At 51.1% G+C, this 118,582-nt stretch overlaps 3 protein-coding genes across 3 annotated transcripts; 2 read left to right on the top strand and 1 right to left on the bottom strand.

The window, feature by feature from the left end:
- Positions 1-6,250: 6,250 nt before the first annotated feature.
- XPNPEP2 (X-prolyl aminopeptidase 2) lies at positions 6,251-26,343 on the top strand. The gene is made up of 21 exons (XM_006262223.4): positions 6,251-6,515; positions 10,734-10,807; positions 11,391-11,501; positions 11,896-11,959; positions 15,060-15,164; positions 15,579-15,665; positions 15,956-16,102; positions 16,586-16,687; positions 17,085-17,166; positions 17,463-17,658; positions 18,397-18,486; positions 18,943-19,052; positions 19,516-19,593; positions 20,088-20,159; positions 20,653-20,713; positions 21,279-21,348; positions 22,219-22,323; positions 22,905-22,964; positions 23,300-23,376; positions 25,777-25,875; positions 25,957-26,343. Exons 1-21 carry the CDS (start codon positions 6,467-6,469, stop codon positions 26,155-26,157), a joined length of 2,040 nt encoding a protein of 679 aa, XP_006262285.1. The 5' UTR covers positions 6,251-6,466; the 3' UTR covers positions 26,158-26,343.
- Positions 26,344-30,813: 4,470 nt separating this feature from the next.
- Positions 30,814-50,190, top strand: SASH3 (SAM and SH3 domain containing 3). The gene is made up of 8 exons (XM_006262221.4): positions 30,814-31,118; positions 38,239-38,334; positions 38,975-39,124; positions 41,938-42,079; positions 43,450-43,607; positions 44,663-44,869; positions 47,351-47,501; positions 48,088-50,190. The coding sequence occupies exons 1-8, from the start codon at positions 31,062-31,064 to the stop codon at positions 48,273-48,275; spliced, it is 1,149 nt and encodes a 382-aa protein (XP_006262283.1). The 5' UTR covers positions 30,814-31,061; the 3' UTR covers positions 48,276-50,190.
- A 1,296-nt stretch (positions 50,191-51,486) lies between these two features.
- On the bottom strand, positions 51,487-93,337 carry ZDHHC9 (zinc finger DHHC-type palmitoyltransferase 9). The gene is made up of 10 exons (XM_006262220.4): positions 93,248-93,337; positions 92,099-92,373; positions 67,988-68,148; positions 66,259-66,417; positions 62,574-62,711; positions 59,122-59,170; positions 58,723-58,825; positions 57,714-57,817; positions 56,289-56,472; positions 51,487-54,393 (listed from the first exon to the last, which is right to left on the bottom strand). Exons 2-10 carry the CDS (start codon positions 92,263-92,265, stop codon positions 54,289-54,291), a joined length of 1,170 nt encoding a protein of 389 aa, XP_006262282.1. The 5' UTR covers positions 92,266-92,373; positions 93,248-93,337; the 3' UTR covers positions 51,487-54,288.
- Between the last annotated feature and the right edge of the window lie 25,245 nt (positions 93,338-118,582).

Here is a 118,582-nt window from a genome sequence, read left to right on the forward strand (position 1 = left end):
CAGCTCCCATAGGGGGAGGGAGCGTCCAATTTTGTGCTTGCCTAGGGCCCTAGTACACCTTAATCCGCCTTGGGTTATAAGGAAGTAAATAGAGTGGTCAGGCTCCAGCCATGCCAGACCTGTGTGGGCAGAGCCATGTCAATCTCCCCATGCAAGCCCAGTTCTCCTCCTAGCAGGCCAACTGAAGGTTTGGGACAGCAGTGCCCTGAAACCCTGCCTTACCACGCTGCCATTCACAATAGACAAGTACTTCACATAACAATGGATATTCTTTACATGAGAAAGCCAAGGAGAGATATTTTACAGCTCTGTGTGTATGTGCCTCACTATGAGTGTACAGTTGTGTGCATGCTGTTTGTATAGCTATATGCCTCTATAAGAACCAGCTCGTGGAGCTTTACTAAGTGTCATACAGAGTCAGACCAATGGTCCATCCAGCCCAGTATTCTGTATGAAAGTGGCACAAATGTATGATATAGAGCAGGGATCAGCAACCCCTGGCACACGTGCCGAGCGTGGCACGCAAGGGCATTTTGCTCAGCGCACCACCGCAGGCTCTAAGCAGCTGCTGCCAGCCACTGAGCCCAGGCTGCTCCCAGCAGGTGGCTGGGAGGCTGCAAGCCCTGCTACAAGCAGACCAACAGCCGCTCTGGGCTCCGGCATGTTGACACTCCGGCACCCTCCAAGGTAGACATTGTGGTTTTTTCAGCACTCCATCCAAAAAACATTGCCTACCCTTGATATAGAGGGAGAACATTGAACCAGATAGCTCTAGAGTGATCTATTTCATATATAAATACTCTCCCTCTCCATCATTATTGGTTTGGAGATGTCAGAGGAAACATCTCCAACTATTCTGTCCAATACCCATTAATAGAGCTATCATTCATGAATGTATCCACTCCCTTTTTGAACCTGGCTCAGTTATCTGCCTCACCACCTTCTGTGGCAATGAATTCCACAAGTTAACTATACATTGCATCAAAAAATTCTTTCTCTTGTTAGTTTTAAACCTGTCATCTAATTTCAGTGGGTGCCCCCCAGTTCTAGTATGCTGGGACTTGGTGAACAACCTCATTTGTGTAGTTTTGTGTGTGCTAAAAGTAAAATCTTGTTGCACGTTAATGGCTCAGATATCAGTTTTCCAGCCATATAAGTGGCAGTCTGAGCATTCATGCACAGTCATTCCTTTGTCCAAGCAACGTGAATGTGAAAGCAGCCACTCAGATACTGAGCATGAGCACTGGGCACTGGCCAGGCAGGGAGAACAGAGTTTCCATGTATGTGTTCAGTGTGTGAGCTAGAGTGAAAACTACACTGAGAATGTGAGACTGGAAGGGTCCTCCTGGCCCTTCAAGCCCAGTGTCCTGCATTTCCAGGCAGCCATTTATCCAAAAAGTCCTAAACAACTGTCTCCTCCAATCACTCACACACTGCAACCACACAGCACATTTCTGTGGAGCAGAGATCAAAATTGCCTTGCATGCCCCACAAAGCAAGCATGGAGGGGCCTGTAACAACACGCTACTGTCCCATCAGGCTGTCCCCATCGCCAAATTTACACATTGCCGGTGGGCATGACCTTCTGTAGCAGGTCCTGAGATGGGGCAGGACAGCTACTGGGAGCAGGGCAGCAAATCTGGTTTGCAGTGCCCCCTTCTGATGCCTTGCTGCTGCTCCAGAAGAGAAGGGCATGAGTGATTGACCTGAGCTGCCAATGGGGCCCGGTGCCCTGCACAGGCTGCTACAGTGGGAGGTTCTGAACATTTATTGCTCTTACATAACAGGCAGAGGCCCGGGGAGCTCTCAGCCAGCTGCACAGCTGTACGCTGCCTGCATCACTGTGGCGCCTGTCTGTGCTGAGCACAACTAGGCTGAGGGGAGAGAGGCTGGACACAGTTATTTGTCAGGAGCTTTCTCTCTGCACTGGACCTATGCAATGGGATTCAGGCTCTTGGTCAGGTTCCTTAGCACTAATAGTGACACAGGCCAGAGCTGTGTGGGCTGGAGGGTGTGCAATACTGGGCACAAGCAGTCTGCTCCCTTTCAGAGTAGGGTGCATTGGTAGCAGTCACGTGGGGGTGGGGGTGGGGGAGGCAATGACTCAGTGATGTGTAATGTGTTGGCTACTGGGAACCAATGGCGCTGCTGGGCCTGGCATGTGCTTGCTATGTGGTTCCCATGGCAACGTACAAGCTGTCATGGTCCAAGGATTTCTTGAGCCTGGCTGTCCATCTCCATGCACATAGGGCTTCTCCCATGCCCCATTCAATCCCTCAGCCCCTGCTTATACTTAGCCACCTTCCTGCTGCAGCCCTCCCCACCCCAGTGCCCTGCAGGCCCTCTTTCCTCCCCTGGGCCTGGGAAGTCTCCCCTCCCTTTTGTTTCCCACTGTGGAAGAAGGCTTCAGCCACAGACACTGCTTCAGCTCTGGGGACTAATGCTTGCCCTCTGGCTGCTCCTTGGAAAGACGGGGGGTGGGGGCCGGAGCAGAGCCATGAAGACAGCCAGTCCTCAGTGTCTCTGTTGTTTTATCCACCGCCCTAGAGGCAGCAGGGCCTGGGCAAAGCAAGATGAGAGGATACAGTGCTAGAGAGATATGCAGTGTTGCAGGTGTGGAGTGATCAGAGTCCTGGTCCTCCAGACTTACTGAAGAGGACCAGAGGTCTGTATTAGGGGATCAATAATAAAGAGCAGACAGCCTGAAGGAAGGGGAGATTACAACACACAAGATGGATGCATGTGTGCCTCTCTCACTCATACCACAGCAGGTTCAAAACGCAGCTGACAGAGCCATGTAGAAAACAGTTGCAGCTCTCCCCAACCTGCAGCTGGGGAGCCAGCAGTTATCACTGCTCAGCCTTCCTGCCCTCCCCTTATTGTTCACAAGGAGGGGCTATGGCTGGAGAGGTCCCAGGGAACTCCAGTGCAGTAATTGTAGTTCAGAACAGAGGCAATCTTAGCAAAGCAATCATGTGTCCTTAGGGCACAACATGGTTCCTGCCTGGGAAGAGGCCTGCTCCTCCACCATTATGGCTATTGCCTCCGCATGTGACTGGAACCCCCAACCTGGACACATATGCCCAGAACCTGTGCACAATTCAGTCCTTGATAAAATGCCAGTCAGACATCAGCCCTCAAATCAAACACACTACTTTTGCCAGGTGGTAAGTATTATAGCCAATGTTGGAATGGAGGGCAATTAGGATAAACACTTTTTATTGGGTCCAAAGTATAATAGCTTTCTAATTTTACTTCTGAGTTCTTTATAAGTTATCAACTTTTACCTGTAAAATGATTTCTCAAGCTAGGACACCTGCTTTTATCAACCAATTGGTAAGTTTATCATTTCACCAAATCTGCACAGGTATAATCATTAGTTCATTGCTCAAGTATAGATACAACAAGTATAGATACAACAAGATACCCAAGGAGAGAAGCTGTACACTTATACTACTGCTGTCCACACTGGTTCAGCAGGCTCCTGTACAGTATTCCTGGATGATGACCCCTATTTATACCCAGTTTCCAAGGTCATCAGAGGGTAGATGCTTGCTTATCTTGATCAGACACTTATGAACTTGCTCTGCACTTAGTCTCTGTTGCCTCTGTCAATCCCCAGTAGATGGCATCTGTGTATAACTAGTTTCTTCAGTCATTTCTTAGTTGGAGAGTTGTTATGCTGTGTTCTTTTTTTAGAAACCACGGGTCTTTCAATTTTCTCCATATATTGTAATCCCCTTTTAAACTATTTCTTTTCCCATTTCAGAGTTTGTACTGTTCAAATCCTTATAGCTTTATATCACCGTACCATACAATTAAGGTAATATCCAGAGAGCAGCAATCATTAAGAAAACAAATAAAATCCTGTATAGTTCCTGTAAGTTTTGTGGATGCAGCCCATACATTCCTTAATTTTATCTAATACTTTGCATCTTTCAGGGCTTACAGGGAAAGCAGAGGCATTGTTCATAGAGAGAGAGGTTTATATGATTTACAAAATAGACAAATGTACAACTTCTAATTTGGGGTAAAAAGTTTGTTGAAGGAACAAAGCTGATGATAAACAGAATGTTTGATCTTTAAGACAGATAAGTGTATGCTTATACACTCTCAACATCCATCTCATTATCATGTTTAATTTGGGGTTAAAAACAAGGGAATTAGTTGGAGAATCAAACCAAACCAATCGAAATAACACATCAAACTGTTCATAACCAGTCTAAACTCTCAACATCCATCACATTGATTCAGGATCATTATCTCTTTATTTCGATTCACATAGGGTATACATGAGACCACTTTGCTGACGTCCCTTTTAGCTGGACTGGGAAAAGGGATCCCATTTCATCTGCATGTAAATTACGCTTAAGTATAAAAATCTTATTTAGACATTTCGATTTGAATTCTTGGGGAGCAGAACCTTTAGCCCAAGCTGGGCTATGGATCAGCAACACATTATAAAGTGTAAGTTGCTCATAGAGGACTCCAGAAGAGTCAATAGGTGCTAACCTACAGTTCACTACAGTTCATCTCCAAAGCTCTTCTGATGACTCAGTTAACAGTAACCATCCCTAACTCTTAGAGGGCAGGTTCACCGGTAAAGTTCAAAGTACTTTTCAGAGTGGGAAAATGTGGCACAGAAAGGGTGCAGTCAGAGAGGCAGGGGAAGCAGAAAATTAACCTGTTTCAGCTTCTCATATTCTATTCCCAGCTGATTCAGAGCAGCTATTCCCTAGTTGCCCCCTCCCATGACATGCCTTGACTACGTGCCATCTAATCAGTTCTCAGGAAAACAACAAAAAACTTTATAGAAACAAGCCCAGTCAGATTCCACAGATCCACACTTATCATAGTGACACACCTTATGGCTCTTTGTCAAGCTCATTAGCTCAAAGTCTCATGGACAGCAGGACCAAAGCCCTTAGTGCCAACATGTATTAGATCTCCTTGTGCTAGGCACAGGTACAGATGTACGCTCCAGGAAGCTACAAAAGACAGTCAACTGTAGAAGTGTTGGCTACCAGTTACCTCCTGCAAATGGGGAAGGACATTCAGCAGTCAGTGGCTGGTAACCTGTCCAGGTAATTGCTAAGCACCTGCACTGAGGTCATAAGCAGCTCCATGAGTCTGCCCTGAAGCAAACACACATCTGCATAAAACCAAGATAGATCCTAGCTTTCTGTCCCTGGGAGATAACAGTTGTGCAGTGAGATCAGTAAGTATTAGCCTATGCAGGCGCTGATAAGGATAAACACTTTTGTCAGGGGGAAGATCCACCTAGCAGCCAGCCTGCCATTGCAGAAAGAAACACACAAAGACAGGAGGTCGCCACATGAGAAGGCAGCCACTGAGCCTCAGAGTTGGTTCTACTTGAAAGATGTCCATTTCCCTGGCTTCCAGTGAGCTCCCTTCCTGTTGGTGACATTTATTAATTGGCTGCAGTAGCTGTTTGGGCTGATTTTTTAAAATTTGTGGGTGGCCAAAGAAATCATACAGAACCTGTAAGAGGAAGCTGTGGAGCAGGGTAGTAAGCTCTGCTTGTCCCTACCCTACCTGGCCAGGAGACCAGATCCAACTGTTCCCAATGCTCCTTAATTTCAGAGCCCAATTCTGTGACCTCCTTCTGATTAAAGCCAAGTGACCTTTGTAACCTTGGTTATTGCTTAATGATTCAGGAAGAGAGCATCCAAAGCAGCTGCTTGTCCAATGCTTGGCTTTTACACGATCAATTTGGGTCTCATCTCGTCTTTTCTGGAAGCTTGCAACTGGCTGGGGAGCTTGCAGGGTTAGGTGCCTGAGCCTTGGTTCTTGGGTATCTGAGTGGGGAGAAGGTTTTAGACTGTTCAGCACACTGTAGTTTTGTCAACCCATCTTGGCCCAGCTCTGAGGATCATAAAGGATTGCAACACACACCCTCCCCAGCGGGGGCAGAGGATAGCCCTGCACCAGCTTGCTAGGGCTTCAGAGAGACACCTTGGCCCTGATCCATCTAACACATGCTGGCAAAAACTCCCCTTAGGAAATGTTTCCTTCAGGTCCCAGCTAATGACTGCAGAAGCAAACCAGGGCACAAGCACAGTGTCTTCTTTTAGCATAATTTTTAATCCTCTGCCCCAGCCAAGATGTGCCAAAGGGAGGGCCCAGGCTGAGAGGCCAGGGACAGCTGCTTCTCTGCTGATTGGTCCTTGCTCTGCCTTGGGGAGGATCTTTGGACTTTGGGTCTCACATCCTGTGGTGTGTTAACTATTTGCTTTATCTAGTGACAGGCTCTGAATTTCAGGATACAGGAAGTACACAGGATCTGAAGCAGAGCCCTTACCTGCTGCCAACAGAGCAGCTGCTACCTAGCAGGTACACCTACAGGAGGAGGGCAGCGAGAGATAAAAGCCCCACGCTGGACTGAAACTTTCCTCTCGCTCCCTCTGCTCCCATCTGAAAGGAGTCTCCAGGCTTCTGAAGAAACATGTCTTTTTCCCTCTGCACCTCATGGGTCTGGATGCTTCTCTTTCTTGGTATGTTGGTGAGGCTTTTCGTTCAGATGGTACTGGCTTAGATAGTCTTGGCTTGGTGGAAAGGTAGGTGAAAGCTAGACTTTGGGCTGCTAGCCTCTGGCCAACTCGTCACCCACCTCCTTGGTTTCTGAGTGCTTGTGTACTTGGAGGCCCAACCCATGGCTTTCTCTTCACTTTCTGGTGGCTGGTTCCTCACAAAAGCAGTTCTATGGTTTCCATTAGGACTCAGGGCAGAGTTGGAAGTTTCAGGTTAAATTAAGGCAAGCTCTTTTGTTCTGCATGCCAGAGAAAATGAGCATGGTTCTCTTCTTTGAGAGCAAGAGTGCTGCCCCCTTTAACTCCATCCCCTGTGTCTGGGGGTGCTCTTCTGCCTGATTTGGGGACTCAGCCCACCTCTGGGTACTGACTTGCAACCCCCCAGCCAGCAGCAAGACAGACTCTGGCAGTATTATATGAGTTTAAAGCTCCCAAGCACTAGACAGGGCATCCCAGATTTTTGCTGGGAAGATCAGAGCCCCTCTGGGCAGCTGTGCAAGTGGACTGAGAGCCAAGGGCTGCAGATCATGCCACAGTTAAATTGGAGAAGGCAACACCAGGAAAAAGCAAAATCATTCATATTCTGGAAGGAGAGATTCATCCAAGAACTACACAGGAAAGCACCTTGGTACTTGGTAATGTAGGAGCCAGATCTGGTAGAGGGCCCCATTCTGCAAAACATCAAACAGCGTCTCAGCAGCAGGCTATGCTCTTGATGAATAAGGGGACAGCTGCCATCATTGGGCAGTGATGGGGCTGATCTGTAGTCTGCAGATCACAACTGGGGTGTGCTCAGTTTCTGGTCACAGATACGAAGCACCCGTGTACTGGGAATGTTTAAAATGATCTCAGCTTCTGAGTACATAGGGATAGCTCTACAAAGGCAGAATTAAGGGGGCCTGTGTTTCTAAGCTGAGTTCCATACTGTCATATGCTTGGATCTCTGTAGGCGACACCTTTGCTCTGAATGGCCTGGCTTATTGTTGGTTGTGTTAGAATTTCTATATCACTTTTGCTGGGTTTTGATCTAAACTCACTATATTTGAGCCGTGAACCTTATCCACATACCCCTCCAGCTTCTAGTCAGTAATTCCCTTGGTTTAAGGGTTGTAGGAGTCAGCAGATGGGAGCCGTGCTCCACCAGCCTGTTAGAGAGCATGGGATGGGGGAGTGGCATGCTCCTAGGTTTGTAGGGCATGGAGTGGGAGTAAACTTGGGGTCAGGAGAACTACCCCAGCTACCTCCTGCTGCTCCGCAGCCCCCCTAGAAAGAGGCTGCAACAAACCATCCTCAGCCACCCCACCCCTCCCCGAGCCTTAGGCTCAGGCTCATGAGAGCAACAAGGCAGCAGTCAAGCCTGACTTTTCTCCTGACAAGCCCAAGGAAACATAATGAGGAGCAGGGTCAGTCTCAGAGTGGGGCCTGGTGCTGCTGACATCTATGGTACTCGGATACTTGCTACAGAGGGAAATCATGAGACTGCCACAGAGGGTGGTCCCAGGCATTGTTACAGTCCATGAGTGTGCCCTGGGCCTCTGCTGCCCTTCTCTCTTGTTGTCCCCTTGTGGCAGAGGGTTCCTTTACTCTGATCCTGTTGTCCTGAGCCCACGGGTGCATTGTTTGTGTTCCTTGGATGAGAGATGACAAACTTAGAAACATGGAGCATTGGCCTAACTCCTGTTTCCAATTTATTGCCTTCCAAAGGCTGCAAATAGCTCTGCTGTCTCCCTGGGACTGCAGGAATGCTCTCTCTTGCCCAGCCATGGCACTTCCACCCCTGCTGATTGACATGCCTTGGAGATGAGACTGAAAGTTTTACTGAAAGTGCTGCTCTGTGCTGAGTTTACAGCAGATTCCTGGTCACTCGGAGTGGTTTCTGCATCCCAGCAATAATGGGAATCCCCATGGCTTTAGGAACTAGGGCTCTTTCTTTGCCACTTACAGAGTAACATGGAGGAAGAGACAAGGACAAGCAGTGCTGGAAGGGTAGCTGCTAGACTCTCTTAGTGATGGGGCTGCCCAGCGTGGGGATTCTCGGAGCCATTCTCACTATGCCATCCTGCCCCTCTGCGTTCCCACTTCACCCAGGGTGGCAACTCAGTTGCAGTAAGCTCTTGCCTTCACTGGGGGGAGCCTACATTGCTTGGGTCCTGTCCTCTGGGTCCCAACTTCCCTCAGTTAAGTACAGAGTAACTGAAGGGCTTTGGTTAGTGGGTCACCGCTTTGACTGTCACAAGCTAATTCCTTATCAGGTCTTCTCTACCTCAGAGGAGTTCCCACAGGCAGCCATCGTATAAGCAACTCCTGCCACTAGCTCATCCTCCCCTCACAGGAAAAGCGTTGGTCATCTGCTTTCTTTCCTCAGCCACCTGCTGACCTGGCTCTGCCTTCTTCCTTCCCTCTCTGCAGGCCTGACACATTGCAAGGAAGGAGGATTGAATGAGCCCATAGCCTGTCATTAACCTTTCCTGTCCTGTGGGAGCCTGATCACACTCACCCCATTTTCTGTGCAAGGGAGAAATATTAATACAGTACACAACCATGCACACCATACACATGCACACACAAACATATGTGTGAGTGTGCAGACACTCATTTGTGACATCCTCCATAATTTGTGTGCTACCTGCATGCTGGTTCACTTGCCTGATGCAGGCAAAGCTTACCCACATCCCGAGTGGCATCACATTTAAATAGCTATAGCCTGTACCAGATAGATGCCAAGCTACTGAAAGGTGAATCTGGGCAGAACCCAGGCTATTGCCTGGCTCACAACATGCTCCATCCCTGGGGCAACCTCCATGGGCCTGAACCCTGCACCCTGTTTTCTCACTGCCATTTGCTGCAGTCCAAATTTGGGCCTATTTGAAGGCAGGGTAGATATGCACCTTTATAGACTAATACTAAGCTATATAGAGAGAGCACAAGCTTTTGGGAACCCAAAATTCACTTCATCAGATGCTGTGGAAGATGTGCAGAAAGGAGAGTATAAAGTGGAGTGAGTGATTAGAATACAACAGGTAGGAAAGCAGGAGGGTGAGGGTGGGGAATGCTAGGAGAAGCATACAAGCAAAGAACCCATACAAACAAAGGGTCACAAAAACTAATCCAGAGAATGGGATAAGAATACATATTCCCTGTTTAGACCATACTTTGGACAGTCCAGTCTGTGGATAATTTTATGTTCTGCAACTTTCTGTTCAAACTGGCTTTTAATTTTTTTCTGCCTGAGAACATCAATCCTGAAGTCAGCAGTGGAGTGTCCAGGGAGGCTGAAGTGCTCTCCCACAGGCCTGCGTGTCTTTCTGCAGCTGATGTCATATGTTCTTTATCTCTGCACAGCATCAGGACAGGGAAGCCAATGAAGCCTGAGGCTGTTGCTGGTCTGTGTGGAGTGGGGATTAGACTGATCAAACTTCAGACAAGGTCTTAGCTTGCATCATGGCCAGGCCAAAGCACCCAAAATCATAAGATTGTTGCAACAATCATTACATTAGGAGAAAAATAAACATGGGTTTGGGGTTTTTTTGCCATCTTACTACTGAGCCTTCAAGCAGCTGCTTTCAGGCAGTGCTGTCAGGCAGTTGTGTCAGGGCTGTGATGTCAGCTGGCTATGTGAGGACGGCACTGTCAGGAAGTCATGCTGTCAGGCAGCCATGCAGGGGCTACGCTGTCAGGCAGCTATGTAGGGATTGTGATGTCTGGCAGCCATGCTGTCAGGCAGCAGTGCAGGGGCTGTGCTATCAGGTGGCTATGTGGGGGGTCGGGCTGTCATAGTTTTCTGCACAGCCCAGGTTTATTGGCCTCCAAGGGGTTGGAGCTTTGTGAACACCTCCACCTCACAGGAGAGTTAGCTATTTTGGCCTAGTACCAAGGGCAGGTTGGGGTCACACACTCACAATCTGAGTACCAGATGATCTGGAAACAAGTCCTGATTCATGACTCTGGACCCTGCCAGTGCTTTGTTAAAATTCTGGCATCCCTGTGTCTCTACATGGCCTTTGGAGCCCTCTGTACCCTGGTCAGGAGGCTGAATGGGGCCACTGGCTCATGCTTGTTATGCTGCTGGGAGCCAGGCCATGACGGCACCTCAGGGGAAGCAGGGTGTCTGGTACAGCAGTGCTTATAACCTGACAATGTGGTAGGCATCTGTGTAATTATTGCTCTCCCCCTTGCTTCCAGGCTGCACCCTTGGACAGTCAAAGCAAACCCGCTCTGCAGGAAGTGATGTCAGAAACTGCACCACAGTCCCTCCGGTGAGAACCTTCCTGGCATCCCAAAGAACGTCTGGAAATGTGCATGTCCCATCTGCAGCTCTAGGCAGACCTGAATCCCCCCCGCCCCGCGCCATTCTTTTCAGTACAAACTTTGGGTTCTCTTGCTTCCTCCCTGCTCTCCACTGACCTTTGTGTTCCTTGGGTCTCTTCTCCAAACACAGCTGCCATCTCCATGCCTTGGTCAGTATAGCCAAGGAACCCATCAGGCTCCTAGCTAAAGGGCTGGGGAGGAGGCAAACCAAATGCTCAGCCTAGACAGGTATGTGGCACAACACTAAGTCTTTTTCCATAGTGCTCCAAGAAGAGTCTATGTCCTGGCTCAGGCAGGGCCCAAAAGAGTCCCTAAGGGCACTGTGCAGACCAGCCCTTTAATTTCAGGACAGCCCTGTTGGGAGGTGTGTGTGTGTGGCCATGTCACACAGCTATGAAGCAGAACAGAGCAATGCCGTGGGACAGCTGGCTGCCCACATTAACTGAGCAGGTGCTCTCTGGAGGTTGGGGGGTAGAGATCTGCCCCCGAGCCCTGGACCCTTCATTAACCTGTGTTTCCCTGTCACCTCAGTACCTGCCCTCCACAGTGACAAACACAACTGAGCGGCTCCAGGCCCTGCGTCAACACATGCAAGTCTACAACGTCAGTGCCTACATTGTTCCAGCCACTGATGCCCACATGGTAAGGCCAGAGCTGTGTCTGTTCCACCCAAGACCTCTCTCACCTTCATTCCCTGGATGCCAGTGCACCCCACACCTTGCACAGTGACCAGGCTGTGGCTCAGATCTGTGGTGCCACACCTGCAGAGAAATCAGTAGCTCACTGCCAAATGCCTGCAAACCAAACACCGCCCCCTGCCCAAACCTGTCTCTACTTCCCATTGCCTAATCCTTGCTTTCTACCTCTTTGGAGGACACTGTGAGCCAGGCTGCCTGGAGAAGGCTCCCTTGGGCAATGACTGCCTGCCAGAGTTACAGCTCTTTATCTCTCGCCCTGTTCATGTACAGGCAATGGCAGGGGTAACCGTGTGTGGGGAGAGGGATGCCAGTAGTCATGGGCTTTCTCTGTCTCTCAGAGCGAGTACATAGCTGAGCAGGATGCCCGGTTGGCATGGATGACAGGCTTTACAGGATCTGCAGGTGAGAACATATCCCCACTGCCTGCTTGCTCTGCTGTTTCAGCCCAGTCTCCCAGACACCCTATCACACTCTGGGAGCTCTTCCCATTGGGATGGTCCCTTCTGGCATGCCTGGAAAAGACGATCCCACAGCACCTGCTCTAAACATGGCCTTCTCCCTGGGGAACATAGACTTTTCTTTTGATTTGCAGGTGGATGCCAGCCACAGGTCCAAGGCAGAAAGGAGTTAGGGCCCACACTGTCTGCCTGACAGTATAGCAGGGGTGGGCAATTTTTTGGGTTTGTGGGCCACATAGGGAGTTTTACTGATCTGTTGTGGACTGGGTCAGCATGTTCCCCACACACTCTGCACAGCCACTCACCAAAATTCCCTAAATGCACCATCCCATCCACCTGGCCATGAGTCCCGGCTGGTCTCCATGGAGACACCAGGATTGCAGGGTGGTGACAGCATGGGCCCAGGGTGCCACAATCCCAACCCCAGTCCTGCCCACCCACCTGTGCCACTTCTGGATGCCGCTCCCCTGGATCCCAGCCCCGGGCCCATCCTGGCTGGGTGCAGAGCAAAGCCATGATCTGCTGCCCCCTCACTGTCACTGCTTCTTGTTCCCAGGGTCTCCATGGGGACTGACCAGGACCCACATGGGCAGGGTGCATGGCCAGGAGGACGTGATGGTACCGCAGGCAGTGTGGGGTTGCACTTGGGGCTGGGTCCAGGATTTTGGGGTGGTGATAGTGTGGGGCCAGACCTGGGGCCAGGACAGAGCCGCGATCTGCTCCCTGCATGCCCCTGCCCATAGAACCTGCACGCGTGGCAGGGGTGTGCAGGGAGTGGCTCGTGGCTCTGCTCTGGCCCCGTGCTGCCACCACTACAAGATCCCAGCCTGTGATCCTGCCTGGCCTTGCCTGCCCATCCCACTCCCGAACACCACTCCCCACCTGCCCGCAGCCCCATCCCATTCAGCTGGCTGCATGTTCTGCTTGTGTAGGTCCTGCCCGGTGGTAAGTGCGGGGTAGACCAGCAGGGGTGCTCAAGGAGTGGGACCAGGTCTGGCAGCAGCAGCTAAAAGGAGCCACCACCACTGGGGCTGCTGGGAAGCAAGTCTGGCTGCTGTGCCACCATAGCCCCACTGCGCATCTCGGGGAGGCAGGACTGCCCGCGTGTGCCATGGCTCAGGCTGCCTCCCTTGCCTGGGCTGAGGTGGGACCAAGGGACCCGCCACGGGCCAGATAAAATCTCTTGGCAGGCCAAATCTGGCCCATCTTTTGCCCACCTCTGCTGTACAGCATGAGAAGAGCAGGCAGGGCTGGAGTTGGAGGAGCATACCACTGTAACAACTTGCAGACCTGTGTGCCTCTTTCCCAGTCAGCAGGGCAGAGACAGAGGCTACCTTTCTGCATGGGGTCCCTCTGTGAGGGAGCTCCCTGGGGCTGCACTGTAAGCCTCTTTCTTGGGGGCAGGAAGTGGCCAGGAGAGGATCAGAGTTGCAAGCAGAGTTACTCTAAAGTGGTGGCCAGAAAATGCTGCTTTAGTGAAGCTGAGCCATGTCATGATGTGGTCCATGTAACATCACCCAGGGATGGCATTATACGGAATATGCCAGAATATTTTTATTTTGTGGAAAACTCTGAGATTTCTCCTTTTTCGCTCTAAGCTGGGGTGAAAGGACAGGGGGGAATGCCTGTGGACCAGGACATCTGGGCATTTTTGGCCACCTTGCTTTACAAGGCACAGAGAAGTCCAGGGTGCTGAAAGGAGAAGCCAGTCCACATGTTTCTGGACATAAGGGGGCCTCTTGCCATCAGCTGTACCTCTGCGGGCCTGGCCAAGTGTAGAACTGAGTTCTCTGTGGGCAAAGGCAGATTAAGGTGCACTGGGGCCCTGGACAAGCACAGAATTGGAGGCCCCCTCCCCCCCATGGGAGCTGAGCTGCAGGGGGAGGGCAGGGAGAGGGGCCCCTTCCCCTCCTAGTGCTGGGTGAGACTGGGTGGACCCCATTGGACTGGGGGGCGCATGGTCGCCTCTTCTTCCTGCTTCCAGGCCCCACTATGGCTGATACACACACACAGACGCGTGCGCACATGCATACACAGACACAGGTGTGTGCACTCTACTCTCGCTCTTTGCACATGGGCACAGACCCACACACACACAGACCTACAGACACCCACACACAGACCCACAAAAACAGACCCACACACACTTTCCCCACACAAGACCTCCCCCTCCCCCACTCTTGGTCACATTAAGGTAGCCTCCTCTCCCCACGCCTAACCCCGCCTGTGGCTTGCACCCTGTTACACTGACCTGAAGGGAGCTGCTATGGGCCACGGCGGCACGGGGAGGGGTGGCTGCGGGAGTGCTAAGTTGAATTTTGGGGGGCTATAGGCCCCAAGACCCACAAAGCACCGCTGCCTGCAAAGACACAGTGCTCCTGGCCTGGTCAGCCCGGCCCTACTCATCCCCCACCAGGTAGGGCACGGCTCTCCCAGCCCGGCCTGGCTTGGCCCCCTCCCCTCCAGACACGGGGCCACCTGCCTGCTCCCCTCCCCTCCCCCAGGCTCAGCGTGGCTCTCCTGGCCAGACCCCAGCCCTACCCCCCATCCCCTCAGCCCCATTGGTGGACAACCTCCCACCCCTGCTTCCAGCTCCCTGGGAAGCAAATGTGAAAGTCGCAGTTTTAAACTGGGCGCTAAAGATGGACTCTGAGTTTAAAACTGCTGCTTCCACTTCCCTGCTGATGAGGATCCCGGGGCCAGGGCCCCAGATCGGTAGGGGCTGCTGGGCTCGTGCCCAGCTGGCCGGTACATTCATCTGCCTATGTCTGTGGGTCTGCCTGGAGGATGTAGGATTCTGCAAGCTGCCTGTCCTGGTTCTCTGCTGCTCTGATGTGGTGGCACCACTTTGACCGTGGGGGGTCCAAAGCCAGGAGCCCTACAGGCCAGTGTGTTCTGTGAGGACCTGAATCACTCATTGCGTCTCATGGCAATGGGAAGAGACAGGACAATCAGATATGTCTGCACACATGCACAGAAGGACCCAGGGCAGGCCCACAGAGAGGGGAAACCCAGTGCTTAGCTTCTCTTCTTCTGTGTCTGAGGAACTGGGGTGGTGACTCTGGACAAAGCAACTCTGTGGACTGACAGTCGCTATTGGATCCAGGCTGAACGCCAGATGGATTGTAGTTGGGAGCTTCAGAAAACAGGTCAGTAGGCAGAGTGCACTTGGAGACCTTCTTGGGCCTGGCCTCTCCTGCCCATTCCAATCCCACAACCTCACTAAGTGAACACTGATTCCAGGTCCTAAAGACTTTCCTGTGCCCAGCTGCTGCCCCAGATTTGAAGTCTGGTCCTATCCCAGGGGAACCCTGAGTGCCACTGCTCTCAGCAGCCCCATGTTCTGCCATAAGCCCCGACCCCCGATAGCATATGACTGCAGGTGTGGCACTGAGTCTGGAAGCCTGGCTCTGAGCCTGCCTTTTCTTAGCTGTTCTCCTGGCCCCTGCTGTTACCCAAGCTGTTGCTACAAGCACCAGCTCCTCCTTCCCTTGCAGCTAACCCTGACCTTGGACTGCCCACAGGGCAAGGGTACCACTGTGATGCTCTGTTTTGTCTTACAGTTTGGATCCATTCTATTGGGGAGTGGATTCTCCAGGAAGTTCCAGCTGGGAAGAACATTGGCTTGGACCCCTTCCTCTTTTCCATTGGTATTTCCCCACCTCTACATGGCTTTTCCAGTCCTCCTGCTCTGCCCTCCCACCCTGTTAATGGATCATTGCTGGCAGGTGGAGAAGTCAGAGAGACTCCCATTCCTCTGACAGTGACCTTATGGGCCCTTTCTCGGTGGAGGGGTGGGAAAGACTACACAGCAGACCAGTTGCCATTGCTCTGACCTTTGGCTGGGTGATCCTGATGGTGGGAAAGTGTGGAAATGTTAGGAGGGTGGGTCAGAGAGCTGTCGCTCTGTACCTAACTGCTGACTGCACTGCTTCCTCAGATAACTGGGAGAGTTACTGCCAGGCTCTGCAGAATTCGGGCAGGAACCTGATTCCCATTGAAACCAACCTAGTGGACCTTGTCTGGGATGCCCAGAAGCCCCCTCCACCCACCCACAGTATCTATGCCCTCTCGGATGAGTTCACTGGTAAGCCCTCACCCCTTCTTGACCACAGGAGTCTTAGTGCATTCACAGAGCCATGTGCCAGCTCTACCATGGGGTCTACACTAGCATCCAGGCTTTGACAACTCTTGATCAGAAGCAGATGTTGCTGAGCATCACACACACAGCTCGACTGCCTGCATTGCCAGGAGCCTTGGTCTCCAGATGTTTAAGACATAGGTTAACAAGACGTAAGTGCAGATGGGCTGGATCACAGGGTAGATGGTTTCCCACAAGCACAGGGGAGGCCATCTACAAGGACCAGCTCGTCCAACCGCTCCTTCAGTGCCAGAGCTGCTACCAGTCATCTCACCTCCATGGAAGTGCTGAGCAGCTGCAGCAAGAACTACAGCTGGATCAGATTCCTCCCCAGTCTCAGTGCTAGGCTTTCCATCCTGGACTGAGTCCTGCCAGCCCAAGACTCTGGGCATTCATCTGAACTGTGCCTGTCTCTTGCTTTTCTTTCAGGGAACACCTGGCAGAACAAAGTTTCTGACATCCGAACCCAAATGGAGAAGCATTCCAAGAGCCCCACAGCAGTGCTGCTCTCTGGCCTGGAGGAGACAGCCTGTGAGTACAGGGGATCCACATATTCCTTCCACTGCATCCTCAGCCGGTGTCTACAATATCCCTCACCATCTCCCAGCAGTGGCCTCTCAACTATCCACAACCCAAATGCTGTTGAGCCATGCAGGCTAGCCAGCCTTCTTATCGCTCCCCCAACCCCAGGGAGCCAACATGAGATAGTTGATCATTGCTATAGTGGCACCTAAAGCCCAGCATGGGGTGTCAGAGACCATGGCTCTGGGCATTGAACAAACATGAAAGGAAAGCTAATGTCCAGCTAACCTCATGTCTGGCACAACCTCTGCCAATCTACCATGCAATCTATGAGAAGCAGGACAGGGCAAGAGGGTCAGACACACGCAGCTTAGCTCACCCATCTCTAATGCCTTCTTTCTTGCAGGGCTCTTTAACCTACGAGGAGATGACATTCCCTACAACCCCGTGTTCTACTCCTATGCCCTGCTGACCAAATCGAATATCAGGTAAGAAGGATTTCCAGTCTCGAAGGACTGGACCAGCTCCCCAATCCTCTCCAGACCCCGGTATGACCCCCTAGCTCCCACCTCTGGACCCCGGCATGACCCCTCAGTTCCCCATCCCTTCTGGACCCAAGGATGCCTCTGGGGCTCCCTGTCTCCTCTGACCTCTCTTCCCAGCATGGCAGTCCCTTCCCTGCTCCATCTGCTATGTACTGGCTCCTTGCTTGCACCTCCTGCCAGCTTCTTGCCAAACTGTGCAGGTGACTGCAACTCAATCCCATCCCCTTTCTTGCTCCTAGCCTGTTTCTGAACCAGAGCCGCTTGACCCAAGATGCCCTTCAGTCCCTGACAGCAGGATGCCCAGGGCCACTGTGTGTACACCTTGAGGACTACAACCAGGTGAAGGCCCATCTGGAGAACTATGTCCAGGGAGACATCCGGATCTGGATTGGCACTGAGTACACCACCTATGGGCTCTTTAGAGTGATCCCTGAGGTAAGAGGCACCACTGGCAGATTGCAGAACCCCACTGCGGTAAAAGGGATGAGGCTACCATCACATCTTCTTTGTGATGTCTCCAGGACATTCGCACCCTGCCCAAGGCTGTGAAGGGCTTGAGCTAGTCCTGTCTGTGTGAGGGTCTGGAGGAGCCTACGGTGGGCATTGTCCACACAGGTTCAGACAAAGGGGCAAAGGACCTCAGAGGCCTTGGTCCACAGGAGGAGTCTCTGCCTGTGGCAGGGGGTAGTATCAATAGCCACCCTGAGCCTTTTTGCAGGGAGGGCAGCATATAAGTCAAATAAACATGAGCAGGGGATGGTGAAAATGGGACTTGCATGATCAGGGAGTGTAGCAATGGGAGGCAGTGGAGATGACCCCTGCCCATTGGCCTTTCTGGGTGCCCTGCAGCTATTCTCCCCACTGCTGAGGTACGCCTACATGCCTTGGTAGGCCATAGGCCCTGATCTGCCCCATGTTGAGCAGAGGGAGGTAAAACACTCCTGCATCTGGATTATGCAGCTGCTGATACCACAAGCTAATGGGTCTGACTTCTGGGAGGAACATCTCATGCATAGAACTGTGCTCTTGGCCACTCCCTGCTAGGTGCATAGACAGCACCTGGCCCATCTAGTAGCTGCATGGAGCTCCCTTGCACAGAGAATCCAGTCCTAGTAAGGGTGCTGGCATAGTTCTGCTCCCCAGATGGCATGACACAACTATCCCCACTCACAGGAGAAGCGCTTGCAGGAAAGCTATTCCCCAGTAATGACCACCAAGGCAGTGAAGAACACCAAGGAGCAAGGACTTCTTAAAGCAGCTCATGTGAGTGTCTGGCCTGAGCCTTCATTCTTCAGTAGGTTGGGCCAAGGACACTGTCAACAAATGGAGGGGGCTTCTGTTCATGGAAGGGGCAGGCCTGTGGCTGTGGGAAATGCGTGGTGTGGGTGCTATGGGTGCCTCTAGTGTGGCACCTGGGTGCTTTGGAAATGGCATTAATTTCAGAAAGCAATGTGGGGCTCCATTCCCTCTGCCCTAAGCAGGGCAAATTGCAGGGTTATTCTCAGGTGCAGCACTCCTCTGTCAGCTCTTAGCACCAGCTGCCAGAGCGCAGGTTGTCTGGGCGCTGGTATACCACCAAGGTGCAATAGCCCATCCACAATCACCACTTGCACTTGACCATGCAGGGGAAGCTGGGAAACTGCACCCTGTATGAGCCCCAATTCCCAATGCCCAGCTTGGCCTTGCTCTGTCCTGTGACTGCCAGCAAGCTCTCCCCAGGTGCGGGACGCCGTGGCAGTGATCCAGTACCTGCTTTGGCTGGAGAAGAATGTGCCACTGGGATCAGTGAATGAATTCTCCGGAGCACGCTATGTGAACCAGCTACGACAGTCAGTATAAGGGCAGACCCTACCAGGCTCCATCCTGTCCTCATCTGCCCTATTCCCTTGCATATGGCACCATGTGAGGGGCTGGGCCCTGGTTCAGCTTTCTCTCTAGCACAGCCCTCAATGACCAGGGACTCCTGTGCACTGTGCCACTCTCCATAAGTAGGCGTGGCCACAGGGGGAGGGAGTCTGGCATAGCCCGGGTCCCCCTGGTGCTGAGTAAGGGTGGGGCAGGCTGGTATCTAAAATCAAGTACAGATGTGATCATGTACCCTGGAATGCTGCTATCAACCTCCCTGTGGCTGTGGTCCCTCCAGCCCACGTTGTGGAGACCAGCAGTGCCGCCTGGTGGGGGTGGAGTGAGCTGCAGGCCTGCAGCCCAGGGCTATCCTAGCTCACCATCCCCACTCCTCCCTACCTACCAGCTGGGGGCTGCCTCACACAGCACCTCTCTCTTCCCTTCTAGAAAGATGGACCACTGGCGGGGGCCCAGCTTTGAAACCATCTCTGCCAGTGGGCTCAATGCTGCACTTGCCCACTACAGGTATTCATAGGGCAGGCTCACAATTTGGGTGCTCTGCACAGGGCATGGCCACACATTGGGATTCCAGGAGTGAGGGCTCCAGAGATCCTGGCCCTGTTCTTTGGGCATCCAGGGCTCTTTCCTGAGCCATGGCCCAGTGAGCCCAGAGCTGTCCTCTGTGCTGGACCCTGTCTACACGTTTCCCTAGTCTTCTACAGCACAGGGAGTGTGGAGGGCAGTCCTGCTGCTTTACAGCTGATGTGGGCAGGTAGGGAGGGAGGGAAGACATGGGCTGGGGATGCGCAGGAAGGAGGCATGTATACCTGCAGGAGGGGGTCTCTTGGGACAGGGGAAGATGGGGGTGCTTGGCCCACAGGGCTCTATTGTTCACTTGCACCTCAGGTTCTACTGCTGGCCTGCATGTGAGTAAGTGTGAGCGGGAGCCTGCTGCATGTCCCAGGTAGGGGGGAAGGGGTTAGCTCCATCCCTAATCCTCTGGACTTTCTTCCTTCTAGTCCCTCCAATGTCAGCAGCCGGAAGCTGTCGGTGGATGAAATGTACCTGACGGACTCTGGAGGGCAATATCTGTAAGTATGCCTCCCACTTGCCCTGCAGCTGGCTCCTGTATGTCATCTCAGCTTCCTCCCCCCACCTCCCCCCAATCCCGTCCCAAACATCCCCAAAGGTGCCCAGAAATGGGCACACTGTGGTGCTGTCCTGACCACATTCCCGCAGGCATGAGTGACTGGTGCCTCCTGAATCTGTGGGGAGCACCTGCAGAAGCTGCCAATGGCTGTCAGGGGGGGACACCAGCCTTACCGACATCATCAGTGTCGGCCGTCGGGGGGCACCAAGCCCATCGGGGGGGGGCATGTGCACCCCCGTGCACCCCCTACCAGTCACATATGCCCCTGGGCACATCCAGCCCAGACCTGCTCCAGCCTCACAGAGAGCAGGTGACCTCTGTGCTTCCCCAGGTGAGTGGGCCCAGCATGCTGTGGGTGACCGGTTCCCACAGCTTGCAGCAAAGGTCCCCAAGTGTTTCCTGGGCTGCCGCTCACCCAGCTCATTTTGCTGCAGGGATGGAACAACGGATATAACCCGGACTGTCCACTGGGGGGCTCCCACCCCTTTCCAGAAGGTACGGCTCAGTCCTAGTATGACCCCTTGCCCTTCAGCATGCTCTGCCTGCAGCTGCCCTGGGATGGTGTCCAATTTGGGCGGAGGCAGGGGGGCACCGTGCTTCTGGCTGATATTAGGAAGCAAGTGCTCTTTATCTTCTTCTCAGTACAAGGTGGCCTCCAGCTCCTGGACACTACCCCAACAGGAGCCAGAGGCAGCAGGTCACTCAGACAGGGGAGTGACTAGGGAGCTCAGACCTCGGTCAGCTGAAGTGTTAAGGTCATGGAGATGCTGTCAACTACAGGCTTGGGGCCTTCATGGGCACAGCTCAGACAGAGCCTCTAGCCTATGCCCCAGGGCACAGGCCCCTCTGCTGTCACTGGAAGGGAATCACCATTAGCTGCTAGTCCTGAGGCCCCATGACACACAGCTGAGCCATGCTTGCTCCAGACAAGAGGCTAGAGGCTAGTGACTGCTGTGGTCACACTCAGCACATGTATGTGGGCAGGCTTCCTGGGAGGGACGTGCTTTCTGCACAGCCCTGCTGGGAGCACAGCCTGAGCCTCACTTTCTGTGCCCCACAGGAAGCGTATACGCGAGTGTTGATGGGAAATATTGAGCTGTCCAGACTTGTCTTCCCTTCTGGTACATCAGGTAGGTGCTGCACAAACCCAGCTTTGCTGTGAGGGCATGCTGCTGCCTGGCCCATGTGTGGAGAACAAAGGCTGTGAGAGTCTGCAGGACAGAGGAAGCACTTCCCAGGCAGGAAGATGCCTGAAAGTCCTGCCCCTGGCCTGGGCTAGGGACTTCTCAGTTCCTGTCCCTGCTTTGCTTGCCCCAGTATCCTCTGTAGGGGCTCAGTGCCATGGGAGGGGGAAGGGGAGGGGGAGGGGGGGATGCAGCCAGCCTCCCTTCTCCCAGGGGGCACTCCCAGTCAGACCTGCTCTGTCCCAGCAGTCCGTTTTCAGGAGAGGCACAGGAAGAGGGGAAAGCTGGGTCCCCTTAGCTCAAATGTCACCATGCTCAGCCAGTCACTGTCCAGATCAGCAAAAATGTGTGACTGTCAATTCAAGGCTATAATCGAGGGAGTATCCTGAGTTGGATGAGTCTCTGCACCTCGTATGTGATTCCTGCCTCTGGCCAGAGGTGAGAGCATCCTCAGTCAGCTCATACCCAGCCCAGATCCAGCAACTTAGCTGCCATCTTAGTGTTTCAAAGCATTTACAAAGACAGGTGCCCTTATCACAAGTTGCAGAGGGGTGCACTGAGGTACACAGAAGGCCAATGCATTGGCCAGGGGCATGCAGACATAACCAGAGCCAGGAATAGAACCCAGGGGTCCTGGCAGCTGTGACTGCTCCAGCCCAGCCATCAGCCTGCCCCTCCTTTCACTCCTGAGGCCAGCACTCAGTGTGTGAGCCCATGGAAGGAACGGAGGTAGATGAAGCTCCCACAGACCAGGCCCAGGTAGGGAACACATTAATTCCTCTGCTTTTCTTTATAGCTCTTGGCATTGTGTTGCAGGGCGAATGATTGAGGCCTTTGCTCGCCAAACATTATGGAAGGTTGGGCTCAACTATGGCCACGGGACTGGCCACGGCATCGGCAATTTCCTGTCTGTTCATGAGTGTGAGTGCTCTCCCATTAGCTTGGTCCTAGGAGAAGTCCCACAGGACTCTGTTTTACTCTTGGTTCTTTCCTTCCTGCCCACCTACCTGGTATTCAGACTAGGCTGGCTCAGGGGTGCTAAACCATGTGCTCCATGCCCCCATCTCTACCCCACTCCCTTGCTGTGCCACCACCTATAACTTACAGCAACATCACTTATCCAGCAAAAATTCTTGCTCCCCATTAGCATATAGACCCCCTTTCCCCACATCGACCCTCATCACACCCCCAACACTAATTCATCAGGTCCCCAGGGACCCTGGTAACCTTTCCTCATGTGTCTGGTCACCAACAGGGCCCAGCAAGGTGTGAGCTGCTGCTGCCAGGGGGCACTGCTAAGGGAATTGTTAGGGGCTCCATAGGGCAAAGGCCTGCAGGGCCCCTCTGAGATTTGTACACAAGCAGTAACAGTGCAGGCTAAGTGCAGGGGCCCTGGTGCAAGGCACCTAGAAGGTGCAACCCCTTGTGTCCAAGGTCCCACCTGCAGGGATTTTCCTGATCTAAACTCATGAAAAACTGAATTTGGCATCTCCCTCCTACAGGGCCAGTGGGATTTCAGTCCAACAACGTGCCCTTGACCACAGGGATGTTCACTTCCATAGGTACGTGTGCCCCCCCACAACTTCATCCCATGCTCTGGTGGAGCAGGATTCTAGGCTTTCAAAAAACATCACTCTTCAGGGACTCCCCTGGCCCAGGGCCAAGAGCATGGGGCTGTGGTACCATCACAAGTCCTGCCAGGCTGGGTTGGAACATACTGTAGGACACTGACCTGGAGTACAGAGCTCGGTCTAGAAGAGTGTTTGTGGGGCAGAGGGGCTCATAGGAAATAACTGCTCTGGGACTGGGGCTGTAGAAGTCTCCTTGAGGGAGACCACAGCTACAGTGACAGGGCTGTTCTGGTTCTGGATTCACTGCCCACTTTTCTGCTTCATAGAACCTGGGTATTACCAAGACGGCGAGTTTGGGATCCGCATTGAAGATGTGGCGCTGGTGGTGGAAACCCAGACTGAGGTAGCTTTTCTCCTTCTCTGAGTAGTCAGGCTGCCAGAGCAGGTGACTTTCAGCCAGGAAAGGCACTTTAGGCCCAGCCTGGTTCATGCTTCTCCCCCAGCTGGCAGGGTGCATGAGAAGTGCTCAGCTGGCAGGAAGCATAAGGTACTTAGCAGGCTGAGTAGGTATTGGGCATTTGGCTCCAGAAAACTCTGTTCCAGATTTGTGTTTAAGTGGCACAGGTTCAATCCTTTGATCTTTGCTGGCTCTGTCCATCCCAGGAGCTTGAAGCACATACAATCAAGCAGTGAGCAGACATGGTCATCAAAGCTTGTGTACAGGAATGTGGTCTGCCTCTTGGTGCCTTTAGGTGCTGCCCTACCCTGCTGCGCACTGATAGGCATAAGCTCTTTGCACAGGGGAGCAAATCATTATCTTGCTAAACCTTGAAGCGGGGAATGGGGGTTGTATCATTCCAGTGACCCCTCCTCTGAGCTAGCTCTGTAGTTCCCCTGCTCTCGGAGGTTGGGCCTACTGGTAATGTATAGGTGGAGAGGGAATTTTGAAGCAGTTTAACCTGCCATTGCTCTTCAGTAACTGTTCTAAGGAGCACACACTGTGAGATGCCAACTCCAGACTCTGTAGGACCACCTCTACCCCCAGAGCACTGAAAATGGAAATGCCAAGGATTTATATCAATTTAGGGATTGTCCTCATAGCCCCTTGAATGAGGTTAACTCCAGAGATTGTGTTAGTCCGTGCCTTGAATGTCCCTACCCCTTACATAGGGAGTTCATCTGCCATCTCCTCCTTTCCCTACACACCCCACATAGATGAGCAGAACTCTGGGGTGTGCATGGGACTTTGGTGCTGGCCCCATCAAAGCCCCTTGTGAGTTGGGTGGGGACAACTTGCCCAATCCAGCTGCAGGGAGTTGGGAACAACCCAGAGTAGAGTGGTGCAGGCAGACAACAAGGACTGGAAAGGGTGTCGCCAGTGGCCAGTGCAAATGTGTATGGGAGATGCCATGGATGGGATGTGAATGGGAATGAGCCGTGGAACCCTAGGTGCCTCCAGAAGGGAGGCAAAACCAGAGGTGCTGAGGGAAGGGAAAGGATCCTGCACTACTGGGGTGCAACCCCACAGGAGAGGCTCACTGGGGACAGCAATGCTGGGGCCAAATTGGATGAGAGGCCAGAAGGAGCCAGAGCTCTGAAAGAAGGCAGCCAGGGAAGATGATAGTTCCTAGGCCATACTCCAAGCAAAACCCAGACTAGAGCTACCAAAGGAGCCTTGGACAGCTCTTTTGCCAGCATGTGCTGAGGGGAGGATGGTGACATGCCTGAGGGCTAAGGGCAAATCTTCCAGGGCTTGTCTACAGCCCAGCAGAGGTGCATCCTGGCCCAGGCTTCCACCTGTCTTCATCCTCATGCATGCTCCACATCCCAAAGTCTGCCTATGAAGGCACTCACAAGTGTTCTTCTGTGGCCACAGTTGAGCCCTCAGTGTCCAGCATGCTTGAGCATGGCTACTGGAGACAATCCTGGAACAGCCTCACCACCACAGTTCCTGGTTTGGGGCATGCCTCATGTGGGTGTAGCATGTTTGGTCTGTCCAAGTTGGGACATGCCTGGACACCAAAATAGTCCCTTCTCTAGCACAATCATTCCCTACTACCCATGCCCCCTGGGAAGCAAGGCAGGGCAAGCACCCGCAGTGCATCCACAGGACGAAGGCACAGGGAGGCTAGAGGATGTGCTTAAGGCCATGCAGGGAGTCTGTGGCAGAGCAGGGACCTGAATGTGTCCCCTGGGCCCTGCTTGCTGGGGCCTCCTTCCTTTGGAGGGGTCCAAGACAGGACATCCAAGTGTGGCTGCCCTTTTAGAGTGATCTGCAAGGATGGAGTCTCTAAGTCTGAGCCTGTGTCACCAATGCAGAATGGCAGGACACAGAAACATGGAGGCTGCCATAGCCTGGTGACCCTCTCTTTATGCTCTGGCCCTGTGGGCACAGTGCCACACTGCCCCAGATGGGGTCACCCCAGGAGAGCAGCCTGAGCACTGAGGGGCAGAGCACCAAGAGCTGGGTCTGTTGTGCTAGAGCACTGGCCTCTGCCACTGCTGTGTCCTGCAGTGAAGGGATGGGGGGTGATTCTCCTAAGACTGTGTGAAGTGATGGGGGTTGCTGGTGATTCTCCTAAGACTATGTAAAGGAAGAGGCTATATAATGCACTAACCAGTTAAGAACATGTAGAACCCCTAGGCTGCCTGTTCATGTCAGGTGATATCCTTTCTGGCAGCTTGTGGGGGAAGCGGGGCAGGGATGTGATGGGGCCTTCCCAGCTCAGGAGGGCCCTTGAGTTCAGATAAACAGGTGGGTGGGTGTGTGAGGCTGCCCATCACTGCCACTCCCTCTCTACAGCACAAGGTGGGGGACAAACCCTTTCTGACCTTCGAGGTGGTGTCACTGGTGCCGTATGACCGGAACCTCATTGACGTCAGGCTCCTGTCTGCGGAGCAGGTGTGTGGGGCTCTGGGTGGGCGGGAGCTGAGATCTGCCCATTGCACTGGACACTCATGGCTTCACCCTGCCTGGTTCCAGATCCAATACCTCAACTCGTACTATGAGACCATCCGTCACCGTGTAGGGCCGGAGTTGCAGAGACGCCAGCTGCAGGAGGAGTATGAGTGGATGAGAAGTAACACTGAGCCCTTCTCCCAGGGTGTCCTGGTGGCTGCTTCCCTGGGCCTCCTGGCTGTCACCACCCTGATGTCTGAATTCCTGTCTAACTTGCAGGCCTGAGGGGTGCTGTGCCTGATCCACTCAGCTCTTCTACTGCCCCATACTCAGAGGTCCAAACTCATTGAGTGCCCCCAGCCATGTTTCCCTGCTCCCAGCAGCCTGAGGTTCATGTATTTCCTCACACTCACCCTTGTTACCTCACTTCCTTTTTTTGTTTGTAATTAAAAATAAGTAACATCCAGGAAAGATGATGTGATATTCTCATGCTGTGGCTGAGGTGGCCTTGGCATCTGGCTTCGTGAACATGCAGAACTAGCATGTGTGTGTGCAGGAATGAGGAGTGTGAATATGTGAGGCTAGCATGTAAGTGCAGGGCTGAGGGCTGTGGGGTTGCAAGGTATGAGTTCATGAGGCTGGTGTGTTTGCAGCTTGTGTGCACTATGTTCAAATCGGGGGCTTAATGTCCTGAAAAAAGGCACAGATCACTGAAGTACTTAGTTCTTCTTTGGGGGCATATGCCTGCCAGCCAGTAGATGCTTTGGCCCCAGGATGCTTCCTGGTTGTTAGTTTGGGGTTCTCTAATGTCCCTCTGCCAGACTGATGGCATTGCCCTTAAGCCCAGCCTTTCCTGGTTCTGCCTACCCTTTCCCACCTCCCTGCTGGGTCCCTAGATGATACCCCCTTCTCCCAGCCTACTTCCATGCTCTTCTAATCCCACTGGTTCTGGATGGCCCAGTTGGCAGGAAAGGCCCCATATCTGACCCCCCCTGGGAGATGCAAGCCCAGGATCTTTGCAAAGTCCTGGATCCCCAATTTCTAATGCCGTGTGTGTCACATACACTAGTGCCAGGTGGGTATGTACATGCCCATCCCAATGAGGAGGCTTTATACCAATTTGCACTGGTGCAACGGAGGACACATTGGGAGAGCACCGATCCCACTGTGGACACACTTTGTACAGGCAGTGTCCTAGAGGGCTGTTTCACTCCACAGTTAGGCTCCTTTATGCTTCCAGAGCCCCATCATGCACCTGAGCTTCCATCATGGACTCAGATTTCAGCGCTGAGCCAGGCTGGGCAGGCTGAGGGTGTTGTTTCTTCAGGGAGAGATAGCTGGGTTTTTTTGCAAAAATATTTATTTCTATATATATATAGATATATATTTATATATAACTATACCTCTAACAACCTGCCTTGTGACCACTATGGTTCACTTGATGGTCCAAAACACAATTTTACAGTTACACTTAGTCCTGTTACAAAGACCACACTAAGCACCCACAAGCCCATACACTCACCCACCCACCCATCACTGTCACCTTTAAAACATTGCAATTATGCAAAGAACTACCTCGGCCCCCTCCCCTCTCCCTTCCTCCACTTCCCAACTCCCCTTCCTGTTTTTCCAGTCCTTTCATTTGTCATTATATTCATCCTCTTCTCTGTTGTCTTCATTATCCTCATCATCATCCTTGTCATCCTCAGTGTAGTTGTATGCACAGGCACCCAAGGGAAGGCAATAAATGCTGTCAGTGATGAGAAAGCTCCAGCTGATCCCAGACAGGCTAGCTATCCTTGGACAGCCAGTATGAGCACAGGGACCTTGTATTTTCATGGGCATTGGGGAGAATTCCTAGCTTCTTAGGAACAGTCTTGGCCCTAGCAAAGAGATGGGGACAATTGCATTTAGCATGGTCCTTGTACCCCTGGAGCTGGTGCAACTGCAGCACATCTGACCACAAGCAGTACAACTACCTGCCTGTGAGGTGTGGCCCTGATGACATGGGAGCTGTTGGCTCTGGCTCAGTAGACCAGTGTACTATTTTGGGTTCAGCCACAGAGGTGAGGCTGTTGGATGAAAAGTGTGACCTCAGCATAACATGGCCTGGGTTCCATGATGGAGGGGTTGGGCAAGGCCAACTTCATGAGAAACCTTCTTTTGGGAAAGGGGGTGTTTGGAGCCTAACTCCTGCTCCTCCTACACTGCATGGTCCAGTCCAAGGGGCTCCTGGTCTCTGTGAGTAGGGAAGGGCAGCTTTGAACTGGAAGACAGACCTGCCATGTCTCCTCCATGGCACCTTCCTCACTCTCTGAGGTTCCCTGTGATGTGGCCCTGGTGTGGAAGCCCAAAGATCTTGGTGAGGAGCAGCCATCTTAGGCCCTGGATGCTGCACCTGGGAGGTCTGAGAAGCAGAGCAATGTGCAGCCCTGAGAAGAGGACATCATCACGCCTGGGCTGCCTGCCCTGGGGTCCAGCCTTCCACTCTGGCTTGCACTAAATAAGACAGGCCTGAAGAAAACCTGCCCTGTTTTCTGCTGGACCCTTGGGCAGCCTGCAGTTAGGCTGTCCTGGAGCTCTGCTTCCTGCCTTTTCCACCATGGGAATTTATGATGCTCTCAGCAGCCCATCTGAGGATGCTCCTGGGTCTCTATTACAGGCCTAATCTCAGAACCAACAAATAATAGGATGTGAAAAACTGGCAGGCCCAGACCTCGGGCAGTCCTTTCTACTGAACTTGAGGGGATATTAGACACTGGAGTCCTCAGTTAAAGACCCTGAGGACAGTAATGCCCAGTGCAAGAAGCCTGACTTTTCTTGTCACTTTGTAAAGGGAAGACAGAGAGAGGGAGAAGGTACAGAATTCCCTGGATGAGTACAGCTGGGCCCTTGTGAACTAGCCCTGGTGGGTCAAGAATCAACAAGTAGGGCTTCCATCAGGACATCTGACAAGTGTGGCTGGCCCAGTGGTTGGGGCCCAAGCCCAGAGCTCAGAAGATCCTGGCTTTTTCCCTGCTCTAGCACAGATTTCCCATACAGCTGTGGGCAGGCTCAATGGGTATCAGCACCTGGCAGCACAGTTGAGGTAACAGCATGGGCCATGGGAGACCGGTAGTTGGACGTTTGGTAAGGGGGCTGAGCATGACATTTAAGGCCATTTTGCTCGGCACACCACGGCCAGCCATGGAGCCCAGGCTGCTCACACCAGGCAGCTGGGAGGCTCTCTGCCAAAAAACATTGCCTACCCCTGGCCTAGGCATTAAAACACCCTGGCAGCCTTGCTTTGCTGAATGGCTTGCCCCCCTGGGGAATAGCCACAGCACAGCTCAGGGCATCCAGAACATTTCTAGATTCCAGTGAGAGACTGAGAGGAGTTGGTTCCTATTTTCAGTCATTGCCTTCACAGAAGGAGTCTGTGGAGAGAGCCAAACTCCACTGAACCTGTCAGAGGTGAAACAGGCAGGTGATTAGTGTGGTCCTGTATCCTGGCTGGTCCAGTCTAGCAATGGGGTGAATTAAAGAGCCCACAGAGGAGCAGAGCAACCCAAGGTACAGGTCACTGTCATGAACCACCTCCAACAGCAGAACTGATTTGGAGGTTTAGAGGGTCTCCCACAGAGATACCTGCCCCAGGGTTGATTTGAGTAACCTCAGGTGCCTATACACGTACATTGAAGCTGCTCTGACATGCTGTAATTACAGTGCATTGGAGCAGACTCAGTTAATTGAGCCTGCCAGAGCATGGTAATTACCGTGCTTCAGCAGCCTCCAGTATAATGTGTACCGGTGTCCCTGCTCTGACAAAATGTCAGCAGGGGCACTTTAACTAAAGCTTGTTCAACGAGCACAGGGAGGTTGATACACATGATGTTCTGGGCTCCTTAATTAGAGCATTTCTCAGAGCCACTCTAATTAAAGCGTCTCCCACCCTGCCTCCTGAAATGCATGTATAAACGGCTTTTGTTTTTGGTTTTGCCCAAAGGCCAGTGTTCATGTCATTTTTTTCATCATGTTAATTATGTTATACTGGCTGTGTATATCTTCACAATTTTGGGACATAGTTTGGTCAAAAGTTTATGGCCAGATCTCTAATGAAGAACAGTTTTGTCAAAGAAACTGAGGACCACCTACCTAAGGAACTGCTAAGTATTGCTTGCCAATTGTGTTAGTAGGGCAAGAACTAGGGTGACCACCTTTTCCAAATGGAAAGGTGGGACATATGCCCACCTTCCCCCACTCCCACACCAGTGTCATGGCTGTAGCAGAGCTGAGCAGAGTGGAGGGGAGTGGGGCCAGAGGTGAGCTGCTCGCTGCAGGCTCAGAGCTCCCCACCCTGCTGCCTTTCCCCTGGGGAGCTCCTTGCCAGCTGCACGCCCCCTACCTTCTTGGCAACAGTGGAGGGGAAACATCACACTACTGCCATCCCTGCTGCTGCTGGGCAGGCAGGGGGCACCTTGTCATGGTGGCGCAGCCAGTGCGGGGCTCCCAGGGCAAAAGCAGCACGGCAGGGAGCCCCAAAACTAGTGGGAAGCCTGCATCTGCCCCCACTCCAAGCACAAATCTGGTGGGGCATGTGCTCCCCTGGTATCCACCCCTGGGAAGTGCACACAGCAGAGGGGAGCAACCCCCACAAGACAAGCCACCCATGGCTCTGTCCTGCTTCACACCCCAGGCCCCATGCACCACCCTGGCTGGCCAGCGCCTCCAGTCCCTGTCCCACTCCCTTCATCACTGTGGGGTCCTTAATCTGGGGTGGTGCCAGGAGCCCCTTTCTGGGGGTGAATGGAAGCCCATCTGGAGGGATCTGCATTGGCTGTGCAGATGTACCACTATGAGAGGTGTGTTAGCAGTGCCTGCTCAGAAGGAGCCCCTTGCCCACATAGAGTGGGCCCTCCCTTTGCCAAGGCATGAAGGCAAGGCCCTGTCTGGCAGGCTGGCTCTAGGGACTCTAGGCACGAAGAGATCCTCAAGCTGCTACTTCCTTCCTCCTTCACAAGTGCTATGGTAGGGCCAGCTGCTCTAGAGCAGCGATTGCTGTAAGAGTGGCTCATGTGACACAGCGGCTTCCTGCATGCTTCCTGGTGTCTGTGCCGGCAGCATTTCAGTAAGTGACACACTGGGATCTGTACTTGGTGGCTCAGCCCTCATCCCTCATCCTGCAGCCTGGCTCTTCTGGAAGGAGCACTATGCTGCGCCGCAAGCCATCCAATGCCAGTGAGAAGGAGCCTATGCAGAAGAAGAAGGTGAGTGTAAGAGACTGCCTGTTGTTTGACTCATTGACAGTACTGTTATGGGCCTAAAACTAGTTCCATGATCTCTCTGTCCCCTGGGCACCCACTCTGATTGGTTCCCAGTTGCCAGCAGGGCTCACAATGTAGGCAGGAGATTTAGCCATGATAGAGGCTGGCTAGGCATTGGTCTAGGATGCTTTAAGAACCACACATCCTGCCTTTGTGCAGGGGTAGCACTAGCTGGCCCCTGTGCACCCTACTAGCCTTCTGAGCATATAATTCTGTTATTTCTACTCCAACTGTGGCAGAGCTGACCAACCAGGCCAGTCCCACAGAGGGATGTTTCCTAAATGACTGTGGTGAGGGAGGGAGGTTGATGTGTCTGCAAGTAGATGCCAGGCCCTTTCAGTGAATTACAGGGCCACAGGAATGAGACAGCCAAGTCCTCTGCCCTTTCTACAAATTCCAATGTCTGAGTACTGTGCATGCACCTCCGGGGCTTGGACTGGGCTAGAACTGAAAATCCCATGCTTTGGTGCCTCCATTATCTCTCTTGGGATGCAGATCTATTTCACTGCCAGCATGGCTGTCCTGATGGCCACCTATATTTCAGGTCCTCATGTCACCCCACATTTCCTGCAGCTCCCTGACTTTCCCCCTCCAAGAGTTATAACCTTGCCTTTCACGCAGTCAGTGGGCTGTCCTGTCTCTTCTTGCCTTATCTCCCTATTTCTCAGCTGCACCTAATCCCTGGTGTTGCTCTTCTTTGAGCTTGCTCTCACTTGCTGAGATCTGTATAGGGACAAATTGCTCAAGATTGACAACAGTGAACTGTGCCAAGCTGATGTTTACCTTCTTGCTCCAGGGGCAATGGCTCTGAACCTAGGATCCCACCAGGATGGGAATGCAAAGTGTATCTCCTGCTATTAGCAAGCTGGGCCATAGGGCTTGTCTTTGCCTGTTGGCTGAAGGAGACTGAATTATGTATCCCTCTGTCCTGGGAATGGAACTGTAGCACCGTAGATCCCAGAACAAGCCTACTGGTGTAGATCCGGACTAAAGCCCACTGAAGTGCATGGAAGTTCTTTATGTTGGTGTCAAGGAGGGCAGAGCCTGCTTCTAGGAGGGTGACTGGTAGCACAGAGAACTTGCCAGGCGATCCCTGCCTTGTTAGGGGTCTGGGACACTGGCTGCCATGCAGTGGAGCATAGGGGTGTGACTCCCCTGCTCATTCTTATGCGTGTGAAGGGTGGCTGCCTGTCATTTCCTGCCTGGGGATTTGCTGCAGGGCTGCTATGTGCCTGCTGAGAGTCATCTGGCCCTAAGCCCTGAAGCCATTCTGCTCACAGACTGCAGAAATTTGCTGAAGTTTGCAGCTACTGGATCAAAGCCCTTCAAGGTGTTTGTGGTTCAGGCAGTTCTCGGTTGCTGTCAGTCACGTGCTGCTAACCACTTCCTCTTGCAGCTTAGTCCTTGCTTGACACCAACAACGCCAAGTACCTCAGGCAGGAGGAGCCTACAACAGACAGGAGACCTGGATCTGCCCAACGTTGGGTCACCCCAGACTTCAACCCTTGAAGATCAAGTAGCCTGGCCCCACTGCTTATTGGTCACAACAACATTCTGGAGGGCAGTGTCCATGACAAGCCCCACCTGCAAGGCTGGTGCAGCTCCAGGGAGCTGCTTTGCAAAGTCAGACCTTTCATGTTGGCTCTGCGGGCCTCTGCAGTAGCTAAGTGTCAGCAAACACACACTGTCAATGCCTGGCTCCATGAGGGAATGCCACAGCCAACAGTACATAGCACTAGAGCGATGCAAGAGGTGGGGTTACTCAGGACTGACCTCCACAGGCCCTCTTCCTGCCTTCACTCACCTCTTCAGGAGCACAGACAGGCTAGTGCTGCCCTGAAGCAAAGTTTAGCAGCTGTCTGATCCTTAGCATAGCAAGCCTGCTCTGTGCTGCTGCCTCTCCTGCCAGGGATCTGTCCCTAAAGACACCCTTGCTCCCACAAAGCCATTTTCGATCTCAGACAATAGTTCTATGTGTCCTTATCCCTGCCACACTTTGCTATGCTTACACTTGCATGCCCAAAGAACTCCCTTGTTCCTGGCAAGTAACTAGAAAGCAGAGAATAAAACCACGGGCATGGAGAACAGAAGATTTGGCACTGAGACCCTGGCATCAGGGTGAGATTCTGGGGTGTGGTAGCAGCATAGAGTGATGGGGCATTAGACAGTGGGTCTGGGGCCTACTCATAGCACTCTGGGATTTCAGTCCCTAGCTGAGTCACTGCTTTCCACTAGCAACAGTATTTCTCCCTGTGATTCCATAGGTCAAATTCACCCCAGAGATGAAAAGCCAGGCTCCAGGCGGCTGGGCCTCTGGGGCGTCAGCACACTGCTCTGAATGCTAGGATCTGCCTGTCTGGCATGGCCTTTCCCTAGGCCTTACCCCAAGCTGCAGCCTCTCCAAGCCATCTCATGTCTAGCAGTTTGGCCACTGATGTGCCTCAAACTTAGACTTCAGATTCTCTTTACCCTGCTTCCTTTTCCCCAGGTCCCTGGCTCCAGTTTCTTAACACACTCCCCGTTTACTGCTTGAAAAATGGCCCTTTCTTGGCCCTGCATTTTCTCCCTGAGAGCAATCCCATGACTGGCCCCTATTTGGTAGCTAAGGGACTGTCATCTACTGTAAGGGGAGCATGGCTTCAACCCTACTGGAAATAATGGTGTGTATATTTCCTGGGGGAAGCCAAGGGCTTGCTTAAAGTCAGTACATAGTTGTACCACATAAAACTACCTGCCCCAAACTACCTCCCTGTTCTTCAGAATCTCAGCTTTTGTCTTTGAGAAGATCTTTAGCTACTACAGCTGTAATGCAAAACTTGACCTTGAGTGCAATGGATGACTAAATCTACAGAGTCTGCTATGGAGATCTATACAGTCCTCTGAGAGAGAGAGACCATTATGGTGCAGAGGCTAGAAAAAAACACTGCTTGCTGTTGACTTGGATCAAGGAGAAGACCACACTAGGGTGGCCATCAGAGAGGACATTCTGGTTTTCTGCTACTCTGTCCTCTGTTGATACAAAACCAGACGCCTTTATGGCCTCGATTTTTCTCTTCAAGCTCTTCAAGAGAAAAATAGAGGCCATAAAGGTGTTGGGTTTCATATCAATAGAGGACAAAGAACAACTGGACTGTCCTCTATGATGGCCACCCTAGGCCCACCCAAGGGTCCTAGAGGGGTATGAAGAGCTTGCATGTTATGCTTGGGTACCTGTCAAGAGCACTTCTCACTTTGATATCTCAACTGGATATAGCTGATTGTATGAACTCCTGCCAGCACTCCCCTCCCTCCAGATTGACCCCAAGGGGAGCCTCACATGCCTTACCAAAGACCATAAGGAATGGCAGCAATCTTGCCTGAGAGAAGCTTTGACTTCAGTCCTCCTGGTAGTAAGAAGAGAAGACAGCCAGGTTGGATAAGGGTAAAATGCCACAAGTTTGAAGATGAAACCAGGTTAAAATGAAAAAACAAACCGCTCCTCTCCCTGACTGTCATGACATTTGGAATAGAATCATCAGAGCTGATGACTTAGAGGAAGAAGAAGAAAGCCAGTAGCCAGTGACTAGCAAAATGGGGGCATCCTAGTTCTTTGGAGGGGAAGTGTTGAGCAGGACGGTGGCAGGCTTAGGGCATTATGGTTGCTTGGTAGCTAGCTATTCTAAGAGGTCACAAGCTTAATGAATCAGCCAACTTTGGGGGTGCAGCTATTTGCCGATCTGATGGGATTGTCAGGGAGTTCCATGTCTCATCAATCTCAGAGGGGAAATCAGAGTAAACCACTCCCTGACACATGGAAACAGTCCCGCTTACAGAGGGCAGCCATGGGTGGTCAAATCAGCGAGCAACATTGCAGCTGTCCTCTCAGGGGATGCACTCCCCTCTCACTGCCACACCCTCCTTTCTCACTTCCCTTCCTTGTATGCCTTCTTTGCTGCTGAGTGTGCCTTGCTTTCTAGTTTCTCACTGTAACTATTCAGTGACTTTCTATTTCCCCCAGCCATTCCTCTGGCAACCCTCTCCTCCCCCATCCTGTTCATATGCAGTGAAGGCCCCTTTGTCCCTGTAAAGACTTTTTTCTGGTCTGCCTTCCTAAAAGATGTAATTTCCATTAAAAAAAATCGCTCTCTGCAAGGAAGAATCACTCTCACATGCTCACCCACAGACATATCAACAAGCCCCAGCCTACCCATGGCTTCTCCCGCTTACCAATAGGTATGTCATCTTGTGCTGGCCTTGTGTATGCACTGCCCAGGAGGCAGAACTCTGTGGCATTCACATTCATTATGGGATTCACCTCAGGAGAGCCCTGGATTCTGGATCCTGCTACCACTTTGCATTACACAGTCATTAGATAAAATGGATAACTAGCATGGGGAGCAGGGACCTGAATGCAGGGCACCCTGCAAAAGCAGAGATGAGTTTACTGGGCCATTCCCTGTTTGTTCACTTTCTGTCCTTTTGGCCTCTGACTATTATTCTGTGGTGGCCAATGACCCAGCTTGGAAGCAGGAAAGTGGGGTTAAGGACCTCTTAGAGTAAGAGAAGCAAGAAAGCCAGCTTGGAGCTTGGTACATGTATGGGCTGAATTATATGATGTGGCTGCTTGGGATACCAGGGACTAAACTCAGTGAACCATGAGATACCTTCTAGTCCTGCAGACTGTGACATACTCTCTCCCCCCTGGAAAGTTATATTCTGTAGACATGAAGGGGCTTCTAATAGGCTGCAGAGTGAGCCCCAAATCCAGGCACCAGAATGTCCCACCCCTCCTAGCTAGCCCTGGACAGCAGCATTGTCAGGCACCAAAGTTTGTGTAGAACTCAATTCATGCTCACTGCTTGCTACCCCACCAGCAGATTGGGGCAGGGGGCTGGGACCTGGCCCTCCCCTGGAGCTCTTTTCAAATCCCCTGTCCCAATCAGGAAGCTGGGAGCTCCCTGCGGGCTTCCCACACCCCTCAGGCAGACAGCAATGTTGCAGCTCTGGCACCAGCATGGATCTATAAGTCGGTGGAGCAAGGCCCGGCATATTAAGCAAACTTAGCTGTTTGCATCATCCAAGGCCCCTGTGATTCTTTTGTATTATTTTTGCTGTGCAAAGAATAAAAAAACATTGGAAACACTCTTTAACTATAATCTGAGCTGCTCTGAGAATCTCCCAGCTCCTGGACCCAGGGTTTCCAGTAAGCATCAAATCTTGCAAGACACACCTCCAAACTGAAGAAGGTGGTAGCTCTGACACTAGGCTTCTGACAAGGTGAAAGCAAAGCACTGCAGTTTTGCTCCCTTTTGTTTTATATGAGAGAGAGAGACCTGGGTCCTGGGTATGAGTCAGGGTATCAGAGAAGAAAGAACATTAGTGCAGGTATACAGACCTTTGACACAACTGTTGAGGGGCTGTATGTGGGGTTCTGCTTCCCTCCCCTCCGGGATGGTCACTGCGCTGGGGAGGGGGCAGCTTAAAGGCCAGGGCTTGCCAAGCACTGTGACTGCAGATGAAATGGCCATGGCTGAGCTGGAGGGACAGGCCTCAGAAGCTGGGCTGTTTTTGCTAGATTCTGGGGTGTGCCTTGGTTTCTCCCTGCTTTGTCTGGTATCACCAGACACCAGTGAACTTGCCCCAGTTTTACCCCAGTGCACGTGCACTGGGCTATATGAACCAGCAAGGATTGTGCATGCATGGCCAAGAAGACTTGTAGTAGCAACAGGAGACATTGTGGCAGCCTGCGCAAGGCTGTAGGTGTGGACGGGGCTGGTCACAGGGAAAGGCTATGGAGATGGCGTTTAGGAAGCAGGGTTCTGCAGCCTATTCTGGAATTGACTCACAGTAGGTGCGTCTATACATGCACTTTACTGTGCAGTAGACTAATTGACTGCACAGTAAAGCATCACTGTCTACACGTGCATGGTAATTAGGCTGAGGTCAACTAATTTACTGCAATCGGATATTCCCATCAGACACAAGTAATATCCGATGCCACAATAAATTACTGCATTTAAATGCACATATGTGACAGGGCTGGCTGGGGCACAAGGGTGCTTCAGTGTGGGGCTAGCCAGCAGGCATGCCCTGACGCTGAAGCACCTTTGTTACTCCAGCCAGCCTCTCCACAGCACATGGAGCCCTGGGAGCAGCCCTGGGCTGGCAGGTAACCAGGGCTGCTCCAATGAGGCTCCATGTGCTGTGGCGGAAGTGTTTGGGGGGGGCGTTGATGCATGAGGGTGCTTCAGCACGGGGTCTGCTTGTGCCTCAGCCAGACACTCCTCAGCACATAGAGCCCTGCCAAAGCAGACAGCCCAGGGCTGACCCGCTGGGTCCCCTGCCAGTCTGGGTTACTCCCACCAGGCTCCCTGTGCTGTGCACAAATAAACTCCAGTGCTAATGTCTCTGGAGTCTTTTGCTCCTGGGTGCATGTTCAAACAGCGCACCCAGGAGCAAAAAACTCAGGAGCAATAAGCTCTGGAGTTTATTCGTGTGCATTAATTACACATGTAGACATGCACCCAGGAGCATTAATTACATGTGTGATCCTGGCCAGTGGCTGTGGCTCAGTTTCTTTTTCTGTAAAGCCTGGGAGATGGCCCTCCCCCCACCCTGCCATGGCCCACAGCTGTTTGTAAGGCACCTGCAGTGGCTCATGGGAAAGGCAGAGGGCTGCTGTTGGCATCGCGATGTGTCTTGCCCAGTGAATTGGATCAGGAGCCAAGAGAAACAACTATATTGCCAAAGCAGGGCTAAGTGGGAGTGGGGTCTGTGCCAAAGAAAGAGAAAACTGAGCCAGGCATGGACAGGAAAGGTCTCACTCAGGGGGAGTGGGCCAGTGAAAGCCATGGGACATGCAGGTGGGAAAGGTCCAGGTGTGGTGTAGCTTCAGGCCTTGTTCTTGATCCATGCCCTGGTCTCTGCTTGCAGATCCCCACTCCTTGTGGGGAGGTGCCCCCAACAGCCCCAGAAGGTTAGGGGCAAGAGCCAGGCCCTTCCAAAAAGGGCAGCCCTGCCTGGCCTGTGGCTGTGCTGTACCACCAGGGCTCACATTTTTATGGTGTCCCCACTTCCCCTGCAGCTCTCCCTCCAACGTTCCAGCAGCTTCAAGGATTTTGCCAAGTCCAAGCCCAGTTCCCCTGGGGTGAGCGAGAAGGAATTTAGCTTGGAGGAGAACGTGAGTATCTGTCCTGATATCAGCACCCTGCTGCAGCCAGGATTGTCACTCCCTGGGGCATGCCCATTGCCATTTCCGTTATCCACCCACAGGGGTACCCACCTGGCATTGCTTCTCCCTGGGGACCTGCCTCCACCCTCCATTCTGGACCATGCAGTCTCCATTTTACCCAATCCCCAGTTTGCTCCTCTTTGGGGCACAGACATCCCCAGCTCCCTTCTGGTGCCAAGATGGGCCCTGCTCTGCCTCTCTCATCCTGCCCCCACTTAGGCTGCTCAGAAGAGCTGGAGAGGCCCACAGCCTGCCCATGGCAGGACTTCTCTCCAGGCTGGTGGAAGGTCACTGTGGGGAGAATTCCACTCCCATCTCTCAGCTCTCGCAGAGGTGCCAGCTATGGTGCTAGCAAATATGGTACCCACAGATGTGCCTTTCTGGAAGGCCAAGTGTATAGGCTTTCCAGTTTCTTTCTCTGGGGTTTACCTGGGGAGGTTTCTGCTTGGCAGAAAGTCAGGCCTCACCCCACTGGTTCTTCACATGGCAGTGCAAGGGGGCTCACCATCCCTGCTTTGTCAAGGGAAAATTGGGTAATTTCTCTGTTGTCCATCACCCACCACCCATATGGCCATGTCGCTCCCTGAAGATCCCTGAGGATGACCTTGGAAGTGCTGCTTCAGAGGACACCTCCAAAAGCAGTGGAATGAAGCTGGGCAAGAAGTGGAGGGCTGTAATCTCCCGCACCATGAACAGGAAGATGGGCAGGATGGCGGTGAAAGCGCTGTCTGAAGGCAAGGTAAGGAGCTGGTACTTAAACAGCATAGTGTCAGCACCAGGTGGAAGCCTAGTATTCCAGCCACATAGGCTTATTAAGGCCTGGAGCAGGATTGCGAGTGGGCTTGGACGGAGCTAATACCAGCCAGCCCAGCTTGTCTTTGATAACCCCTGGTCCAGGAGAGCCTGTAGTCCTTGTCACTGGAGAGAGGACCATGCAGACAGGTGATGGAGACAGGGGTTGACTGCCCCAGGCCTCTTTGAGGACTGTTAATTCTGGAGATAAGTGGTCACCCTGTGAATGTTACCAGTTATCTATTTCATTGCTGCTCATTGGAGGGATTGGGGGCAGCTGAGCAGGGCTTGAATCTGATCGTTTCCTCAGTCGGACCTCTGATATGCCAGAAGTACACCCCAGTGCAAGTCACAAGCAGGTGGGTGGAGGGCAGGAGGGAGGAGAGAGGGGCACTTGCACAGGGCACTGATTGTTTCCCATGATGTGTGGGACAGATACTAGCCGTCCCTGCATGGGAGTGGAAGAGGAACCCCAGCTGCCTGCCTGTGGGTAGAAGGGGACTCTCCACCTGGCCTGAGGTGTGAGTTTATTGTGTGTGGAGCCAGGCTGCACTGATTCACTGGTCTTGTATCAATGACCCCACTGGCTCCCCAAGGATTCAGTACCTGGGTGCCCCCCAGCTTCACACATGCCAGTGTCTGAGCAGTGAGCTCAGCAACACACGTGCCCCCAGCTGATGGACATCCAGCTCGCTCCCTTCAGAAAAACCTGACTGTTCACTTGCTCCCATAACTGTACTGACATGGTAGACTTACAGTGCCCTGTGCCCTCACCATGCTGCTCTGCTGTAGCAAGCTGCCTCCTCACCTGGAAGCACTGGAGCCATACCATGTGGGCATGGTGCTTCAGGTGCTTCGCGGTGCTAAATGGCACTGATGAGTGACAGTGACCTACCCCATGCTAGTTTTTCCACACCAGCACCAAAAGGCCATGGCTGTACAGTTCAGGAGGAGCTGCACTAGTGGCCTGAAAGTTTCCTGCGTAGATGGACCTTAGATGAGCAGTGTGCTGCTGGCATGACCCTCAAGGAGGTGACTGTCTGCATCACAGGTGCCTACTGACTCCTTCTGGCATGGGAATTCCCATACCTGACATAGGGCTGGCAGGTACCTGCTTGGGTGACTGCCCCTGATGTCACCCTTGGAGCCACATTAGTTCCAAGTCTCCTCTGGGTCTTTCTCTGTCCCTTGCTGGGCTGCCATTTGGGGTCCTAATCAGCGAGCCATGCTCCAGCTATGGAATGACTCATTCCCAATAGCATGAGGCCTCACATTGTGCGGAGCCCTATACCCATTCCCTATGCCCATAGGAGCTGGGCAGCAATGGGGAATCTTTGAGTCCCTGGGGCAGGTAAGACTGATCCCCCTCTGCCCCGCGCCCAGGGCACAGGAGAGTTTTGACTGGGGCACAAAACTTACTAGTTACACCTCTGCCTATATTTTCCAACCAGAACAGCTCTCCTCCTGCTGTCCCTAAGCCCCTTACTGTGCCTTTCTAGAGGCCACCAAGGTTGGTTCAAACCACTGTAGCCAGGTGAGCTTTGAATTACACGGTCCCAGGATTCACCATGTCACCCTGGCATGTAAAGTTACCACTTTAGCCAGCATGAGGCTGCCTGCACAGCACAGGAACAAGTACAGAGAAGTGCAGGAACAGGGAGAAAGGGGGATCATGCTAAACAAGTTCAGGCAGGCATCTCCTGCAAGCTGAACTAGGCACAACCTGGAAAGGAGGAAAGGCTAAGCTGAGCTGGGTAATGACTCCTCCAATGTCTGCTCTTTGCCATTGCAGGTTGCTGAGAGGACTCACCTCATGCCCCTGAGCCTCCTCTATCAGCTCAACATGCCTGGGCTGACAGTTCTCATGGCCCTCGTGCAGTTCTCAGGGTTTGACACCCATTGACCTATCAGGGGAAGGGGCTTCATTAACATTCATCCAAACCAGGGCTGTCCAACTGGCAGCTGCATGCAGCCTGCAAGAGGATAAATTGCAGCCTGGGGGTTCCTGCTCCCCATGGCTCAGCTTAGAGCAGCAGCCAAAGTCCCCAGGCTCCCTCTGCCTCCTTCAGCTGTGGCTTCCTGTGCCTGCCCTGTGGGGGATAGGGTAGGCAGTGTGGTATCTGAGAGCTGAGGGTGCCTCTGAAGTGTGCAGTGCAGCAGGGAGTGGAGGGCATTTGGGGGTGCAAGCTTGTGTTGTTTTGGCAGAGTGCCCATGCAGGCACATGGGGTGTGTTGGGGGGGGGGGGGGGTTTCGGGTATGCAGTGCAGCTGTGGGGGGAGGGTTGTGGATACATGGTGTAATGAGGGGCAGCAGTGGGAGGCATCCATGGGATGTGCAGCCCAGGGAAGGGAAGGGGAGGGGACTGTAGCTAGCTCTAGTGTGGCCCAAGGGGTCTGTGGCCCCTGGCCACTTGGAAGTTGAACAGCCCTGCCCCAAAGCATCCCACAGTGAGGAAACCCAGTCTGAGGGAGGCAGCCTCTGCCAGGTCTCCACAGCTTTCCTGCCTCCTATGGGAAGATCCCACAGGTTCTCCTGCCTCTGAATTCAACCAACCTGGTTGGGATCTGCACCATGGTGGCTGAGTCCCCAGCTTGCTTTGCTTTTGGACGTGGGGAGGGGAGATGTGATCCTGGCTCCAACCCTCCGATACGGATTAGTGCCAGCTCCCAGGCTCTCTGATCTGCTTCAGTGGAGCCTACCAAGGTCACCAAGACAGTCCAGCAGGCCTAGCTGCCATGGTTTCTGTTTATTACCTGCAGGGGGAAGCTGGAGAGGAGGGCTCCATGTCTCTCCTGTCTCTGGACAGCAGCTTGGATGAGCAGAGTTCTGAGAAGATGCCCTTGTCCTACATGGAGGCGGAGGATAGTGTACACTCGCAGCTTAGCCGCCAGCTGTCCAGTGGTGAGTGAATGGGCAGGCCTGTACCCTAAAGTTATGTGCTCACACACCTTGGTGCTCTCTTTATTGTGAGCTCACATCAGCTCCTTCCAGGTCCCCACTAGCTTTTCCTCTGCAGCAGGTGATAGCCCAGCAGGATTGGTAGCTGCCTGGGCATGTGTGGCTGGGTGGGACAGATCCACAGAAAGTGCTGGATTTAGGCTCAAGCTACTTAAGATACAGTTTAGGGCTGCACAATATGAGGGGCCTCTAAATAAGAAAAAAACCCTGGACATTTTCATTCTAATATGACAAAAATATACATATATATGGCTCCACAATTATTATTCATATTGAGTACATAAATTTGTGCAGAAATAACAATAATTCATCTTAAATTTTCATGAAAATCCATTTTCATGGACTATTATTGTCATATGGGCTCTCTTGAGATGGACATAGTTTAGGGGCTCAGCATGTCATAATCCGGCACTGCTCATAGACCAGGCTCCTCCTGCTGTCTGGACTTTGTGCTCAGCCATGCCCCCAGCCCAGGAGGGCAGGGTCCTCCCCCTTCCCTCATTGCACTACTAGCTCTGAGGGGGCCCCAGCCCTCTTTACCAGAGCACAGTAGAGGAACACTATTTAGGGAGGCAGAGTCTCTGCCCACATTGGCTTTTAGGGTGCAGGAGGCAGTGCCCTGCATACTCCTGCCACAATGTGGCACCATCTTAAAGGCGGGGGTTTTCCATACCAGTCTAGTGCAGGAGTTGCCTGGTGGCTCGCACACTCAGCTGGCTGTGTGACTGCCAGGCCAGCTCAAGCACCTATACCTGACACACACAGCTGTGATTTCTTGCACCTTTCTGTGGGGTTTGTGACTAAACTTGCTTTAGTTGTAACACACGGCAGCTGCCTGGATAGCCACCCCTCCTCCAAGCCCATGGACCCTGCTCCCTACTGGTGCTTTACAGGAAACAACTGGCGTCCACTTGTCTGACTTGGCTCTGCAGGGATTCAAAGGTGCCAGGTCCTGGGCCCTGGCATTCCCCTGTGGAGCATGAAAGGGGGAACTTTGCTAAGCACAGCTGAGGCGATAGAGGGGCAGCTTTGATTTCCAGCCCTGCTTTACAGTGTGATTCTTATGTGGATTCCCCAGGGTTGTAGCGATTCTGCCCAGAACGGCCTCATTGGCATGTGGTAGTCTGGCACAGGAGGGTATGGGGAAAAGAAACTTCTGAGACCAGTGCAAGTGACAAAGGCACACCCACATCCATCAAGCACACAGCAAAACCGAGCCCACTTAACCAGCATGCTGCCCCCAGAGAACTGGAGCAAGTCTCCCAAGCTGTGCTGGGTCATGAGAGGCTGACTTGGTTCCCCCCCACCTGCAGGAAGTGAAGTGATCAGCCCCAGCTACATAGGCAACAACCGTGACAGCCTGAGGATGGAGGAGACCAGCCCACCATACACTGGCCCCTTCTGTGGTGAAGCTCGTGTCCACACAGACTTCACCCCCAGCCCATATGACAAGGACTCTCTGAAGCTCAGGGTAAGTCCCTGATGTTTTAGGGGAAGGCCAGTGAGTTTCTGAGGAGGCAGCAGCGGGAGAGGGAACAAGCTGTCTCTGAAAACAAAATGCACTGGCATTCCTTCTACAGAGGGCAGGACTGGGGTTTGCAGAAACAAGGTCAGGAGGAGAAGGCCCCTGCTTGCTTGGTGCTAGAAATCACTGAGCCAGGAGCCCAGGCTTCACTGCAAGGGAGGGGACTTGGGGTGTTTGTTGGCCTCTCTCCCAATAGCTAAGGGAGATTGGAGTGCTGCATCTTCAGCTAAGATTCCCTTTGTCCAAACTGTTAGTCAGTCACTGGAGTTACATGGGCATAATGGAAAGGCAACAAAGGGCCCAGGCCTCCCTTGTGTGCATGGTAGGACCCTAAATGTCAAATGTAGGAATGGGTAACTCCCATTCAGTGCAAGTGGAGGTCACAGCCTGAACTACAAGACAGCAGGAGTCAGGCCTATCCGAAGACACCCCATGACTGGCAGATCTGGAGCACCAACCAAGGCAAGACATACTTTTCATAGGATAGCACTGGGAACACCTGCTCTCTACTCAGGGACCTACACCAAGGGCACCAACCCAAATTTTTCCCCACTGCAAGTCATTCATCTCGGGGTTCCCTGTCCTTATGACCTTCTCTAGGATAGAGAGGAGGGAGGGAGGGCAAGCATTTGGGCCAAAAAAGGTCAGTGACAGTAGCCCCACTGCTAAGTTGCCTGCCCTGGTACCTTCCAAATGCTGATACCCAAATTCTGGATACCTTCTGCTTTTTGGCATCTTAGGCAACCCATGCAGTGCAGAGGAGCAGCCAGGTGTCACAGTACTAGTAGGCCAGCCCTACCCAAGCCTGGTGGCACTATGGGAAGTGTAGAGAAGCAGCACAGCACAGGCTTCCCAGTGTCCCCACTCCTCACCACAGGCCCAGCCCCAGCAACCATAGCTTAGAGTGGGCTGGGACCTTCTGCTTCCCACCCTGGCCTAGGCACAACCCTCCTATGTTGGGTGGGGCAGTTACTTATGGGCCTTCTTGGTGCCTGTCACAGAAGGGGGACATCATCAGGATCATCGAGAAGCCACCTGTGGGCACCTGGACTGGGCTCCTGAACAACAGGGTGGGTTCCTTCAAGTTCATCTATGTGGACATCATCCCTGAGGAAACCGTGCCCGTGCGGAAGAGCCGCAGGCAGAGCAAGAGCAAACGACCCAAGCCCAAGACCCTGCATGAGCTGCTGGAGCGCATAAATCTGCAGGTGAGAGAGCAGGGCAGGTGCTGATGGCTCCAGAGAGGGCACATGGGGAGAGGGCAGGGTAGGCAAGCATCATCTCTGCAGCACTCCCTGAAGGAAAGGTGCTGATTGCCTCTGCCACCAGCTCTGGGCCCTAGCAGAGATTCAGGAGAGCTGGGCTTTTTGCAAGGCCCAGCTTTCATTTAAAAAAAAAAAAAAGCTGGAAGCACAACCCTAGGCAGCTCCCATATCTGCCACAGCCCATTCAGTTCTTGGGAAAACCTCCTGGCTGTGGCTGTTGGATTGGCAATGGTGGACCCTGCAGCACACATAGAGCAGGTAACAACTGCTCTAGAAAGCCGCATGCCAGAGAGCTGCTGTTCCCCCACTGTGAAGCCACAAGTCTGCTTTTCAGTTCTCGAAGTGTTGCTCTTAGCTAGTGGAGTGGGCACTGCTTTCCTGAAGGCTGGGCTTGAAAAGAAAGAGAGGATGGGGGGGAGGGGTGCTGAGAAGGGGAGAGCACAGGGGTATGAGATGGAAGGGAAAGGGATGGAAAACAGCTCTGGGACAGTTCTTGAAAGGGCATGCCAGTGTGAAGACAGGAGGTGAAGCAGGCACCAACATGCTGCTGCTGCTTCTCAGAAAGAGAGAGGAAAGCAGTGCAGGGGGTGGGGGAGGAAAGGGGATGCAAAGCTGTGTAGGGGTGGAGAGCATTAGCTTTATCCCCCAAACTCCACTCTTCCAAGAAACACCCACAACAAGCCCCTGGCAGCTCCTGCCTCCCCAGGCTATGCTGCTGCTCCTAGGAGGGACTTCTCAATCCCCTCCATGCCCCACACAAGAAAAGCTGGGATATACTGGGCAGGCAGACACACCCTAGGTGCATCTAATTAGCTCCACACTAAAGTGTCAGCATCTACACGTGGTGCTATTAGGCTGGAGTAAACTAATTAACTCTGCCATAGGCTAGTACTGCCCAACACAAATCCTATCCTATGACGCAGTTATTTACTCCACTGTAATGCACGTGTAGATGCTGACTGGAGCTGGCTGAGGCATGAGGGTGCTACAGCACAGGGCTGGCTATCCCCACACTGGATAAACCCTCATGCCTCAGCCAGTCCCTCTGCAGCATGTTGAGCCAGGTCGGTGCAGCCCTAGGCTAGCAGGCTGCACCCCCCAGAGCCCCCTGCCATCCAGGGCTACTTTGCTCCAGTTCAACATGCTGCAGTTCCAGGTGCCTGTGTAAACCGTGCCCAGAAGCAATATGCTAGAATTTATTGCATCAAATTAATTTCATGTGTAGATGTGCCCCTGTGCATTAGTCTTGTGATTGCCGCAGGGTTCTCTGCGACTGGGATGTGCATTGCCAAGGAGTCAGACTGAGAAACAGCGTGCATAGAAATTGTGCCCAGGAACTTTGCCAGGCTGCCCACAGGTACCTTAAGCCTGCCCCCGCAGCACATGGCAAGTAGCTTATGCTTTACTCTTGAAGAATGAGAGTGAGGTACACCTCAGGCCTTCAACACAGCCTTCAATACAGTGTCCCAGTAGTGGCAGTGCTCTGCCCAACTCTGGGGCCAGAGCCCAAACACAGCAGGATGGCATTTTGCCTTCTCCCTTGATTAGGATCAGGAAGAGTGAGCAGGAGCTACCTGTACCCACACAGAGTCTAGCATGCACAGACCAGCCCAGACTCCAGAACCGCTGCTGCTGGTCACTCACTGCCTGAGGGCTCTTTCCAAGGCTTTGCCTTCTATTAGCCCACCTTTCCCCCTGGGGACCACTGCCATGTGTGCTATCAGCCTTCTACCACTGCCCACAAACTCCTTGCTGAAATGAGGCAGACTTAAGCCCTGATGGTGCACATGCTCCTCTCTTCACATCAGCAACATTGCTGCCTGCCATTCAGCACAGCTCCATGGAGTGCAGCAAATGCAACTGGAGTGCAGACAGGCAACTGCTGCAATGAAATTTGGGGAGCACAAGGCAACACATGCCAATGCTGTCTGCATCATTCCTCAAGCCAACTTGCAGTGCTCCTCTCTGAGCCACGCTCAGAGCTAGTGCCTGCTCCACAGGGTAGAGTTAGGTTGTCTTGTGTGAGTGGTGACTCCTGCCTTTTAGAGAGCAAAGATTATCCACTCACACTGTATGGAAGGTGCCCAAGGCAGCTCTAGGAAACATTAACTCTGTGCTAGCCTGGTGTACATGACCTGCCTGTAGGCTGTAGATTGCAAAGGCCATTCCCTTACGTTCTGCCATCAGCTCTAGCATTCTGATTGTCAGGAAGTGGCCATGCTGTTAGAAGGTAGCTGGAGCTTTTGGCAGCTGGGGATTTAGGCATGTGCTTGGACTAGGATGTTCTAAAGAAAATCATGGTTCTGTAGCCTGGTGAGGCCCTGGGCAAATCTTGTGGCTGCGGGCTCACGAGGGCCCGTGCTTTCAATTCCAACTGCCATGACTGTGCAGCTGTGCCACATTCTTGGTTTTCCCCCTCTGCAGGAGCACATCTCCACCTTGTTACTGAATGGCTACCAGACCCTGGAGGACTTCAAGGAGCTCCGGGAGACCCACCTGAATGAGCTGAATATCATGGACCCCCAGCACCGCGCCAAGCTGCTCACAGCTGCTGACCTGCTGTTGGACTATGACAGTAAGAGTCTGACTGGAGTGTTGTCTACCTGAATGGACAGTTGCCACAGCCCCCTCCCCCTAAACTCTCTTCCTCCTAGGAATCATAGACCCACAAGCCTGTGAGTTCCAGGCCAGATATGGCCCCTCAGTCTGGCTCCTGCTCTGAGCACACATCCCAGTAGGCAGGCCTATCCAGCTAGGCCAGGCCAATCCCTAGGGCCCCAGTGGGCAACCAGAGGCAGACTGCCCTGCGCTGGACCACAAGGGCTTCAATCTGCAATCCTATGTAGCAACTGCTCTGCCAAGGGAGTGTCCCCAGCCAAGCAAACGGGAGCACCAGACCCCAGCTATAGGCTGCTCAGTGCTTCTGGGGGTAGGTGCAACATGCGATGGAGGATGCCAAGGGCTCACCTATCGCAGGCAGCTAGGCCTAGAGCACGTTGCATGCCTTTACTTAGAATACTTCTACACAACCCCAGGGAGCAGCCTCATAGTAATGGGCAGTAGGACCAATCTCTGGAGCTAGTTCAAGACAGCCTGGGCCTGCTCAGAGCTCTATATAGGAGCAGACCTTGGCCTCTTAACATTTTGACCTCTCCTCACAGCAGCCAGTGAGGCCGAAGAAGGAGAGAGCTCTGAGCTACACCCCTTGCCCTTGGACCTCAAAGGGGATATTCCCCGTGACTCAGGCTGCTTCGAGGGATCAGAGACACTGGAGAACAGCCGAGATGAAACAGAGCTGAACAGCACAGAGGAGCAACTTCAGGCTCTCTCTCTGGAACAATCCTCCTGAACCCACCCTGCCTTGCCCCGAGCCTCCCAGAACTGCCCCATCCAGGCACTGAATCTGCTTTGCCAGGGGCCACCACTGGGACACTCTGCTCAGGCCCCCACCAGTATTGGGAGATGTCTGAAGCGGGACAAATCCTCCTTTGTTGGCACTGTGAGCGTCACAGGAAGGGACACTGGGAATACTTCATGGCTGCCACAATTCCTACACCAGGATAGGCCTCTCCCCTAAGAACTGTGCCAGGCCCTGCCCCAAGCCACTGTTTTGGCAGACACAGGACCTGCTTCTGTAACAGTTTACTTTTATGCCATGCCCCCCCCACTGCATATTCATAGCCACAAAGACTGTTTTAATTTGTTCCTCTGCCCAGTCCCTACTGCTTCCTGCCTCCTCTGCCAGGCCTCTGCTGGTGGTAGGGGCCTCACTAGGTAGCTGCCAAGCTCCTTCCTCAAAGGTCAACTATTAGGCCATGCACACCCAGGCAGATACTGCAAGCCTGGTTGCTGTGTTGCTTATGTACAGTGGGGATGCACTTCCCAGCTGAAGACCCCCAGTACCAAACACAGGCTACTCTGGCAACTTTGTGCCAGTGGGAAGGGGCTTCTCTACTGTGGGAAGGTTCCTTCCCTACTGGGATGGGTGATTACAGGTGGAGGTAGCAGCTGGTGCTGGAAGAGGACTGGGCCCAGGCACTGGGTGAGGAGGTCTGAGACATGGGTTTCTAGGCTGATCCAGGAGTGGTGTAGACAGGTTGCAGGTAACAGTGATGGCTGTTATGACCAAACCTGTCTCCTCATGACATGGTGGATGGACAGCTGTGGGGGAAACTGTAGCCTCCTTTCTGTAGTAACAGGCATTTTTCACTTCCAGCAAAGTGTGGCTAGCTGTGTTGGGAGCAGGTTTAACAGAGATCAGGTCCCATAGCAGGTTGTTCTTGGTCAGAGGGTAGCATGGGGCTTGAAATGCAACCACGCTACAGCAGCTTCCCTGACTCAAGTCTTGAGTTGGCTCAGCACAGCAAAACTGCACTAGGTTATGACTCACCCATCTCAGACATGATTCTGGGGCCAGCACAGCAGTGCTTGTTTGGGAAGCTGGAAAGAGGTGTAGCTGTGTCTCACAACACCGTCTGTAATTGGATCAAACTCTTGCACAAGATCGATCCTCCCTCTGCTGCAGGAATGGGGCTAGTCACAGGGGGGCAGGCTAAGCCTGCCTGGGCATGTGTTGCCTGTCCTGAGTATGGAAAAGAGGAAGGGAGCAGATACAGAGATTATGCTTTTGAATCCTCAGCATTTGCTGCAGGTACCCGCAGGACTGCAGCCAGAAGGGGAAGAGCAAGTCCTGCCAGGTGCAGAGCCACCTCTACAGAGCTCACACTTTACTTTAGGTAGCCCCCGACCAACAGTCCCAGCAGCACTGTGGGACAGGCAAACTGATTACAAGTGCAGCTAATGGTGCAACAGAGGCCAATGGCATGCAGAGCAGCTGGGGCCCACCCAGCTTTAAGAGCTACATACTTAGTCCCAAGCAGGACTAGGCCCATGAGCAACTCTGACAAGATCATCTTCACTGAAGCTGTTTTCTGGCTAGCTTTCCACTGGGATAACAAGCCAAGAAACTAAGCAGGGAGGTTCTCATGTTCTTGGCACATCGTTTTGCACCAGAGCAGGGTTCCTTCGCATCTTACCTACACAGTAACAGGCCAACTCATCCCAGGAGACAAGGTTGCAACACCCACAGCTATTCAAGGGGATTACATATGCTTAAATCAGGTTCCGTTTGGCCCAAGGGTTGAGTCTACAAACCTGTGACTTCTCAGCCTGTGTTCCAGCCACGTAAGTTTAGGCATTTAACTCACTACCTTGTGCTTCATCTCAATAAAGCATGCTCTGCTACCCAGCATTCCACAGCGTAATCTTGTGTCTGCCTGGATCATAGTAAAAGGGCTTTAGATCCCAGGCAGCACCCCCTCACAGGGGGTGAATTGCCACAAGGCCATTTTCCCTTGGGCTGCAGCCAGTTTGAACCCCTCCCTGGAAAGAAGCTGCCATCTCCCCTTCCACTGCAGTATCTCTTCATGGTCCTCTCCTCCACACCAGAGGGTCTCTGAGAGACCCTGCTCCATCACTCTGTCCCCCTTAACTCTCCACACACGTGTGGCTAATAGTCCAAATTGCTGACCCTTCTTTGAGCCAGCTACAGCTGGGATTCTCAAGAGAAGCACAAGGATGGAGCTGTCCCATTATAAACAGTATAACAGAGAGAGTAAGGAGCAAGGAATTTTTTCTCTCTTGAACCTGACTTGTACATGTGCTATATATTCATTTGTCTGCACGGTGAAGATGGTGGAAGGTAGGTTGCATAAAAAGGCCATGGAGGAACCAGTACAGCATGAAGCAGGATGTGGCAGAGAACATCAGGATGTTTATATGGCAGAAGGAAGCTGCTGGAATAGCCCCATAATCACACACTGAGTAGTAAAGACATGGGAGCAGGGAACTGTGGATGAGTTAATCTGCTCTGCTTCTCAGAACAGCAAGGTCAGTGCTGCACATACATGGCTATACTGCTTTTGATTCAGTGCTAGCACTGAGCTAGATCCAGGTGGTGCTGCCTTTAGCCATGCAAGCACACCCTAGGTCAGACCCGCTCTGCTGTGTGTGTTATGCAAGATTGGACTTCGCATCTAGCTAGAAGACTTTGCCCTTGTAATGTCTCCTTGGTTCTTGTGCTGAGCTGTCATTTCCCAAGGCCAATGAGCTGCACTCCTTCTAAGCTGTGTGGTGTGCACAGCCGCACAGGCGCGCCTGGCAGCGCAGCATGAGCACACCTGCACAGCTTAGAGGGAACGCTGGGTAGGCAGAGGAAATGCCGTCTGGGAGTAAGTGAAAGCTCCCCGTCACAGGAGGGAAGTAGGCCCTCCAGCAGCAACCTGGAGGGCCTCACAAGCACAGCTACCTTCAGCCCCTGGGGTCAACAGGGCCACTGCCCCTGGCTGGTATCCAGAGAAAAGGCAGGAGTCAAAATAGGAAAGTAACAATAATGTGCAGCATCCTTGGTGGCTGGCAGAGGGGAGACATGCTTACCATCAGACCCAGCAAGGAGCACAGAACAGGGCTGTACACCAACAGCTGGCTGAGCTGCACAGAAGGGCCTGGTGGGGCACAGTGAGGTGCAGGCAGACGCAGAGAGGCACAGGCCACACCTCAGGGGTTTTCAAACTGATTAAGATTCCTTCATTACTGTTTCCAAAAAAGCTTCCTTCACTGGAACCTGAACAGAGCAGACAAGGAGCGGCAGGTGCCAGCAGCGTCTGTGCCCTGCCCCCGTGGGCAAAGTTTAACACGTAACATTAGAAAATAGATTAGTAAAAACAAAAATACATTTTTTGCAACAAGTAAGAGATTTGGTCAGTAGTGTGGCAGGACAGGCAGGAGAGGACTGGCTGCTGCCTCCACCACAGTTTCAGCAGAGGGCAATAGCATGGGCCAGGGCAGAGCACCAATAGTGGCAGACACCTGAGCCTATGCTGCAGGAATAATGGTTCCAGAGAGTGGGATATGGGGAACCAGAACCTGGCTGAGGGCTCAGCAATACTAGAAGGTCAGTCAGACTCATGGCTCCTTCTCTATGTTCATCCACAATGAGGCAGATCTTGGAGGGAACAGGCACTAGGAAGTACTGCCTGCAGTGTAGTTGAAAGGAAATGGCAGCTTTGAGCCCTGCTCAAGGTGTAGGAAAAAGAGAAGAGCAGACATGCAAAAACTTAGCCCCTGCTTGCAGGATAGATCAGGATCACACAGAGAGGTCCTTTAGGGCTGAATGGACATGGGACCAGGTCATCCAGGCCAGCAAAGCTAAGGGGATCCTAATGGGATAGCAAGCCTGTGCATCCTACTCCTAGTAGCAGGATGGAAGTCCTACCTCCTGCTCCTCTCCAAAATCTACACAGCACTACTCTCAGGTGGGGGGGGAGGAGGTGCTGCTGCCTACCAACCGAGTTTTTGGTAGGCAGCAGCACCCCCTACCCCAGAGAGCTCAGTGCTGCTCTGCACACAGACTGCAGGGGCAGGAGATGGAACATGGTGCAGGTCACCCATCCTAAGCAAAGCAGAGCAAATGAAGCATCAAACCCAACGTCAACTGAGAAACACACAGGGCAGTGGGCATGGGGGCAAAGGAGTGGGAGGAATGTGAGAGAAAAGTGGAGCTCCTTATTAATGATGGAGACCCAAGTGACTTTCAGCACTAGGCCCAACTCCTTTTGCCCTCAGCAGCTTGCAGGGAAAGTCAAAGAACAAGTGATAGGGGAGGAGAAGAAAAGGCTGCCCTTCCTTCCTCCAGTAAGTCACCAGGCACTGGGTCTGGGGACAGATGGAAATTGCCTCAGATAAGCTGGCAGCAAGCAGCACCATCTCCCATGAAGATGCACAAAAGGAATCCATCTCCAGGGGCTGGAAATTGCAGGATTCCCTTGAAAGAGCCATCTCTAAGAGGGAGGGAGGGGGAGAAAAGGGGAGAAGGAGGAAGTGAGATGAATTGCTATAAAGGAGACATAGTAGAATTGTCTTCTAGTACAGAGTTCTCCCATCCCACTGACTGGGACTAGGTCACATAGGGCAGGAGCAGTGAGGTGCCAGACAGCTCCTCCTGCAACAGCAGGCCCTGCCAATGTGAGTTGCTACAGATAGGTAGGATGTGGCCATGAAATACTGTGATGAGGGCTGGGTACCTGGCAGAAAAATCCAGTATGTATGGAGATCAGACAGATGGAGTCAAGCGAGAGCCAGGGAGATTTGCCCAAGCACTCCACAGTGGCCTACCAGAGCCCCTAGGAGGTCCTGGGAGTTTCCCCATTTCACTCCTTGGGTCACAACAAGGCCAAGGACAAAACAAAACCCCTCTTCATCTGTCTGTATACAGAGTAGTTTGCAAGCACTAGTGAGCAGGGGAGAGGGGGCTCAGAGAACACTGAAAAGCCAGTGGGGAAGACTGAGATGGAGGGAGAAAGGGGGAAAAAAAAAAAAAAAAGAGGAGTGAACTTGAGATTAAACTTCCTGAGAGCAAGGGCTACTCAGCCCCTGCACAGCTTCCCTAGGGAAGCACCCTCACTTGGGATAGACACTAGAAAGGAGAAGACACCAAATAACAAATCCTGCCCCAACTTCAGCACTGGAGCCAGACACCCGAGGGCTCCTCCCTTCTGCTTTACTCCTACCGTGACCAATCTGCATGTACTGCAGGGCCAAGACATGCAGCAGGACAGTATGCTGCTGCTAGCCACCCTGGGAAACCCAGCCTGGGCTCCCATGGAAAGAAAAGGAGGCTGCCATGTAAAGACTATCCCCTATGTGCTCTTATACCTGTGGCACCATATGAAGAGAGAGAAGTCTGGGAAGGGAGCTACTTAAAGAGTGTTTCCAAACAGAACACCTCCCCTGTGGATTTTGGCCCTTTTGGCACCAAAATAATATTTCCTGGCCATCCCTGCCACCTTAAGCAATAAAACAATATCACAGTCTGGGGGAAGGAGAAGGAAGAAGAATACCACTATGGATGCATTCTCCTTCCCATCATGATTCTTTAGCAACAGGGAGCAGGTCGATTCTGCCGTAGTCTGGGCAACTCCACTACAAGGTAGCTGATCAGTCATAGGCCACAGCTGGGACCTGGCAGAGAGATGATCAAAACCAAAGGGACTAGTGTTTAACCGGTGAGGACCAACCACAGACCAAGCAGGTCCCAATTCAGCCACGCAGGGAGACCAGCTGCAAGGGTGGAGATGGACCCAGTGAAACGACTGACATGCTCTGCTCACACTCAATCCACTGGCACCTGTGCCAGGCATTCTGCAGTCTGCACTGTACCAGCCGCAAACAGAAGTTGATAAAGACTAAAGCAAAACAGCCATGAGGACTCGCACGCTTGCACACCATCCGGCTCATCATCTCCTTTCCTCAATCGCTTCCAGCTTTGATCAGACAAAACAAGAAAGTTCGCCTGCTCAGACAGGCTAGTGCTCTGCTTGACCATCATCCCCAGGTTGGGCTGGGGGCTCCACAACAGTCGGCTGAGTCTCCTCCGGTGTTTTAACACTGTTCAGTGGTGGCAAGGGGACCTGGTGAGAGAGGAGAGAGAGGGAGTGATGGTTTGGAGGGGTACTCTCCCATCCCATAAGAATGTGTGCTCTTCCAATTACACATGTGCACAGCACTGCTCAGCTATGGTAGGGACCCTAGTTCTACCTGGAAAGCAAAGATAAGTGCAGTAGAGAGAGGCCTTCAGGAAAGACGGGGAAAAATGGATTGTGCAAAGTATGACGGGTTCTCTATGGCTCTGGTAAAGGCATAGGCTGGCATGATAACAAGCCAGTTTAGGAAGGGGCACTTGGAGTCACCAGAACATATGGTGACTGGTTAGCATTAGTGGCATGAGATTGCCAGCCCTTTTTGGATATGGCTAGCAAGGATCACCATGACAGCCAGGGAGCTGCAGAAAGCATGGGTGGGAAAGTGAACACTTCATCACCATGGCTGGTGTTGCTCCTATGCCTTGGCACACCATGACACCCCCCGCTGGCCTAAAAGACATCCTGCCATAAATGGACTCAAAGCTCTCAAATAACTATGTCTGGCTGCTGACCCTGGCAAGGAACATGAGCTTGCAGTCCCTGCCACCAGTGTCTTGAATGTTAACTGAATTTCCATCATGACTCCTATCTAGCGAGAGTTTGGCTTCACTGCCAATACAGCTCCCCTCCTGTGGCACTGACATGAGAGCCTGCTGAAGCAGCACTGTGAACAGCCCAGCGCTGGTAGAAGTTTGCCTGATCTCAGAGTACCTGAGATGTGCTGCCTGCACTGCCCAGCAGCAAGGCTGCCAGAGAGAGGCTACATTCTCTGTCTTTATTGTCTTGTATGGACTTACATGGAACAGGATTACATTTGACTTAGCAGACCCAGGACATTTAAACTGGCTGTTTTCAGAAGCTCAGTTAACACCAAAGAAAATGACTGTCAAGCAGAGGTTTCCCCCTGTATAAGACTCTACAGAGCTTACAAGAATGGAATAAAGGATCATCACATCTTATCCCCACCTGAGGCCCAAAATACTACTTTAAATCAGTACCAGGAACCAGAAGCCACTGCCCAGCCACGGTGCTCAGCAGCACCTGAGAAGTACCTGGGCTGCTCACAGTGTAAACTGAGCTGGTTTTCCAACACAAAGGTCACATGTAGAGGAGCTGCAGTATGGAGAGGAAGAGAGAAATAACTCCTGAAGGAGCCCTGCCTGCCTGCCTCCATATCCACCCTCCCCTCCAACAAGCCCAGCAGTCCCATGACCACTGTTGTTTCTGGTTAGTTTACATTCTCAGCTGAGTCTGCAATGAGCAGCACTGCTGAAAGAGGCAGCAGGTTGAAACTGGGGAGATGGATGTGGAAGGGGAGGGAAAGGAAAGAAACAAGGAACAACAGGTACAGCAACCTGTGTAATAGCACTTCTACAGGAGGTGCTGTAGAGATGCCCTCACACATAGCTGATAACTTAGGGGTGAAAAATTCAGCTTAGAGGAAAGACTCTGGCAACCAAAAGCCAGACCAAGGCCCATGCTTTTGGGGCTCACTATTCAGTATGATGTACATTGTTCCTGCTGTGGAGTGCAGGCAACCAGCCACCATCAAGAAATACAATCCCAGCAGACCATGCTTGGCTTTGTGGCACCGCAAGCAAGAAGGTCAAGGGGGCCAGCCACCTAACAGCTCCATCCCACCCAGATGCCCCTGAAGCAAGACCCTTGCCAGCAGGTCCCTCAACCCAGGACTCAGCTTTACTCCAAGGACAACTGTGTTTCTCCTCCTCACTCCCAACAGCTCAGCCACCACATCTATAGGGCCAGCTCTGGGGCCTTTGGTCAGTGTTGCCAATGAGAGAGGAGTGTAGAGTTCCTGGTTGCATGGGAGGAGGGCAATTATTCTACATGCCCTTCTATGCCTGTGTTAAAGGAGCACTTACGGCAGCATGATGTGTAGGGCTGTTGCGGCCCTTCTGGGAACCACTCTCCTCCTGCGCACCGAGCCCCTGAGTGGTGCCAGGCTCCTGAGCACTGCTCTCTTTCTGCATGCTGGGCCCTCGAGCACTGCTTTCCTCCCGAGCACTGCTTTCCTCCTGATGCAAGATGCCCCGTCTATCCAACACGCTGCAAAGAACAGAGTTAGGAAGGCTGAAGGGATACCTAGGTCTCAAACCCAAGCCCTCTGCTAGAGGAACAGCAAGGTGCAGCCCTATCAGTGTGAAACAAGAATGAACACAACAAATGGGAGGGAACCTCTCGAGAACAGATCTATTCTACTCTTGATCTTGGCTTCTTAATATCTGCACGCTTGGAAAAAACCCACCACCTGCTCGCCTGCCAGCACGAGCCTCATGTGAGACATCATGGCTAGGTCTGAAGCAGAAGACTGAAGTCTCCTGACATCAAAGCCTCGGTTCTGGAAGAAGAAGCTAGCTCCCTAGGGACCAGGTCTCCAGGCTGTGCCATTCAGAGGGGGTGCCACTTTTTGTCAGAGGAGGGACTGATGCTCTAATCATGTCCCAGGAATGTACATCTCTGTAAGTTAGGCAAGTTCACAAAAGGCCCAGGGGCAGATCCAGAGGGGGTGCAGTGGCAGGGCTACACTTCTCTTTTGGATTGCACTGTACCATGGAGCCTCCAGGGGCTTTTTAAATCTCTAAAGCATATGAAAATACTCCTTTTCCCCTTCCTGCTTAAAGGCACACCCCCTCTCTGCCCCTTCTCTCCACTCTCTACCTGACAGAAGGGGTTCCATTTCCCTCTTGTGCTTGCTCCAGGACTGGGCAGGGTGGGGTCAACTACCACACTGTTTCACAGGACTGGGCAGGGTGGGGGTCTCACCACACTGTTACCACCCTTCCCCACCCAGCTGAGCCCAGCCTGCTTTGGAGCTTCTCTGCCCCAGAGTAGTGAAGAAAGCAACAGCAGCAGGCAGGGGAGTTGGTGGAGAGGGGAAAGAGGAGAGGGAGGGGGTGCGTCTTTGAGCAGAAAAAGGAAGGGAGGGAGGGCCTTTTACCTCCTTTATGGATTAAGCAAAGTCTGCCCCAACTGGTAGAGGCAAAATAGGCTAAGGTCAGGGGGTGAAGCCACCCCTCCAGTGAGAGTTGTTGCTCTCACAAGCACCTTTAGGAAATCCTGGTTGTGCTTCCAAACAAACCCCTTGTGTTCTGTAGACACCACACTTTACTCCCCTAGAACAGCTGGTACTGCCCCATGTCTAGCTGGGCAGCCCCACTGCACATGAGGGCTGGCAAGGCCAGGCTGTGCCTTCTGCCTCAAACACACTGACTCCTTAGTGACCAGAGGCCTACCAAAAGCCTAACATTTTCAGAAGAGCAAACCTGGGCTCCTCCCCCAGCACTTACCTAGGTGGTAGAGGCCCACACAGCACCTCACAGCAGTTCTTCACAATGTTTCCATGGCTGTAGGGATTCTGCACACGGTTCTTCCCAGTCCATGACCCCTTAATCTGAAAGACGAGAACACCACCCAAACAGAGCATGAGCTGCCTTTCAGCCTCGGCACCAGTCAGCAGCCTCCACTGACCACCATGAGTATTTTGTCTCTGACTTGCACACACAGCAGAAGGAGGGGAGTCAGAGGACACTGACATGTCACAACAGGGCCCTATTGTTTCAGTTGACCCTACTTGGCAAGCCTCAGGCTACCTGGTAGCTATCCCTGTAAGGGATGAAGCAATGGCATGACAGCCACACACTCACCACTTGCACCCCAGGCATGGGAGAGGATAAGGGTCTTGTCTTTATTTTTGCTCCACTGATGAAGCAGGGACTGTAGGGAGACAATTAGGCTGCTTACATGTATGGAAAAAAAAGGCATTTTACTTTCAGCTCTGCACTTCACTTTTCAGCTTGGTGTAACCCTGCAACAAGTGCAGCGCATGCCCAGAAGAGGCATTGTGTTAATTTGACATGGCTCACCCAAAATCTATATAGATTGGGCGCTTCAGCAGGGCTTTTTGGCACTTATTTAATAGCTGACTGAATCGGCTATTAGATAAAAGTGCCAACAAGGCCCGCTGAAGCACCCAATCTATACAGATACTGGGGAGCTGGGTCAAACTAACTAACTTCCTCCTCTGGTAAAGTACTGTTGTTCTTTTTATTTTTTCCCACATCTGTTAGCAGCAGTAGTGCTTGTCCAATTCAGGGACTACTTGTATTATACTTCAAGCACCTGCGGCAGTACAGAACCAGTGTGGTGCTGGTCTACTCTGGACATACTGCTTACAACAATATGCAACTTCCCTCCACTGTCAACACAGAGGACTCTAACTATGAATGAGAACTGGTGAAAGGGGAGCATCAAAAGGGCAAGGGAAGAGGCAGAATGGCACAAAGGGACATCACTCACATCTTCATTGGTTGTCTGGTTCAGTGCTACCAGGAAGGTGTGGAAGCCAGTTAAACCCACTACTGACCAGAGGGTGAAGAAGCAGATAAGCACTTCCAGGACCGTAAGTAGCTGGTTAAGGACCCAAAACCCAAAGCACTTTGCCCACCCATGTTCCTGGCAGCTGGCTGCATCCCACGTGATACTATGCACTCCCCTCCCGTGATGCTGGGGATGAGTGCTGCACTGTGCTCTACCGTCTTTCCAGCTGCATCCCATACTAAAAAAAACAAACAAAAACAAGATTCCACCTTCCTCAAAGGCAGAAAAGAGGCCCCTTGTGCTTTTGTGCCCCACCCTTCACCCTGTCCCAAGGCAGAAAGGATGAAGCAGGCCTGTCAGCATGGTATAGAAGGATATGTTCCTGGGGTCTCTTTCAAAGTGTTCAGGAAGCCAATCTTCAAGGACTCTGGGAACACAGAGGGGACAAACAGAAGTTAATCTTCAGAAATCAGTATAAGCCTGGACAAGTCCCTCCCAGTCAATCCCTGCCCATGTTTGTCAGGCCCCCTGGTTGTCACTAGACCTCCAAAACTGTCCCTATTCTGTAGAGGTGCACCAATACATCAGTCCAATATTGGACTGGCACCAACATAAAGACAATTGATTGCATCATAAATTGGCCCGATATGGCCAATAATTTGGCTGATAAATGCCCGTGCATGCAAGAAGCACAGCCCGGCAGCATGGAGAGCTGCATGCAGCTGGTAAGTGACTGACTTAAATAAAGAGGGAAGTCTGGGCAACAGCAACCATGAAACCATCTTGTTCACTGTCTGATGTAAGGCAAATTGGGTAGCAGGATTGAAGTCCTGGACTTCAAAAATGCAAATTTCAACAAGCTTATGGCACTAGTAGGGCAAGTGCTGCAGGACCAGGGACTGAAGGTGAAAGGTGTGCATGAAGAGTGGTTGTTCCTTAAGGACATGATCCTTGAAGCACAAAGGAAGTTCATTCCCATGCGGAGAAAAGGTATCAGAAGGGCTGGGGAGCAGGGAAAACACGGTCCTCTTAAGAAAGAAGAAAGAAGCTTATAAACAATGGAAGCTTGGGGTGGGCCCCAAGGAGGACTATTCCACGATGGCTAAAGCAGCGACCATTTGCAGGGAACAGATAAGAAAGGCTAAAGCAGTGAATACACTTAGATTAGCAACAGGAATCAAGGACACCAAGATGTCCTTCCTTAAGTACATAAGGAACAGGAGGAAAACAAATGGGACTGTAGGGCCATTGCTCAACAACTCAGGAAAGCTGGTTACCGGTACCCAGGAAAAAGCTGAACTCCTGAACGACTACTTCGCCTTGGTCTTTCACCGGACCAAGGGGAAAACCACGCCAGGTAGAGTAGAGGATGAGCATGGTAGGAATAATTGCCTTCATACTATCACCATAGAATTGGTGTATGACCAATTAAAAAAATTAGATGTATACAAATCAGCAGGACTGGATGATCTTCATCTGAGAGTGCTGAAGGAGCTAGCCAAAGTCATTGGGGAACCCCTGGTGAAACTCTTTCACAACTCATAGCACTCTGGAGAAGTCCCTGAGGACTGGAAGAGGGCCAATGTTGTGCCCATCCACAAGAAGGGCAGGAGGGAGAACCCAGGTAACTATAGGCTAAATCAGCCTAACTTCCACCCTAGGGAAAATCCTAGAAAAGTTCATCAAGGAGTCTATCTGAGATAAGCCTGCATAAGGTAAGATTTCCAATGACAGCCAGCATGGCTTAGTTGTGGGCAGGTCTTGCCTTACCAAACTCATCTCCTTCTATGACCAAGTAACTTGTCACTTGGACATGAGAGAGCAGGTTGACATTGTATACCTTGACTTCCAAAAGGCCTTTGACCTAGTATCCCACAATGTCCTTGCGAGAAAATTGGAGGATTGTGGGCTTAACTGGAGGACAGTCAGGTGGGTGAGAAACTGGCTGCAGGATAGGACCCAGAGAGTCATAGTGAAACAGATATGTCTCATCGTGATGAAGAGAGGGCAGCGATGTCCCATAAGGGCCAGTGCTCGGTCCAGTACTTTTCAACATCTTTATTAACAATTTGGATGTGGGGGTGAAGAGCTCACTGGCCAAGTTCACAGACACCAAGTTATGGGGAACCATGGTCACACTTGAAGATAGGCTGCAGATACAGGTGGACCTAGACAGGCTAGCAAGTTGGGCGGATTGGAACCTGATGAAATTCAACGGTGAAAAACATAACGTGTTCCACCTTGAGACAAGCAACCCCCAACATCTACAGGCTTAGCAGCACCAAGCTGACTAGCATCACAGATGAAAGGGACCTGGGTGTAATAATAGACCACAGTATGAATATGAGCTGGCAATGCAATACTGTAGCCAGTAGGGCAAACAACACTCTGGCATGCATCAATCGATGCATCTCCAGCAAAACCAAGGAGGTGATTCTTCTGCTCTACTCAACACTGGTGAGACTGCAGTTGAGCTGGAGTACTGCATCCAGTTCTGGGTACCACGCTTTAGCAAGGATGTGGACAAGCTTGAGAGAGTCCAAAGAAGAGCCTCCAGTATAATCAGTCTTAAAAGGCAAGCCATATGAGGAAAGGCTGAGGGATCTGGGACACTTCAGCCTGAGGAAAAGAAGGCTGAGGGGGACCTGGTAGCACCTTACCACTATGCTAGGGGAGTACATCAAGGGCTTGGTTAGCAATTGTTCACTAGGGAACCCAAGGGGAAAACCAGGAGTAATGGCCACAAACTCCTGGAAGACTGATTCAAACTCAACATTAGCAAAAACCTGTTCATTGTCAGGGTGTCCAGACTGTGGAATAAGCTCCCTCCAGAGGTGGTACAATCACCTACCCTGGAAATTATTAAGAGGAGACTAGTCACCTTCCTGGGGTCACCTGACCCCCAGTTATCTTTTCTGCTTGGTGCAGGGGACTGAACCCAATGATCTTCCGAGGTCCCTTCTGGCCTTACAATCTTATGAATCTAAGTCTGTTGTGGTGGAAGGAGAGGGGGGAGATCAAGGCCCCTGAGGTGAGGGAGGGAGTGGGGCAGGAACTGGGGCAGGCACTGCACAGCCGGGGTGGGGCAGAGCTGTGGCTCATCTGGGGGGTGTGGGGCAGCTCCTGCGGCTGTGTGCACCCAGGAAGGGAATGCGGGGGTAGGGATTGTGTCCTGGATCTGTGCGGGAGGAGGGCGCTGTGGGGGCTGCAGCTGCAGGCTGGAACCGGGGCTGCGCCAGGCTCTTACCTGGTGCATGGGGGCTGCACTTGGGGCAGGCGGTGGCGCTGGGAAGGGGCTACAGTGAAATTTGAGGCAACTGCAGCCCCCCTCCCCGCCCCCAGAGGTCCCCTCCCAGTGCCGCTAGCCCTGAGCGTGGCCTCGCAGCCCCAAGCACAGCCCCCACGCACCGGGAAGAGCCTGGTGCAGCCCTAGCCCTGATCCGCAGCCCACCTCATCCTCTCTGCGCAGATCCGGCCCCCAATCCATGGTTCCCTCCTGGGTGTGTGCAGTGGCGGGAGCCACTCCACACACCCCGGACACGGCGCGGTTCCACCCTGCGTCCCGCTCCACCCTGGCTGGCAGCACCTGCCCCAGCCCCTGCCCCACTCCCTCCCTCACTGTAGGGGGGCACTCATCTCGCCCACCCCCCTGTCCACAACAGACTTATCAGCAGCATGCAGCTATATTGGAAATTGGATTGGTATCGGCTGATGTGCCTCCTTAAAAATCGGCTATTGATATTGGCCCCCAAAATCTATCGGTGCTATTCCAATCTCCCCCACTTGGCCTCACAGAACCACACACCCCTCCCACCAGGACCAGGACTTACTGAGTGCCATGTAGACGATGTTGAAAGTGAAGATGTAGATGGTGAGGAGTGAGAGCGAAAGGATGAAGAGGTAGAAGTAGCGATAGTTCCTCTTCCCCACGCAGTTGCCCACCCAGGGGCAGTGATGGTCAAAGCGCTCTGTGGGAGTGGGAAACTGATGTCAGCACTGCTAGAGCATGGAAGGACAGGGACAGCAAAGCCCTGCCAATACAACTCCCAAGAGCAGCACTGCTACCAAATGCTTCTGATGAACACAGTACCAGAAATGTCCTTCTGGTTATCAGGGTCAGTCTCCTGATCGCACACAATTCATTCATACACATATCAAGGTACAAGCTGAGTTGCTTGCCCCCTCTCTTCCTATTGGGAGGCTGTTCCAGTCTCACTCCCCTGATGGTTAGAAATCTTATTCCCAGCTTAAATTTAACCAAGGCCAATTTATACCCAACAGTTCTTGTGCCAACCTTGTCCTTTGGCTTAAATGGCTCATTTCTTTCCCTGATGTTTCTCTCCAAAGTACAGAGAGTACACAATCAAATTCCTTCTCAGCTTTTGTTTTGCCATATTAAACAAGCCACACTGTTCTAGTCTTCCTTCACATAACAGTCCCTCCATTTCTCTGATCATCTTAGTCTCCCTTCTCTGCACCTCTTCCACTTGGAATTCTTTTATGAATAAGGGTCATAAGACTCAAAATCTACACAGCATTCCAGAAGAAACCTCTCCATCTTTCATGGTAATATGAATACTTCCCTTTCTCTACTGGAAATACTTAAGTTAGACAATGGGCAAAGAGCTTCTCTTGGTAAAAAGTACCCTTAGACTGTGATGGGATTAACTCTTCAGGTAGGCAGGATCCTGGGAGATGGAAAACACTTTCTAACTTGCTCCTCCCTGATGGAACACAGGAAATGCTTCCCCCTTGAGCTGCAGCCTTTGAAAAGTGACAATTCCAATCCAGACTGACACTTCCTGCTACAAAGAAAGAGTTTCAAGACCCCCTCCCATCTACTCTAGAGTGGGAGGGTAGCTATCACTGCAAACCTATATATAGCACCCTGGTGAGAACTCATGCTCTAGTGAGACTAGAAAAAAAGAGGGGCTAGAACAGCCCCTCCATGGAGAAGAGAGCTTCAGAGGCACAGGGATGAGTCATTTTCAGACTGATATTTGGCTCCAGAGATGTGCCTTCAGCACCTTTCCAGTTATAGCTTAGATAACAGTTTCCAGTATTAGTTTCCACAATCTTCATTGCACCTACTGGACATATGTGTTCTGATGTAGTCCTTAATGACGTGTTTATATGCTATTTTACCCCAGGAGCTGCACCATTCAGTACAAAGGAAGGTCCTGCTGTGGTGGTGAGGTTAGGGAAGAGCTGTCCAATTTCCTCATGACCAGGGCCACATACAGCAGTGGTGTGGTCCCTGGGCCACACACTGTACCAACCACATGCTTCAGGAGCAGGCCTCTAGTTCTCCCCTCTCCTCACCATGCAGACAGTACTAGCACCACTCTAACACTAACCCCCCAATGTTGCACAAATGGCACACAAATCCACCACATGACTATGGGAGGTAGAGCTGCAGGGGCTTCCAGGCCTTATGCTGGCCTCTCATGGGCTTCACATGGCCTGTGGGCCATCAGTTGGACTGCCCTGAGTTCAGGTATGCAATGAAGTGCGCAAGGAAGCTTGCCATTGTGACAAACTCCCTGTGCCTGTAAAAATATCAGCCTTACATACTGCAACAATGATGTGAAAATTAATTAATGTGTTTGCAAGGCACTAGATGCTGCAGTAATGATACCAAAGAAAAACCCATGCAGAAATTAGTAATCGTCTTCAGAGCAGGATTTCCATAATGTGCAGTAAAGACAGGCGCAAGGCCACTCACTGGCAACCAGGATAAAATAGTGAATAGTTGCTCACATAGTCCACACTGCCCATATTATGCACTGAATGAGGCAGGAATCCTATGGAAAACATATCATCTGTTGATTAATCATTTGCATACACACAAGTGTGGAAATTAGAGTTGAATTAAAGGCAGGCTTAATTGTGACATTTCTTCGCTTTTGATTGCACTTTTGTACTTTATAGCCTTAACTTTGTAGCCTAAATTATATATTTTTCTTTAACTTAGGTTTCCATCTTAAAGTTTTTAAAAAAAGTCATCCAAAAAACCCTAGAAGTTTAGTCATGAAGCAAGTTTTGGAAACCCACCAGGGTCATCAGCAGGGTTGGAAACTTTTGATCCATCACGGAACCCTCTGCCATTTGAGTTAAGGTTGAAACTGATATAGCATAATGGGTTGTCATCCTCTATGTACCAGCACTCTGGGGGTGTTGGTAGAAACTAGACATCAACGCTGTGCCAGTGGGTTTCAGATACTTGTTGACAGCAGAGGATGGCAACACTCAAAACTCCCAGTTTCCATTCCAGGTCTGGACAGACCCAGGTCTGCAGGTAGACCCTTCTGCAGCATCTCTTCCAACCTGTCCCTGTCCCAGCCACATCTCCACCCAAAACCAGACAGTCTCCGTCTGAGGGATCCTGGTTTTCCCTGATAAAAAATACCAAATTCTCTGCTAAAACCCCCCAAATCCGTGATTAAAATTAAAGCCCCCCACCCCTATAGCTCCCCCAGCCCTGCTGGTGCCCCTCACTCCCCACCCACAGCCTTGCTGGTGCCCTTCACCCGGCACCCACAGCCCCTGATCCCCCAGCCCAGCCAGAGGGGGCCCCCAGCTGCCAAGGCTACAGACCTGGGTCCGCAGCCCCCTTCTCCCGCTCCCCCCTGCTGTGGACTCGGGCAGGCTGGCTCCCCACCACCACATGCACTCCTGGTGCGGAGCAGCAACAAGGAGCTCCCTGCATGGCCCTACCATCGCCACTCGCACTGGGTCATGCCCACTGGGCTGCGGAGGCCCAGGGGGGAGGGAAGCAGGGCAGGGGCCCAAGCCCACACCCTGCACCTGCCCTGGGTACAGATCTGGGGGAGTGCAGGTCCCCCCTGCCCCCTGGGAGTGCGTGCAGCAGCGGGAAGCTGGCTGTCACCTTCCCCCTCCCCCACCACCCGCAGCCCCATCCTGCTCCCTGCTGGGGCCCTGCAGCCATGCATTGCAGCCCCGGACCTCAAACCTCACCACTTTGAGTCGCTCGTCATCCCAGTATCCAGTCTCAGTCTCAACTCTGTGCCCAGGTTCCTCATTTAATCTTTCTCCCCTCAGGCCTCCACACTACATCCCACTCTCCCTCCCAGGCTTTTCATCCAGTCTGTTTCTCCCCCTGCACCTTCCCCCTCAATCTTTACTATAATCTCCCTCCTAGGAGCCCAGTCTCAGTCCAGAGGTTCCCACTCTAGTTTCCCTTACCAACTCCCAATCTCATTCTCCTCTACTCTTCCCCCACCTTGGTTCCAGCCTCTCCCCACTACCCTGGCTTCCAGTTCAAGTCTCAGGTCCTTGTCCCCTTTCCTTTCACCAAACTGGCTTTTCTTCCCTCTACATTCAGATCAGACCCCTTCCTCCTCCACAGTAATTGGGTGGCCATAAGCCTGTGGATAGACAGAAATCAGCCCCGCTATACTATGTCAATTCCTATGTCCCTGGTGCTGCAGCTTAAGGTATGGCTGTTACTCTGAAGTCTCCTACTGGACAAGGACACTGGGCTCTTTTCCTCACCCACACAGTTGTCACAGATGCTGCAGTGTGAAGCACGGGGAGGCCGGAAGATCTTGCATGTGTAGCAATACTTCAGCTTCACAATCTGGTTGTTGATTTGGAAGTTTTTAATACGTGGGGGTGGGCGCTGGCCCTGAGGCACACTTCCGTTCGTTGCCTCTGAAAGCAAGAGCAAGCCAGGATCAGGATGGTTATTTTAGGAACAACTGCCATCCCATCCCATCCCATCCCTACCATGAAGGCCAAGAGAGCCTGCTGTGCCTAGAGCCAATAGCTGCAGCTGTGCTCACTGATTCCAAAGCCAACCTCAAGTGCGTGGGACCTGGAGTGAAGGCAAATTACTGCTAAGACAGGCCTGGGCCTGTGTGCAGAATGAATTGCAGTCATTCCCCTCCCCAGCTCCTGCTCCCATTCCCAGTCAGAGGCATTCGCGTGCTGCTGCAGGAGGAGAGGAAAGAAGCCATATGAGTTTGTCCCCTCATTTGGGCCAGGCACACAGCACTGGCACATAAAAGTATTTCTAGTGCACACTCCCTCAGCCACCTCATACTGCTGTTGGGCACTCATCTCTTATCAGGTCAGCAGGAGACATGATGTCAACACACTCCTGACACCAACTCAGTAGGCACCAGGCACTGTGGCAGAAGGCCACCTTTGTTTCTCCCCCAAAACTCTGCTCTGTGACAATTTCAGTAGGGTGGGCCCAGCAGAGGAGACACACCTTTACCCTATCTCTTTAGGTAACCTGAGCTGGATACATTCCTGAGGGAGGGGGGAAACCTGCTCCCTCTGTCTACATGACTAGTATCACATACCTGGGTGAGGGGCTTCCTCCCTGGTGGGCTAGAGACTGCCAGTCTGCCTGGCAATTAGTGATGTATTTCAAATTGGTTGGCTGACAGCCAACAGGTGCTGGCCTCCATTAGACCAGGTAAATGAGGTCACAAGGGCTATATAAGTTAAGGACTGCCCAGGAGGAGGGGGCAGCAGCCATGAGGAAGACTCAGAGAGGGAGAAGAGCTGAACCATCTGAAACTTGCTCTCTCTCTCAAAACTCATGATCAAGGAATTGCCTGCCTCCAGAGGGAATCTCCACCTGCCTCTGGATGATACTTGTGAGTAAGCTACCTGAGATCTAACTAGATATATAGCTTGCAGTAACTCAGATACGTGATCAAAGGCTACCCAGCCATGCCAGTTTGCTCTATGGGATTTCTCTGATATTGCTCTACCCTATTCTAACCTTACCCTTTGTAACCAATACATTTCTCCTTTGTACCTAGTGTGGGAGACTTATTGGGAGTGGGTCTACATTATGCCTGGGGGTCCCCTTGGTTCGGCTGACTAAGGGAGACCGCTACTTATGCTCCTGACTGAGGGAAGCATCCCAAGTTCTGAAAGTGAATCAAATACCCTTGAGGGCTACTAGGCCTGCGTTTCCCAGGGTACACAGAGCCAGAATCAGTCCAGAGCCCTGGGTGGTGGCAGTGGAACCCTAGGCTAGTGGTGTGCTCCAGGAAGGGGGTCGGCAAGATGTGAGGTGCCCCCAGGGAGGCACTCGAAGCCCGGAAGGTGGTCAGGCGCAGTGAGGTGGGTAGCTCAATGCAGAAGCGCCCCCTACTGGCCTGCCACAGGCATATACAAACACTCTTCTACCCCAAGAGCAGCAGGGAAGGTACACCAGCTCCTCACCAACACAGACTCTGCTGCCTGAAAGCTTTCCACTCACCAATCTCCATTTCAATGAAGGCTGCCTCATCAGGCAGAGCTCTTGGGATCACCCCAGGATCACTGAAGCTTGTCCGCAGGAGTGTGGCCATTGCAAACAAGAAAAGGACCACTGCAAAGACAGGGATCGCTGGAGACAGCTGAACTGCCAAGTATCGACACCTGCAAAATGGGAAAGCCAGATGCTGAATCAAACAACAGGCCCAGGCAAAAATAGCTCCTCAAAACGCAAGGCATTGGACCCCAGACTCAGCCACAGGAGAGATCTCAAACTGTTCACAGGCTGCATTATGTTTGGACAGAGATGGTCTTGGGTCCCCGTGGCATAAATATCTCTGGCAGTTGCAGCAACTACTTACGTCGAAAGTCTGGTTAATAGAGGTGTGCAAAACAGACTGTATTTGATTCGGATATGGCCCAAATCGGGGACAGTGATTTGATTAGTTGATTTGGATCGCTGTCCCAATTAAATTAGGCTGAATCCGAACCTGAAGATTTGATGCTAATTCAGAAAAATCAGTGATTCAGCCACAGACACAGCTTTAAATATTTTTTTTACATACTTTGAGGTACAAGGTGTGGCTCATGAACACTGGGATGGTGGGGCGGATGGCGTGTCCCACAGGAGCTCAGGGGGCCCCCCACATGCTTGGCGGTGGACCCCTCTCCCCCCCCCCGGGCCTCCCTGGCTTGGCAATCAGCTGTGGGGAGACCCCAGGGGGCACCCCCCCCAGACTCAGGAGGCACCAGTCACTGAGCCAGGGGACAAGGGTCCCCCGTGCACTCCGCTGCGGACCCAGAAGTAGACCGTTAGTGCTCCTGGTCCACTTCCGGGTCTGCCGCCCAGCACGCTGAGGACCCCCCCCACGCTCCCGTGGGATGCTCCATCTGCCCCACCATCTCAGAGTTCATGAGCTGCCTGGTACTTTGAGGTATGTAGAAAAAACATTTAAAGCTGTGTCTATGTCTGAATCATTGAATCTCTCCAAATCGCTTCAGAGGGTTCTGATTCTATTTGGAGAGATTAAAGGATCTCTAATTCAATTTGGAGATTCGGCTGCCGAAACAGGCAGAATCTCCACCGAAACGAATCAGCAACCAAAGCTTCATATAGCCCTACTGGTTAGGTACTGTCATGGATTCTTAAGTCGGCTGTAATGCAGGAAATGCTTTTTGCTCTTCATTTTGTTTCTGAATGACACAAAAGTGGAGACAAGGGCAACCAGAGCCACATAACCAGCCAGCTCTTTGCACAGTTTGAGAATCTCTGTTACAGAGGGGTGCTACACACTCAGAGGTAGTATTATTATTATTTAGATTCATATTATGTCTAGAAACAGAAGCAATTAAAATGGGACTATTGCTAAAAGAAAACCTCACACGGCTCTGTCCTTTTAAGAAGGCAGAACCTTTAGGATTACCACCTCTGCCTAAACAATTTTGCTTCCACAACTTGAAAAGCAATTCCTGCAGCATTAACGACACCCTGTACCCACTAGATCTGGATTCACTTCTAAACCTTTGAAGTTGTTTTTGAAAAGGGCTTTCAACTCCCCGTAACCTACAGAAATACAGGATTTAAAACTTCCACAAGCATTATAGAAGCTGATAAAACACTCACTCAGGAAAAGTTCTCCTTCATATACAACCACCATAACTATCTTGACCTGTCTGGGATACCACTTTTTGTCATTCTTGTGGAAGAGACCACATCTGCCTGACCTACAGGAGTCTAAGGCCTTGACTACAATAAGATCTGCAGTATCGTAGTAGCTAGGATCAGGAGGGACCTGAACAGATCATCTAGCCTGGCCCCCTTCCACAGGCAGGAATGAGTGCTGGGTTCACAAGACCCCAGACAGGTGATCATCCAACCTCCTCTTGAATTTGCCCAAGGTAGGGGCGAGGAACACTTCCCTGGGAAGTTGGTTCCAGATTTTGGCCACCCTAACTGTAAAATATTGCCTTCTGATCTCTAACCTAAACCTATTCTCCATCAGCTTATTACCATTGTTCCTTGTCACCCCAGGTGGTGCTGGGGAGAAAAGGACTCTACCCATTTGCTGTTGCTCTCCCCTGATGAGCTTGTAGGCAGCCACCAGGTCCCCCTCAGCCTCCTCTTGCTGAGGCTAAACAGGTTCAGGTCCCTCAGTCTCTCCTCATAGGGCCTGTCCTGCTGCCCTCTCACCAAGTGGGTGGCCCTCCTCTGAAGCCTCTCCAGGCTGGCCACATCCCTTTTGAAGTATGGCGCCCAGATCCGGACGCAGTACTCCAACTGCGGCCTGACCAAAGTCGCATAGAGGGGGAGTATCACCACTCTGGACCGGCTTGAGTGGTCTGGCATTGGCAGCTCATGTTCATCTTGGAGTCAATAATGACTCCAAGGATCCCTTTCCGCCTCTGTGCTTTCAAGAAGGGAACTCCCCAGCCTGTATGTATGCTGTGGATTCCTTCTCCCAAGGTGCAGCACCCTGCATTTGTCTACGTTGAACCCCATCCTATTCTCATCTGCCCACTTTTGTAGTCTGTCTAAATCTATTTACAGCCTCTCTCTCCTTTCAAGTGTGTCCACCTCACCCCAGTAAGGACATCGGTTTAGTTATATTGGCATCAATGCCCTTTCACTTTCCTCTCTGTAAACCAGCTATCCTGGTACAAAACAGGGCTTGGTATAAGAAGAGATGTAACTTCTGAAGTCCTTTAAATGCAGCTGCATTGCCATGCTTCCCCCCTTGCCTCATGGCACACAGGTGGGTGGGGGGGGGGAGGAAGGATGAGTAGATCAGAAAGACTGGATCAGAGCACTATAGGGTACTGGAGGATGGAGCCCTCCCTGTCATGCTCTATACAGCATTCACATGTAACAGGAAACATTTCATTTGCAAATAGTAATGGTTTCCTTCAGGGTTATTTTTGGAGCACTTCCGCCATTTTCAGAGCACTTCAAAAGGGTGTGTACACCTTTCTGCTTCCCCTTTAAAGTGCTTTAAACGTCACATCCATCCACACCCTCAAACAAATTAATCTCAGCTTGGTAATGATGTGGTCACATACTACAATTTTTCTTAAGATAGCAAAGCCTAATTAGAGGAAATGATGCTGTCAGCCTCTAATTGGGATTGCATCCCTGAAAACAAGGATAAAGCATTCAATATGTCATGCATCATCCTTGGACATCAGCAGCAAGGAATTCCCAGATTACTACTGCTAGACAGGCTATACTGAAGGACCATGTGAACTGAGAATCTTATGTTGTTGCATCAGGTGTAGGGACAATGATTTTCTCAAGCAAAGGACAAGGCACTTTTCATGTCCCCAGCTTGTACTGCCATACTTAAGAATGGGCCATGAACAAGAACAGCCAGCCCCTCAAAGTATCAAAATGTTTTTTCCAAACCCTAAGGGGCACATGTTGTAGTCTCCAAGTCTCAAAAGGGCTTGTGTCCCCCCAACAATCCCAAGGCTGGAAGGTGGGAGTGGCTCCTCCAACAGCTCAAAGGGGAGCAATGAGCCAGGTGCTTCTAAGATGCCCACTAGCACTCTATCCAAGTACTTGGCTGGAGTGAATGTACCTACATGGTAGCACATGATTCAGGAACTATTGTCTGCTTTTACATACAGGAAATGGAGACACAGAATATATAAAATGAAAACTAGTCACTATCTCCAAATAGTTTAGTTTAAATCAATCTGGCACCTTTATGAAGGAAGAGTCCAATAAGCAGTGCCACTTGAGTCCTAGCCCATTGTCTTGACCATTCTTTTCCTTCTTCATTCCATGCAAAGATTTCATTTTGTTGGAGTACTTGTCAGGGAAATGCACTGCAGCATCTCAGTGCCTTGCACAGGTAGATATGCAGGAGGAACTCCTTCAGACATACACAGCCTAGCCAAGCACACATTTTGATTGTAAGCTGTCACCTTTCTTAAAAAGCTAAGCATATAGGCATGTATTTCAATAGGAGAAACATGAACTCTGTGGAACAAAACTCTGGAACACCCTTAACCTACCAATGTTAATGTTTATTGTAAAAGTTTTCTGAAAGAATCAAAGACTAGCAAAATTATGTTACAAATAAGTTTCACTGCCACATCAAACTAAACTGGCAGGACAAGCTCTTTGTTTATGGAACCACAGCACTCCCTGTATGGGTTTCCAGTAGGATTTAAATGTGATACAATGAATTACACAGAAGCTCCTTCTACCACTTAATCCAATGCATTTGCCAAGTGCATTACACATTTATTGGTATTTGCTGGACAGCAAGAAAATGTTGACTTAAGGTTCTTGAATTCAAAGTTCCTTCTCAAAATCTGGAATAAGTAGGTGTACTGGTCAGAGCCTAGCAAAGCAGAGACCTGGCAAGTTCATCTCCTTTGGCAGAATGGGCAAAACTGTGTGCCACACTAGAGACAAGAATTCTATTCTCTGCCTGAAACTGAAATGAGGCAGTTATCAGTGTTATGAAGTAAACAGAAATATTAACTTCAGGCTAGCAGAAGAAAAAGACTTGAATTAATTGTTTCCTTGCTTAGTCCTGTGCAACCTCCCTCAAAGCACAAAACTGCATGGTAGAAAAGGGCCCTCACATTTGCACTGCAAGGGAATGTAATTCCAAAGAGACTGCAATCATCTGCGCAACAGAAACAAATTCAAATGACCTTGTCTCAACTTGGTTTAGGAAACTACTTTTGATGCTTAGCACTAGACCTCAGCAGAAGCATCTCAGAGACACTACTTCTAACATCTCTTGTGGCTTCAGATCCCCATTAACTCCTCAGCTGCAGACAAAACACTATATAAGAGTATAAAAGGTCATTTGTAGAGTTTAATGAGCAGAGAATTTAGATGACCTTCCACGGTCCCTTTTAGTCATCTGTTTCTATTTTAAGACTGAACTGTCTCAGAATAGAAACAGGGATGATATGACAAGATGGGGAACTCTATCATACCAACCTGTGAGGTATGACAGGGAGTCAGATATTGGGGTTTCCAGGTTGGTGTATAAAAACATTTCTTGCAGCATGGAAGGTATCTGTAATCCCATACTTCAGGCTTTTGGCTACTTGCCAGTTGGGGTCAAGAAGGAATCCTTCCTTCTCTCATTAAGGCTATCAGCTTTGGGGGCAAGGAGAGTGCTCACTTTTCTCTCAGGCACCAGGACATTGGCCACAGCTAAGGCTAAGGGGTTTTGACTGGGGGGCACTGATACCTGTGCCAGTACCAGGAAACCTACAGGTTTCTGGATAGAGGGTCTTGCTATTCTACTCAGGGTCACACAAATCACCAAGTCTGGGGACAAGAAGGAAATTCCTCCTCAGAAAAGCAGACTGCCACAGACTCTGGGCTTTTTGATTTCCTGTGGTGTAGGGCATGGTTCTTTTCCTAGGGTTTTCTCAATGTGTATTAACCAGCTATTTCTCCATCACTGCAGTAGCAAGACATTGACAGCATCTTGGGCTCCCCTGCATTTAGCTATGGCATGTTATAAGGTGTTCTTGCTGTTTAAAATATTGTTCTTGAAGTTGTAGGTGAATGTAGCATGATCTGGGGACTCCTTTGGCTAATGAGTTCCTAAAAAGGCAGAGGACTGAACTCCATGGCCCAGAAATCCCCTTTTGATCATTAACCATATAATATCATGTCTTCCCTGAACCTTACTAAGTCCTTGGCTTGAAATATTTCCTGTAACACTGAAATCACAGACACAAACTACAGAAGAAGAAAAAAAAAAAAAAAAAAATCACATCTTACTACATTTGCTGTCTTTCAATTTAATTGACTCCACTTGGCATTTTGGAGCAGAGAACAGAAACCTCCAATTTCTCTTCTCCAGACCACAAATTTTTGGTACACATTTATTATGAGCTCTCAAGTAATACCTTTCCCAAGAGACAGGAATTCTGATCTTCACACTCTTCATACAAGTTTCCCCTGCTCTCTGGTCATTGTTGGTTGAGTCTACCTAGCGCTGCAGTGTCCTGTCTGAGGGGGTGACCAGAGTAGCAGTAGAGAGAAGCCCCAAAACAGTACAAAGCTCTGTGTTAGTCTACCCTTCCTTGCATTCTAACTTCATGTGTGCTGGCTGCAGCTGCAAATTAAACAGAAGTCTCCACAGACCTGCTTCAAGTCACATGCAAAGCTCTCTCCCAAGCAGATACAATTAATCTGGAACCTTGTAAGGAAGGGGCTGGCAACATAGGGCGCACAAAAGCACTAGATCTGTCTGGCCTGCAGAGCCAAGAGGCTTCAGTGGTAGGAGGCTCCACCTCCCCCTGCCCTACAAAGGCCAGGTAAAAGCAGCAGTGGTCAGTTCGCAACACCAGCCCACCTCAGACTGGAGCTGGGTCACTCCAGCCCATGGCTCCAAAAAATTGCCAACTACAGATGTGAAAAATCACAAGCAGAGTTTTGACCCCAGAAAGAAAAAATTGCCAAATAATAATAAGAAATTGCTTGGGGACTGCTACAAATCTGTGTGTGGAAAGAGCTCAGGCAGCACAACACTGTGAAGCAGAGGCAACATAAGAAGAATTCTTTTAAGTGGAGTTTGCATATTCAGACTCACAGGGATGTGTCATTTGGCCCCTCTTCATTTTAAATATCCAGCAGAATGCACACATGCCCCCCTTACTCCTTTTCTCTGTTTCTGAAAACACTTTTTGACTACTTCCGAACCTGGCATGTCCTCAAGGCCGGGAATAATGCAGAGGCCACTTTAAAGAAACTTCTGCAAAGAGTTTGATATGAAGCACCCCATGCACAGAGGTGGAATTCTGGAGGCCTCACCAAACAGACATTACACTAAAATAACTGATCTAGATACCAAAAGGTAAGGATCAGGAGTTCTGTAAATTAAGTGTACAGTGCTTTATACGGCATCTTTGCAGATTTCAACTGGAATAAGCCTAAGGCTTGTTAAGGGAGGAGACACTGCTCTGGCAGAAAGTGGGTTCTGATGTTGGTCTGAGGCAGAGGTTGGCAATCCCTGGCACACGTGCCGAGCATGGCAAGCGAGGCCATTTTGCTTGGCATGCCGTGGTCAGCCCTGGCTCTGGGTAGCTGCTGGCAGTGACGGAGCCCGGACTGCTCCCAGCAGGGCTTGCAGCATCCCAGCTAACTGCTGGGAGCAGCGTGGGATCCCGGCTGGCAGCAGCTACCCAGAGCCAGGTCCGGCTGCAGCCAGGAGGCTCCAAACAGCTGTGCCAAGCTCCGGCATCAGCTCCGAACCAGCACGTGCAGACGCGCCTCGGAGCGAGTGGTGGGGGAGGGGCCTGAGGCAGCACAGCCCGTCTCTCCCCTGCTCCTGGCACGGAGATGAGCTCAGCGCAGCTGTTTGTAGCCAGCCCACTGCACGCGCCGGTTCAGAGCTGACACCGGAGCCCAGCACAGTTGTTTGGAGCTTCCCGGCTGCAGCCGGCTCTGGCTCTGTGAAGCTGCTGCCAGCCAGGATCCCGGGCTGCTCCCAGCAGTTAGCTGGGATGCTGCAAGCCCTGCTGGGAGCAGCCCAGGCTCCAGCAGCTACCTAGAGCTGGGGTAGCTGCTGACAGCCACAGAGCCTGGGCTGGGGGGCAGGGGCACAAGCAGGGCATCTTGCCATGTACCCCTTGCCCTCATTTTGTTTTTCTGCCATTCCGGCACCTTCCAAGGTAGGCACTATGGTATTTTTCGGCACTCAAGCCAAAAAACATTGCCTACCCCTGGTCTGAGGAATAATACATGCAATCCTATTAAGCCTCTACTCTATGTTTGGCCATTTAGATGAGAAGTGAAGAAATACTATGCCCTATACAATTAATTGGATACAAGAGAGCTTATGAAAACAATTTGAAAAACTTCTTTAGATGCTAAGAATACTTTGGCTTATTACATTAGTAGGATCAAAGCAAGTAATGTTCACTTCCTTTTATGAGAGCAATGATAGAAAAGGACACTGGTAAAATGAATCATTTGGCTGATGTGGAATCAAGATATTGTACTACCTTGGGAAGAAATCCAGACCCAGCTTTATTCCTGTGAAAGATGAATGGTAGGTCTGTTGTGAGGGCAAGTAGTTCAAGTCCTCGTCTGGCTGATGGCATGACTATTCTAAAAATACTCAGCAGAAAGATAAAACAAAAAAAGTAGGCTCAAAAAAAAGTATCACAAACTGCATTAAGGCCAAACTGATATCTAATGATGGAGCCAAGTCCTTTACTAATGGATATATATTAACTTGTCCCCTCATAAACATTTTTGACTGTAAAAAGGGCAACGATTAAAGATTTGTGAGCATGTGATATGCTGCTACGAATACTTCTAGAAGATATAGAAAGATCTGAAAGCCTTAGCCACTGAAGAATATATCAGATTAACATCAATGTATCCAAGTTTCTTACTTATCCAAGTCACACATGTAAACCACTAAGATCATTGTATCTTCTTACTCTTTTCCACCATGTGTCAGAACTTGCTGAACTTCTAGAAGGTACAATGTTTAAAATGCCTATACCCCATGAGAAGTACTAAAAGCAGATCTCAGGTGACAACAAGGCGGCAGAATTCAAGACAGTAGGTCAAGTAACAATGGGAAATCTTTGCACATTCCATTAGATACATGCAAAAGACCTACTCATCAGTCTTTGACACACTAAAGGGGTTATCACACTCATCGTCATGGCTGAATCCTGTCTTTATCACCCTTGGTATGAGGCAGTGCAGGGTATCACCTAAGACACTAACTCAGGGACAGGCAATTATTTCAGCTGGAGGGCCACTTCACAAATTTTAGTGAGCTGTCAAGGGCCGCATGGGTAGCCCCGCCCCCTGGTCACCATCTTGTGGCCAGAAGTCCCACCCCCTAATCACTACTCTTGGCCACCAGAAGTCCCTCCCTTTGCCCCCAGAAGTACTACTTTTGGGAGAGGGTAGTATGGCCTTGGAACTGGAAGTTACACTCTGTCACATGGTCTATGTCAGGGCTAGGCAACGTTTTTTGGCCGGAGTGCCGAAAAAACCACAATGTCTACCTCATAAAGGTGCTGGAGTGCCGGCATGGCAAAAAACCCAAAACTGAGGCAGGGGGTATATGGCAGGATGCACTACATTATTAATATAGTTAATAAATCATAAACATTTCTTTTTATGGTAAATGCCAGGTTTTCTAAAAAATTCTAAGCCTGGTAACAATAAATAAAACTTCAGAGAGAGACACAGAGAGAGAGAGGCTCACGGGGAGAAGCAGGCACAGGGGGAGGCACCGCAGGTAGGCTGGCCTAGCCAGCCCATTGGGAAGGTGGCAGCTGGAGGAGAGGAGCGGCTGTGAGGGCTGCCTCAGAGCTCCACAGATTCGGGCCACAGCTGGGCCCCCAGCAGCACCTAAAGTGGAGCCTGGCCTGGCCCGCACAGCTCCATGGGATGAGGTGAAACCACCCTGTCCACGAGGATGCTGCCTGGCAGAGGCAGGACGTTGGGCTTGGGGGGCTCCCAGCTCAGCCTCTGTGCACACTGGCACAGCACAAGTGGGCCGGAGTCCCTCGGGCTGCGGCAGGAGCTCCTGGGGCTCTGAGAACAGCTGCACAAAGATGTGCGTTTACCTACACTGGCCTGGCCTGGCCGGTCCCAAGCAGCCCATGGCTCAGCCACCACTTCTCCTCGCAGTTGCCAACTCGGCTGGGCCTGTCACATTCTGAGCAGCATGCAGGGAAGCCGTGGCTGGGCCGGCTTTGCTGCGTGCTGCTTGGGATGAGATGGGATGGGATGGGCCTGGCAGGGTCAGCACCAGCGAGAAGCAGCAGCAGCTGAGCTGCGTGCCACTTCCTTGCATGCTGCTCAGTACAGGCTCAGCCACAGCTTTGCCTCTCTAGTGCCAACCTGTCCCGAATTGTGCAGGGAAGCAGCACGTGGCTCAGCCACTGCTTCTCCTCGCCGGTGCTGACCCGGCTGGGCCTGTCCCGTCCCAAGTGGCACACAGCAAAGCTGGCCCAGCCGCTGCTTCATCACATGCTGCTCGGGATGAGGTGGACCTGGCTGGGTTGGCACCAGTGAGAAGCAGCTGAGCGGCGCATGCTCCACTCCCTGGGGCCGCCGCTGCTTTCCGTGGCCCCCGTAGCAGCTTCCCTCTGCCCCACCCCTTGCTTCCAGCTTGACCCCAGAAGGACCATGGGGCTCTTGGGCACTGGGCTGTTCCAGCAGTCCGTCTCAAAAGTTGACACCAATGGAGTCTGTAAGCTTTTCAGTCTGATGTGATGATAGGGGAAACCTAATTGGCAGCCACTGTGGAACCAGACTGGGAGGAGTCAGAAGGACCACTAAACAGAAACCACCTGCCTTGCCATTCTTAGAGTAGAAACTAGTGCTTTTTTCTCAGATCAGATCCTTTAGTGATATCAGAACTGAGAGACTGCAGTCAAAATTTCTTAAAGCAACAAGGCTTGTGGCCTGTTCTGACACTGCTTGGACTTTAAACAGGATATTCTCGCAAGGAGAACCCCAGGCACCCCAAAAACTACATCTCTTAAGGGCATCCAACACCAGAAAGATTAGTGGACACTAGACAAGACATGCTTTTAGAAGGCAGGTCTCTTCACCCTCAGCTCTAGCACAGAACCAGGAACTGGAACCAAAGAGCTCTCTAAAAGCTATACAAAAAAGATTTTTTTTCTAAACTAACAACTGATCTATTCTGAGCCTAAGTACCACCAAAACAACATAAGGCACTACAAACAAAGGACCCAGATGCAGGGATAGTCGCATCTGGCAGATGCTACCCTAAGTAGTGCTATAAGCTCCACATGCTAGGTGCCTTGATACCTCTGTATTATCATTGTGACCACTGTTGCGTCTGGTATCGAACGACTTGAATGGTTTTCCCTCCTAAAGGGGGGAAAAGCAGAGAAGGGTTCTTGGATATTTATGCACTTCAAAGTCTATTTCTAGCCCTTACTGAGTTGCTTATGTTTATTTTCTGCTGATGTGCAGGTCCCGTTGAAGGATTCCTAGTTATAGTCTACCATTTTCCCCTCAACATTAGTTTCCTTACTAGCTGCTTGTTTGACTAATAGTTTTCCACACTAATCTGACCAAAGACTGTGAATTCCCCAAAATGGGAATATATTGAAGAGAAGAAAGCTAGTTTCTACCTAAGAAATGTGCCAAGAAGTCTGCTGTAAAAATGGTTCTCATCCTCAACTGGAGGCACATCAGCTCTCATAGCGCACTAATATTGGAGACAAGCAGCACACATGTGAGCAACTACTTGCTGCAGGACAGTCTTACTGTCATAAGTGATTGCCTGGTCTTTCTGTGGTGCACTTGAAATGGAAGTTCTAGGAACCAACTTACATAATATTTTCAGCACCATTTTGGGCTGTGCCAATTTCTACATGGAAGAACAAGTAGGATTATTCCCGAAAGTCACAAAGTGATGAACCTGCACCTTCACAAAATGTTTCTATGCCACTCACCCCAATATTTCCCACAGAGCAGAAAAAGGAAGTTGTTGATTAACAGGGGTGCACCAATAAAAATTTTATTGGCTGATACTGATAGCTGATTATTAACCAACCATATTGGCCGATGCCAAACTGATAACTGATATTTAGTAATAATGAAAAGCATTGTAAGCTACTGACATAAATAACCTTTTTTAAAAATACAGCATGCTCCAGCAGCCTCCTTTGTCTTGTGTATCAGCATCCCTGCACTTAAAAATGTTGGTGGGGGTGCTTAAACTAAAGTTCATTTTTAAGCACGGAGATGCTGATACACGAGATGCAGGGACATTTTAATTACAGCAGCTATCAGAGCTGTTCTAATTAAAGCACCACCTGCCCCCACCGCTGGACCTCATGTAAAAGTGCCTGTGCCAGTTGCACCAGGTGGGGCTGGTCTAGGAGTGCCTGCAATTAGCTGTGTGGAACCCTTCAGCCCCTGCTCTTCCCCATGATGCCCTCGAACCCCAGCCTGTAATCCAGATCAAGAGGAAAGTAGACAAGTGGTGATGAAAAGGAGGCAGCAGAAGGCTTAGGAAGCATCTCTAACATGTGCCATCAAAACCCCTGGTCTCCCAAATGTTATGATAGGAGATGAGGTAGGAGGGACCAGAATGTCAGTTTCTTTGTACGCTCACACAATGCAGAGTTGGAAAGGGCAGGTGCTAAAAGGAAGAATGGACCTACTACAGCATGTCTGCAGGACTGGAACTGATGGAAGCAGAGCTTGGAACAGGATAGGCAGCCACCAAGGGAATACCCTTGGGACCTTCAATGAATGGAGGGTCTCAATCTGTTTTAGAACTGTTAAGCGCTCTCAAAACGGAGGTAATCCACAGAGGTTCAGACTTTTTTTTTTTTTTTTTTTTTTTTTTTTAGGAACCTAGAGCCAACTAGCCCCAACACCCTTCACAAAATTATAATAGTAGCTATGGAGGGTAAATACTATGTCCACTGTATTCAAGGCAGCTTTGCACACACGTCTCCTTTCTGATATGAATAAGGGGAAAACAGCCTCTGGAACCTTACAAGTGAACACAGCTGCAAAGCTGACTAGACAATCATACAATTCAGAACTGACAGTTCACAATTTGAACAATAAACTTGCTGAGGAGTAGGACCTTTGTGCCAAAGTTCAGGCATCTGGGATTCATCTCAGTTCCAACCACAAGCAAGGAAGGTGCTGGGTGTGAATAAAAGCCAAGTTCCTTTCAAAAGAACTCTGTTCATCTTACCAATGAGCTTGTCAACTGACATGGACAAGGTAAGGGAGATCTAGGGCAGTGGTTCTCAACCTTTTTTGTACCAGGACTGATTTGTAAACATCAATGGCCAGTCTTGACCCAGTGCCCCTCACTCCCAAACTGCTGCCCCCCCCGCCTCTAGGCCCCAGCCCTGCAGTGTGTGGGGAAAGGGGTGGGTGTGTATGGAACATGGGAGGCTCCCAAGCAGCACAAAGCAGCCCCTTGTAGGTTGGAACTCTGACAACCTGCAAAGGAAAAGCCATGGTTTCCCATGTTTTTCTCCTTTAAAGGAGAATCCATTTTTAAAGTTTGTTTGTGACTCTTTCATACATACTTGCAACCCACTTTTGGGTCATGACTGGGAATCCGGGTTTTCCGTTTCCCATGGAAAAACAGAGAAAACCACGGATTCTGTTTTAAATCGGAGAAAACGTGGATTTCCCTTTTTAGCAGAGAAATCCGTGGATTTTCTGCTTTTGCAAAGAGCTCTTACAGGCTGGCAGAGCTCCAGCCTGCAAGAACTGATTGCAGAAAGGGCAGGAAACTCCCAGCTCTACCTGAAGGAGGAGAGAGAGGGGGAAGGGCAGGGCCTGAGCCTCTGAGTCAGCCAAGGCTGGGCTCAGGCTCAGCCTCGCCCTTCGCCCCTGGATCCTAGAGGAAAGTGGGGCTTGGAGACTGTGGGGCAGGGCTGGGGAAGATGGTTGGGAACTGAGGGAGTGGGGGGTGCTGCCAGCACCTAGCAGCACACCACAGCCAGGGGATAAGGGCAGGGGTGCCCCTCTGCAGGAGGCTTTGCAGGCAAGCAATGTGGGGCATGACGTGGTGGTGCCCGCCATGTGCAAGCTGCACATGCCGCCTGGCTGGCTGGTCGGGGGAGGGTCGTATGCAGCCAGCTGCACAACTCCATGGACGGCTCTGCCAGCAGTGACAGCTGCTGCATACACAGCTTCCCCGCACCACCGCTGCTGCTGCGGAGCCATGCCTGGAGCCGTGCAGCTGGCTGCAGGGCAGCAGCAGCGTGATGGCAGCCAGGCAGTACGCAGCCATCCCAACCATCCTGTGCTGCGCAGTGGTCAAGGCCGCCACCACACTGACACTGCCGTCCTGCGGCCGGCTGCACAGCTCTGAGCATGGCTCTGCGACGGTGTGGGGAGGTTGCATATGCAGCAGCCACTGCTGCTTACCTGTGGGGCCATGCCAGCAATGCCAGCTGCTGCATACAAAATCTCCCACAGGCCACCGCTGCTGCAGCGGAGCTGTGCGGCCGGCTGCAGGGCGACAGCGTGGTGGCAGCGCAAGATGGTGGTGGGGATGTCTGTGTACTGCCTAGCTGCCACCACACTGCCACCCTGCAGCCAGCCGCACAGCTCTGGGCATGGCTCTGTGGCAGCATGGAGAGATTGTGTATGCAGCAGCTGTCACCACTGGCACAGCCCCACAGGTAAGTGGCAGCAGCCACCGCATGCGAGCCCCCCCTGCCCCTGCAGGCCCCATCCCTTGCCGCCGCTGCAGAGCCAGCCATGGAGCTGTGCAGCCAGTTGTGTACGAACCTCCCCCTGCCCCAGGCAGCCAGCCGGGCAGCATGTATGCAGCCCGCACATAGTGGACACCACCACACCGTGCCCCACATCGCTTGCCCGCAAAGCCCCCCCCACAGAGGGGCACTCCTGCCCTCACCCCCTGACCCTGCTCCTGGCCATGCTGTGCTGCCTAGGGCTGGCAGCACCCCCCCCACTCCCTCAGTCCCCAAACATCTTCTCCAGCCCTGCCCCACAGCCCCCAAGCCCTACTTACCTCTACAATCTAGGGGTGAAGGGCATGGCTCCACGGTAGCAGCACTTGCCCGCAAAGCCCCCCCCAGCCAACATGGAGCCGCCGCCACCACCCTGCACCACCGCAGACCCGTGCAGCCAGTTGCAGGGCATAAGTAGCCACTGCATGCAAGCCCCCCTTTCCACTCCCCAGCTGGGCGGCACGTATGTGGCCCACACACGGTGGTTGCCACCACACTGCCGCTGCTGTGCCCTGCACCACTTGCCCACAAAGCTGTGCAGGTGGCCATGGGATGGCAGCACAGGGAGCAGTGGCAGAGTTGCAGTGGAGGCCTCCGTGTGCGAACCCCGTCAGGCCAGCTGGCACGTGTGCAGCCCACAGAGTGGCACCCCTGCCCTCACCCCCTGGCCCTGCTCCTGGAAGTGGGCACAGGGGCACGCTCCCCCACTTCTTGATCTACATTCCCAGCACCTTTCCTTTCCCCTCCCTGCCCCACCCCTTCCCCCCTACACACTTACCTGCTGGGGTGGGTGTCAGTGTCCGTGTGCACCTCTGCATCTGCAGGCCTGTGCCTGTGGGTCTGTTGTGAGGGGCATCAGGAGGGCTGTTGAGGCTGGGGGGGGGGGGGGGGGGGGGGGGGGAGGGGGAGAGAGGGGCTTTTAATTTTTATCACAGGTTTTGGATTTTTTAAATCGGATAATTTGCAATTTTTAATCAGAAAAAACCAAGATCCCTGGTCATGACTCACAAGTTGAGAAACACTGGTCTAGAGCAGCGTTTCTCAACTCGAGGGTTGTGACCCAAAAGTGGGTCACAAGAATATATGAACGGGTCATGAACAAACTTTAAATGGATCAACAAACTTTAAGAATGGATTCTCCCTTAAAGAAGAAAAATGTGGGAAACCACAGCTTTCCCCTTGTAGGCTGGCAGAATTCCAGCTTGCAAGGAGCTGCTTGGGGCCCCCTATGTCTGTCTCGTCGTCATCCCCCCCACCCCATATACATTGGGGGGCCGAGGCCAGGAGATGGAGGTAGTGGGTTGGGAGTGAGAGGCACTGGGTTGGGAGAGGTCATTGCTGTTTACAAATGGGTCCTGGTACAAAAAAGGTTGAGAACCACTGTTCTAAAAGACATGGGCCGACAGTAGGATAGTCTTAAGATATGAGTGCCATATTCAAAGCATCTGATTGATGCAAAGTATCTGCCAATGAATACATATACAGATGTCTCCACAATTTCCTCTGAGTGAGGTTGAAGTCCCCTGTCATGCATCTGAGATGAAGGAAGCCTCTGGGTTCCTCTGACAAAGGGAGAGATGGAGATGCACCACCTAGGGAAGCTGATAACAATCATGTCCTGTCATCACGGGGAAGAGAACAGATGGACAGATGGCGACAACGACAAGTATGCCAGGGTAATAGGGAACCTCATGGAATGGGAAGCGGGAAGAATCAATGTGCACTTTGAGAGAGAACATGACCCTGAACTAGTGATGCACCAATAAAGATTTTTGGGGCTGATACTGATGGCCAATTATTACTAGCCATATTGGCTGATACCGATCCAATCACCGACACACAGCCTGGGAGCTTGGGGAACAGCATCCAGCCAGTAAGTCTGTGGGGGGGAAGGGGAGCAGATCGAGCCCCCCCACACTAGCAAGGGAGGGAGTGGGGCTGGGGCTGAACATCCGGAGCAGGGCAGGATGCAGGACAGTGCTGCAGTTCATCTGGGAGGTGCGGGGTCAGCTCCCGCCACTGCACACACCCCAAGGGAGACATGGGGAGCATGTGCCCCCTGAATCTGTGAGCAGGTGGGAGGGCAGGCTGCCCACTGCAGGCTCAGGGCAAGTGGGGGCACTGGGGGGGCTACAGCCACCCCAAAATTCACTGTAGCTCCCACTCCCCCCCCAGTGCTACCACCACTTGCTCCAAGTGCAACCTGGGCCCAGCCCCACCTCAGCCAGGAAGAAGCCAGTGCAGCCTCAGGCCCCGAGTGTGCAGCAGGCAGCCTGCCCTCACCCCACACAGATCCAGCGGGGCAAGCACACCCAATGCCTCCTCCAGGGTACACAGTGGCAGAAGCACCCCCCCGGACAAGCTGTGGCTCCATCCCATGCTCTGCTTTGGCTGGGCAGCACCTGCCCCTGACCTGCTCCCTCCCTTACTGCCGGGGCCTCCATCTGCCCCTCCCCACACTCCTTCCTCCCCACAGACTTACCAGCCAGACGCTGCTCTCCACAGTGCCAGGCTATATTCATGCTGTGGCTGCACATATGCACATGGCATTTATTGGCGACATTATCAGCCAGATCAGCCAAAAAAAGCCGATTGCCAATAATGTCAATTTTCCTTTTATTGGTACCAATATGCTATGGACTGATAATATCAGTGCACCTCTACCCTGAACAAACCAAATACTGAGTTGGTTCTGTCAGCACATGCAGTCTACAAGCACAAAGGGGCCAAGGAGTTAAAAGAGCTGGTTCTGAAATGCACTGGGCAGATATTGGGACCATGGTGTTGGGTGTAATTGTTTCCATAAGGACTGTGACATCAAAGCCCTAGACAACTGGAATAGCAGGATCAGAATAGTGTCACCCTTAGTGCTAGAATGAGAAGCAAAGAATGCCACATTAAAAGACAGCACCAAGAGACCAGGAGAAAAGACAGGGGGTGTTGCCAACAAAGTCAATGGGACATTCTAAGTGTCTGAACATCCAACCAACAGACAATTCAGAGATAACAGTACTAAGGTAAGCACACCCATGGTCAAAACATGCTCCACATAGATCCATCTGTGTGAACAATGAACTCTGTGTCATAATGCGAGGAGCTGAAGATTATGATGCCAATTTAGAGAACCCTGCCCACATCTTAGCTTGGGAGTTCTCCTGGGATACTGAGTTTGGTCAGCAGTCACCAACAGACATGAGATCTGACATGCTTTGTAAGAATCCAAGGATATTCTCTAGGGGTACACATTCTCTGGGACAGAGGGGCATTCAGTCCTGGAACTGTGAGCCTCTGCCACATCCTCATATGACCAGGAGGTCTAAGACCTTGTACAGACAGTAAGTACCCTGCCCCAAGAATGAGTCTGCAAATTGACAGAGCTGAAGGAAACCAAGGAACAGGGACATGCATTCTATTCATGAGTGCACAGAGAGATGCTGGGGGGAGAGGCTGGAACAAGTACTGTGGAAGACTGTGGGGAAAAAAAAGTCTCCAATCAAAAGGCTCAGGGCCTAAGCTCATCCAAATGGGAGAATGTGCGTGTGGAAAACTATTTAAAGAAGAGGCATCCTTTCTGGAGACACTGTGTTGGAAACAAGAACAGAGGGATATCTTAAGTTTGCTTTCTCCTGGAATTCTGAAGTGAATCCTTTTATTTCTCTGCATCCTAAGGAGTGTTCATAGAAGAGAACAATATCTTTCCCTGTGTTCATGGGACTCAGAGAGGACATAAGCAGGCAACAGAGATTTCATATATGGTCAAGTGCTGGGGAGTGCAGTAGTTCAGCTACAAAGCAGTGATTTTTTCGTCAACCTCTAAACATCCAATGTAGTAATAGAGCAGGAGGTCCTAAGGACTGCACGAGGTCTACAAAGTAAAGACAGAAAGAGCAGCTTTCCTGCTGCCAGGAAGACAAGAAAACATTTAGAACCTGAGTTTACAGGTGCACCAGGAAAAGAACTGTAAAAAGTTAAGGCTGGTGGAAGTGCTGTGACTTGGAAAATGGAGGAGATGATCTTAAAAAATGTAAGAGTACATAGGGAGGAGGAAGAGGGGACAGGCAGATGACTTGAACTAAGTGAAATACAACATCCATCAAATGCATACTAAATACTTAGGGCGAGGAGATTCATTCCCTTTTTGGCTTTTCACAGCCTGACAAGAAAAAAGGAGGTGTGTTACCTAACCCCCATAAACAAAAAAATTCCTGGGAAGAAAGGATAAAGAGCAATTGACAAACTCCATGGAAAGGAGATATAATGGAAGAGGCCAAAGGTAAGGTAAACAAGTGGGAGAGAAGCAGAGAATGTTTTCAGGATACAAAATGCAAGTTAGAAAAAACCCTACATATGTCAAAAAGACAAGCGAGAGAATTCAGGCATAAAGTGACAAATAAAAACCTAAATTTACTAAAGCTTATTTTAGCCCCGCTTTGTTTGCTTTAGAAAAGTACTACTATTAATTTATAATCATGCTGATGGAAAAAACAAGACATTAAATAGACCCAACAGAATGTGAACTTGCTGCCTTTCAAATATACCTGGTCCATGCAGATACGCAGTTTTAACACCAGCCAAATGAATTCAAAAGGATAATTTTGGCCATAGAAGGGAACCCACATTTTTTTCCATTAGCAAAAATACCATGGAAGTTGAAACTGAACTCTAAGTACAGTAGCCACAGCACTGGAAGTATAATCCTGACAGGGACCCAGGTCATAGAAAATGCATGAGAATGAGAATAATTTCAATTCTACATAGAAACGACTTCTGTTTAAGAAACACTTATGGCTTGACCCAGCTTAACAGCCAGCTGTAGGACTTCTCTAGTAGGCCAGGTTTGGGAATCTACAATGGGAGTGCAGTTAGGTGTATACAAGGACAAAATATGGCACTTGGTAATTTTGGGGCCTCTGAGCCAGCTAAGCCAGCAACAGGAGGGGCTTGTCTTCTCATCCAGCTCAGTCACTGCTACCTCTATTTACACACATGCATATAGGCAAAGAAAGCCTACTCAGACCTGGCAAGTGGCTCCCATTACCCACCCACCCTTGATTTGGCAATTTATGAACTGGCCTCCAAGGATTCCTTCCTCTTCACCAGAAGGAGAGACAAGATGTTCAGGGCCTGGAGCAGAGCAGAAAAAAAAACCAGGGAAACTTCAGGACCATCTCAGCTTATGCAAATACCAAAGAACAGAGGCCATTTCAGTGGCAACATTTCAGAACTTATTTTAAAAGGAACTCAGCAGAAATCTAGGACATTCCCAATTCTGATCTTCCCCAATACATCCCCCACAAGACTGCACATGGGTTTGCACTCTCTATCACCATAGCTGCAGTTAAGCACTTGGCTTCAAATACTGGCTGTTTTCGGGGAAGGTCATGGGGGGGTTGGGGAAAGAAACACCAGACGGGACACAAGTCCCCTGATCTTTAGCTCTTGTTTTTAGTAGAGAGAGAGAGGCATGTCCTTAACATGTATTAGCTAACCTAAAGCAATGAATGAGATAAAATCTTAGCAAATGCAAGGCAGGGCAGGTCACTAATTTTATGCAAATTACCAGGGTGAACTAAACACAAAATTTTACCTGAAGTCTGTTGGGTCCATTCTTTCACAATGCCAACAAGACTCTTGCGTCCCCCTAGGCTTGGCCTCCCCCTGTAATCACAGGGATTGCCAAACTGAAGTCCATTTAAATTTGTATCCCAGCTCTGAAACCAGTTCTAGATGCTCCAAAGAAAGGTATAAAGACATTTTATATAAACTGCCCCCAAGAGAAGCTGTTTCTCCTCCCCACCATGAGTGGTTTTGGCTTACACTCTGAAGTGGGAGAGTTTATAATCCATACACGTTTTAACTCAATACTCACTCTCAACTTGTGGCTATCCATACCCCTTGATCCTGCCCAGTTCTTGGCCTTAACAGTATCTTGGGACTACAAATACCACAGCTTAATCATACAAGGAGTAACAACAACCCCCACCCCCAATATCCTTAACAGCTTTACAATGATGGCTCATCTACTACTATCCTTCTAGCTCTATATTATGGGAGGATAAATATAAATACCCAATTACTTTTCTTACCCTATTCATAAGTCTGTATCTCATTTGCCTTTGGTTTTCTCTTTTCCATCTTCAATTCCTCTTTGAACTGAAGTCTTCTACATGACATTAAGCACTCTTGTCGTTTAGCCCTGGACCCCTATTTCTGGGCAGGTTACAATGTCATTCTATAAATTAATATTATTTTTCTACCCAGTGTTAAATTCACTTTTTGATCATCACATGGCAAACAATATTTCACGGAGTACTCAGCAATGATAGCCAGACTGCTGCCCAGCAAGCTACAGTTAAGGCTCACAGTGCTTTACCATCATTTCACCGAGCACCTCAAGGGGACCCAAAAACCACTTTCCAGGGTTACCCAGTATAGAGAGCTAAGGTCTTGAGAAAGAAACAACAAAAAACCCATGTCTCTGAAAGTGGCAGTGAGTGTCCCCAAGTCATCTTAGCAGAGACTCAAGTCACTGGCACTTGGAATTTAGTCTGGCTTTGTTAAAAAAAATTGATCATACAAACAAAGCTCAACAACAACATTTCTCACTTTCAGCATGGGCAGGGGGGTATTTTGCTGAACTGCTTTTACAGTGATCCCTGACCCTTCTTCAGGGAAAGAAGAAGGAAGCTTATTATGAGATACAGAACCAGCAGTGACTGATCAAATACCAGAATGCTTGCAATCAGAGAAATACTGAAGGGTTCCAACTCTGCTCAGGGATGGCCTGCAAGACATGTCAATAAGTCACTGCTGGCTCAGAAGGAGCAGTCAGGTACTTCCCATTCCAGGCATTCCAAAGTCTTGTTCGCCTCCAAAAGAAGGTGTAATTATGCATATAATTAAACTGAGTGACATGAGCATTCACAACACACTTCCTCATTAGCATGAAAAGCTCTACGAAAGATGCTTCTACCCCTCAGGAGGCACAAATTCTTACGGAAGATCTCTTGTACGGGCAGTTGGTCCAATGAGAGATACAAACCACAAGAAGTCTTGCCTCGTGCATATTTCCTGGACTGTGGGTAACAACATTACCTCAACACTAGCACCCCATGACATCCAGCCCTCTCTTCTAGCAAGTGGACTTTCCTTCTCCAGCCATGGCCCTGAGGGAAAAACCATTAACTACTGAATAAATAAAATAGCAACCCAACATCTCTTAAAATGAACACAAGAAAGGACACCACACTACAAGGTGCACAGATTAAGACAACACATGTCCTGTGCTTTGCCCCCACACAAACAAGGGGTGTCAGGGAAGGCAGGCTATCAAGACATCAGTTACACTAATAACCAATCTTTCTGTTTACTACCCAACCCATTATTTGATATTGAGCAAAAATAGGTTTCAGGTTTTTTTGGCCTGAAATGGGGAAAAAAAAAAAATAAAAAAAAAAAAAAATGGTTTAGAGCAAAATTAAATGTTTCTTTCAACCAAGATGAAGCAATTTGCTTTGGGGGTTTAACTCCATTCTTGGAAATTTAAATTAAAAATAAATCTGAATCAAAGAACTTGAAGCATTTCACCTTCTCTAAAATCTCTTAGTTTTCTGGTTGTAACTATTTGTCTATTCAACCAAAATTTACAAACCATTAAGGTCCCCTTAAAAAAAAAAAAAAAAAATCACCTATGTTTAATCAAAAATTGAGCTAGATTCCTTCCATGAGCAAGAATGGAAGCAGCCCTCCTCCGCCCCTCTGAGAGGCTTTCCCTACCCTAACAGAGAAGCGGGGTGGGCCTCCAATATTTCCTGTCACTGACTTGCTCTGTAGATGTAGCAAGTATATCTTATGCTTCCAGCCCTACAGGTTCCACTTATGCCGAGTCTTGCAAACTTGGTTTACTCCACCTCACTCATCATCACCAGTAATAGTGACTGCCGGCAGAGGGCAGCTGGCAAGACTGATGAAATAGAGTTTTGCTCTTTCATTCCCGGACTTGCTCTGCTGGAACAAGGGTAGCCATCTACCATAGTAAGCATGTGCCCAGAAATACCTCTTTATACCCATGAATTCCAGTTGCAAGGCAGGAAGCTTTATTCTCATTTTACAGGTGGGGAATTGAAAGAGAGAGAGACGTGATGATTCCTGCACAGTGACTGGAACTAAACAACAGAGCTAATATTAAGAAAATCAACTTCCCTATTTCATGCTTCCATTACACTCCTCTCTAGAACGAGTTCCAAAGGAACAGAGGAACTATACCTGAGCCTGACTATGGCCTAACACTAGCCCCTCTATTACTACTGCTTAGGTAGGACACATCTCTATAGGATATTCCAGAAAGTCCATTTGATACTTGAAAGGGTTTCTGTCATACCCCTGTAAGTAGAGGAACAAGTCCAGGTCAGATTGTGACTTAGGGATTGAGCCAAATTTCCTAGCTGGAGTGAGACATCTAATACACTAGTAAACAGACAAGCCCTGAACAGATTACCAGAAGGACACACTTATTTGCCAAACACAGTACAGCATTCAAAGTCTCCCACTTCTCTTTAGTGTCTGCCTTGGTTCTGGATCTCAGAGACATTTATACAACCTGTCATATTACCCAGGGAATCATTCAGGACAGTCAATGCAAGTGCCCTTGGGGAAGCAAGGTAAAACTCAGCAGAGTCTGTGCCCCTAAGGAATCAGCTGTAAACAAATACCAAGGAATGTGCAAAATTGTAATCATCTGGAGACAGCGTATAGGCCATTCACAAAAGAAACTCTTTTCTCTTAAGTCTCCACCCCCAGATACAAACCATGTGACAACACGAATGGAGTAAAGGTTAGTCATTAACTGAAGGTCTGGTCTGCGCCTTCCATACTGATTCCATTTCAAGTTGACCAATTCCCACCCCCCTCAAACACAACAATAAAAATGACAGTCAATTTATGTGAGACTGAAATATAACTGGAACAATAAGTTGACTGTGATTTTTATTGTTTTTTGGAGGAAGGAAAAAAACATTGACTTAATCAGAACTATACAGTCCGATTATACAGAACAGGCAATTCAACTGAGGACTTGCAAGGGCCAAGCAAAGGACTCGCAGGCTCTACTGCCAGGAAGCACAGTAGCAAAAACTCTTCTGTCAACTTATACCATGTCTCCTCTAGGGGCTCTGCCAATATGGCTATGCCAGCACAGCTGAAGTGGCAGGAGCTCCATAATGCAATAGGCCCCAAGTATATTCAAGGAGCCTTACTACCATCACCAATTACGTTCAAGACACTCCTGAAGCAAGCGGTTGCTTATGAAAGCTTATGCATCTCTGATTTAGTCTATAAGATGCAACTCTACTCTGTCTTCTGTTCCCACATATGCCACATGAAGAGAAAGTTGCAATAACGAGGAAACAAGGTCGTCTGTACAAGTTATGCCAATGTAACCAAAGTCATTTTAAAAATAGTTGAAACAGCACAACTTGAGCCTCCGTAGAAAGATATCTTATACTAATGAGGTGCTGTAGGATGCCTACTGAAGCCAACCCCAAGACACAAAATCTCATGCCCCATCTGCTTTTCCTTTCTACCAATGTCATGCCACAGGCTGAGAATCTCTGAAGGGGGCTTTCTTAAAAGAATAAAATTAACTTGGCTCCACCAGTGCCCTAGGAGCTCAAGCACTTACAAAACTGAAGCTGGTGCACTGCACCCAACTGGTAAGAGCGTCATAGGTCAGCAGCAAATGTTTTCTTTATCCCTTAATTCAAATCCCAGCCAACATGACCCAGCAATAGTGGTCAAATTCACGCTCTCACTATCAACCTATGACAGTGACTTTAGCCCCACAGACGCCTGCACGAGCAGGGATCTCAGCCTGCTATGAACTCACTCAAAAGCAAAGAAGAGGGCACAAGTGCCAAGAATGAGGAAGAGTGTCAAGTAGAAGATGCCTTTCTGCCGGGCCATCATGATGCGACCGTCGCAACAGAAGGTGTTCCTGCCCGGCAGCTTTTCCCATTTCCGAATCACTTTCCTCCTTGCCACCATCACAGACATGGTCGCACATTCACAGGGAGGCAGGCAACCAAGCAACGTCCAGGCTCTGCTCCAAACTTGTTGGTACACACAGCATCCTCAGAGTCCAGGCATCATTTGCTAAAGAAACTGGGAAGACAAGAATGCATCAGCGTGGTCTGATAACCCCCTTGAATGTGTCAACTGAGGGAACTCTCCAAGCTGATGACAAATGGTGCTCCCTCCTTCCCACCAGCTCCGTTCCAGCTCCCCCATACACAAGACGCACAGAGGGGGAAAGCAGGCAGTCTGGGACTGCTTGCCTGCATGGGAGTATTCCTGGCACCCCACTGTTGCCCCATGCTAGTGCCTCGTTCAAGCTCAGGACTCAGGGGCCACAGCCTGCAACTCCCAGGGCAGGGCTGCACTGGCCTCAGCGTGGCTGAGGGGAAGCAAGTCACACGGGAGTGAAGCTGCTGGAGAAGGGTCACACAGGAAGCCTGTGAGTGGAGTTCCGGCCGGAGGGGCTGCCCGTGCCTCAGCCCCGCTCTCTGCCGGCCCTGGCGTGGGGTCGGGGCCCGGGCTCAGCCTCCAGAAGCCGCGACACCGGCAAGGGAAGAGCCTGCATCTCACCGCTCCCCCTCGGGAGCCAGCAGTGGAGCGCAGCAGCCCACCCGCCCCGAGTCCGGGCTCCGAGCGGCCTGGGCAGGAGGCGCGTCCCGAGCCAGGCGCCGCGCCGAGCGCGAGGAGCCGCGGGCCTTGCACAAAGGGCGGCCGGGGAGGCTCCGCTCCCGCCTCCCGCGCCCCGACCGGCCCGGGGGGCGCACAAAGGCCCCGAGCGCAGCGCGGCACGGACCAGGACCCACCCCCACGGCGGCGGCCGCACGTGCCAAGGACAATGCCCGCCGCCCCAGGCCGGGCCGGGCCGGGCCGGGCCCGCCGCACTCCAGCACACGGCGCTGCCCGGCCCCGGTCCCGACTCGCGGCGCGGCCCGACCCGGCCCGGCCCAGCCCGGCCTCTTACCTGTCGGTGCCTGCCTCTGCCCCGGGCGAGGCCGGGCGGGCCGCTCGCCGCCGCTGGGCTGCGGGTGGGAACTGGGAGCGCCCCGCCCCGCATGGCTGAGGAAGGAGGGGTAGCAGTTCCCATTGGTCCGGCCGGGACGAGGCTCCGCCCAGGAGCCTTTTGGCGCAGTCTATTGGCTAAGGGGCCTGTCACTCCCGCGCCCCAGGCTCGCAGCCGCCCAGAGGGCGGGGCCGGAGGGAGCCTACGTCCGGGGCCCGGCCCGGGTCTTCCTCCAACTGCTCTGCTCGCCCCGCCCCGCCCCGCCCCCGGTCGCAGGCTTTGCCTTAGCGGCTCTGGGTGGGGAAAGGGGGTTTCTCTCCTCTTGCTCCCCCGAAGGCTGCCCGGAGAGAGGCTGCAGCCCCCAGCCCACACGCAGCGTCATCGTTTTCTGGGGGACACGTCCTCTCCGCCCCATGGGAAGGGTCTCCCTGCCTAGAGGATGACCTGACCGCTTCCAAGGAGCCCCTGCAGGCCCAGTCCCTTCTGCCGCCTTCATGTCAGCTGGGCGCGTGTCAGAGCCCGCGCGCACGTTTGCACCCGACCCAGCCCTCGCCTGCCATGTCTAACCCCACCAGGTCAACACACGCCCAGAGGCCACAGAAGGGCAAGCAGGATCCTCATGGTGCTTGGAGCAGCGCATGCCCCTCTGCCTAAGGCTGAGGTGCTGTCCTAGTGAGCCAGGGTCAGAGTCATGCCAGGCTAGGGTACACCAGGCTCCCTGTACTCAAGATGACATGGTGACAACACTTGTCCACGACCTAGCCAAGCCCAACAGTATGGTAGATCCTGGACAAAGGGTGTAAAATGGAAGCTTAATTCAATGTTTTGAGGCACAAGCTTAATTTCTGGTTCTGGCAATGCCAGCTAATTGTACAGTTTGAGGCCTTGAACAAAGCATGGGACAGAGGGCATCTTTCTCATAAATTTAGTCAAAATGTGGCTTGGAGCAACATCCTGTAATCAAAATGTTGTGTTGTGCGGTACAACCTCCCGCACTCCCATCAAGGTTCTCTTTGCACATTCTGAGAGCAGCTGAAAAGGCCAGGCGCTTTCTCTTTCCACTCACCACAGCATGCAGTCAAATACACAGGCACTTCAGCTTGGTCTCAGGCATGCTAAGGAGTGCACTCTACTTGGGTACTATATCCATTTCTTACAGCATAAAATGTGTACTTGATATCCCCTTAGCGCCCTGACAGGTGGCTCAGAGCTTTGCCTGCATCACCCATCTGCAGCTTCCCTTTTGTCTTTGTCTAGCAAGTAAGGCAAGAAACTCAGACAATACTTCTGTGTGTCCCAGGCTTGTGCTTGGTAGGATTTTCCATAGCAAGACCCATACTGCTTCACCAGAGTTTTAATGAGCTGGACCCCTTTTGCAGATGGATAAACATGAGATCCAGGGTATAAACAGACATTGCATTTGTGCTACTATGAAAACATTTATGACCACACAAAGGCTGAGCAAATAGACCTCCATGCCCCTTGTTATGCCACAAAATTTCTCTGGCCTTAAAATTTGTAGTATGATTTTGTACTGCTCATTTTGCAGCAGCCATCTGTTTGCTTTAAGGCAGAAGAGTGTGGGTAGCCTGGAGCTACCTGTACTCTCCAGCTGCCCTGAGCAAGCACTCCTGGGCTTCAGTGGCCTGAACCTGCCTACTTTGGGAATTCCCATTCTTTTTATCCCATGCTGAAGATCCTTACAATGAGTTGGGCTTCAAAATATTGTTTGAGACAGGGCCAAGTTAGGACAATAGTGTAGATGAGGTTTTGGGATTATGATGTGGGTTATGGATTAAAGTTTGGGTTAAATTCCAGGATAGTTCTTAATATATCATATCTTCTTCCATACAGTGCACTCCAGAATAAGATATGCATCTTTTTTTGAAAGGCTGAATGAAGAAAAAAAGAGATCTTTCTTTATGGTAAGTAACTGAGTGGCAGCATCTAGGAAGCGGAGCCTACTCACTGTTCTGCTCCCTGTGCGTTGCATCCAGACTTTACTTTTGCTTGTGCCTGATAAGCAGGAGAAACTGCTGTTATCATATTTTTTTACATATTATGCACACTCCTATTTCTAGTGATTGGGTTTGGGGGAAAAGGTGAGTGTTGTATACAAGAAAATACGGCAGTAAAAAAAAAGTTGTGGGAAAGGTGTCAGAGTTTTCTGTTGAAAACAGAGTTTTCTGTTTTCTGTCTCAACCTTATAATTTTAGTCTAAGCAATCATATTTTTAATCTAAAATTTAAATGGCCAATCTGGAATTGTTGTTATTAACTTTAATTTTGTTATTAATAATGATCTACAAATTAATTATTTCCATGTAATTGATTTTAAAATATCTAATAAACAATACTACCATTTTTTCAATGTCATCAGGTATCACAAATATTGTACATTTAGAAATTTTCTTTAAAAAAATCCAGTTCTAAGACCATCAAAATGATTTATCTGCAATAACAAAGTTTGGTCACTTACAGTCATTAAGACTGAACAAGTCTTTAAAAAGCCCCCTTTTCTTAAAAAAGATGGAAATAATCCAATTCTGCTGACAGATTTAGTTAATAATCAATATTTAGGACAAAACCCTGAGGTTTCCTAAGCTTATTTTGCTAAATTCATGTTTAATAATTTTTTTTCTGTATTCTTTGCAAATTACACCCTATTACTATATCACTACTGACTGTACAGAGTGGGGGGTTAACCAGCTGGGTAACATATCACTGACTCATTAGATTCCCTAAGACAAGGGTGTCAAATTTACCTTGCACCCCAGACAGGATCTGTACTGTGGGGCTCCTCATGAGCTGACTTCAGCCTAGAGCATGCGGTGGCAGCAACATCAGCAGATGTTCATGTTTCAGATGTTTCATGCCCTTTGGCATGGGGCATGAAACAGTGGTGGTAGCAGTGGTTCCAGCATGGGGTGGCAGTGTAGCCAGCAGCCAAGGAGGTGGGGCCACAGTGGTGGTGATGGGTGAAGTGGCTAAAGGGCAACCAGGGTTGTATCAGACTTTTTTCATCCTCCCACTGCTAACCACTATGTCTACTGGAGCCCAAGGGCCCCAGATTCTGCAGCACATCATGTCCCCTCAGACACCCCCCCCCTCCCAAATTTGGTAGCCCAGTGGGCCAGATCAGAGTACTGCAACTTTGATCTGGCCTGTGGGCCATACATTTACCATCCTGCCCCAAGGAATATAATGATCCCTTCACCTCCAGCTCATGTAATCCACTGGAGCACTCTTGCAGGGCAAATCAAAACAGAAACTACCAGTCCTTGAGCATTAGAATTCTCAGTAACGCAAGCTGGACTCTGGGTTCACAAAAGGTATCTCAGGACTTGAAGAAGTCTCACTACTACACTAAGGTCCCAAATGCATGGCAAGAGGCAAGCAGCTACATTTCCAAAGCTAACAATGGTTAGCTTTTATGATGCCAATGCGACCAATCATAAAGATGGTTATTTAATTATAAGTAAATTAACTAACTTTTATTTTATCATTGGTATGAGTGTTCTGCCAGCCCCTAACATTCTCAGTTATTCAATGTCATATTTTAAACATAGGAGGAAAACATACTGATATTTCTCCCTTCATAATAAATACAGTGATGGACATTTGTGAATGCCAGTGGGTGGACAATCGTGCATTTAACCTGCTCAATTAAAAACATAGCAGGACCCTAGCATGCTGCCATGCAACTAGGGTGAGGCCATTTACAGTCAGTCGGACATCCCTGGAGTCATGCATCTCACTAGCACACTGCACTGAAGCATAGCAGCTCTGCCCTGTGCTGCTAGAGTTGTGAAGAAGTCCTTGACTTCCTCACCACTAGGGGAGACAGGACAGTGCCATCCTGCCTGAACAACTGCTGTAATAAGCAAATATGTGGTTGTACAACTGAAAAGAGAGAGAAGTCATCCCTTGTATTCCACTCAATAGTGCAAACAGGCAGGGGTTCCAGCAAAATTATAAGAGAACAAGAGACAGAAGCAGGACCTCTGGCACTGCCCAGCAACATAAGGAAGTAGGTAGGGGGTTTTCTGAGAGGCTATCCTGAAAAACAAAGAGCATACACCCATTCAGACATCAGAGATGATCATTATGGAGAGAGGACCAAAGCCAATGCATACAACATATGCTATTAAACCTTATTATGTGCTCTATGAAATAAAATAATGTGGAAGACATTTCATTCAGGGTGCCTGATGAACAGGACCATTTTGGCTAGGAGCCCATTTTTTAGTCCACTGAGACTCAATTTCCACACACACCCCTCTCCCCCACCCCTGCCCAAGACATATTTAAAATGGGAACTGTACCGGAGGACTTTTGCTCTAACACAGATGGTTACACCAAGATTAGACAAATTCACTGGCCCTAACCAAACTGGCATCCATCCCCAAGCCTCTCTGGCTTCCCTTTCCTACCCTTTCCTAGCCAACCACCAGGTCTGGCCCCTGGCAGTATGTTGAATTCAAGAAAGAAAACAATATTATATAAATTGTTTATAGAAATATGCAATGCAATACAAAGGTGACATAAAATGTATTTTGGTTTCTAATTTGATCAATTCCAGGAGCTTTCAGATATCTTGGTGTTTTAAAAGATGCATTTTCCAAAGTCAGACAGAGCAATGCTTAGACTCTACAGCTACATTACCAGCACTGTTAACATGTTCATGGCACTTCCTATGGAGCAGTATTTATTTCTCAGTGCACTTTGTGCATATCTGCAAGTGAGATACAGCAGTATTCAGACAAAGAAAGCTCTTTTTGGCAAAAACAACTTTTGGCATGACAAAGTCTCCTTGTTATGATTTCTTGAAAGAATAGGGATGCCCTTCCAGTCCTAGGGCACCAGTAATACATTTTTGTTTTTTCCCCATGGTGGGGGGGGGAGGAAAAGCCCCTCACCTTACATGTACGTCCAAGGAACCTTATGAAATACATCATCAATCATTAAACTTCTGCCAAAAACAGCAGGTACTCAGTAATAGAAACCAACTATGAAACTGATTAAAAGCAGTCAACAATGAGCATGACTATAAAATATATCACCTATATTAGGCAAATATACTGATTCTTTTTTTGCAAAAAAACCCAGACACAACACACACACATATATATATAGTGTGTGTGTTGTGTGTGGGGGTTTTTTAATATAATACACACACACACACACACACACACTTATACCTCTACAAACCTGTCTCATGACTGACATGGTTCACTCAACATTCCAAAACACACCTTTACAGTTACACCTTTCTCATTCCTGTTACAACTGCACCGTGTACCTGCACTTCCATACACCCACATGTCCATGTGCCCATCACCCTCACCTGTAACTGTCACAATCATGCAAGGGACTGCCACAGTGCCCTGCTCCCCTTTCCCCTTTCTTCATTCCTCTTCCAATTCCCCTGTTCCCAGTCCTTTCACTTATTGTAATCATCATTATTGTTATCTCTATTGTCGTCATCTTCTTTGCTGTTGTTCTCTTCAGGTGTCTTGCTTCTGAACAATCTGTGCCAGGTTTTCCTCTTCCATATGATCTCTGTTGTCCCTTCCCCATCTTCTTCTTTTGCTTTCATGTAATACACATCCAGCTCTGACAGTCCTATTTTGATACAGTTCTCAACTGAGAGGTTCATGTGTCTCTTCATGAGCAGGTTCCTGGTCTTTGTAACAGGGCGCCATCTCTAGAGTGGTCAAGAATTCCTGGTGGCACCCCAGAGTCCCTTTTATTCCAATCTACTTCTGGAAACAGTCTCCCCTTCGCTCTCCTGCCACACCTTCATGTTTCTTTTGGTTCTCAAAAGGGAGGCTGCCCTAGTGGCTCCCAGATCAGGTCTTCACTCCAGAGCACTCAGAGGTGGGGAGCTCCTGCCTTAAGGGCTAATTGCACAGCTCCATTCCTTCACTGTGCCCCATGCCTCTCAGGTGCTATATGAGTATTGTTCCCTCAGCCAACTCTGCATCCACCCCTTTAATATAGCTAGGCCATCTAGCCTAGACCCACTGGGTCGGGTTCAGCTTTGAGACACTAGCTCTAATCAATTTCCTCTTGTCTCCAGGCCCCTGGCCCTGTGTAGCAGTGCCCCTCTGGTGCTGGGCTCTCTGGCCCCTGTAGCTGCACCCCTCTGGGCACTAATAAGGCCTCTACCTCCCCTTATAGCCTCATCCCAAAGCCACCGGGGTAAATTGAAACATAAACATTAAGCCCCTGGACAATAACAAAGGAAAAATTATATCTAATGGAGGCAGTGTGCCTGCTTACTTGCATCTCTTCCTCTCTAGGTTGCTCTTTCTGGTGCCCTGGCCAGCAGAGCTGGTTTTCAGTTTCCTAGGGCATTCAGGACCCCACACTCCACCACAGCCTGGGTTGGCTGTTCCCATCTAGCTCAGCCCAGGGTTTTTATAGCTCTGGCCTGAGCTTTCATTTGGTCATGTGACAGCCCTAGTCAGCTAACTGGCTTGCAGGACTACCACACAGAGTGATTCTTTCACCTCCTGAAACGCTGTTTCTACCTCAGGGGTCCAAATTACCTTGGTCAGAGCTCCAGTCCATATTGGTGTGGTGCCTTGAGGACACCACTCATTCTGCAAAGTGAGGCACAAGTTTCCTATACTAATTTGTGAGTTCCAGAAAAGTCATTACCTGCTTCTTTGTCCAAGGTGTTTGGTACATTTGGAGTGCTTCTGCTTTGTCCATCAACGGTTGCACCTTGCAGCTTCCTACTTGAAACCCAAGATAGCATGTTTACTCCTTCCCAATTGTGCACTTTCTCTGATTGGCTGTCAGTCCTGCCCTTCTTAGTTCTTGCAGTACAGCACTACTACAAGAGGCTTCGCCACTTGCTGTCAGATTCCTGTATGATGCATCATCTCAATTTCTGCTTTTATCTGGCCCTGTAGCCTTTGTGGGATGCTCCTCCAACTCTCCCAGATCACCTGGCCAGGAGGTTTTTCTATCCAATGTACCATGCCCTGATCCTCCCCTGGTGTCTCTCGGAACATGTCTCTGTATTCTTTCACCAGTTCACTGCTTGTCGTCGCTGTTCCTCTGATAGTTGAGGGGCTAGTTCCACATCCCTCCACCTGTTATCCTCCCTGAGGAAGGATCCCAGTTCGGGTTCTTCTGGGTGGGGTGCCAAACACAAGCCCTCTTGCTCTTGTCATGGTTTCAACATTGATATGAAACACTTGCTTCTTCTTTTGCCTGTATGGCTGGGCACCTTTTGTGCCTCTCAGTTTAAGAGGTATAAACAGGCTGTGGAGCAGCCTAACAAGGTGGTCATATGACCATGGGAGAGCTCTTGGATTGGAGGTTGAGGGCTGAGCAGCCCCAATATAAACCCAGGCCATTAGAGCTGAGCTGGCAGTTACATCTAGGAAGCCAGAGAGACAACATCACCCTCCTGAGCTGCTGCTCCCAGAACATGTGGGGGTCAAGGGTAGGAACTATGGGGATGGAGGAGGTTCCTGGTTCTGGGGCATGACCTAAAACTACACCCTGCTAGGGATGGATGGTGTGATGGGGCTGCCTGTAGCAGCACAGTCTTCAGGAAATGCCATACCAGTTTCCTCCCTAGTGAAAGGCAAGTATGGGGTGCCATATAGCTTCAGCTCCCCAAAACCTGGTGGGTAACCCTGTAGCAGGGACAAGCAGGGTCCAGGTATGTTGATAGACACCTGAGGCCTGAGTGGGCCGTAGGCCTAGTTTGGGGCCCAGGTAGATCAACAGAATCCTTAGGCCCAAGGGGTGTAAGTCCCAGAAGCCCCAGTGAGGGGGCAGTGTATTGGTCCCAGTAGGAGGACATATGAAGGAACAGCTGAGCAGTAGGCCACATAGAGTAGGGTCCATATGGGGGCCTGAAGGACTGTGCATAGATGGTGTAAAGTAGGGTCTGTGTAGGCAGGCCTGAAGGGCTGCACAGGGGCTGTGTAGAGTCGGGTCTGTGAGAGGAGCCTGAAGGACTGCAGATAGGCTAGCCCCGGTAGTTTGACGCAGCAAGCCCCTGTGAGGGGGCATGAGTTGAGGCCCCAGTGAGGAGGGCATGTGGCTCAGGTAAGTCTCTGGATGCCTGAGGCCAAGTTTGGGCCTGAGGCTGAGTGCGGCCCAGCAATGGGGCCGGGGAAGCTAGGAGTATTCTGGATGCCATCTGCGAGGCATGGGACACTGTATATGGAAGGTCAGAGCCATGTATTATGCCCTTGGCATCAGGCATTAAATGGGCAGCCTTCTACCTTGTTAATAACAATTAATTACATCAAAGGTGTGGCAGGAAAATCAGGTGGGCAGACTGCCCTAGATAGATGGGCGGGCCAATATTTTTGAAAGGCCCCTGAGACAACCTGGCTGGTGCACCTCTTAATCAACAGGTCCCACTTGCCATATAATCTCATAGGGCCCCTGCCATTGAGTAACTTCACCTCCTGATTGGGCAGCAGTACTAACACCTGGTCTCCTACCTCAAATTTCCTTTCCCAGACACCTCGATTGTAATGGGTTACTTGTCGTCTTTGAGCTACTTGAAGATTCTCCAAAGCTGCTTTCTGTGTCACCTCTAGTCATTCTCTCAGCTGAATCATGTATTGAATTAGATTCTTGTCCTTACTTTGCTGTTCCTCCCATCTGTCCTTAATCAAATCAAGGATTCCCCATGGCTGATATCCATACAAGAGTTCAAAGGGGGAAAACCCTGTCAAGGCCTGAGGGGCTTCCCTCATAGCAAACAACAAGGGTGGCAACATCCGATCCCACTTCTGCGGGCTTTCCACCATAATTTTTTTTAACATTTGTTTTAATTAAACAGCTCGACCTGCTTGTCAGTTTGTGGATGATACAATGAGGTCTTTATGTGCTTAAATCCCAGGGTCTCAGTCACTTCCTTTAACACCCAGGACATAAAATGTATCCCTTGGTCAGTCAACAGTTCTTTAGGGAGTCCCACTTGGGAGAATATTTTCAGTAGCTCTTCTGCTACCTTCGGGGCAGACATGGTCCACATAGGTACGGCCTTGGGATATCTGGTTGTGTAGTCCATTAAGACCAAAATATATTGATGAGCTGCACTACTTGCTGGTAATATCCCCATGATGTCAACTGCAACCCACTCAAAGGGAACCTCCACCAGAGGCAGCAGGACCAAAGAGACCCTGGGTGTATGATTAGGGGCCACCTTTTGGCAAATGGGGTAGGAAGGCGGGGGAGGGGGAGGGGCCGAGCGACCTGGAGTGGAGGTGACCATCCTGCCACTCCCACTGCGGCAGTGTCAAGCCACTTTAGCTTTCTTTGTGGGGAGCCACCCCCTCTCCCCCCCGGGGTAAGTGGCACAACTGCAGCCCCTGCCACAGCAGCCTGGCAGTGGGAGAGCCACAAGCTCCGTGCCAGCGAGCCGCATGCAGCTCGGCCACCTCTGGGCTAGATGTACTCGGAATGCGTACTGAAATCCCTTCTCCTGGCTCTGTTTGAACTGAAAATGTCCATCCTCAAAAAGGTTACTGGCATCCATCTTCAGCTCTGCGTCCTCCCCTGATGGAGGCCTGTGGGTATCTCCAGCTAACCCCTCAACAACAGGGTCATCCTTGGGGCTCTCAGCCCTGATTTTCCTTTCCTCAGCTTCGGGTCTCTACTTTTCTTGGCCTCCCACTGTGTGTTTCTCCTGCCTCTGATCCATCTCCTGGGGTTTCAACCTCACCTCGAAATTGCCTGAGACATGCAGGCTCACTGACTGTATTCGCCTCTCTCATGCTATGCCTCCCTGATTCAGTTTTCAGTCTCTTGCAGGCTATCACTGTTACTAACTCCAGCCAGTTGCATCCTAGGAGGATCAGATAGGGTAGTTTGTTGGGTACCCTGACTAGCATCTAATCAATCTCCTCTTGTCTGCAAGCCCCTGGCCATGTGTAGCGGCGCCTCTCTGGCACTTGGCTCTCTGGCCCCTGTAGCTGTGCCCCTCTGGGCACTAGTGAGGCATCCACCTCCCCTTATAGCCTCATCCCAAAACCACTGGGGTAAATTGCAACGTAAACATTATGTTCCTGGGCAATAAAAAAGGAAAAATTATATATAATGGAGGCAGCGTGCCTACCTACCTGCAACTTTTCCCCTGTGGGTTGCTCTGTCTGGTGCCTTGGCCCATTTAATGCCCTGATGCCAAGAGTATAATACACAGCTCTGGCTTCTCCTTTACCGTGTCCCATGCCTTGCAGATGGCATTCAAGAATTTCTTCCACCCTTACTCCCCCGGCCCCATTGCTGGGCTGCACTTGGCCTGTGGCCCAAACTTGGCCTCAGGCATCCACAGACTACCTTGGCCACATGCCCCCTCACTGTGGCCTCTACTCCTGCATGCACTCTGGGCTTTCTACCTTTCCTAGCTCCTAGCCCCTCACGCTGTACCCTCTCAATGGGGTCACTACTCTGCCCCTCACTGGGACTACAGGACCTTATGCCTAGGGGGTCTCAGGTGTCTGTCAAAGTGCCTGGACCCCACTCTCAGCCTACGGCCCATTCAGACCTCAGGCATCTGTTGACATACCTAGACCTCACTTCTTTGGGCTCCAACTAAGCCCCACTCTCACATAGGTCTTGGTCCTCAGGCCCTTCTGGCCCCTGTGTTGTTGCCCGAGTCTCACTCTCAGGCATTGGGTCTCAGGCCCTCCTGACCTCTATGTTGTTGCCTAAGCCTGTTCCTTTTCTCTCAGGGTGTGCTCCCCTAGCCTTTCCCCTCCACAGGGTTACCTGCAAGGCAGAGGGGGATGAGGCTTTCTGGTGCCCCATACTCGCCTTTCACTAGGGAGGCACTGGTGGGGCATTCCCTAAGAACTGCCCCACCACAAGCACCATTCTCCCAAGCAGGGTGTAGTTTTAGGTCATTTAGCAGGACCAACTGCAGGCCTACCTGCCCTGGTTCTTACTCCTTCTACCATGAACGACTGGTGCCTCCTGAGACTGGGAGCAGGGGGGGCACCATGGCGGTGAGCAGTGAGCAGGGACCGCCTGCAGACATCGGCGGGTGCGAGCAGGGACCGCCTGCAGCTGCTGGCATCCATGTCGGTGGTGGCAAACAGAGACCACATGCAGCTGTCACCGGCCGCGTTGGTGGTGGTATGTTGGGGAGGGGGGCGGAACAGGTGCATATGGCGACTGCCTGCAGAAGCCTGCAGCAGCTTCGGCAGTGGCCAGTCTCAGGGGGCGGGGGCACATGCCCCCCTGTGCCCACCCTACATGTCACCTATGCCTCCCACACAGGGCTTCCAGATGTTCTTCCCAGGCTGCTCACTCCAAGGCATTCTGTTGTAGTCTCCTTCCCATACCCTTCCTCTCAGCCACAGGCTCTACTGTCTCAGGCCCCCTGCAGGATACCTCCCATAAGGAGGCTGGGCTTCAGCCTCCTTCATACCAGCCTGCTTGCTAGCTGACCTCCTATCCTCTCTGAGCAGTTATGTCCCACCCATCAAGGGGACCTTCAGCCTCTTTTAGGCTCTTGCCCTGCCTCTAGGCCAGTCAGGGTGTCAGTAGCTCTCCGCAGCCCTGACCTGCCTCTTGCAATGACTTCCATGCCCTTTGGCCTATTGGCCTTGGCCTCCTTGTATTGGCCAGCTGAGAGTCTGAGGATCAGTGTAGCAGCAGCTGAGCTCCCTACGCAGCAGGGGTCCCCCCCTTGGGCCCCACCATAAAGCCATCAACTCCTACCGGGCTTGCACAGAGCCCCAGAGATCTTTTATCCGGCAGCCCTTTACTCCACTGGGCTCATCTGAGCCCCTGGCCTCAGTCCCAACCAGTTCTAATCAGGGGCTTGCCTAGCCCCTCAGTAGGCCCACACTCTTTAAGCTCTTTCCTTAGGCTGGCCTAGCTCTGCTTAGGCCCATAGCCATTTCCTCAGGGCTTGGGACCCTCCTGGGTCCCTAAAATCCTCCTCCTTCCCTATAGTTCCTACCCTTGACCTCCAGAATGTTTCTGGGAGCAGCAGTACTCTGGCTGGGAAGCATGGGCAGAAACAATTGGTGACAGACAGGGGGGACAAGGCTGAACTCCTCAACGAGTTCTTTGCCTCAGTGTTCCTAAGTGAGGGACACGACAAGTCTCTCACTGGGGTTGTAGAGAGGCAGCAGCAAGACGCCAGACTTCCATATGTAGATCCTGAGGTGGTGCAGAGTCACTTGGAAGAACTGGATGCCTTTAAGTCGGCAGGCCCGGATGAGCTCCATCCGAGGGTGCTGAAGGCACTGGCCAACATCATTGCAGAGCCACTGGCTGGAATATTCAAATGCTCGTGGCGAACGGGCCAAGTCCCGGAGGACTGGAAAAGGGCTAATGTGGTCCCCATTTTCAAAAAGGGGAGGAAGGAGGACCCGGGCAACTATAGGCCAGTCAGTCTCACCTCCATCCTTGGTAAAGTCTTTGAAAAAATTATCAAGGCTCACATTTGTGAGAGCCCAGCAGGGCAAATTATGCTGAGGGGAAACCAGCACGGGTTTGTGGCGGGCAGATCGTGCCTGACCAATCTAGTCTCTTTCTATGACCAGGTTACGAAACGCCTGGACACAGGAGGAGGGGTAGATGTCGTATACTTAGACTTCAGGAAGGCCTTCGATATGGTATCCCACCCCATACTGGTGAACAAGTTAAGAGGCTGTGACATGGATGACTACACAGTCCGGTGGGTGGCGAATTGGCTAGAGGGCCGCACCCAGAGAGTCGTGGTGGATGGGTCGGTCTCGACCTGGAAGGGTGTGGGCAGTGGGGTCCCGCAGGGCTCAGTCCTTGGACCGATACTCTTTAATGTCTTCATCAGTGACTTGGACGAGGGAGTCAAATGTACTCTGTCCAAGTTTGCAGATGACACAAAGCTATGGGGAGAAGTGGACACGCCGGAGGGCAGGGAACAGCTGCAAGCAAAGCAAACCTGGATAGGTTGGATAAGTGGGAAGAAAACAACAGGATGCAGTTCAACAAGGAGAAATGCAAAGTGCTGCACCTAGGGAGGAAAAATGTCCAGCACACCTACAGCCTAGGGAATGACCTGCTGGGTGGCACAGAGGTGGAAAGGGATCTTGGAGTCCTAGTGGACTCCAAGATGAACATGAGCCGGCTGTGTGACGAAGCCATCAAAAAAGCCAATGGCACTTTATCGTGCATCAGCAGATGCATGACGAATAGGTCCAAGGAGGTGATACTTCCCCTCTATCAGGCGCTGGTCAGACCGCAGTTGGAGTACTGCGTGCAATTCTGGGCACCACACTTCAAGAAGGATGCGGATAACCTGGAGAGGGTCCAGAGAAGGGCAACTCCTATGGTCAAGGGCCTGCAGACCAAGCCCTACGAGGAGAGACTAGAGAAACTGGACCTTTTCAGCCTCCGCAAGAGAAGGTTGAGAGGCGACCTTGTGGCTGCCTTTAAGTTCATCACGCGGGCACAGAAGGGAATAGGTAAGTATTTATTCACCAAGGCGCCCCCGGGGGTTACAAGAAACAATGGCCACAAGCTAGCAGAGAACAGATTTAGATTGGACATTAGGAAGAACTTCTTCACAGTTCGAGTGGCCAAGGTATGGAACGGGCTCCCAAGGGAGGTGGTGCTCTTCCCTACCCTGGGGGTCTTCAAGAGGAGGTTAGATGAGTATCTAGCTAGGGTCATCTAGACCCAGCACTCTTTCCTGCTTATGCAGGGGGTCGGACTCGATGATCTATTGAGTTCCCTTCTGACCCTAACATCTATGAATCTATGAATCATTCACCCTTTCGCCTCCCAGTTGCAACTGGTGGTCCTGCTCCCTGAGCCTAGTTTTATAGTCAAGTAGCCAAGCCCTCCTCCAATCAGGCAGCCTCCTGGCTGTCATGTGACTAGCTGACTGGCTCTCAGTCATCTGCAGGCTGCTCTGCCCCTAAAGTGGCAAGCACCCAAAGGTGTGCTGCCACACACCTTCCCCCCTTTTAAATCCTTCCTAGTACCAGGCAAGTGCTTTTGCTTACATTGAGCTTGGCCCCTGCCACTGCTTCGTATACCTGGGTGTGTTGTAACACTTTTTCAGTTGACTACCTGTCACTGTACAGGGCGTTGAGGTGGTCCATACAGGCCAAGATTCTCATCTCTTCTCAGCTGTTCCTAGGGTGTCACAGGGTCAGGTCCCAGGGGTGGCTGTGACATCCACCTGAGAGCTCCGCAACTGTGCCTCGTTCTGTCCCTAAGGGCACCTTTCTGTCTCTCCTGGCATGACTTGATGATTAATAAGATAATAGGGAGGTTGCCCAGGCCTTCACATGGCCCAGCTCAACTGAACACCCATTGGCCTCTACCTGAGCCCAGGTCCCTTGCTGGGCCTCATTCCATAAAACTGCCCCCAGATAGTACCAGAACTGAGGCTTTCTGTTTCCCCATCCTTGCCTTCCCCTGAGGTGGCCCATGCGTGGCATTTCATGGAGGCTGCCCTGCCACAGGCAGCCTCACCATGGTAACTGACCCCAGTAGGGTGCAGTTTTAGGTCATATCCAGGGCCAGTTTCCAAACTCTCCTGGTCTTACATGTCCCTCTCTGTGCTCTTCCATAGATGCCCCACGCCCCTCCTTGGCGATTTAACCACTGGGTCCCCTGGCTCTGCCTCCATCTTGCTTCCAAGTCCTTTATCTCTGGCCCCCAGCTCACTCTTGGACCCCTACTGGCCAACATCATTCTGGGCTGCAAGTTCCCTGACCCTTCCCTCTCTTTGTGCCTTTCCTAGGCCCTGGCCTCACTTCCAGGCCATTTGAGATTCCAGGCTCTCCCAGCTTTGGCTGTCTCTCGTGGTGGGCTCTCTCACCCTTTGGCCCCTCCTGGGCCCTTGACCCAGTGTAGGCTACTTGAGGTTCCCCAGGTCTGTCCTCCAAATGCCAGCCCTCTCCTCTCTGTGGGGCCCCTCCCTGGGTCACTCTCTCTCTCTCTTTGTGGGCTCAGAGTCCTCCATAGGTCTTCCTTATTGCTATCCTTTCCTTCTCTGAGCTAATCTGGGCCCCTCCTGGCCTCTCACAAAGCCCGTATGCATACAATTCCTGTCTGGGCTTGTCCTAAGCCCTCCTTTCAACAGGCCACGGGCACTCAGCCCCTCTCTCTCTGGACTCATCTGACCTTGGCACAGGCCCCAGGCACTCAGTCCCCTTCTCAGGGCTCTGGACCTCACACTGGATCCCCAGAAACCTCCTCCATCCCCTTAGTTCCTAACCAAACCTCTGAATGTCATTTCCTAGCTGACATTCAGGTGTTACAGCCTTCCTGCTGGATGATATTCCTCCACCAGTTTCCAAGAAGTTACCACCACCAGCCCTGCTCTCAGGATCCAGGCTTATACCCTGCCTAAGCCCAACCCTCCTCCAATCAGATGACTATCTTCAACCAAATGACTCCTTTGATCAGGCCTAGCCACACCTGCAAGCCCCCTGGGTCAGCTGACTCTGCAATCAGCCCTGACCCTCACCTGCCAGTGGCTTAGCAGGCTGCCTGACCACTTCAAGTGGCAGGCACATCCAGTGCCCTGCCACACAGAGACTTGCACTCTGCTAATCCTGGGGTGCCGTCTAAACTGCTGGGCTAGCAGTTCCATCATGCAGATGAAAAGGATTGGGGAGAGTGGGCACCCTACTGGGCACCAAACTCTACCATGAGCAGTGCGATCAGCAGCCTATTTACCAGCACCCTGCTGCTCATGTTGGTGTACAGTGTCTTTATCCAGGTGATGAAGGTGAGGGGGACCCCCATCTTCTTCAGTGTCTCAAGCAGGAATTAATGTGGCATTTGGCTGTAGGATTTCTCCAGGTCAGGGTTTAGCACAGGGTTCAGTCCTCTCTCCCATTGGTAATGTAGCACACCTTGTACCTGCAGCAGGGCTCCATGGATCTGTTGCTCCAGCATCACACATAACTGGTCTTCATGAATCACTGCACCTATAACAGACTCAGCCCAGACTTTAGCCATCAGTTTGTAGTCAAGCTTTAGAAGTGTTATAGGTCGCCAATTTTTCAGATCCCTGCTCTCCTCCTTGTAAAGAAGGGTTATGAGACTGTAATCCATCCCCACCCCCAGGTGACCCTCCTGCATCATATCATAATTGGCATAATCTTTTTGTGTGTGTGGCCCTTAAACAATAGCCAGTTGCTCCCTCAGGAGAGAATGAGCATGGGGCCTGGAGGTACTGCAATAAAAGACTGAGAGACGCCAGAGCAAGCTCTGACACCCTCCCCTGGTGCCAAAAATACTGATGTGAACATTTTTTTTTGGCCCCTAAAAAACAAACAAACGGTGGGTATTCCTTCCATATGGAATTAGCACTGAGCCTGGAGGTACTGCAATACCAGCCTGGCACCAGAAGGGCCAGAGCCAGCCCTGATGCCCTCTCCTTGATGGTAAAAAAGTTTGATCTTAGCCAAAAGGCCAAGATGCTGATGGGAACCTACCACATTTTTTAAATTTTTGTTTACAAGGCTAAATCATTCCAAATTATGTTCCAAATTTCAACTGAGCAAAGCTTAATCATTCAAGTCTGTGTCTTTCTACCACCAGCAAGTATCCTATCTTCCAGACTCATCAAACTGGGGCTTCAGATACTCCCAAATCCATGGCAGACATCCTACATGCAAGCCCCAAGCCTGGAGATCTTAGAGTTCAGATGCTCCTAGTCTTGCTTGCCCCTAGCCAAAAGACCAAAGGAGCAAGCTAGAGGGAAAGGCTGAGAGCAGTCCCTCATCACCATAAATTATGTATCCAAGATCCTCTCGTTTGGAGGCATTTGTTGACTCTTGCAGGGGCCATCTTGTCCATACTGCAAGAGACAGACCTTCACCCTTTAACTACATTGAGTCATTCAAAGCCAAGAAGTCATCCAGCGCAGGGTGTTGAAGGCCTGCAGCAAGGCAGAAGCCCTTGACTTCAGGAGGGCCGATTTCAAAGAGTTAAGGAGATTAGTCAGGGAGGCACTGAGGTCCCGGAGGGGAGAGGAGTTGGGAGTCCAAGATGAGCGGTCATTTCTTAAGGAGACAATCCTCCGAGCCCAAAGGGTGACAGTCCCAACGCGAATCAAAGGGGGTATGACAGAGCACAGGGTGTCTCTGCCACTTTAAGGGCCTGGAGCTGGCAGCCTCCAGGTGCCTGATTAGGGCAGCCATTTTGAGGCCTATATAAACAAGGCAGTTTGGCTGCAGGAGGCCAGGCAGCAACACTGCCTGGCTGTAGGGCTGCTGTGAATGACCTTGAGGTAAGGGGGTGTTGCAAGGGGTTGGCAGGAGGGTCCTGGTGCTGCACCCTGCTGGGAGTGGGTGGTCTGGTGGGGCTCTCAGTGGTGCTGGAGCCCCCAGGAAATGCCAGGCCAGTTATCACCCCGGTGAAAGGCAGGTCAGAGCGCCTTAACCCCTAGCTCCCACCACCACTGGGTGGGTTACCTATGTGTTTGTTGGGAGGGCCTAGAGAGCCAGTGTCATGAGGGGCCTAGAGAGGGCGGACCCCGAGAGTGGGAGTGATGTGGGCGAGGTGCCGCAGTTGCTCCTAGGAGGAAGGGAGTAATGGCACGGTGAGGCCCGAGGAGTCAGAGTGAGTGGCTAGAGAGACCCAGCCTGAAGAGAAGAGTACCCTCGACTGGCCCATGCTGGGGCCAGGACCCGAGAGGGTCAAAAGGGTCGGGGGCCCACCGCGAGGGATGCCCAAGAGCTAGGGGCCTGGGGTCCCGACTGGCCTTGAGGTGGGCCAGGGCAAGAGGCTGAAGGTTCCGGGGGAACCGCACCCGAGAGGGAAACAAGGCTTTGGGGGGGGCTAGGTAGCCCGGATGAAGGTGGAGAGGCTGCCTGATCAGGAGAGATCATAGTGGGGTCAAGTAGGATGATTCTGGGGCCCAGTGTGGGGCCAGTGATAGTGTTAACACCGTGATGCCATCTGCGAGGCTTGGGCTGCGGTATTAGGGGAGGTCGGAGCCGCAGAGCGCCCCTTGGCATCGGGGCATTACAATGGGCAGCCTCCCGCTTAATTGGCATTGATATATGAATCAATTATCATCAAAGGCGTGGCGGGCGAGATAAGTGGGCGGTTGCCCAGAGACAGGTGGGCGGGCCACGAAGAGCTCGGCCCTGAGTAGGCCCGCTGTCACAGTGACAGGCGGGCGGGCCACAGAGTTCGGCCCTGGGAGGCCCCCTGTCACAGGGGGCAAGAGTGTTCAAAAGCCCCAGGGCTCACCAAAGGCATTCAGGAATTTCTGAAAGCTAAAAAGGAGGTATAAACCCAATGGAAGGGAGGGGCCATCACCAAGAAGGATTATACCTCCATTGCTTGAGACTGTAGGGGGGCTGTTAAGAAGGCTAAGGTGGAGACAGAACTGGGACTAGCTACCCGGATCAAAGACAACAAGGAATCCTTTTTTAAATACATAGGGAGTAAAAAGAAGGCGCCAGGTAATGTGGGGCCCCTGCAGGACACGCTTAGCAATCTGGTGGTTACACCAGATGATAAAGCTGACCTCTTTAACAAATTCTTTGCCTTCATATTTCTGAGCAGGGACTGGGACATCCCCCCCCCCCCCCCACCAGGATCCCAGAAGAACTCGGGAGAGGCACAGCTGGGCCCAGAGTCAGAGAGGACCTTGTCAGGGAACTTCTTGTGGGACCGGACATGTTCAAATCAGCAGGTCCAGATGATCTGAGGATCATGTCCAGATGTGCTGAGGGAATTGGCAGAGGCCATTGCAGGACCCCTGGCACAGCTCTACAAGCACTTGTTGTGCTCTGGAAAGGTGCCAGAGGATTGGAGAAGGGCCAGTGTGGTCCCCATTTTCAAATAAAAGGGAGGAAGGAGGACCCAGGAAACTATAGGCCCGTTAGTCTTACCTCGGTCCTGGGGAAGCTCTTTGAGAATTATCCAAGAACACATCTATGAGGGACCAGTAGGGGAGGTTATGCTTGGGGCAACCAACATGGGTTCATTAGATGCAGGTCCTGTCAGACCAACCTGGTTACCTTCTACAACCAGGTCACAAATTCCTTAGATGCAAGTGTTGCAGTGGATGTAGTCTTTCTGGCCTTTAGGAAGGCCTTCAACACTGCCTCCCACCACATTCTCATTAAAAAAAAATTAGGCGACTGTGACTGTGGCATCAATGCCTACACAAACTGATGGGTCACAATTTGGCTGAAGGGCTGCACCCAGAGAGTGGTGGTGGATGGGTCATTTTCGACCTGGAGGGATGTGGGCAGTGGGGTTCCCTAGGGCTTGGTCCTTGGGCCCACACTGTTCAACATCTTCATCAATGACTTGGACGAAGGGGTGAAAAGCACCTTGTCCAAGTTTGCAGATGACACTAAGATGCGAGAAGAAGTGGGCACGTTAGAAGGAAGGGACAGGCTACAACTAGATCTGGACAGGTTACAAGGGAGGGCGGATGAGAACCAGGATGGGTTTCAATACTGATAAGTGCAAGGTGTTGCACCTGGGGAGGAAGAACCAGCAGCATACCTACAGGCTGGGAAACTCCCTTCTTGTCAGTACAGAGGCAGAAAAGGATCTTGGAGTCATTACTGACTCCAAGATGAACATGGGCTGCCAATGTGGGGACGCGGTCAGGAAGGCTAACCGCACCTTGTCATGCATCCATAGATGCATCGCAAGTAGGTCCCAGGAGGTAATCCTCCCCCTCTATGTGACACTGGTCAGGCTGCAGTTGGTGTACTGCATCCAGTTCTGGGTGCCGCACTTCAGGAGAGATGTGGACAGCATTGAAAGGGTCCAAAGGAGGCCACTCGCATGATCAGGGGACAGCAGGGCAGGCCCTATGAGGAGAGGCTAAGGGACCTGAACCTGTTCAGCCTTCACAAGAGAAGGCTGAGAGGGGATCTGGTGGCCATCTATAAACTTACCCGGGGGACCAGCGGGGAACGGGAAAGACCCTGTTCCCCTGAGCACTACCAGGAGTAACTAGGAATAACAGCCGTAAGTTGACTGAGAGTAGGTACAGGCTGGACATCAGGAAGGACTACTTCACAGTCAGGGCAGCTAGGATCTGGAACCAACTTCCAAGGGAAGTGGTGCTCACTCCTACCCTGGGGGTCTTCAAAAGGAGGCTAGATAATTACCTTGCCGGGGTCATTTGAACCCAGCATTTTTTCCTACCCGTGGCAGGGGCTCGGCCTTGATGATCTGCTCAGCTCCCTTCTGACCCTACCAACTATGAAACTATGAAGAAGATCATGGTACCTCCCCCATGGGAACTTACCACATTTTTTTTTTTTTTTTTTGCAAAAATCTTTATTTCAACATAAACAAATATATAGCTATACCTCTACCAACCTGTCTTGTGACTGCTGTGGTTCACTTGATGGTTCAAAACAAACCTTTACAGTTATAGTATTCTTATTTCCATTACAAAATAGCACCATGCACCCACGTTCCTGCATGCCCATTTTCCCATCACTATCACCTTTAACCATCACAATTACCAGAATTGTAATACCAGGATCTCCTCAGTCCCTGTTTCCCCCCCCCCCCCCCACACACACACACACCTTCCCTCTTAACTCCCCCAGTCCTTTTGCCCAGGCCTTTCACTTGATCACTCCTGCTCTCTTCAGGGGTCCACATTTAGGCCCACTTCTGAACAGTCTATGCCAGTCCCCTTCTTTCCTGCCATCTCTTGCCCATCATATTCTACCATCTTCCTCTAGTACTAATATATCTCACTTAGTCCCATTTTGATCCATCCCTGAAGCAGAAAATAAATTGGTTGTATCAGGCTACCATGATAGCCTAGTGCAGCTCATCTTAGTTGTACCCATTTGTGAAGAGGCACCCTAGGCCTCTTCAGAGAAGAAAAGAGAACCAGGAGAGAACTCACTGGCACACGCAGCCATGATGCTGAGGTGAGGAACTCCAGTGCAGCCAGAACCCTGCTTCTCTAGCCACTGAGTCCACTGTATTGGTGCCCCACACCACTCCACCTTGGCAGGCGGCCTACTGGAGAGGAGGGAGCCAGAACATGCCAGGACCTCTCCCTAAAGCCTTGGCAACCTAACCCAGGGAACAGGGTGGAGACTGGATACTGGTCCTAGAGCTTAGAGGAGTTCTGACATTGCAGAAGCATTCTACAGAGCATGGCAGCCTGACAGTCCTAGTCCTGGAAGTGAGAAAACAGTGACCAAAGGATGCCAGACAGGCAGGAAAGTTTATTTTGTTTCTTCCTTTTTGGGGACCTCGGGCTTATTTAACTCTGAGCAAAACAGATTAAGGATAGTAAGAAAAGGATGGTTTGAGCTCCTGAAGAAAACAGACAGACCCTGAGAAAAAATAACCTGTTTAAAGGTAGCAGCACGGGACATGGTGATTAATTCAGAGTTTCTTTTTCATAGATTTTATAGATTTCATAGATTTTAGGGTCGGAAGGGACCTATTAGATCATTGAGTCCGACCCCCTGACTTGGGCAGGAAAGAGTGCTGGGGTCAGATGACCCCAACCAGGTGTTTGTCCAATCTCCTCTTAAATACCTCCAAGGAAGAGGACAGCACCACCTCCCTTGGAAGCATATTCCATATTTTGGCAACCCTCTTGCTTGATTGGAAACCCCAGTTGTGGCAGGTAAAGCTAGAAACTCAAACTAAATGCTGGGGAGTAAAGAGATATAGAAAGAAGTAAACTGCTGGGGCAAGCAGACAAGGCTGTGAAACCCCAAGGGATAAATATTTAATTGTCCCTAGCCACTCAAGGTGCCTTTCCAGCCTATTTTCAGTGAGGCAGATGGCTTCCTTACAAAGTGTGATGGGCAGAGCAGACTGAAGATAAACTCTGAGAGTTACAGATACTGAAGTTAATTTTGGAAAGGAGACAACTATCAATTGTGGCTGTGAAAGAACACCCCTTTGGGTGTTTGTCACTTTAAGGGCTGGAGCAGGCAGCTGCCAGGTGGCTGATGAGAGCGGCCATTTTGGAGAGCTCTGTTATAAAAGCAGAGCAGTTGGTGTTCAGTAGCTGAGGGATTAATGTTGCTGGGTGGAGCTCCTGCTCCAGGAATATCTCAGAGGTAAAGGGTGAGGCTGTGGGGAAGGAGGAGGCCTCATTGGTCCTTGACATGACCTAAAACTGCATCCTGCCAGGATAGGGAGGCCTGGTGGGCCTGCCTGTGGCGAGGCAGGACCACTTAAATGCCAGGACTGAGAACCTACCTGGTATAAGGCGGGTTGGGGTGCCTAAACCCCTGCCCCCACCTTTGGGTGGGTTACTAGGAAGGTTGAAGGGGGCCAGGCATGCAGAGTAGCTGCACCTGAGCCCTAAGGGGTGTTGGACCCTGGAGTGGGGCCAGGCACACTGAATGAGCAGCACCTGAGTCCTAGGGGTGTAAGACCCTGGCTCTGGGAGAGGGCGGAGTGAAGGTCAGGCATGCTTAAGGAAGAGAAGCCCCTGAACCTGGCAGGGTGGAAGACCCCAGGCCCCAGAGAATAGGGGGCTCGAGAGAGTGGCATAGAGGTCCAGTGAGGGCCTAGGGGTAAAGTAAGCTCATAGCTGAGCAATTGCTCAGTCCTGTTTGGGTGAGGGTCACGGGAGAGGCCCAAAAGACTGCGCCAGATCTGACTGAGGGGTGGAGACAAAAGCCGGAGGATCTCTTTGAGTAGGGTGGAGTGAGTGTGGCCTGGATAGGCAGTATGCAAGAGACCAGGTGAGTGCTGGCAGAGTGCAAGAGGCCCCAGTAAGAGCGTGGTGGTGTGTGTGTGGCCCCGAAGGGGGCAGTATGATAAAGATACAACTGTGTGCCCAGTTTGGCCTGGCCTCGAGCTGGACTATCATCACACAGTGTGACATCTGCGAGGTATGGGACATGTGTAAGGGGAAGTCAGAGCATGTATGTACTGCCCTGTTACAGCTGGGCACTCAAAGGGTAACCTCCTGCCTATTTAACATCCCAATCATTTACCAACAAGACGTGGTAGAAGAACAAGGCAGGTGGTTTGCCCAGAGACGGGGGCAGGCCCATACCAGCACTAGGCCTGGAAGGCACCCTTGTCACAGTGGAGTAACAACTGGTTGGTGTATGACTGGAGTGCAAGGAGAGGTTGAAGCCCCAGTAAGAGCAAGCCAGATGCTCTAATAATTAACCTTCATCAGGAACAATACCTTCTGAGGAACAAATTACATCAAGACATGGCAGGAAAAAAGTGGGCTATGAATAGAGATTGATAATTTAGGACAGGGTGGCTTTGGCTCACAATGCATACCCACAAGACTTATTTTATTTTTAGTTTTTTTAAAGAAATTTTTTGTGTTCCAAGCCAAATCAGCCAAATCACGTCCAAATCCATAAGTCAGTTCAGAACCATAAGTGGACCTACAACTGGCAAATATCCTTCACCCCCACCAGGGGCTTCAGATATTTCCAATGTCTTTTGGCAGGCATTCTACGTGCAGGCCCAAGCCCAAAGGCTTGGGGTTCAGATGCCCCAAGTTTCACCTGCCCTCAGCCATATGGCCACAAGAGCAAGCTAGAGAGAAGCTTCCCATTTCCATAAAGTGGGCTTTAAGCCCCAACACATCCACGGGTACTGAACCACTCCAGAAGAACAGTTATCTCTGGGAGTACTTAAAGAAAACTGCTTTCATGGACCCAGATACATGGTGGGGTTTTTTTTAAAGATAGGTATCTATATATATATATATAAGAGATTATATATATCTACACTCCGAGTATCACTCTACAAATAAAAACCATTATCAGTTACAAAAACCTTACCGGCACACCCATACAAAGGCCCGCTGGCCGCCCAGACCCATTACAATATCCACACCATGTCCCACACACCCACAAACTGGTCTCTCAGACCACGCAACCCCTTCCTTTCATCCCCACCCCGCTTGCAGGGTCACAGACTCAGTTCATCTGTTGTCCATGTCGCTGTCGCTGCAGCTCGTGCTGGAGGACCTGCTGGTACTGTCGCTGTCCTCAGTTTCATTTGTCTCTTCCTCACTAACGCTGCTCCCTTTCCCACTAGGGGGAAGTTGAAAGATCCTGTGCCATGTGGCTCTGTGCCAGGTGGCTTTGGCTACCTCTTCTCTGTCCTCTACTACTGATTTCTGGTAGTAGGTCTGGAGTTTGCTCAGAGCCATTTTCACATAGCCTACCACCTCTACGTCCATGTGCCTATACATCAGGAGGTTCCTGGCTTTCCACAGAGAGCTCCTGATGCAGGATGCAAACTGGTCGAAACAGGCCAATGAGTTCTCCTAGTGTTTGGCAAGGTGCTTGTACAGCGCGGCTTCTCTGGTTAGCTAGTTGATACCAGTCACCAATTTGCAGAGCTGCTTCACCCTGTTCCATGCTTGCTTGATGCAGATACAGAGCAAGAGGAGGTGGTTGATCATCTCAGTGGCTCTGTGGCAGTTGAGCCTCGGGCAGCTGGGCCTCCCCAGCTGCCGGTGGGATGCTCTGGGCTCTCACTGGCAGGGTTTAGTGGGCTATCAGCCAGTTCAGGTCCCTGTGATCTTTGCACAGGTCCTTGTGTCCAGCGTGCTCCCATACAGCCTGCCACATGTTGCTCAGGAGCAAGTCTATGCGTAAAGTGATGCCCCTCAGCCTTACCATCTTCTGGATCTTCTTGTGATTGCTCATGGGTCCTGTGCTCTACAAGCTGTACAAACTGTAGCACCTAAATTCCAGGACATCACAGACCATGCCCATACAGTGTGCCCTTGCCACCATTGAGCATAGCCCCCCTCAGTGTTGACTCTTAAAGTCATGGTGAGCCACTACATTGCATACATTTTTACTTTCTCTTTTTTCCCCACAGCTGAGCTGTGCCTATCTTTCCCATTTTCAATGATTCCTGTTTCATCACCAACTTTAAATATCTGGCAGATATCTCCAAATGGGGCAAACAGTTTACCCAGAATCCCTCTGTCACCCCCTCTCTTAGCCTGGTGCATATGATTAGTGTGGCCCCTGACATCCATGAGGTGGAGCCAGACAAAGTTGCCCTGCGTCTCATCTGCATATAATTTTTTGGAGGATCCCAGGACTCCTGACAAGAACACCCAGTTCCAGTCATGAGACTACCTAGCTCCAGTCATGGCTAATTAACACATGGATTCTTTGTGGGGGTATTATTATTGCCACAATGGTACTTATTGAGCAGTGCTGAGATGTGAGGTTACCATGGCTTGAAATGCTCTTGACTCTGCTGGAGCCCAGCCCAATGAATGACGTGATAAATCAAGCTGAGTTTTTAGTTGTAGCCGTGTTGGTTTAAGGACATAGGCAGGCAAGGCTCTTTGGTTAGATCTGATATATTTTATTAGACC

This window comes from Alligator mississippiensis, chromosome 8 (genome assembly GCF_030867095.1).
Source record: "Alligator mississippiensis isolate rAllMis1 chromosome 8, rAllMis1, whole genome shotgun sequence".
Taxonomy (NCBI): Eukaryota; Metazoa; Chordata; order Crocodylia; family Alligatoridae; genus Alligator; species Alligator mississippiensis.

Excerpts from the sequence above, each read along its gene's own strand:
- XPNPEP2 (XM_006262223.4), top strand. The coding sequence starts at position 6,467 with ATGTCTTTTTCCCTCTGCACCTCATGGGTCTGGATGCTTCTCTTTCTT. Across the intron at positions 15,165-15,578 it reads TTGGGAGCTTCAGAAAACAG|TTTGGATCCATTCTATTGGG; the intron begins GTCAGTAGGCAG and ends TTTGTCTTACAG. Across the intron at positions 19,053-19,515 it reads TATGTGAACCAGCTACGACA|AAAGATGGACCACTGGCGGG; the intron begins GTCAGTATAAGG and ends CTTCCCTTCTAG.
- ZDHHC9 (XM_006262220.4), bottom strand. The coding sequence starts at position 92,265 with ATGTCTGTGATGGTGGCAAGGAGGAAAGTGATTCGGAAATGGGAAAAG. Across the intron at positions 62,712-66,258 it reads CATCTGTGACAACTGTGTGG|AGCGCTTTGACCATCACTGC; the intron begins GTGAGGAAAAGA and ends CCACTCCCACAG. Across the intron at positions 54,394-56,288 it reads GCCCTACACATCATGCTGCC|GTCCCCTTGCCACCACTGAA; the intron begins GTAAGTGCTCCT and ends CTCTCTCACCAG.
- SASH3 (XM_006262221.4), top strand. The coding sequence starts at position 31,062 with ATGCTGCGCCGCAAGCCATCCAATGCCAGTGAGAAGGAGCCTATGCAG. Across the intron at positions 31,119-38,238 it reads AGCCTATGCAGAAGAAGAAG|CTCTCCCTCCAACGTTCCAG; the intron begins GTGAGTGTAAGA and ends CTTCCCCTGCAG. Across the intron at positions 43,608-44,662 it reads AGGACTCTCTGAAGCTCAGG|AAGGGGGACATCATCAGGAT; the intron begins GTAAGTCCCTGA and ends TGCCTGTCACAG.